The following is a 144179-nucleotide window of genomic DNA, read 5'->3' on the forward strand; positions in this document are numbered from 1 at the left end:
ATACAGATGGTATTTTCACAATAAAAACTTATTAATAAAAATAAAAAACTATATCGATACAGGCAGCATAAATAAGCAAGTAAATTTATATTTATTTAAAATAAGTGTATGCCTATATTTCTAAACATCAGTAGTAGTCTCAAAGTTTTGTCTTCAATTAAGGGTGTTGGTCAACTTTGAGTTGATTTTTGTACAGGTTGAGTGATATAGATAACTAGTTTCATTTGTCTACATGTGGACATTAAATTTTTCTAGCACTATTTATTGAAGGAGCTCTCTTCCTTCCAAAGCATTTACTCCAACAAACAATTTTATCAAGTTTTTCAAGAATGGGATGCTTGTAGTGGCATGGTTTTATTTTATTTAAGGGTTGTCTATTCTGCTCCACAGGTCTGTATGTCTGTTTTCCCCTCCCCCCCTAAGGCTTTGTAGTATAATCTGAAATTAAGCATTGTGATATCTGATTACACTTTTTGTTTAGGATTTGTCTAGTCAGTTCTTTTATGATATTATCACACATTTAGCATTATTTTTAACGATTCCTGTGAAGAATATCATTGGTTTGTGGTGCAGATTGCATTGAATTTGTGGATCACATTCAGTAATATGACAAATTGTACAGGATTAATTGATATTTTGTCCAATTACATTTGTCAAATGAAACCAACTTAATCATGATATCTGATTTTTCTAATGTGTTGCGTTTTGCTTGGAAATATTTTATTGGTAATTTTTGGATGTATGTTCTTCAAAAAAATTGCTCTTTTTTGTTGTTATATTCTTAACCAATTTTAGTATCAGGGTAATAATGTGCTCTTTATATTTTATGGAATATTTTGAGAAGCACATTTTTAGTTCTTCAAAAATCTGATTAAGTCTAGCCTAGACCTTTGCATTGCTAGGAGATCTTATTACTGCTTCAACCTCATGGATCATTATAGAACCATTTTAGTTGTTTTTATCTCCTAAGTTCAATTTTTTAGGTCATATGTACCAAACTATATTAATTTTTTATAGTTTGCTATTTAACGTAAAATTTCAAAATATTCCCTAGTGATTCTCTTCATTTCAGTGATGTCTACTATAATATACCTTTTTAAATTTCTTTGTTTTTTTTGGCGGGGGAGGGGTCCAGTTGTGGGGCCTGAACTCTGGGCCTGGGCGCTGGCCCTCAGCTCTTCAGCTCAAGGCTAGCACTCTACCACTTGAGCCACAGCACCACTTCGGGCTTTTTTCTTTTTGCTTATGTGGTGCTGAGGAATCAAACCCAGCGCCTCATGCTTGCAAGGCAAGCATTCTACCATTGAGCCACCTTCCCAGCCCCACCTTTTTAAATTTCTAATCTTATTAGTTGAAGTTTTCTGTCCGTTTTAGTTAGTTCAGCCAAGGGTTTGTCAATTTTGTTTTTCTTTTCAAGGTATCAACTCCATATTTCATTCAATATTATCTTGTTCTTTCCATTCATTTCATTAGTTTTCATTCTGATCTTTCTTATTTCCATCTTCTAATTGTAGATTTAAATTTCCTTGTTTTTCTAAGACTTTAAAAAGCATTGTTAAATTATTTCTTTAATATCTTTCTGACGTTTACTGTGGACATTTACAGATGGGAACTTCCTTATTAAAGTAGGTTTTTCTATGTTCCTATGGTTCTGGTGGGTTGTGTTTTCATTTTAATTTGATTGCAGCAATTTTAAAATTTCCTCCATGACTTTGTCAACGATCCACTGAACATAAAGGAATATTGTTCAGTCTGCAAGTGGTTGCATAGTTTCTGCTTCTGTTAACATTTAACTTTAATTTTAAAATGACAAGATATAAGAAATTATTTCAATTTGCTTTGTTTGGTAAAAGCTTGCTTTATGTGTGAATGTGGGATCTATTTTGGGGAAAGTTCCATGAACTATTAAGGAGAATTTGTAACTAATAGATGGAATGTTTTGTAGATGTCTATTAAATATACTGAATCTTTCACCTGAGTTGTTTATCTAGTTGGGGTTTTGATGTTACTATTATTGTATCTTGACCTATTTGTTCTTTTATTTTCAGTAGTGTTTATTTTATAAAACCGGGAACACTAAGGTACAGTACATATATATTTGCAGTCAGTATATCTTGGGTTGGGTACTTCTATTAAAGATTATAACTAATCTTTTTGCTTGAAGTCTGATTTGCCAGATAAAATTATATCTACTACTAATTGCTTTCAGCTTCTACTTGCTTAGTCTATCATTTCCCATCTTTTCACTTCCAGTCTCTGTGTTTCCCAGTAAAACATTTTTCTTCTCAGGCAGCAAACAGTTGCATTTTGTTTTTAAGTGCCATCAGCCAGTCTGTCACTTATTTTCTATTTTAATATATTTTTAGTCTGTAACTTTTAATTAAAAAGGTAAAGCAGAGAGCAATAACAAAAACAACTCACATATTTGAATGTTGTTTAAAAGTTGGAAATATCAACTATGTTACCAATAAAGTTAGGAAGAAGCTAGGATAGTTATATAATAGACCTGAAGTCTAAATTTTTTTTTTGGATCCGGTCATGGGGCCTTAACTCTGGGCCTGGGCGCTGTCCCTCAGCTCTTCAGCTCAAGGCTAGCGCTCTACCACTTGGGCCACAGTGCCACTTCCGGCTTTTTTCATTTTGCTTTATGTGGTGCTAAGGAATCGAACCCAGGGCCTCAGATATGCAAGGCAAGCACTCTACCACTGAGCCATCTTCCCAGCCCCTGAAGTCTAAATTTTTTGAAAGCTAAGCATGTTAATAAATAAGTGATAGTAAGGAGAAGGAGGGAAAGGGAAAAAGATGGGAAAGAGATAAAAGTATATGAGATGACATAAAAAAATGATGAGGGAGAACATAAAAAATAAATAAAAGGAACACAACAGAAAAGGAGAGAGTTAAAAAATAAACACCAGTCATTACTGCCTTGCTAAGAATTTTCTCCTGTCTTGTCTGAGTTACTTTGTGTACCAGGGGGAGGAGAGGTATCTTTTTTCCCTAAGGCTGAACAAGTTAGAGCCGGAAGAATTGTTTGCACATTGGGCCTTATGTTGTTTTCCCTTCTCTGTTGAAAATCTTCCTGCTTTCCTAAGCAATAGGTACTTTCTGGCCCTTCATGAGTGTACAAAGCAATCAAACCAAAGTCTTCTGTGCTGAGTGAGGCACAAGGATCCATTTGATTCGGTCTGTCCTGGCCTCCCTGCTTTCGCTCGCCTTACTGTTGCATACAGTTGGTCTCTTTTCTCTTAACGGAGTTCAGACTGCATCTCTGCCAATGCATTGTCCTTCTCTTGCCTCTGAAGCATGACTCATGGCTGACACTTCCTACCGAATACATCTTTGTCTGCAAAAGGCACAACCAGTTTTCTACAGGTGATTACTTGCTTCACTAGAGGAGGAAGGCCTTTAGGGTTTGGAGATAAAAGAGTTCAGGGTCTTCTGCTGTCCTCAGCCACCAGGTTTTGATTATGAGATCAGTTCTATGATGATTCCTCTCTATGACCCATTGAGCAAGTTAGGAAGCACAGGCCCCTTCCTCTGTTTTGTAATATTTAGATCTAGATCTCTCAAACTTTTTTTTTGCTAGTCCTTGAGCTTACTCAAAGCCAGGGCATTGTCCTGGAACTTCTTTTGCTCAAAGCTAGCACTCTACCACTTCAGCCACAGCACCACTTCTGGCCTTTTCTGTTTATGTAGTACTAAGGAATCGAACCCAAGGCTTCATGCATGCTAGCCACATTCCAAGCCTGCAGATCTCTCATGTTAAACTTCACTTTTGCAGAGAGCCTGCTTGGGCATAGCAGTGTGCACCCTGAGCTCCCTCTTTTTTCCTTTGCCTGAAGCCAATTAAAGGAGATGCTTTACCTTTCCTAGGCTGCTAGATTAGAGCCAACTGTTTCTTTTGTAAGTCTAAAGATCAATATTGCTGGCTGCCAACTGGTCTCTCTCTACCATTCATTATTTTCTTTCATTGCCTTTCCTTGTCATCCATCTCTTCATGAAGTTGCACACCTGATGTTTTGGTTTAGATTTATGGTGTTCAAAAATATGTTGGGTGCATTTAACCCATGATCTTCCTTGCCTCTGGAAATGAGATCATGGGGACATACCTGAAACCAAATTAGTATTCTTGGACATCAGAAATTGGGACATGTAGACAAGCATTCTCAGAAGGGCAATGTAGTGGGAGACAAGAAGTTTTAAAAGTATTTTTAGAGATTTATAGATTAAAATATATAAACATCTATTTTAATTACCTCCTCTAAGTTGTTCCTATGTCATATTCACAAATCAAAATAATCCTGTTATCTCTATTTGTTTCCTCTAGGCTTCACTGAGTTACAAAATACTTCTCCAGTTCATGTCTTATATAAATGGTTGACCAAAATACATTAAAAACTATCCCACACATATATCCATAGACACATATATTTATATAGATACACACATATTTGTATTACACATAAGTGTATTACACTGTTCTCCAAAGAGTCAAGTTACTCATTTTGGAAACCATTCATCCCATGAAAAGAAAATGTTTTAAGAAGTCCAGGGCCAGGATAAACTATACAAAATTCTATATACAACTAGAATATAATCTTTTGTATGGGAATAAATTAATTCAAATATTGTACATAATTCCAAATATAAAAAATAATCCCAAATACAGAAAAAGAAAACTTTAGGCTTAATAACTGTGTGTTCAAAGTTTGTGCTTTCACTACACACACTCACGTGTGGAGACAGGTTACATTTCATTTGTCCAGGTAACTTCTACTCTCTTTCACCCCAGTGCAGTCACCTTAGAGACACTGACATGATCACTGATATTTCCACTCAAATTCACCATCTTCCCTATGATAGAGGATAATGGGAACGTTTTGTCTTCTGTTCAATTACATGTGTCTGCCAGTAGGTGGCAGTACCACGTCGAGTGCTGCCAGCCCCCCCCCCCCCCTCTTTTTTTTTCCTTCCCCTTTTTTCCCCTAGGGCTGTTTTCTGATATATGTTGAGTACCATAGAGTGAATCTCAGAACAGGAAGCGGAGGCAAAAGCAGAGAGGATTCTGGAAAGGTCTCTTTGTTTTCTTTGGCACAGAGAAAGCAAGGGAAAAACATTGTAATTAATTTGCAAACCTCTGTAGCCAAAAATCTTGAAGAACTGCAGGAGAGACACGTTATATTCTAACATCTTGGATGCCAGGCTTTGTTATGCTGTGATTCCTAAGGCTCTGTATCAGGTAAGCTGACAAAACATTTAATATGTTCACCAGAGAATCTAATCGTTAAGTCTATTTTTTTCTTATTGAAAAATCATCTTCATGCTGCTATTTTTAACTTAATGTTTAAATGTAAATGACAACAAGCAAAAGCATCATTTGATGTGTAAACTGCTTACTATTCCTTTATCTTTCAAAGGAAACAGAGCCACAGTCTGGAAATGGTGACTTACAATACAGACTAGACATTAATGATCTTGTGTATTGAAACATGCAGAAGCTTATGATTCTTTGTACTCAGAGAAAATATGTTTTATTATACTTAAAGCTGACCTAATGGATTTCATATCTGTACCCCACCTACTTAATTGTCCAGCATACCCAGTATCTGTTACACATAAATGTATGGTGAAATTGAAACTGCCCTTCTGTGCTTTCCTCTTTTATTTAAAAGCTTTGGAGAGGCCATGCAAATAGGCAGTGATGACAATACAAGGTGTTTGGTTCTTTAAAACACATCATTTTTTTTTTCTCTCAAAAATCTCTTTTTGCAGAAAAGAGGGAGACCACCAATAGTAACAATGAAAATATGTCTAGTCCTCCAATATTAATATAATTTTTACATGTTCCACAAAGGTATTACTGCTTTATCTTTTAATATGCCAATTGTATATTAAATGTTTGTCTTTTAATTTATTGACTTAATGGTGTTATCTATCCTTGAATTTTCCCACAAGCTTGACAGTTTTCCTTTTGTTTTTTTTTTTGTATTTACTGATTTTGTAATTATTAGTAATATCCTTATCAAGAAGAGCCACTTGAGCCCAAAAGAAAATTATTTACTTTATCTGTGGCTTGTCTTTTCTGAGGTTGCCCTTAAAATATTGTATAGCATAATCATGTTTCAATCAGTTAGTAGTCACATACTTAAGAGTAGAAAATTATTACTAGAAAATCTGTGGGTATTATTCATTGAAAGAGAATTTTTTTAATCATAAAGATTTTTAGGTATGTCTACACAACAGGTAGAGCAATGTCACTCCTGGGGACAAAGACAAGGCATTAGTGTTTGCAGGAATTTGCATAGAACCTTTTTTTAAATCACATTCTCTGTGGTGTGCTTCCTATATGAAATACGGATTTGTTATTCCAGCCTGGGTTCCTACTCAGTACCAGCCAGCAGAAACCATGTCAGAAATAGAACTTGAGGTGTCTCAATATAATTTCCAATGCTGTGGTTTAGAAAATGACATCTCACTTAGTCATTAACATAGAGTAGCAATAATACTCCTGCTAAGACATTTCAAAATAGTGGTTGTCTCAGAAATTTTAGAAGAACTCCAACTATAGGATACAAAGAAAACTGCTTCCTGGCAAAGGGTTCTTAGGAATAAATGTTAATTGGCTTGAGCGTATTGCACTGTAAACAACATGAGTCTCTACAGGTGACTGGATATGAGTAACTTTGTTCTGTGTAAGCACCAGAGCTAGTTGATTGATCTGGTTTATATTTATGAATGGGTGTTGGTATTTTGGTCCTGAATGTTACCTTTTTGTTGTTGTTTTGTATAATTGCAGCCATCTCTTAGTAGTCATGACCCAAAAAGCAAACACACTGGACTCTTCACATCACAAAATGTACCTTTTGAAAATGTGTAGAAACAAAGTGGAGCTGTGGCTCAAGAGGTAAAGCACCAGCCCTGAGCAAAAAAGCTACAGGAGAGTGCCCTGACCCTGACTTCAAGTCCCAGTCCCAGTACAAAAAAAATTGCCTTTTGATGAAATTACACATAAGGCAATTTTGAGTGTTTTATTCTTTACAAGAAACTAATGGTGATGTGTGAGGTCAAGAACATTATACATTGTTCATGTAGCAGAGACAAATGTATTGATCTCTGAGCTGGAAGTCTGGAGCTCTGGTTCAAGTTTTACCACTAATGAGTCCAGTAGCCTCAAAAATGACTCTAAATGTTTCTCTGATCTGTGAATGATAAGAAACTAGAATCAAAGACATATGTGGACAATTCACTTCTAAAATTCTGTCATTCGGATAAATCTAAATTTTCTCCAGCTTAACTATAATCGTATGAATCTTTGGCTCTCACTACTTTGTATCCCACATTCAGTGGTAGACTAGACTTGCAAATAGAGGAGATATTCAATGGTCTTTGGCTTTCTAGGGTAGAAACAAGTAGGGAGCCATATGGAGAAGTGGTTAAGTGGAAGAGCCTGGCAGGTTGACTCTGAGCTCTACTCATTTTCAGTACACATTTAACCTCTCTTGATCTCTTATCCATAAAATGGGAATGACAATGCTTACTGACAAGATTGTGGAGATAAACATAATCATGTCTTTTTATTGCTTAGCACAGATCCAGAGATGTCATTATTGTCTCCTTCCTCTAGCTGTGGCCCCAAATGTCCACTGTAAGGAACAGATATCACTATCATTTTTAGTGCCAGTGACAAAATATCCTGTACCATGACAGAAAGGATAGAATGAAACCATCAAGAAAATTCCGTGAGTCACTTTTCATCCTGGAAGTTGGTTCTGGCTACACAATAGCACAACTAATGTGTACCCTATAATAATGCCAATTAGTAGCATCATTCTGGGCACTTTGTAGAGAGTTCATTGAACTCCCATAAAGTCTTCTAGAAGACATCTCTTTTTCTGCTCATTGATATTAATATGCAAACTATTCCTAAGGCTTCTTTCTTTTTAGCAAATAGAAGCTAAGCTTGTGTTAATAGAATATTCCTTAAGAACAAGCCTCTGGGAAGATTCACAGAGGCAATCTATCTTTCATAAAAAAAAATCAGATTTCAATAATCAATGATTTCTACCATGACCTCCAGATTACAAAGGATGAAGCCCAGATATAGCTTGGCTAGGTGATTGGCGCACAAAACTGTCCACTGCTTAAATCCTTTAATGGTACAGTAAAAGGTGGGAAGGCAAATTGTGCCCGATGAGCTTGCTGGCAGACTGAAAAATCCCAGCTTCTCTCCAGAGGTTTTCTCCAAGGGCAGCTTCGTGCTCCTGACAGCTGTGTGCTACTGGGATCTTTGGAAGCTAGAACCAATGTAACCTTTTACCACCCCAGGCCTCCTGATCCTTCCCTTCAACCACCCTTGGACTCTTTAAACTGACTCACATAAATGACCTGTCAGCTTCATCTTCATGGCAGCCTGGATGACTTGATGGACTCATGATTACACAGATCGGAGATGGCTCAGAGCTTGGACAGCTTAAAATTTCCAGGGTAAAATTCCTCCATTAGACTAGGCTTGTGCCAGAGTAATAGTTGCTGTCCTGGCTCTAGGACATGGCAGCGGTTGTGAGTCCTCATTTTTAGGGTTGAAGCTAATGGAAGGCATCTATACCTATAAGCAGGAAAAAGCATGTTTTTTTCCCACCAATGGATCAATGTGGGACCCAGATAGTGAAATTTCTTCACATGAGTGGCTGTGCAGCCTAGCTTATTCCCACAACCATTCATGTATAAAAACATTGTGAACTCACTTGAGGCTGGGAAATAATGCTTCATTTGTCATGTAAACATGTATTATTCATTTTACCTTAATGTTCATAGTTGTTTTACTATCAACTAGGATAGCAGCAAGCAGGATTCTTTACCCTACTAGTCCTTACATATCACTTAAGAATATTAATAGTTCCTTTCTGTACTTTCAGGACCTATTCTTTTGTTTAGATTCATTTTCATTTGAAATGATTTCAACTTCCTTTTTATCCCATAAATCATTTTCATGGAACACTTTCAGATGTCACATTATATATTGCTGATCTAGAGCCAAAGAAACAACTTCTTGAGACAGATTTTTTTCTGGTACTAGAGCTTGAATTCAGGGCATGAACACTGTTCCTTTGCTCACATCTCCACTTGGGACTTTTTGGTGGGTAATTAGAATAAGTCTCACTGACTTTCCTTCCCTGGGCTGGTTTCAAACAGTGATCCCCAGATCTCATCCTCCCAGAGTAGCTAGAATTACAGGCATGAGCCCACTGGTGCCTGTAGTGACAGATTGTTCTTGGAGATAATCATAGAATTTGGGAAGGAAAGCAGCCAATCATGCTGCTGCTTTGTCTTGCAAGTTTGCACTTTTACATTTGGTCTGGAGGTTATTTTTGTAGTTGAGCTCTACCTGATAATATTTTTCACTCTGAACTGAAGTTATCACACTCTTCAGTTGCATTTCAATGTGCTATCACAAGTTATAGACACCCATTTCGAATGAAATAGTGCTAATTTTCATTTGTTTAATATAGCAATAAATAAAAATCTTTATTTCTAGAAAAGGCATACTTTTTTCTACGAGCTGACTGACAGGCCCTAGTTCTTTGATTATATGAAATATGAAGCTACATCTAGATATATAATTAGCCACAGTCTTTAAAGTCAATGTGAATACCTATTTAATGAAATAAAAGTTTGAATTGTTTCTAACCTGTTTTTGTCTTCTCTGCATTTGAAGTGATAAAGAACCTATGGAAAGAATTTTTAAAGTTTTTTTTTTCCAGAAATATATTTTAAAAAGAACAATTGTAAAGTAATATATGAACAGATTGGAACAATTCAGATACTGTTTAAAATCCTATACTAGGCAGTGATCATCTAAAGAGGGACTTTTCAGAGATTAAATTCAGTGAACCTTTTCAAAGTCTGGGGTTATTTTTGTAATAATTGAATTAGGCTTTCATTCTTTCTGAGGAAGTTCTTTTGTGATTAAGCTCTGCTGAAGCAAAGTAAGAGAAATGATAGCCCCTGAATTATTTAAGAGTGGTTTAATATTGTTTTATTAAATGGGTGGATTCAAAGATGGGAAGTATCTCCTTAAATAACTTTGTCCATTTGCTGCCAAGAAGTTCCCTTTGGGGAATTTTAATTTCCTGATAGACTATACTTTATTATTGAGTTGTACAGAACATTTTGTAACTTTTTTCCCTCAAGAAGTTTGAACTAGAATAATTCACTAAATCACAATTCTTACCAGTAGGAAGTGACATTGTTCTTGTGGACTAGAACATCAATATATAATTGGATAAGGTTTAGTAGGAAATATTTCTCGGACTTCAACTCTATTTGAGAACCAGTCACCTGTTTCTGAGTTTCTCTGTCTCCTTGATTCTTCTGCTGTGACATTTACTTTTGTAAAGTTATTTTCGTTCTACCTAAGCAAATATGTTCCAAAACATTCTGGGAACTTTCTTTTTATGGCACTTATAGTTGGAAATAGCCTTAAAGAATAAACTCTGTGGCATAGCTCAAGTGGTAGAGCAACTGCTTAACAAGTATGAAGCCCTGAATTCATTGTCCAGGGTCACAGTTAACAACAACAGCAACATGGTCTAGAAAGAAAAAAATCCCAAACTTCTATGTAGAGAAATGAAGTTATTCACGTTGAGAATGAAGGGTCAGACATTACGTGGAAGTTCTTTCTTAAAAAGGGGGCGCTCTCTCACAGGCCCAGAAGATTGTTGAGACAACTGCTTTCTTTGAGGAAGCTGAAGAGTCTGGAAGTCTTATCTTGTTAAACATTGTCATTTATTTCAAGTATAATACTGGTACCAGAACAAGCAGCATCTAGCGAAGGGATGGTCAGTTTCTTGTTATTTCCTTTACCACCCCAACTAGTGTTTTTGTCAATCAGGGAAAATAAACCTTGTAGAGAAGAAATCCTCTTACTATCGTTAGAGGCACAGCCATACTGATGATAATCAGATTTCTTCTTTCTTGCTCTAGCCTCAACCTATGCCCACCATTTCTCCATCTCTTTGGTTTTAAATCTTTGAATAGCCCATGATGCCTTACCTCCTGTTTTCTGTTTTCTCTGCTAAAATTGCCATCACCATAGCACTGACTGGCGTCATAGATTCTTTTCTACTTCCCTAGTTTTGTGCCTGTGATGTTGGGATCTGACCTGAAATTCTTTTTTTTTTTTTTTTTGTCAGTTGTGGGGCTTGAACTCTGGGCCTGGGCGCTGTCCCTCAGCTCTTCAGCTCAAGGAGAGCGCTCTATCGCTTGAGCCACAGTGCCACTTCCAGTTTTCTAGTGGTTTATTGGAGATAAGAGTCTCACGGACTTTCCTGCCCAGGCTGGCTTTGAACCGCGATCCTCAGATCTCAGCCTCCTGGGTAGCTAGGATTACAGGCGTGAGCCACCAGTGCCCGGCTCTGTAATTCTTTTTGAGAGTTCACTAAGTGTTGGTTGTGGTATGTTTTGCACAGTAACCACAAAACCCAGCATGGACAGTGGCATCAGTAAAGTTTAACTTGTACCATCAGAGACCTATTGCACTCTTTATTCTGTGTAAGTGGTTGTCTTATATTATCAACTCAGGGCAAAGCTGTAGAAAATGACTCTGACTATCGAGACCATCCTGGGGGCTACAAAACATTTTGATTTTCAAAACTGAAATTGAAATCCTTAGAAGACACAGAGGAAAGGCAGGCTTTGTAAGCCAACAAAGTTTTAAAAGCCTAAAATGTGTTTTAAAATGTATTTCAGAGAATAATATTTCTGAGAAGGAAATGAATTAACCCCATAGCTAAGTGGAATTAATAATTAACTGCATTTCTTAAGAGGAATTCCACTGTTAAGGTGAGTCAGCTTTTTCAGCTCTGTAAGGGGACATTTCTTGCTTAACACCTTGGCTGATTTCCATGGTTGGTTTCTCACAATCCTTTCCACAGTCTAGGAAGAGACCATGGCAGCCTCTAATAAAACATTCTACTAGTTCTTTAAGGCAGATTATAGCCTAAAGTGATATCACCAATCAATAGTACTGTTTAACATGGCCTTCTTCACTATCTCTTATATTTTCCTGGTCAGGAAAATGATCACTGTATAAAAAAGACACGTTAAATCTCATGACGAGATGTTCTATCTTTTGAAGCAGGTTGCTGGTGCTTCTACAGTAAGCAAGAGGAATATAATATCGAGTTCAAGGCCAGGCACATCACAGTGGTCTGTGACAAAGTGTCTGAATTTGCATACTTGGACTAGATCACTTTCTCTTAAAAGCTACATAAACTATTTTGGCTGTCCACATGAAAATATAATTACTAAATAGTGAAATAATGATAAGGTTGAAGGCTGAAAAGATCAACTGCAAATACTCAATTAATGCACAGAGCAGATAATTTATTGTTGACATACCAACTTCTCCCCACCACACCTGCATGTTGACAAGAACTAACAGTTCCTTTAGGGGAAAGCCTTTAGTATATTTTGAAAAAGGGAGGACAATACTGAGGCTTCAAGGAAAAGTGGCTGAGCATATCCAAGCCATGATGCAGGTTTTTTGTGCATATTAACACACCTCCAGAACATTACTGAACCAGATCAGGCATTTAAAAGATTAAGTTTTATAAATCCAACGATCCTGAGTCATTGTAAAACACATCTCTTTGTAAATACCCAATTAAATGCCCTGCAGTGGTGTGAGGTTTCAGAAAACTCTGGGAGCTCAATTTAATCAGAAAATAAACACTTTGTTCAACAATCCACATCTCTCAAGAAAGCGAAATTTGGGGAGTTTTGTGCATAACAAAACATCCATCTTCTCCTTTTGCTCTTAATTTCTTTTTAGGTAAATAATTTGAAGACTAAATGTTTAAAACATAAAGAAGTACTAGATATGGAAGCCCTCTATAATTTCCAATTAATTTTTTCTATAACCCAGAGAGAGCTCTAAAAGAGCCTGTTATTTTTAAATACATTTTTTATTGTGAAAATACTGCACAGAGGGGTTACAGTTACATGAGCAAGGTATGGAGTAGCTTTCTTATCAGGCATTGTTGCCTCCTCCTTTGATTTTCCATTAATGGAAGAAGGGCTGGTAGTCACTTGAAGAATGAGTGAATTCAGTGTCCAGATTTGCACAAATACATTTATCAGCAACCAGAGTCATCCATGACCCGAGGAGACACCTAAAGCTTGGTAAAGCACCTGGATCCCCTAGCCTTGTTTCCCTTTCGCTCTTTTTAGGGTTCTCCTCAGGATCACTGCCCTCTCAAGCCAGCTTCTTGCTTACTAGATCCTCTCTCCTTGGAAAAGTGAAGGCAGATGAGCCATACCAGTCTCACAAGACCCTTCTTTCTCTTATGAGTGCTTTGGTCATTGAAATCCTGTTGAGAAAAAGACATTTGCATTCCACGTAAGTTCCCTTACCTGTGGTCTTCTGGATCTCCTTTGGCTCAAAAAGATTGAGCACTGAGTGACATCCTTCCTGCCTTTATGTACAGAGACCGTCAGCTTGGTGTTCTCCGCTGCAGTAAGTGGCATCATCTACACCTAAATCAGGGCAGCGCACACAGTCCCTTGCTCTATTTTGGTGCCAGTGATGTGCTCAGTGTCTGTGAAAAATAACCCAGACTCTCTGGGTCCTGAATTCAGATCTCAGCAAAGACATTTCTTTCTAATTTAAATTTTACTGTAAAAGTGACGTACAGAGAGGTTACGGTTACATAGGTAAGGTAAGGAGTACATTGCTATTGGCACAGGGCTATTCCTTTAAATAAAATCTAAACCTTATCTTTAAGGAGATTTAACCACGTGATTGGTTCCATTTCATTGCAAACCAGACAAAGGTTTAGGGGGTTTAACAAAAACCCTTCCATTTGTAGTTTCTCAAATGAAGAAATTTTTGATATGACCCTTTCATGAAGAAGTCATGTTCACAGAATTGAGTATCTGTGGCCAGAATGGGGTTCAAAAATAGTTCTCAGCAGCTAAACTGCAATGTCTACTCTCCACAAGGCATTCATAGCAGTTCCTCCTTACAAACAGTTTACATTTGAGCAAGACAGGGTCTATGAAAGGGTCCAACTCACTACAGTCTTCTAGAAATGATCTCAAATAGCCATCACCCTCCTGCCTCTGTTTCATCACCAGAACATAATGCCAATGGCTCTTGTTCTGAGCACAGGGGATTGCTATATGGTCAGACCCTTTGCTCTCAGAAGGGATAAATGTTATACCATGTAGAGTCCAAAATTTGGCTGCTGAACTAGAGATGTAAAGACTTTTCAAAGGTACCCATCAGTTACCATCAGCTTCCTTCTTTGCTGTAGCAATGGACCCTAAACATTTGAAGTCTTAAGTTCTTACTCAATATATCATAACAAGTGACAGAATACAGTTCGCCTGAATTGTATTCCTCTTTTTGTTTCTTTCATCTCTCTTTCTTCCTCTTTCTCTTTCTCCCCCTCTATCCCTATCCTTAACACCTCTGACTTATTTCTGTTAAATCTTATATTTAAAGGGCATAGGACAAAGATAGGGACATGGTTTTCTAATTCATTCACTGTCTTCCGTGGGACATCTTGAGATTTCCTAAATTCAATACCATAACCATCTAGACTCAGGGCTTACAGTTTAGAGCAGGCCTTCTAATGCAGTGTATTTCTTTGTTTTTGTTTTTGTTTGGGTTTTGTGCTAGTCTTGGGGCTTGAACTCAGGGCCTGGACACTGTCCCTGAGCTTTTGTGCTTAAGGCTAGTACTCTATCACTTGAGCCACAGCTCTATTTTTTACTCTTTTGGAAGTTATTGGAGATAAAGAATCTCAAAGACTTTCCAGCCTGGGGTGGCCTTGAATCATAACCCACAGGTCTCAGACTCTTGAGTAGCTAGGATTACAGACATGAAACCACAGGGCCTGCTGAAGTGGGTTTTTGACAATAATGAATCACAGTCCAAATGAAATTCAGGACCTCCTAAATCATCCTGTGGTCCAACGCAGTTTGCCAGTTGCAGTGTCTTGCAAGCAGTGATTAAAAACTTTCTCTGCTCCATACTAGATAAATTCAAATCCTTGTATCTTAAACCTCCAATGAGTCGAGGATAACATGTGGGATAGTCAACACCTCCATTTTGAAGTTGTACATCAAGATTCTGGTCTCTATTTCCCTCAGGTTGCTAAGAGAAAAAGGCAATCGACTCTGAACACTCAGTTGTGAAAACAGTGTGCTGTCATTCTGATTACAGTCAGTAAACAGTCTGTGTTTGCCTGGAAACTGCCTAAAACGCAAGGTACCAGCAAGCCGCAGAATAAATGTGGCTGAGGGCAACTTGGTATGGCTGATGGGACTAAGGATTCAGGGCAAGTGAGACTGTTGCTTGCTTTCTGTTTGCCATGTTGCCAATTTCTTTCAAAACAGAAAACCTCCTGTAACCTTGTTCTATTCAGATTTAAATGTAGTTCCTCGTACTCCATGGCAATCATAGGGTAAAACATCTCTTTCTGTGTAATACCATCCTCATCTAAAGTCTACCTCCCAAATTCAAAAGCAACTATCTAAAGGAAGTAAGATAGATTTGGATCTCTAGAGTACAGAGGGAGCTCCCTCCATTCTAGAACATCTTGGAACAGGGAATTGCCCTCTCCTGAATCATTCATGGGTCTATGGGTTTGGTCATTTCTTAGGACGGTAATGGAATAAGCGGAAAACATACAGGAGGCAAAGCATGATCCAATAGGAACATGACACCCAGATATGTGCTTTTAAATGTTCCAGATGCTAACATCAAAATTAGAAAAAGAAACAAGGAAAATTAATTTTATGAATGACATATTTTCTTTAAGATAATATGCCCTAAATATTATTTCAAAATTTGACACTTGGCTACATTTCAAATACTTACTTCCAATGTATGGCCAATGGCTACCTCACTCAACAGAACAGGGCGAGAATTTAAGTAATTTATTCAACAGATATTTAATAATGTTCTTTTTACTGTGATAGTCAAATCCTAACCTCAGAGAATTTAGTAGAAATTGTAGACATAATCTGGCACCTCTTCAATAACAACAGAAAACAATATTATAACTATAACATGAATTTTTTATTTTTTATTTTATTTATTTATTTTTTTGTTGGTCTTGGGGCCTGAACTCTGGGCCTGGGTGCTGTCCCTCAGCTCTTGTGCTCAAGGCTAGCGCTGTACCACTTGAACCACATTGCCACTTCCGGCTTTTTCTGCTTATGTGGTGCTGAGGAATTGAATCCAGGGCCTCATGCATGTAAGGCATGCACTCTACCACTGAGCCCCCTTCCCAGCCATATAGCATGAATTTTAAAGGCACTATATGTATGATTTTGGAGTTGAGAGGAAGTCTAGTCTGAAACAGGCATGTGATGAAATATGAAGTGTACTTGGGATCTGACAGATCAGTATTGTTGAATTATACTTCAGGCAGAGGCAACATTTTTGAGTATCAGAGGCAAACATCAGGAATTTTCAAGGAATGGCAAATAGATCCCTTTTTTATTGTATATAGAGAGGGTTTATTTATTTACTTATTTATTTATTTTGCTGGTCCTGGTGTTTGAACTTGGGGCTTGGAAATTGTGCTGTCCCTGAGCTTTTTTGCTCAGGCTAGTCCTCTGTCACTTGAGTCACAGTTCCACTATTAGCTTTTTGGTGGATAACTGGATATAAATGTCTCATAGACTTTCCTACTCCCAAATAGCTAGCATTACAAGTATGAACCACCAGTAAGCCACCAGCATGTGGCATACATAGATTTATTTTTCTGGTCCTGGGGTTTGAAATCTGGGCCTGAGTGCTGTCCCTGAGCTTCTTTGTGCTCAAGGCTAGCACTCTACCACTTGAGCCACAGTGCCACTTCCAGATTTTCCTGAGTAGTTTATTGGAGATAAGAGTCTCATGGACTTCTTTGCCCAGGCTGGTTTTGAACTGTGACCCTCAGATCTAAGCTTCCTGAGTAGGATTACAGAGCCCAGCCATAGAATTTTTTAAATGAAGTGGCAGAAACAAATTTGTAAAATACTTTTAGAAAAACTTTGGTTACTTTTTCCAAAGAAAAAAGCCACTGACAGCAAAATTTACTAACCATGTGGCTTTGGACAAGTTGTTTATCTTCTCCGAACCTGTTAATTTTGTTTTTATTTGCAGAATAACAATTGCTTTTAATCTTATATGGTTATTGTGAATATTAACTAAACTATTTAGTACCTGGAATGTAGCAACATTCTCTATTACATCATTATATGTTTCTAAGATATTTTGAAGTAGGAAATACTTTGAGTAAGACATTCATTTCTGATAATTTTATTGTAAAGAGAATCCAGTAGGCTTAGAATAACTATATAATTATCTTTGAGGTAAACAGGACTTTAGCATATGTATTTTGATCTAGATTAAATAGGACTACATAATTAGAACATACTGTGCCTATAGGGCATTTGGCTTTGTTGTTGTTACATTGAGTCCTTTGTGTTTATCATCCTAATAGCTGCATAATACAAAAATAAATCACCTATTTTCTTAGCCATTCCTTAATCATTGGATATTTCAGCATTTTCTTGAGGAAAAACTGAGCAATAAGTACTGCAAGTTAGGTCTTTAGAACCTAAGAAGGCTATTAGTGCCTTGGAGACTGGAGAGCAAGTTAGGCAATTGGAGAGCAAGTATGAGCATGTTTGTTTAGAAAGACAAATTCTGAAGGAGAAGTAGAGGGAATCAGGCTCCAACAGGCCAGACTGAGTTATGTAGGGAGACAGTGGCCAGGGGGAGAAAGGTAAATTTGGCTCAGTACTTAAAGGAGATAAGAGAGTTGGTCATTCAGAACACTGTAGAAGTGTTCCAGGAACAGGAAAGAATCTGTTTGCTTCTAGATGCCGAAGACAGTTAGAAGCCATTTCATAAGCAACTGTAGGAGGTTTTGACTTTTTTTTTCTAGGTAGCAATTGGAGGCTTCTGTGCAGAATGGTATGATGATCATTTCTGTCCTCTGAAGATTGCTTTGACTGATGGGGTGAAAGTAGGCTACATGGAGTCAGGCTGAAGGCAGGGAGATGGAAAGCTATTGTGGGCTGCTGCCATAAATCATTTCAAGGTTCCAGGTTCAGAGCAATCATATCACAGGACATTAAGTACATGAATAGCTGAGACAGAGGAAGCTATGATTGTCATTTTTGAGACATCATTGAAATGAAAGCCACATTATTGATGTATATGTTTCTAACTTTAGAGGAATAAAATTTGAAAAGCTTTATTGGTACATATCAATTGTATAAAGTAATGGGGTTTATGTTGATTATATATATATATATATATATATATATATATATATATATATGTACATAACATTTCGGTCATAACCTCCCTCTACTACATCCCTTACCCTCCCTGCCTGATAGCCCCCTACTACTTTCATTTTCTGTCTTTTTCCTTTTAAAATGTTCCACGAATGCAACAAAACCACAGGTTCTATAAGCTAGTCACTGTCAAGTGTGGTTCTGAGCTAGCAGCCTGTGCATCAGTTTTGTGCTTGTTAGAAATACAAAACTAGGCCTCGCTCACATCTACTACAAAGTGACTTTGAGGTGGAGCCAGGAAAGTCATTTTTTAACAAGAAGTCCTTAAGGTGATTCTTCTGCTACATTTTAAGACTCACAGCTATGAACTAGATTAGTGAAACAAGATGGCCAAAATTATCCTATCTAGTTTTAGGATATCATATTTCTAATTCCAATATTTAATAGTATCACAAATTAAGGATAGCGCTTTAGAAAATGATTATGTATAAGAAGTATAAACTCATGTTTAAGAGAATTATCTCCCTTTCTCTCCTTCTCTATTTCTCTCTTTCTCTAGATGCTAGTCCTGGGCTTGAACTCAGGGCCTGGCATTTCCTTGGGCTTTCTTGCTTAAGGCTAGTGCTCTATCACTTGAGCCACAGTTCCCCTTTCAGCTTTTTGTTTGCTGGTTAATTGGAGATTAGAGTCTCACAAACTTCTCCAGCCAGGACTGGATTCAAACTGCAAAACTTTAATCCTCAGATCTTAGCTTCTGAGTTGTTAGTATGCTAGGATTAAAAGTGTGAGCCGCAGCTAGTTTATTACATCTCTCTTTGATAAAACAGTGATTTTAAACTGGTATTTTTTTAGATCCTTGTGGAATAAGAGGCTGGCCAAAGAAAATTAAATAGAAGTGTGTATGATAAATACGTTAAAGCTTATGGATTAATAAAGTTTTCTTTTAGAATACACATTTAGTCCTGACTTTTCTGAGGCCAGCATTGCTTTAGAGTACAAACAGACATGAATCTGATACAACCCAAAGAAATCCCAAATTGTAAGTTAATATGACTTACAATGAAGGTAGTCAAATTTGCTCCAAGGAGAATCACAGGAACCCACGAGGAATGGATGCATGTATAGTTTCCTAGACAGCATTCCGGTGTTTATTTCATGCTATCTTGTTAAGGTGGCCATTTTAAGTTATCTTTTGGATAAAGATCCTAAGTCTTAAAGCCAAATAACTAACTAGTAGCTGGGCAGCTTTTGTGACTAGAGAGGTGGCAGTAGGTTGGACTTTGCAAATATTGTCAGGGACCTCTGGCAATGCAAGGCCCATGAGTTCTTCAGTGAGCAGTTTTGCATCAGTTTAGGATCTCCGGCGAGTGCTGATTACATGACAAAACTGATTTTGTTCGGAAAAATTCTGAAACAGGTATGTCATGTTGTCAGTATAGAAGAAGATAAAATATACAGGAAGAAAATAAATCAGCAGGAATTGCAAACACTAAATAAAGGTAGTAAATTTTAGAAGCAAACGAATCCTAAAAACAATGAACTATGTTTAATAAAGCATTTTAAAACACAGGGGGAGGGCTGGGAAGGTGGCTCAGTGGTATAGCACTCGCCTTGCATGCTTCAGGCCCTGGGTTCGATTCCTCAGCACCACATAAGCAGAAAAAAAAAGCTGGAAGTGGCGCTGTGGCTCAAGTGGTAGAGTGCTAGCCTTGAGCTGAAGAGCTGAGGGACAGTACCCAGGCCCAGAGTTCAGGCCCCACGACCGGACCCCCCCCCCCCCCCAAAAAAAAAAACACAGGGGAAATTGGAATCTTTTAAGTTAAATTATTAGGATAACAAAATTATACAACTGAACTTATTGCTAGAAAATTTAAGTGTTAGTATTAGTAACACCATTTAAAACAAGAATTATAAAAATAGTAATGGGTTAAGCAAAATATAGTTAAAGCAAATTTGCCCAAGATTCTACAGCTGTTATCAGTCACTTTGGCTGGGTAAAGCTTTCAGACTTTTTAAGCTACCAGTTCCTCCTTTGAGGGATGAAAAATTTCCTCTAAATTTCTAAAATCACTGAAATTCTAATAAGATCTTGTCAAAGGGAGGCTGATCATTTTGAGAATCTTCCTAAGTTAGATATACATCTTAGTCATCTGAAAATAGTTTGTGAATCATCTAGCACCCCCTAAATGAAACTTACTGAGTTTAATTTTAGCCAGTATTATAAGACTTATTTGATTAAACCTGTGTATTTGCTCAATTAAATTTAGGGTACCTGTTGAGTATACTGGTAATCAGCTCTCATGCATGGACTAAACAGGCTTTTCTCTTATAATTTGATCTCGGAATAAGTCTGTCTTTTATGCATAATCTTAGGAATTGTTTTGGTTTCATCTTCCCTTAAAATAGAATAAAATCCTTGAGATCCTGTGTGCTTCCTTGTTTTCATAGTTACTGTGTAGGTTGATGCTGAATCTCAGCCTTGATTATGTAATGTACTCATACTGTGTTTCTAGTAATTTCAATTATTTTACCTCAAAGCTTTCTTTCTCAAATGGTAGTGCATGCATCCTTTGCACCAAATTTATTTAAGGAACTTATTAAAAATACAGATCCCTAGGCCTTGCTCCAGGCTTTCTTTTTGAAAGTTGCATCTTTACTAAATTGCCTAAGAAATACTTATGCTAAAGTTCAGAACTGCTTTAAAATGCTAATTTTACAGTACAGTTAAACTGTAAACCACGGCCTACTTTTGAAGATGAGTAAGACAGAAATTGTTTTAAGATAGATTGTATCTTGGAGAATGACATCTCAGCGTGTGAGGCTACCCACAAAATCACTGTTCTTTCCAATGTATAGCAGGAATTGAAAACTAAAGCAAATAAACTCTGTTTTGAAGCCTAAGCCATAAGATATGATTTCTCCCATAGTAAGAGGTAATTTTTTCTCTTTTTTCTTTTGGTCAGTTGTGGCGCTTGAACTCTGGGCCTGGGCGCTGTCCCTGAGCTCTTCAGCTCAAGGTTAGTTCTCTTCCACTTGAGTCACAGTGCTACTTTTGGTTTTCTGGTGATTTATTGGAGATAAGAGTCTCACCGGTTTTCCTGCCTGGGCTGGCTTTGAACCATGATCCTCAGATCTCAGCCCCCTTCGTAGCTAGGATTATAGGCCTGAGGCACCCAGATGATGGTGATTTTTCTAAATAGTAGGAAGAAAAGAGGATTGCAAGGGCAAGCAATTATAATTAGATAGATAGATATGTTTTAGCTATTTGATATTGATATTCTTATGAATTTAAACTTGAATTTAAACTTTCTAGTTACTTGTGTGCTGCAAAGACGAGAGAAGTAATATTCTTCAAGCAGGTGGGTATGAAGTAGAGGGTACAAACATTTATTGAATGACGGTACATTTACATCCTTGACTTCTGAGGATGCATGGGTTTGGCTGATGCAATATTAGTTTTCTGTAATAATAATAAAAAAATACCTGACATAATCTACTTACAAAGAGGAAAGTTTTCTTTTGGCTCATTATTTTAGAGATTCCAGTCCATGGTTGCTTGGCCTGTTGCTTTGGGCCTGTGCCAGGACAGTACGTCATGGAAGGAGGCAATATGGAGGTCTACTCACCTCATGGCAGTGAGAAACTAAGAAACATCAGCAAGGGTTCCAGTATGCCCTATACTCCCTTCACTGACATACATTCATTCTACTGTTTAAAGACTTCCTCATCTCCCGGTGGCACCACAAGCTGGGGCCTTTCCAGACGCAATCTTTGTAGATGGGCATTATTACTAGTATTACTTTAATTTTATAAACAATGATATACGTCATTAATAGTAATACTATTAAAACCTCCAACTCTCATACCTCCAACTACATAATACCAGTTACAATATATGATCACATGTGTGTATGTGTGTGTGACTTTAAAATTTTAATTTTGATAAAAGCCTATGTTGCTAGATATAAACTCAAAATTAGCATATCAAGACATGTACTCATTCCCTTGCTTATGTAACTGTAACCCTTCCTCTGTATAGTATTCTCACAATAAAAAACGCATTAAAAAAAGAAATTAGAAATTGGTTTGGCTATCCAAATTGTTCACCATCCTATAGCTCTGTGTTACCAAAGTCAGAGGAGGAATAAATGAGGCGCAGTTGGGAGGTGAAGGCACTTCCCATTGTGCTAAAGTGACTTTAAGTCACTGAAAGACATTGACAGGTTTTAATAATAATCTCTCTGGTGACAGAACAGAGAAATGGTTGGAGTTTCAGGATAAAGTTCATCTGGATACAAAGATTTTAATAGATTGTATACAATTTTAAAACTTAGATTTAATGGTTTTGGTCATAGTAAATGGTAGATGGAGATTTATTGGTGACCATCAGTGAACAGTTGGGTTTATAAACATTGCATAAGTGAATCAAAGTGTATAGTGCTTTAAATATCAGTTACTGATGCTAAAATCACTTACATTACCCATTTGAAACAATGCTATTGGTTTAATTTGCCATAGGACATAATTTGTATTTAGAGCTAAGAGGAGAATGAATGACACCAGATTGTTATATTTAAGTTAACACCATCCTTGGATTAGCATGCTTGTCTAAATTTTACTTTTAGAAGCCAGCAAATAAGATAGATTCAGCTTATCTTAGTAAACCAATTTAACCGAAGAAGAAAAGGAGTTAGAAAAGGAACTGGGAAATTGTCAAAGTATACCACATACTCCTGTAGTCACACTCTCTGGTCCTTGAGGTATTTGAGGGAAAGAAGCAAAGGAGAAGTAAAGAGGGGAGATGAGACAAGAATTTAGAAGATGAGGAACAGAAAGATGCAAACGAATGCCAGTATGCCTTTAGAAAAGAGCAGAAGAATCAAAGCAGCCAAAGTAGGAGGAGCGCTCCCTCCACACCTCCTCACCTGAGAATGCTGGCAGGGGTTCCTGGTTTCATCTTCCACAGCACATGCCAGGGCTACACTTCTTCAAAGAGCAAACAAATATCCTAATTTGAATCAACCTTGCTTTTCTAATCTAGGGCTACATGTTAGCAAAATACCAAGAGCAGTACCCTAAACTAGCATCTTCACTTTGTTCCATATGCCAAGAATGCAGACTCAGGTTGCTCTGTTCCCTTTGCACATAGATCATAGAGCAAGAAAGATGAAGGCGGGCCACATCTGAACTGCTCAATGTTGACATTTCTGTCAAGCACCGATGGCAGAGTGGCTTACTGGACAAAAAAAATTTCTAGGATATTGCAAGAAAACGGGATAATTCCCAGAAAAGGCCTGAAACTTTTCCATGAAAAGGTGCTGTGTAACAAACTACTGTGTGAGAATAAATTAGTGTTAGTAGAGAGAAAAGTAAAATTTCTGTTGCTACCATGCTTAGCTATACCAGGATAAAAAGATTGATTTCCTTCCCCCTCATCAGGTCTTCTGAACAGACAAATAAATAAAAATGTGGCAGAGATCACCTCTGGGAATGGAATAATGTAAAAGCTATTGATGCAAGGAGACACTAACCCAACATTTTATTTCTTTTAAGAGAGACATTAATTTTGTGTATTTTGTAAATTGGCTAGGATTATATTTAGTTTGAATTTTATTCTATATATTTAGTAATGAAATCCATCGTTCCCTAGTCGCTATTGGATACAGGACATCCAAATATGTGGTTAGTATTTGGTTATAATGCTAGCTTCTGGGCTGGCCAAGTTTTTTTTTTTTTTTTTGGGTCCGGTCGTGGGGCTTGGGCACTGTCCCTCAGCTCTTCAGCTCAAGGCTAGCGCTCTACCACTTGAGCCACAGCACCACTTCCGGCTTTTTTTTTTCTTTTGCTTATGTGGTGCTGAGGAGTCGAACTCAGGACCTTAGGCATGCAAGGCAAGTGTTCTACCACTGAGCCACTTTCTCAGCCCCCTGGCCAAGTTTTTGTACTGACTAGAAAGTACTTACTTATTTGGCCTTATCAGCTGCAACTAACTAGAAAAGCTGTCTGAAAGTATTTTAGTCAAGTAGAATGCTTATTGAACATAACAAGCAGTGCAGAGGTTGTTTGGGTCCAAGAGCTGAGCCATCCATCAAGAGCCCAGGGGTAAATATGTCTCTGTGATCTGCTACACTCAGTGTGTCAGCTTTGCCCTCAGAGTGTGGCATCCTTCTATTGTAAGTTGGCTAAAGTAATGCCATGTGTTATACTGCAATGCAGAAAGCACACAAAACACTGTCTCCTCCTCTCCTCTTCCTAAGGAACTTCAGAAATCTTTTGCAGCCACTTAATAAACCTCACCTTTTGCTGGCCAGAATTGGGCCTGGGAGGAAGTATTTATAATGGAAATGCATGTCAGGAACTCACATACACAATGTATTTGTTTGCAGATATGCAATAGAAAAATCCAATAGACATAAAAGTCAGTGATGATTTGTCTGCTACAACATTACCTTAATTGTTGTCATTAGTTAGTCTCCTCAAGCTTATAGCTAACTTATAAGGTCAAAATCATAGAAAACAGCTTCAAAAGCTAATTATGATTTCCAAGGTAATTATTCTGAAGATAGAGATGACCTTGTACTTTATCCACTCCCTCCACCACCTCAGAAGCATGATATGATCCAGGTAGAGAAAGAAAGCCTTGTTAAATAACAGTACTATTACCATTCATTTTGGATTAAGTAGCTCCAACACATACACACACACACACACACACACACACACACACACACACATTTGATGTGGATCTATATTCGTTTTCTTTTCCATCATTATCCATTTTGTGTTCTACATTAAAGTAACAGCAAAGCTACATCATTATTTTTAGGTTAAATGACTCCTTTCTCTATTCAAGGCTATCAATAAGATAACTGACTTATCTAAATTCCATGTCAGCAAATATCAACTAAGACTCTTCTCATTTTGTAGGGTTAGAAGCTCAGAGAATTTTTCTTGCAGAACTATACAGGCTATTTTTTTCTCCTCAAATCAGTAATTTTGTAACTTGGATAAGTCAGTTTGAAATATCAACATCATGAGATTTTATGGTGATTTAATGAGCTATTGTGCACAAATCACATGGGAGACCTGAAATAAAATAATCATTTAACAGATTTTATTATTATTATTTAACCTTCAAAGCCATCTAGCTAAAGGCACATAAACTAGATGTTATAACTCATAAAAATACAGAAAGCATTTTTCCTTGATTATATACAGTAGTTATTATTTTAGTGTGTCCAATACTATATGTATATTTTATAGGCTTGGTCACATATGCAAATTGAGATGACATAAGAAATAGACCCTTATTAGAAAATTCAACTGGACAAAATAATTGTGTTTAGTAGGAAGATAGTTAATTGGTTTATCTTGTCTTTTAGATTATGTCCTTCCTATAATAGTCTTGTTGATGCCAGGAAAACACAGGATCTTTTCCTTGGCAGTAAAACTGGTCCTTGCTATTAACTCATTCCTTCATAATCATGAACCTGAATTACCTTGTGAATTATTTTTATTAGATCTCAAGTTGTATGACAACTTTTCTGCTTTCTGGCACAATTTTACCTTAATGGAAACAAACTAACATTAATTGATTTTGTCTGTAATGTAATAAAAAATGAGTGGAGAGGAAAAAGACAGTATACTAACAGGTTGTAGAAAATAAAATGTGTCTGCTCTTCTTGAAAATTAGGCAATAATTGTGCTATGAAACTTATGGAGAGCCGGGCGCTGGTGGCTCACGCCTGTAATCCTAGCTACTCAGGAGGCTGAGATCTGAGGATCGCGGTTCAAAGCCAGCCCGGGCAGGAGAGACCATGAGACTCCTATCTCCAATAAACCACCAGAAAACCGGAAGTGGCGCTGTAGCTCAAGTGGTAGAGCACTCGCCTTGAGCTGAAGAGCTGAGGGACAGCGCCCAGGCCCAGAGTTCAAGCCCCACAACAGACAAAAAAAAAAAAAAAAAAACTTATGGAGAAAATATATATTTTGCAATGACAGTGCCACATCATTTCCCAACTACTTACTGTGTCATTTTCACTGAATCTGATTCATCAACAAATGTTAGTGTTTGTACTCATAGTATTTCATAATCTTATGATACTGTCAGATTACATTGATAAATGCGGTTAGAACACAAATTGAACTATACAAATCTATTTCTCTGTAGTTGATTATGTACACGTGAATATTTAAAATACAAATGAAACAATTGCTTGGGTGCTAGAAGATCACACATGTGTCCTAACTATTCAAATGACTGAGATCTGAGGATCATGGCTTGAATCCAGCCCAGCAGGAAAGCTAGTGAGTCTCTTACCTCCAATTAACTACCAAAAAAGAGCCAGAAGTAGAGCTGTGGTTTAAGTGGTAAAGCACAACCCCGAGAAAGAAGAGAGAGAAAAAAACTCATGGAGAGTACCCAGGCTCTGAGTTCAAGTCCCAGGAATAGCATCAAAAAAAAATCAAACAATAGGAAGGTTCAAGACAATTATGTCCATTATAATAACAAAGGAATAAAGAATCAAATGTACAGAATTGTTTTGTCACAAAGCAACAATTTGTGTTTTTCAGTAGAAATGTTGGTGGAAGATGCTTAGCTTTATCTTTCTGTTTCTCATTTTTTTTTTGGGGGGGGGGGGGGTTTCCCAGTCGTGGGCCTGAACTCTGGGCCTGGGCGCTGTCCCTCAGCTCTTCAGCTCAAGGCGAGCGCTCTACCACTTGAGCCACAACACCACTTCCTGCTTTTTCTTTCTGCTTATGTGGTGCGAGGAATAGAACCCAGGGCCTCATGCATGCAAGGCAAGCACTCTACCACTGAGCCACCTTCCCAGCCCTCTGTTTCTCATTTAAAGGCAAAGATTTCAAGTAATTATCAAATCTAATATTTGTCTTTTAATTAAAATCTTTTCAAATTTCTCTTTTAATGTCTAGGTAATTGTGCTGACATCACTAATACCCTGTGTGTTTCTTCTCCTTGAAAATTATCAGACATATCAGATCAGCCTCTTCATCTTTTCACATTTTTCTTGATGATGTCAACTGGATTCTTATCTTTAGCTCTAATCTGTGACTCCTCTATCAACATTTCTGCAGTTCAGAGAGCTTTTTTGAGTATTAGCTAATATTCTAATTACATACCAGTTTTCTTCTAAGCATGTGAAAGTAACTGGTACAAACAGTTGATTTTCATGACTGAATATTCTCCACTTCTCTACAGGATTTATATCAACTTATTATGTATGATGTAAACATGGAAATGAGTTTAACCCTACAAACTCTCTTAGTCATTTACCTGGCCATAGACCTTTTACCTAACTTCTTGATAACCTACTGTCTTCCAGGCACAATATTTGGACATGAGGTGCATTTTTTTCCATTTAAATGTCACATTACCTCTGTATGTGATATCAGTATGTGATATCAGTATTATGGTCATCTCCATTATTGAGTGATATAATCTGAAGATTAGAAAGGACATAATAGCTATTAGATTGTAGCAGAGCAAAGTCTTGAATCCAGTTGCAATTGCCAGTTCTATACCAAAGAAAACTAATGCTCTAGAGTTCTAGTCAGATTCTCTTCTTCCTTTAAAAGTACCAACTGCTTTCTTCAAGGGCAGCTATTCTCAATGTGAAGATTTGAAACGATTAGAGGACCCTAGAACCATTGCGAGGGAAAAGCAGTGTGGCTTAAGCTGTCTTTATAATCAGACCCTTTTCACTGTTTTACATTTGTACTGATAATGCTGTAGTTGTGGACTAAATGGTAATGCTTCAGCAGGTATCAAGACAGTGGCATCAAACTGTGATACACCTTGCTCTCTGCACTGTCACCTTGTCATACTGTCACACACCCACTGCTAGTTTACATATTCTGAGGAAGTGTTAAATATTAATTTTGTTAAAACTCAACCCTTAAGGATCCAAATTTTTAGTACTGAGTATAAGAAAATGGGAATAATATGTGACATATTTTGTCTGTGTGCTAAAGCATCATGGTTGTCTCTGGAGAAAGCACTGGTGCAATTATTGGAGCTGGGAGCTGAATAAGTCACTTTCCTTTCTTCATGGAAAACTACTTTCACTTGAAAAGATAAGTGACAAGCCAAGGTTATTTAGACTTGAGTATGTGGGACATATATTCTCAAAAGTGAACAATGGAAAAGCCTGTCACTTCAGGAAAAGCAAATGACAGCATTTGTTGTCAGTGTTAAAATTGGAGCTTTCAAGTGGAAATTGGAATTTTGGAAAACGTTCACTTTCTACTGGGAATTTGACAAGCCCCACCCTACCCCCCATGCGCGAAGACTTTCCTCATGATATCGCCGGTGATATGAAGAGCTGGGGTTTGGAGTGCCATAAAATGAAACACTCCCAATATGTAGAAGAATGGGCATAATATGTGGCGATATTTTTCTGAATGATATGCATGACGGTAAAACTCGTGCCTAATTAGTTAAAAGATGTATTCAGAAGGAACGATTGGTCAGTCTTGGTATCAAGGATGAATATGAACATTGATGTGAAAAGGACCTTATTTGGCCCTCGGTTCATCAATGATTTGAAGAGTGTAAAGGATTCTGGAACCCAAACATTTGAAAACTACTGCTCATGGATCACTCAGGTCTCCAACCTGTTCATTCTGCCACCATCCTGAAATCTTCAAAATGACCATGGCTTCCTCAGTCTGCTGCTGAAGACCTGTGATCTGTCCTGTTCTATCTTATACAGACCTTTTATGCATGCTGGTCTGGATTAAGGCATTGCAAGCTGCTTCTTGTACTGCCAAAACTCTCCTTGCAGACATATACTCCGCTTTACTTGGTGTACAACTATTCATACATCTTTCTACCAATCCTTCCTCTGCCAACTCTAAACCCTTTTCAAATCCCACCTAATCTATAAAACATAGTCCAATATCACTTCCTCAGGGAAACTTCCTGAACCATAACTCTCCTTCCCTTCCCTGTGCAACATGAATTGATCCCACTTATAAGCTTCTGATAATAAAACATAAATAGATATAGATATATTTGTGTTGCAATTCCGTTTATAACCATCCATCACTCCTACTTGATTATTAGCTCTTCGAGAGAAGGGACCATCAGTATCTGGTCTATGGAAACTTGTTGGTACATAGTAGTCCTTCAATAAAAAATTCTGAATAAATGATTCCCAGGTCTCTTCTAGGGTTTAAAGTCTGTGGTCGACTCCTATAATAGGATACATTGAACCTTAATCTTTGCATTAATTGAGAGGAGGTGTGTTTGATTTACTCACACAATCACACACTGAGGTTCTTTGTTTTTTTTTTTTAATCAAAAGGATCATCACTTAGATTTCTTATCTTCTTTAATCTTGAAAAGATAGTTCTGGAAAAGACTTGCTATGTTAAATTTGAAGCATTTTAATAAATTATCATGCACATATATCCATTAATAATATATTCCACACCAAGGCATCAGTAAGAATTAATTTTTAAAAGTCTGCTCTAATATAGATATAAAGTTATGTAAGAACTTTGTATAATAGGCTCACAGAGAACTAGAAAGAAGAGGAAAATTTTTTTCTAGAGCATCTAGTGCATCTGTGAGAAGCTCTGCCCTCTGACTTGTTTAGTCTCAGTCTTGACAAATATATGGCAAGCCCTAGTTCTCCTTGTAAATGAAATCTGAGTGGAGGTAGCCTGTATTCTCAGGTTTAGAGACAACCGTACAAGAATTTCAGTAACAGTTTTATTGACTTTAACCAAGAACAAATTGTTTTCTGGCCCTTCTTACCAAACTATTCATATGATGAGGTACTTTAATAAGACTAGTCATTGAAAAGTGAATGACACAGGCAAACTCTATCTAGATCTCCTTGTCCAATTTCAACAAGATTTTTATTTCATTGCCAATAAAGAAACACCAAATAGTCAAGTAGACATTCAAATACAAAGGTAAGCTTTCTTTACTGCTAAGAAAGCAACTATGTTTCAGAAATTTTCCCAGAGACATGCTTGCCATGCTATTGCTTTTTCATTTAACATTTTGGTAAAACTATTGCTCCTCAGTTCATGACAGGTAATATGACACAGGTGGGTTTCACATCTCTGGATATCTGATGCTTACAGAAAATGCTCAGATTCATTTTGCACTCAAAAGCACACAGCCTAGAGTTGAAATGAGCTTGTAGCCATCAAAATTGACAGGCCATGGCTGAAAGTGTTAGCTTATTTTCTTTTTTGCTGCATTTAAAAAATATATGTTTTTATTGTAAAAATACTGTACAGAGGGGTTATAGTTACATGAGTAAGGTAATGAGTACATTTCCTTTTTGCTGCATCTTATGAATTTAAAAGGCATAAAGTAAATGACTGATTTTTTTAGTAAAATGAATTATTCTCAAACTTCCTAATACATGTGCTACTTGATAAGAGAGGGGAAAACAGACATACAGTATGTTTTTTTTTCACATTAGAGAAAAAATTGTGCCACTTTTAAAAAAATTAAGTTTTTTATTGTGAAAATACTGTACAAAGGGGTTACAATTACATGAACAAGGTAATGAGTACATTTCCTTTTCTTGGGGAGGGCGGGGAGGGTCCGGTCATGGGGCCTGAACTCTGGGCCTGGATGCTGTCCCTCAGCTCTTCAGCTCAAGGCTAGCGCTCTACCACTTGAGCAGCATCACTTCCGACTTTTTTTTCTTTCTGCTTATGTGGTGCTGGAGAATCGAACCCAGGGCCTCCTGCATGCAAGGCAAGCACTCTACCACTGAGCCACCTTCCCAGCCCATATGAGTACATTTCTTATCAAGCATTGTTGCCGCTCCTCCTTTATTTTTTCCTTACCATTGCTTCCCTCCCACCTCCTCGGCTACCCCCAACCCCTGGTCTAAATTTTAAAGTTCTTTTTTTGACATAAGATACCATCTTGTACATCTCATTGTTGCAATGGGTCAATCTGTGACACTTTTTGACAGGCCTGATACTATGACAACAACATATTAAAATGACTGATTTAAAGACATCTAATTTTATTTTTTTTTTGTCACTGGAACACATCAGGGAAAAGGAATTCAGATGTACATTCTACAGCCATAGAGTGATCAGTTTCTTTGTTGTAGAATCTTTAGTTTTCAATGTTTGTAAGTCAGTTAGACCCATGCAGGGATAAAGTACTATGAGAATAGAAAAAACTGTGGGGAAAAGGAGGGGGGACATTGGGTATAGCAAAATATTACAATGACTATGACATTTTTGAGGACATAGTTCAAACCCTGGTACCAGCCCCAAAATTATTTTTAAAAAGTAAAGAAAAACAAAGTAACAAAGGGAAAAAAGGGAAATTTATCAAGATGTATTATATCAACTGCTTTGTGGAATGGTAACTCCTTTGTAAAACTACTTAATGATAAAAATATGTTAGAAAAGGAAAGATACTACTTACAAAGAAGAAATGCAAGTCTTTCCATTTCCTAACAAATGGGGCAATGTCATTCTTTCTGATGGAGGCATAGAATTCCATTGTGTATATATACCACATTTTCTTGATCCATTCATCTACTGAGGGGCATCTGGGTTAGTTCCATATCTTAGCTATGGTATATAATGCTTCAATAAACATAGTTGTGCTGGTAGCTTTAGTGTGGTCTTGTTTGTGAACATTTGGGTAAATGCCCAAAAGTGGGATTTCTGGGTCATAGGGGAGCTCTATGTGGAGTCTTTTGAGGAATCCATACTGCTTTCCAAAGTGGTTGAACAAGTTTACACTCCCACCAACAATGCAGTAAGGTTCCCTTCTGGCCACATCCTCTCCAGCATCTGTTGTTATTAGAGTTCTTGATTATAGCCATTTTAACTGGGATGAGGTGGTATCTCAATGTTGTTTTGATTTGCATTTCTTTTATGGCTAGGGAGGTTGTGCATTTCTTCATGTGTCTATTGGCCATGTTTCTTTCCTTTTCAGAGAAGTTTCTCTTTAAGTCTTTTTTTTTGGGTCCGGTCGTGGGGCCTGAACTCTGGGCCTGGATTACTGTCCCTCAGCTCTTCAGCTCAAGGCTAGCACTCTACCACTTGAGCCACAGCACCACTTCCGGCTTTTTTTCCTGCTTATGTGGTGCTGAGGAATCGAACCCAGGGCCTCAAGCATGCAAGGTGAGCTCTCTACCACTGAGGCACCTTCCCAGCCCTCTCTTTAAGTCTTTAGCCCACTTATTTATTGGGCAGTTATTTCTTTGAAGAAGTAAGCCAGGCCCAAAGAAACATAGGTCCCATGATTTCCCTTATTTGCAATAACTAGTATATGTCTGAGTCAAGCAGAAAAGGTCAGATAAGTTGATGTTAGGGAAATGAACCTTAAGATACGTATTCAAAGGTTTTTTTCTTTCATGAGATTGTTTCTAACACATTTATAAGATGATTTCTTTGTTGCTTTATATGTCCCTCCCCCACAGTATAACCCCTGCTTTCACTGTATTTGATGTTGGTATAATTTGTGGAGGGGAAGGGAAAAAAACAAATGGTTTAAATAGGGATACAGGTGGACCCATTGCAACAATGAGATGTACAAGTTGTTATGTTGAAAATAAACTTTACAACTTTGGTGGTGGGGGGGGCATGAGGATTGGCTGGGGGATGGTGGGGAGAATGGGAAGGGATGGGAAGGGGAAACAAAGGAGGAGGCTACAATGCTTGATAAGAAATGTACTCATTATCTTGACCATGTAATTGTAACCCCTCTGTACAGTATTTTGACAATAAAAAATAAATAAATAAAAACTAAAAAAAAGGAAGAAGAAATGCAAAAAAAAGAATCAATTTTTCTGGAGACAGTGGCTCCCTTGCTCCTGGTGATACAGTTCGCCCTGATGATAACTAGAGCAGTGACTAGGTTAGTAAAAGTTCCTTCCCCACCATGAAGTTTTGCACCAAGCATGTATCACAATAATTGCAATGTTACCCAACTTTGTTTCATGGACGAATTAGTAACTTGTGAAAAGAGAAGGGAGATAAATAGATCCTTAAGCAATTCTATTGATAAACATGAATGGAATTACTACTTTACCACATGTAGGCTGTCACACATTTTTGAGTCAAACGTCTCATAATGGATTTTTTAAAAACATTTCATCTCACTTTTAATAGTAAATAAAATTCCATATGTTGATTGTGTACCATCTGATGACTTAACATCCAGCCATTGTAAAATGGCTATTTCAGGCCAGTTATCATTCAGAACAGACTTGTGATTGGTTTACAAATTTGAATTATTAAAACACAAATAATTGATGATGTTGCTAAGTGAAAATCTGTAGTGCACACCTAAAAGCTTGACAATGTTTATACCTTTAAAATGATTTTAAAAATTAAATATATTGATTTTTTTTGTGGTATCATTCAAGCCCTGGTACAAGCGAAAAATATGAAAGAATGGGGGAAAAGAGCAAAAAACCCAGGGAAATTGGTCAAGTTGCAATGTATCCATAAACTCCTTCGTACAACTACTTAAAAGTACTGACAATATATTTGAAAATGAGATGTTCTTACTCTCCTCCTGCCACTTGCTTTCCTCATGCTAATGCATTTTTTTCATTACTGTAGGCAATTCTCATGCAAGAAGCTAAACGTAATTAAATGTGCAGGATGAAAATATGGCACAGGCACTGTTGGTACCCCCGGGACCTGAAAGCTTCCGCCTGTTTACAAGAGAATCTCTTGCTGCTATCGAAAAACGTGCTGCAGAAGAGAAAGCCAAGAAGCCCAAAAAAGAACAAGACATCGATGATGAGAACAAACCAAAGCCAAATAGTGACTTGGAAGCTGGAAAGAACCTTCCATTTATTTATGGAGACATTCCTCCAGAGATGGTGTCAGAGCCTCTGGAGGACCTGGACCCATTCTATATCAATAAGAAAGTGAGTTTTCATTCTGTGCCTTCCAGTAAGTCTTTTGTTACTCACATGGCCTTAGAATCCTTTCCTAGGGATTGTATACTGGTGAAAACCAGTGAAAGACTTCTCAGTATCTTTACTGACACTTTTATGTACAGTGTAATAGATAACCATAATAGTGGAAAAAATGGTTACAGTGGATACAAATGAATATGAGATTTGCATAATTTTACAATCATTGAGACAGCAAACTTGAAACTGATATCATCCAAGTTAAATATCTGCTGTTGCTAACTTATTTAAGTGCATAACAGACAAGGAGAGCTGAAGAAAAATAAAAGGAGTTATGGTACAATGTTGTACTTAAAGTTTTTAGTTCTTCGTTGGCTTTAGGATTCTTCAAGATCTCTTCTGTGCTACAGGACAGGGAGTAATCTGCTTCATACCTTCCTGTGAGCTGATAAAACTTGAGAGTCCTGCTCATACAGAGGTGGAGTTTTGTTTTCCACCCGTGAACCTGAGGTCTGATTAGGAGTTTCTCTCACCCGTGCTGAGATTATGACAGCTCAATTACAGAACCTCTGCTTATTTAAAACATTACCCTGAGGGAACAAAGTCAGGACTGAAAAAACCAAAAATGATCATCTTTGCCTATATATAACATAATGCCACAAGTATGACTGCATCTTCCTGCTTTCTGAAACAATCATACCATTATGTCAGAATCGATCAGTTTCTGTAGTTAAAGTAGCTGGATGATATTTTGTTGAGAATTTTAAAAAACAGACAAAAATGGGGGAGTTGGTGTTTTGACATCTGAAAACCCCATTTTGTATCTTAGCTTTACAAACATAAAGTAGTTTAATTTAGAAACTAGAGGTAAATTAATACCAGTATGATCTCATCATGATTTATGGATATAATCCATGGTTTCTGGATTAGGGAAGATATTGAACACTTTTATTAGCCAAAGCCAATTCTTTTTTTTTTTTAATTTAATTTAATTTTATTTGTGAACATACTGTACAGAGGAGTTACAGTTACATGGGCAGGATAATGTGTACATTTCTTACCAAGCATTGCAGCCTCCTCCTTTGTTTACCCTTCACATCCCTTCCCAGCCTCCCCCCTCCCCCCCTAATCCCAATCCTTCTCCTTCCTCCCCCCCCTAGCCCCCCCCCCCCCCCCCACCAACGTTGTAAAGTTCGTTTTGGACATGACAACTTGTACTTCTCATTGTTGCAACAGGTCCACCTGTATCCTTAAACAACTGGTTTTTCCCCATCTCCTCCACAAGTTATACTGACATCAAATATAGTGAAAGCAAGGGTTATACTGTGGGGGAGGGACATACAAAGCAACAAAGAGATAATCTTATAAATGTGTTAGAAACACATGCATGAAAGAAAAAAAACATTAAAATACACATCTAAGGGTTCATTTTCCTGACATCACATTATCTGACCTTTTCCGCTTGACTCATACATATACTAGATATTACAAATAAGGGAAACCATGGGACCTATGTTTCTTTGGGCCTCCAAAGCCAATTCTTTTAAAGCAATAGCTGAAGAAATATCATTTTTGGCGAGAGAGGGGGGGTCCGGTCATGGGGCCTGAACTCTGGGCCTGAAGGACAGCTGTCCTTCAGCTCTTCAGCTCAAGGCTAGTGCTCTACCACTTGAGTCACGGCTCCACTTCCGGCTTTTTTCTTTTTGCTTATGTGGTGCTGAGGAATCGAACCCAGGGCCTCATGCATGCAAGGCAAGCGCTCTACCACTGAGCCACCTTCCCAGCCCCAAGAAATGTCATTTTTGAAGGACTATGTAATACCAAGTTCTAAGATTAGTAAAGAAGTACTCATCAAGCTTAGCTTGCATACACAGCACCCGAGGATGACATAACCCCTCCACCTCCTCTTCCTCTTTCTTGTCCCTTTCCTCCTTCCTCCTCTTCTTCTTCTCCCTCCCTTTCTCCCTCCCTCACTCCCTCCTCCTCCTTTTCTTCTTTGTAATACTAGAGTTTGAACTCAGGGCCTCATATCGACAGGCAGAAACTCTACTCCTTGAGTGATGGCCTCAGCCTATTTTTTACTTTTGTTATTTTTCAAATAGGGTCTTGCTTTTTTGCCTGGACCTTCTGGTATTTAGACTCTCTTAGTTAATCTTCCCAAGTAACTGGGATGACAGGTATATATCCACATACCCAGCTTTATTTATTAATTTTGTTGGTTGTGGAGCTTGATCTTGGGGCCTAGCCACTGTTGTTGAGCGCCTCTGTGTGCTCAAGTTTAGCACTCTAGTGCTGGAACCACTGCACCACTCCAGTTCTTGAGTGGTTAATTGGAAATAAGAGTCTGAAGGGGACTTCTCTGCCCAGGCTGGCTTCAAACTGAGATACTCAGATCTCAGCCTCCTGAATAGCTAGGATTATAGGCATGAGCCACCAGTGCCTGGCTTTACCCAGATTTTAAATTGGTTAACAAGATTGAGGGGAATCGTATCATGGACTTTTGTTTTCCAGATCAGGGCTTAAAATACATTCCTACCAATCTCAGCTGTCTGGGTATCTAGGACTATTGTTGTGAGCCAATGTGCCTGGCTAGGAAGATTTCATTACAGCATAGAATGCTGATTCCACAGGTCTGGGTGAGATATCCTACATTTCCTATAAACTATCAACTGACAACATTCCTGCCAGTACTTAAACACACACTGAGTGTGAAGCTTTATTTAAAGTCATAAAACCAAGTAGAAACACTTAAGCAGGCTCGTTTTCTTCTTTTTAATTAGTAGCACAAAAAGTGGCTATAAATATGTGTGTGAGAGATACACATACATATGTTCATACAGGTCTAAAATAATTTATTTTAGGACTTTATGACAGAAATGATAAAGACAATTTTATTTTAGTATTAGATATTATGTATGCTATGTTTATGATATATACATGTATGTGTCTATATAAGGTGATGAAAATAAGATAATTCCAGAAACTTTGAGAACTATTGATCTAAAGTAGATCTTTTCAAAGTCATCTTCAAGTCACCAGGGCTTGATGATAAGTATTTGCTATTTGAAAAAAGAGAGTTGATCTGGTTGGTATGAGTATGGAAGATTAAGCGAGAATAATGGTGACAAGCACAATCCTAATTGCAGAGGTACTTACCCCAGGCTACCTCACAGTTTGATTGGTAAACATTCTACATAATTGTATTAAGGCAGTTGGTTTGGATTCCAGGCCTAACAAAGATGCTTCAGCTTATCCTTTGCTTTCATAGATCTTGTTCAAAAGAAAGGTTGTGCTGGCTATTCCATTTCCAGTATTTTCATTCATGACAGTGATGTACCTCACAATAAATAGATGGACATCTGATTTTTATTTTTTATTTTCTTTTTTTGGTATATATGTTTTATTGTAAAGATACTGCACAGAGAGGTTTCAGTTACATGAGTAAGGTAATGAGGACATTTCCTATGGAGCATTGTTACCCCCTCCTACTTTGTTTTTCACCTACCATCCCTTACTCCCCACCTCCACAACCCTCCCCCCATGTTGTAAAGTTCATTTTCAACATAGTATCTTGTACTTCTCATTGTTACAATGGGTCAACCTGTATCCTTATTTTAGCATTTTGTCATTTCCCTTCCTCTCCCTAAATTAGAAAAAATGTATAAACCAGATGCAGGACACCGGAATCAAATACAGTGAAAACAGGGATTATACCAGGGAGGAAGAACATACAAAAGAAACAAAAAAAATCACATAGTACATTATAAATACCTTAAAAACAACAGCAAGAAAGATAAAACCTCTTGTGTCACTATCTTGGGGTTCATTTTGCTTAGCATCATCTTTGTTTTGTTGTTGTTGTTGTTGTTGTTCATGGGGCCTGAACTCTGGGCCTGGGCACTGTCCCTCAGCTCTTCAGCTCAAGGCTAGTGCTCTACCACTAAGCCACAGTGGCACTTCCATTTTTTTCTGCTTATGTGATGCTAAGGAATTGAACCCAGGGCCTCATGAATGCAAAGCAAGCACTCTACCACCAAGCCACCTCCCCAGCCCCTTAGCATCATCTTATATGGTCATATGAACATAACTTTTGACCTTTTCTGCTTGTCTCAGATATATACTAGTTATTGCAGATAAGGGAAACCCTAGGACCTATGTTTCTTTGGGCCTGGCGTACTTCACTTAATATAATTTTTTCCCCCAAGTCTTTCCATTTCCTAACAAATGGGCTGGTGTCATTCTTTCTGATGGATGCATAGAATTCATATATATATATATATATATATATATATATATATATATAAATCACATTTTTCTTGATCCATTCATCTACTGAGAGGCATCTGGGTTGGTTCCATATCTTAGCTATGGTAAATAATGCTGCAATAAACATAGTTGTGCTGGTAGCTTCAGTATGGTCTTGTTTGTGATAATTTGGGTAACTGCCCAAAAGTGGGATTGCTGGATATAGGGGAGCTCTATATGGAGTCTTTTGAGGAACTTCCATACTGCTTTCCAAAGTGGTTGAACAAGTTTACACTCCCACCAACAATGCAGTAAGGTTCCCTTCTGTCCACATCCCCTCCAGCATCTGTTGTTATTAGAGTTCTTGATTATAGCCATTCTAACTTGGGTGAGGTGGAATCTCAATGTTGTCTTGATTTGCATTTCTTTTATAGCTAGAGAAGTTGAGCATTTCTTCATGTGACATCTGATTTTTAATGTATCAGGCTTTTAAATTTGGTAAGTGTGAATCTGCCACTAGAAGACATACTTGTTTGCCTTATGCTGGCCAAGTCTGGTTTTATTGCCTCCAGGTCTGGGAATAATTCATCCATGGCGGCTCTGAACTATCTTGGGAGACCTCTAGTTAGAATCTCTATACTGCCGTCATTTACAAAGTATGTATAAAGATGAAGATTCACATGTGAGTAGAGGAAAAAAGTAGTTCATGCTTCTTAGAAGGATAATTTGGGGAGGAGAAGGGAAAAAACAAAATGTTTAAATAGGGATACAGATTGTATCAAACAATGAGATGTCCAAGACACTATGTTGAAAAACAAACTTTACAATTTAGGCAGCGTGGGGGGGGAGGGGAGAGTAGTTGTGGAGATGGGAGGGAAGGAATGGTAGAGGGGAAAACAAAGGAGAAGGCAACAATGCTTGATAAGAAATGTACTCATTACCTTGCTTATGTAATTGTCACCCATCTGTACAGTATTTTCACAATAAAAAATCTTATTTAAAAAAGTAGTGAGTGGAAGAAATTCTAGAATTTTAAAACAGCATGAAATATATGAAATAAGGCAGGTAAAAGGCAAAAAAAAACAATCTTGAAGGCTTAATGGAACTATTTGCTGTCATTATTTAGTGACATATTTTAGTGGCTAACTTAACAGGATAGGTAACATCACAATACATTTATTTTTTACTTTTTGCTTTTTATTGTAATGGTGATTACAGAAGGATTACAGTTCCATAAGCAAGGTAATGAGTACATTTCTTTTCAAACAGTGTTTCCCCTCCCTCATTTTCTCCCACTTCGCTCCCCCGTGATCCCCCTTCCCCAAGTTGTAAAGTTCATTTCCAATATAGTGTCTGTTGAGTATTGCTGTTGCATTGGTTTACCCTTTGTCCCACTGTTTCTGTAGCATCACAGTATATTTTAATGCCATTTAAGTTAATATCATAAAATAGTGACTATGATCATAATAGTGAACATTTGTTGTGTTCACCCTGTGTTACACAGTACTTGAGTGTTCTAGTTATTTTAATATTCAGTTAACCAGTGAGGCAGTTATTATTGCTAACATCAGTTTATAGGAAAGGAAACTAAAGCCATGAAAAGTTAATTAATTTGTCAGGGTTACAGTGGAGAATCCGGTATCTGAAGCTAGACAATCAGCTCCAGAGCAAGGGCTCATCCTCACTAAATAAAATCATGTAAAGACCTCATCAAGGCAATAAAAAGATGGCTCCAAATTGGTCTTATCAGGTTGTAAATCCTATAACAGGTGTGGTCCTACTCATTGAGAAATAACATCTCATCTTGCCTCAAGTAGCAAGAATTTAATGGACATATAAACTGTGTATCTCATGGAAGAAAGAATTAGAATTTCTAGCATAGAAACTAACTGGAAGGGATCATTGTTTCCTTCTATAGCACTTAGATTAGAAACATCAAGTATTACTTTTTAAGGTACATTACAATTCTTTCCTTGGAAACTTGACTTTAGAGATGGCGCTATATACTCACCCCCCAATCATCTGTCATGTTCTCAAGTAATTTTTAATTTGGGTATATCATTCAAAGACATCAGGACTCTATTTCAGACATATTTCTTGTAATTCCTTTATTTATTCATGGCATTAGGAATTTATTCCTTATTTCTTAGAATTGAAGATTTTCTTTGTGTCAGGTGTCGCTTTTCAGACAGAAACTAGGTTCTTTTCTTAGGACCTTAGAAGTTTAATAAAGGTGTAATTAGCATGTAAGCATCAATTCCGATATCACCACAGAGTCTAATCTTGCAAGAAGAGCAAAAGGTTATGGGTTGGAAGGATAGTTCAATCTATTTTTGGAGATACTTTCAAAATAAAATTCTTTCCTAATGTTGAATGTGAAAATTTCTTTTACAGGGGAATTGTTTCTAAAAGCATGAGTTAATGCACCACAAGTTGTGGTGAATATTTACATATTTATTGTTACTGTTCAATGCCTAAGTGAACTTCGATTGTTTGTTGTACTAAATGACCTTATTCAAGAGCATCCTTTAATGTTTCTGAAGTCCAAGGGCAGTCTTTCCAAGGTCCACTGATCCCTGCTGCTAGAGGATAGTCTTCTTGGTATAATTTATAGAGGTCTATTTATTGAAAACGGTTAATCAAGTAATGGTCCACTCCATGGGCAATGATCAGAGAGCTTGTTTTGTCTGCTTTCCATATTCACAAAACAAATATTGCTACCTATCTATTCACTGAACATGAATGTTTAAGATATAGCCCTTAGCTAAAGGGCAAAACCTATTATTAAATTAATCAATATATAGAATAAATGTCCTAAAGGTAAATAGCTCCTTACAGGTAAAGTCATACTGAATTAAAATAAGCACTCATTTGTAAACCAAGAGGCAGGGGGTGTGGAGAGCTAAATGGCAGGCTTTTTGTGCTCTGTGCTTTATAACAACAAACCCAGTCGTCCTTGGGAGGGATGTTCATGGAAGCAACTGCTTGACAATGATTACAAGCAGCTTATCATGAAGTACAAATGAGTATATCAAGACAATGGTAAGCAAAAGAATTAGTGGGTGATCAGCAAAGTTTATCTGGACTATAAAGGAAAGGCAGGTATAGATAACTGAGAATAGAGAGAAGAGTTTAAAAACCATCATTTCATATTATTAGCATCAATAATATATTACTATTATAATATATTAGAGCCACCTACAGAATTTTTTAAAAAATATCCAAATCTGTGCCTATCATCAAAAATTTTCTTTTTTCTTTTTTTTTTTGTCGGTCGTGGGGCTTGATCATCTAAAATTTTCAATTCAGCTGGTCTAAGTTAGGACTTACATGTTGGCAATTTTAAAATTTCCCCTAGACATTCTAATATGTTTGAAAAAATTGTAGTGCAATAAAGGATCATTACGGTGGGATCTTACTGTTTAGTCTGTTTGGGAATTTCTTGAAATGGCAGTGTTTGCATTTGACCAGCTCACAGGTGCTGTCAAAGATTCTGTGATTCTCATTTGCAGATTCAGAGGGAGAGTTTTGGCAGGCCGTGAGAGAGGCTGTGACAAGTGGTTTTACTGGCTGGAGCAGGGTGACTTTGGTAGTAGCAAACCAAAGATGATCTAAATGGTAGGCCCATAACAAAAGTTGCAGACCATTGATGTTTAACTATGGAATTCCCTTTGAAGTGGTGGGTGTCAGACAGGGATTTTCAACCCAGTTATCCTTTTGAGAAGCAAGATTCAGAAAAGTCAGAAAAGACTTCATTTTAAATGAAGAAAACTTCCATAGGGAAAGACCAGAAATTTTTGGATTTTAAAGGTTTGGCATACATGAAAGATTGCCTTAATAGTAATGTGTACAGTAATCTGAAAAATTACCAAAACTAGAGACAGATGGCAAGCTTTAAATAGAATTAAAATCTGTAAGGCTTCAGTATAATTTGGTTTAAAAATGTGTAGAATTATTAGTTTGTGTCAGCAAGTTGGTAACTTAGAGACAGATTAGATAAGGGTAAGTTGTATATTTATTTGCAATTTAAAGCTAATATGCAGCAGAAACACCTAACGTGGCTACAGTATACACTTAACATGTCTGTACCATAGCAACTGGTTTCAAAGAATACATTTGAGAAAACAAATCAGGTAAATGTTTTTGATGTGTGTAAACTCTTCAGATAAACCACTTGTCTAACCTAATACTGTCTTTCTTATTATTTTCTTTTTCAGACTTTCATAGTATTGAATAAAGGGAAGGCCATCTTCCGGTTCAGTGCCACCTCTGCCCTGTACATTTTAACTCCACTAAACCCTGTCAGGAAAATTGCTATTAAGATTTTGGTACACTCATATCCTTTCTATGGGAGTTGTCTGAATGGTATTTCTTAAAGAAAATGCTATTTAAATTTTAAATACTTATACAATTGCATTGAGATGAGTATTAGTTTATTATTATTGTTGTTGTTGTTGTAACTTTAATTGGTTTGTTCTTACTGTTTTGTTTTTTTTTTTGGTCTATCATGGGGGCTTGAACTCTGGGCTTGGGCTCTGTCTCTGAGCTCTTCAGCTCCAGGCTAATGCTCTACCACTTGAGCCACTGTACTGCTTTCAGTTTTCAGGTGGTTACATTGGAGATGAGTCTCATGGACTTTCCTTGCCTCAGCTGGCTTTGAATCATGATCCTCAGATCTCAGGCTCCTGAGTAGCTAGGATTACAGGCGTGAGCCACCAGCTCCTGGCCTCCTTCTGTGTTGTTTTGGTTTTTCAACTAGGTATAACATACTTATGCATAGAGTTATCAGGGTAATTATAGAGTAAATATGAAACCATAACAGTAAATGTGTGTAAGTAGCATACAGGAGAAACAAGATCACATTTTCCTCACACAATTATTATCTTCAATTGAAATGTAACAGTTGTTGAATAATGTTATAGTCTATGCATTTAGAATTATTTTCTGAATTGCCAAACACACCCCTCCTTCCTATTCTCTCTCCCTTGCTTTCTCCATAAACGTAAACTGATGCATTCTCCTTGCTGTATAATTTCACACAACTGATTGGTGTACATTCACTTTTATTTGCAGCAAATAGAGACATCTTTCTATTAAATTCAATTGTATGAACATTTGACATAACTTTTTCCAAAAAATTTGACTAGTGCATAGAGCAGGCTTTGAATTTCTTATGTTTTTTTTTTACTATTGTTGAAATATAACTCAGTAAGATTAATTTCAAAATTAACTTATGTTGATGAATGTTTTGGAGTGGATTTTTTATAAATGGTGATGAGAACAAACTAGAATTTTTCCTTAACTATAATCTACTTTATTCAGCATGCTTATCATGTGCACTATTTTGACCAACTGTGTATTTATGACCTTGAGTAACCCCCCAGAGTGGACGAAGAATGTAGAGTAAGTAGGAATAACTTCTTGGAGTGAGAAATGCACACTCAAGTTCTCTAGCAATCTCCTGTGCTTATGGTCTGTCTTATGGTTTCCACTTTTCGGAGTCAGACTAAATACTACTAAGAAAAAAAGTTATTTCCATAATATGAAAGAAGATAAGGGAAGTTCTTTGGGGGAGTTTTTCCTTCTATAGGTAAGTATTTCAACAAATTCATGGTAATACCTTTTCAAGAAAGGTTATAATTTAATATATATTTTTTAGTAAATTAAATCCATCATTTAGCATAAAAAGTAATAAACAACTGTTAATCATTTTAGATATGATTATAATATCATTTGAGTAATGTGATGAAGTAATTTATTTTATTCTGTGTACTGTCATTATTGTTATATTCTGGTTAAAATGGCATAGGTAGTTCTACATCATTCTGTTAGATTTCTTGTTTAGGTTAAATCATTATATTTAGATGTTTAAGTTCAGAGGCTTCGACATTTTATATATCTAAGTTATACTTAAGATGTGCAGGTTATTCAGCAATAGTATGTGTACTAAAACCCTAAGATATCTTTCTTCATATAAATAAAAACATCTACAAATCTGGTCTCAAGATGCAATATGGACTAAGGGAAAACATGATTAAGGACAGATTACTCAAAACTTGTGAAATGTTGTGACCAGAACACTAATAAAAACAATAGTTATCTCAAAGAAAGATGCTTGTTTAGCTATTCTTCCAATATTTGCATCTAATCCCTTTTTTCCTCTATGAGATGAATGCCCATCCCCATTTGTTTGTTATTATCAGAATAAAATATTTGATTCAGAATTTCAACTCAAGAACAAATGTCTAACCACAGACATTTCTGAGGACATTAAGCCATCGCCTTCTTGCAATAAAGGAAAACACATCTATTTATTTTCTACCATCTTCCCTCATTCTTTTTCCTTTGGTGGCACTGGAGTTTGAACTCAAGACCATGTGCTTATGAAGCTGACGTGACTCTGCTGAGCTATGCCTCCAGCCCCATTTCTCATTGATTATTTTTAGAATTGGGTCCCACTTCATGTCTGGGTATACACCCAAGCTGCAATCCTTCTACTTTTAGATTTTCCATCATAGATGTGCCACTGTGCCCCATTTCTTTCTGTCTGGGCTGGCCTCACACTACAACCCTCTCAATCTCAGCCTCCCATGTTCTTTGGTATGACAGCCATGCACCACTGTGCTCAGCCATGTTTTGAGAAGGGAATATCGTGAACTTTTCCACTTGGGCTAGCCTCCAGCTACAATACTACTAGTCTCATCCTCCAAAGTAGCTAGTATTATAGGTGTGAGCCATAGACTCCAGCTTCTTTTTAACTATTCCAAGAGATGGTCTATTTAAGTGTGAGAAAAAGTTTTCCTTATTGTTTCACATATTAACATGCTGTAGGAAATTACATACAGACTAAATTTCTGCATGTGAATATTATTGCCTTGTCACTCACATGTAAGGTGATTTATATAAAAATATGAAGAAATAGAAGGTGTTATGGGCAGATGGCCCAGGTAGCTGATGAGAAGCATATGTGTTTGAGAACCAAATGATTTGGGGACCTTACATGAACTTCAGACCAGATGTCCCCACCCGTGAGTACTATATGAACTCGGCCTGGGCACTGTTCCTGAGCTCCTTTTTGCTCAAGGCTGGTACTCTAACACTTAAACCACAGTGCTATTTACAGCTTGTTCTGTGATTATTTGGGGATAACAGATTCATGGACTTTCTTGTGTGGGCTGGCTTTGAATTGTGATCCTCAGTTCTCAGCCTCCTGAATAACTAGGATTACAGGCATGAGCCACTGGTTCCTGGCTTTAGTCTTAGCCTTAGAAACGTTTGTACTTATATCTTTCAGTTAGAAGACTTCACATTAGTTTTCTGATCAATTAAAAAGAACAGTAAATCAGCAGGAAAATAAAAATAGTAGTGGTTATATGAAATACATAAATAAATAAACAAACAGCTCAAGGAACAGAGAAGATAACTCTGTTTTGGGATGAAAATCAAAGTTATTGGCTAGGCATGGTGGCTTATATCTCTAATCACTTACTTATGAAATATAGATGTGGAGACTCATGGCTTAAGACAAATGACGGCAAAAAAATTAGTAAGATCTCATTTCAACAAATAAACTGAGAATGATCTATATCTGCAACCCTGTTCCTCAGGGTAAGTAGAAGTAGGATGTTTGTGGTCTTCTCTAGCACTAGTGCAAAACTCTAATTGAAAAATAACTATAACATAAAAGAACAGGAACATGACAAGTGGCAAGTGTAAGGCTCTGAGTCTAAAGCCCAATACAACAAAGAAAGGGCGGAGGAGGGGGAGGAAAAGGCACTGATATCAGAATCAGTCTCTGTGCGAAGACGTGGAATAATAACAGTACACAGAATGGGGTATAAAGGTGATATTATGTAGGGAGTCTAGTACTATTGAAGGCAGAATGTTTCTATAGACATTATAATTACAGCACATAAAAATTGTGACGCAATCAGAAAAGACAGCATGATGATATCAGCAGCCTAGAGGGGGCTGAGCTAAGAAAGATCAAGCTCTCCTACTTCCCACTTACCTGTCCAGTCCAGTTTGCTAATTTTAGCACATGTAAATGCCTTGCTGGGTAATCTCTGTCCAGACGTTAAGCACTATGACTGGCTTCTTTGCACAGCTATTGTCACTCTGTATTCCAAAAGTTTTCTTACTTTGGGAATGTACAATTTTCTTACAAGGCACTATATCTAAAAAAAAAAATCTATATAAAATGTTTCTCAGACTCTTTAAGGATCAGGTATCTCTACAAACAAAATGTCATGTTAATTACAGGTAGTATTCAGAGATCTGAACTAAAGCGAAGATACACAGAAGCTTGGAATTTTAAAGTATTTCTGTTCATAATAGACAGCTAATTCATAAGTAAAATTACCAATTATTCTTCATGAAACCATTGAGTTAGGAGGAACTAAGGAAAAGTAGATATGATGGTTTCTGCAAATACTCAATTTCTTCTTATATCATTTGCCTCCTATGAGAAAATTGTATGTAGGAAACTTATGAAGATACTATCCAAACACTTGCACATATAAGTTGGAAAAAATGATTTAAAAACTAAGAGTGCATCAATTTTTTGAAGTACTTGAAGTACTCTGAAAAAATAAACTTAAATTATTCTTTTAAAGAACACAATGCTGAAAACCAAATCCTCTCAACTATTTTTTTGGAAGAAACAGAAATAACTTTTTTGTCAGCCCTCGTAGGGGAAAGGGGTAGAAATATCCAACATTTTATAGGAATCCCAAAAGCCTTGTGTGATTTTTGGAAACAAACTTGAATTAAAACAATTTTAACATGATTTGGACCAATGTAAATAGTAACAAGGTGCCAGGTTGGCTTTAAGAATTTTGTTTATCCCTGAATTGTGGTAATCATGAGAACACACACACACACACACACACACACACACACACACACACACACACAATACTGAAGAATGGAAATATTGTTTCTTGTGATCTTGTATATACATATATGGAGGAAGAGACAGAGTGAAAGAGAAACAGAGATTAAAAGATGAAAGAAAAATTTTATAACACTATATCTGTCTCAAGGATAAAGAAAGAAGTTCGTTCTCCATACTGTATAATACATGTAAATAGTTTTAGCATGAGCTTACCCACTAAAAATATAAATGGAAATATTTATTATAAGCAATAAATCTAAGGCATGTTTCCCCTAAAGTTGAATGGTCCAATGAAGAAACTACCTGCTACCTGCTACTTAAAACTGAAAGCTAAAGTTGGCTAGTTTTAACAAGGAAGATGATATTTTGTATATTCTTATTTAAGTAAAATATAATAACTAATGCCATTGACTGGTTCCTTCTTAGTTTTTTTTTTCACTTGGCCATTAGAAATTAGAAGATTATATATGTGGTTTATAAGCTGTCAGACACTGCTGCAAAAGGGGATAAACCTTAATGATTATCCACAAAATTCATGAAATGATTATGCTAAAACCTAAATGATTTAGTAAGAATAGATTACTGAAGAATATATTTTCTCTTTGCTGTAATAATTTGCTTAGTTTTATATGATTAGCTTTGCCATACTTTAAACTGTCTATTTTGAGTCTGATGCTGGTGGCTCATTCATGTAATCCTAGCTACTTAAGAGTCTGAGATCTAAGGATGGCAGTTCAAATCTCAGCCCAGGCTGAGAGAATTTTATCTCCAATGAATCACCAAAAAAAAAAAAAAAAAAAGGTGGAAGTGGAGCTGGGGCCGAAGTGATAGAGTACTACTCTTGAGCAAAAAAAAAAGCTCAAGGTCAGAACCTATGCCTGAGTTAAAGTTCCAGGACAGGAAAAAGAAAGAAAGGAAGAAAGAAAGGAAGAAAAGAAGAAAGGAGAAAGAAAGAAAGAAAGAAAGAAAGAAAGAAAGAAAGAAAGAAAGAAAGAAAGAAAGAAAGAAGAAAGAAAGGAAGGAAGGAAGAAAGAAAGAAAGAACATGTATTTTAGCAGTTCAAAGGAAATTCTTAGTTATGGCTTCCATGCTTTTCCCAGGTATACCTTTACTGGGATCTATACCTTTGAGTCACTCATAAAAATCTTGGCAAGAGGGTTCTGCTTAGAAGATTTTACATTCCTTCGTGATCCATGGAACTGGCTGGATTTCAGTGTCATTGTGATGGCGTGAGTAAAATTTCTTTAACTTTGATAGATTCAAATAAGTGATAGTAGTTGTAGCATAAACCAAATATGTGGAGACATATTTTAGGTGCATAGTTCTCTGGTTAGTTTACATGCCTCTTATATTTTGAGAATATATGTTGTGAGATAAATATATTTTATAAACGAGCCTTAAACAGAATTCCTTTCATGTCCTATATTCTTTCTATTCATTAAAATGAAGTTTTTTATTGACTACAGTTCAATATCAACAACTGTACTTTGACGAATTTTGAAAACAAAAGTGTTTATATTAGTGAAATTTGCAAAGTAATTTTTTCTTAAAGGCAACTATCATTATGCAACGCCCTGTGGTCTATACTCATCCCATTTATTTAGGACAAGGGGCTGTACATACCAAGCCCAGCACTAATTATTTAGTATGAACTTTGCCAAAACTATCAGTAACTCTGATTTAATCCTACAGGTATGTAACAGAATTTGTAAGCCTAGGCAATGTTTCAGCTCTTCGAACTTTCAGAGTCTTGAGAGCTCTGAAAACTATTTCTGTAATTCCAGGTAAGAAGAAACTGGTATAAGGTAGTAGGCCCTTATATCTCCAACTTTTCTTGTGTGTTATTGTGTTTGTGTGTGGACCCCTATTACAGATATGTGACAGAGTTTGTGGACCTGGGCAATGTCTCAGCGTTGAGAACATTCAGAGTTCTCCGGGCATTGAAAACAATTTCAGTCATTCCAGGTGAGAGCTAGGTTAAACACCGAGGCTGACTTTAAAGTGCATTGAGGTTGAAATTGCACGTAGAGCAATAGCCTTGGTGCTTATTGGTGCTCATTATCATTCCCAAATATTGCCAAATGATGTTTTAATGTCAGCTTGATCCCTATAGTTCTAGGAAGCACAATTATTGATAAAGTCAGCCTTTGAGTTTAACAGAAAACTGCATGAGACATCTATGAAAAATACTGGTTTGACAGTCTGTCTCGCACGTGTACTTATGACTTACAGTTTACCCTTGCATTCTGATAAAGCTTTGCTACCACGGACCATGGCTTTACTAACTGATTTGCATTGCACCACTCACTGCAGATCTATTTCTGAAATAGATCTTTTATAAAGGAGTAAAGATGCTTATGAAAAAGCTTGCATATGACATGGGATTTGTATTAGCTTACAATTCTTTTCTCCTCTAAATTACTGCTCATGGAGACTAATTGAAAGAATGGATTGGGGCAAACAAGCTCATGATATATTATCTGAAAGGAAAAATAACATCTTTGTCTTGTACATAATTCTGACAGCAAATAGAACTTCATAAACAAAACTTTATGCTTAGATATGTAAACTTTTATTTTGAACTTTCAGAAAGCATTGTGTTCATAGAAAGCCAATTCTTTATTTCCTAAATCATTAGGCTATCCATAAAGCTTTAATATATGTAGCCAACCATGTGTTTGCACGGGGAATAGTGTGTGTGTGTGTGTGTGTGTGTGCGCGCGTGCATGTGCACGTGTGCGTATGTGTATGAAGACATGGTTCATGGTGCTTTTGTAGGCTGACAGGAGGTTCTCTCTCTTCAGGTTTAAAGACCATTGTGGGGGCCCTCATCCAGTCGGTGAAGAAGCTCTCCGACGTCATGATCCTCACTGTGTTCTGTCTGAGCGTGTTTGCTCTCATTGGGCTGCAGCTGTTCATGGGCAACCTGAGGAATAAATGTTTGCAATGGCCCCCGAGCGAGTCTGCTTTTGAAACCAACACCACTTCCTACTTTAATGGCACAATAGCACCAAATGGGACATTTATTAATATAACAATGAGCACATTTAATTGGAAGGATTACATTGCAGATGACAGTAAGAATTATTGCTATTATGTTAACCTTATTCTTGTTGAATGAGGTTTCAAATATAGATAGCTGAGACCGTGAGAATGATGGCACCTTTATAGCTATACACTGTTAGTGTACGACTGGGAAATAATTTACATAATTAAGCTGATGAATTCTTAATGTGAACAGAATTAATTTGGAAATGAAATCACATATTCTTTATATGAACAGGTCACTTTTATGTGCTGGATGGACAGAAAGACCCATTACTCTGTGGAAATGGCTCAGATGCAGGGTAAGAGACACAACTTTTTTTTTTTTTAAGATTCCAATTTTTTGCAAAAAAAATAGGTAGAAAAAATATATGTAGAAAAAATCCAGAAGACTGGCTTCTGGATAAATGATGTGATTCTGCCATCCGAGGAAGTGCCTTTTCTGAGTTATTGGTTTGTCATTGCAAGGACTCTCATTTATTGCTGGTGATTCTTAAAAAAAATAGTCTTCCAAGACAATAAACAAGACTACCAAGACTACCGCTAGACCTTTTGGTCAACTAATTTGAAAACATGACTACACAATAACTTGCTTGTGAATGTTTACAACAGCTATAAGTCAGAATCATTCTAAACTGGAAGCAAACAAAAATGTCTCTCAAAAGTCAATGAACAAATGAACTGTGGTATGTGCATAAAGTGAAAGAGTATTTACCGATAAAAAAGACTTTGATAAATCTGAAATGCATATTTCCATGTGAAAATAAATGCCAACCTGAGAAAGCTACCTACTATACCATTATAATTATATGACATTCTTGGAAACACAAAATGGTAGAAATGAATAAAAAATTAATCTTTTTAGTTTGGTAACAGGTTTCCTAAGTGAAACATGGAACAGAAGAAACTATTTTATACAGTTGTGTAAGAATGAATATGAACATTAAATATTTGTCCGAAGTTATGAAGCAAAGTAGGAAAATCAATGTATATAAATTGTAAAGTCTTTGTGAGGAAATGAATGTGACAAAACATTTAAATATATTTCAAACTTATGAAACTACATCACCAGAGGAAGTAGATTAATGTGTTACCTGTCAAGAAATTGTAGCACATGGCTGGAGTGCTAGCTACTCTGTATGCTGAGATCTAAGGATGGCAGTTTGAAGTCAGCACAGAGAGAAAAGTCTGAGAATTCTATTGTCAATTAACCAGCAAAAAGTGGTACTGCAGGCATAGATCAAGTGGTAAAGCATGAACCATGAGTGAAATAGTGGAATGAGAGCACGGGGCCTTGAATTCAATGCTTAGTACTGGAAGAAAAAATAATATCAATAATGTAATGTGTTAAATTTCACTTTTGAACTTAATGGAGTTTGTGAAACTAAAGGTAAAAGGAACAATACTGTAGGAGATAAAGTTGTTTCCCAATAGTAATATCAATTATCATGAAATATCTATGCATAGGTACTGCTATCGATTAATGAATGAATAAATGGGTAGTAGATAGTAGCCTGGTTTTTCACATTTATAATGGCAAGGTAAAAATAAGCAAATGGAAGAGTCTAGAATGATCCCTGTGGTGGTGGATTAGATTTACAGACATGACCTTAACTTTAAGCTTCGCTTATCTAAACAGATACAGAAATGTCTCTGTGTGTGTGTGTGTGTGTGTGTGTGTGTGTGTGTGTGTGTGTGTGTGTGTATGTGTATGTGTATTACAAATGCATTGATCTGTTTTGTAAGTAGAGAAGACACAGAAGTAATGTTACCTTGGTAGCAACAAACACCATCTGGCACCCAGATCTTGATTTCTTTCTTTTTTGTCTTGTCTATATCTTTTTCTTTTTTTTTAATATTTTTTTGTAAAGATACTGTACAGAGGGGTTACAGTTACATGAGTAAGGTAATGAGTACATTTCCTATAGAGCATTGTTACCTCCTCCTTTGTTTTTGAAGTCTCCAATAAAAGAAACCAGGGCCTATTGGATAAACAGCTGGAAAAATAAAAGCTGATTCTGAAGCATGTTGTGTGCTAGAAAATAAGAAGAGACTAAGAAACAACAAAACATTCAGCCTCAGGAGTATTTCATACTAACACAAATGACCAACTAAGAAAACTTCTAATGGCCAAACAAGGAAAATTTGAGCAAGAAATGAAAATATCATTGCATTATAATTCAAGGAGTAAAACAAACATGAACATATAATGATGTAAGCAAATGATTAAATAAACAAATAAATCAGGAATAATGAACAAGATTCCATGTAGAATTCCAAATAATTTTGTAATACCCTATAATTTTAGAGATTATAACTACCGATTCATTAAGTGTGACTGGCATATTCTGGCTATTTTCAAAAGGATACAATATGGAGAAGAAAAGTGCAAACTTACAACTGAGAAAGAACAAAAACTACTTTAAGTGAGGTGGAGAAAGTTATTAACAGTGAAAAAGTCACTGAGTGTGTTTCCTTGAGAATGATGTGCTGATAATTAGACCTACTTCTACATGCTTCCACCCAAAAATTATAATAATTGAGACAATATTGAGATAATATAATATTGAGATAAACATGAGATAATTCTTAACCTAAGGGCATTCTGCAAAATGCTCATCTAGTACTCAAAACCATTACTGTCATTAATAACAAGGAAAGGCTGAAAATGGAGCCAATCAGGAACCACCTAAGGAGACATGACAACTAAATCTGAAATACAAATAAAGTTTCATAAATTGGAATATGTCTATATTAGAATCTGGCCATTTGCATGAAGGGAGTCCATACAATTTTTCTACTTTTGTCATAAATTTAAAATGATCCTAAAATATAAATTTTACTGTGATAGTTCTATAAACCTGTTTAATAAAATATATCACTAAGTGGTTCCCTACCCTTTGACGGTTTTTTGGCTTTTATTTTTAATTATTGGTTCTTACCACTTTATAAATAATAGAATAATGATGGAAGTGTGTGGCTGCTACTTCTCTAAATCTGACTTCCTTCCACCTAACTTTTCTACTGATTCTTTTTCTAATACATTTCATGTGATGAATTTCCCCTATGACCTGAAGTGTAGAAATGAAGATCAAGTGAAGTTAATCATGGATAACCATTGCAATTCAGAGTTTTGACAATCACTGAGGTCAAATTGGTTGACATTAATCAATTTCTATGCTGCCCTCACCGTCATTTCTGTCTTTCACAGGCAATGTCCAGAAGGATACATCTGTGTCAAGGCTGGTCGAAACCCCAACTATGGCTACACAAGCTTTGACACATTTAGCTGGGCCTTCTTGTCTCTGTTTCGACTCATGACTCAAGACTACTGGGAAAATCTTTACCAGTTGGTATGGTCCAAATTAGAATGCTTAGGACTCATTTTGATGAACATGTAAAATGATATATTTGGGTACATGTTTTACAGTCTGGAATGAGGAAGAAGGTTTGGTTTAAAGCAAGAGTGCCTTGAATCCTAAATGGTCATTTAGTTAGTAGATACATATGTGTTTGTGTTTGTGTGGGCATATGTGTGCATGCATGGGGTGTATCCATATGGAGAGTTCCTCATGTGATTGGCATTTTGTAAGAAGATATTGAGAATGTAAAGAATGGTCATGACTTTGGGAAATTTATAATCTAGTTGTGGAGCTAAAAATGGCACATATAAACCCAATTAATAAATGAACTAAAGACTTAAAGAGAGACTTCTCCAAAGAAGAAATAAGAATGAACAATAGACATATAAAGAGATGTTTAATATCTCTGGCCATAAAAGAAATGCAAATCAAAACAAAACTGAGATTCCACCTTACCCCAGTTAAATGGCCATTATCAAGAAAACTGATAATAATACATGCTAGCAGGAATATGGTAAAAAAGGAACACTACTACACTGTTGATGGGAATGTAAACTTGCTCAACCACTCTGGAAGCAGTATGGAGGTTCCTCAAAAGACTAACATAGAGCTTCCCTATGACCTAGCAATCCCACTCCTGGCCATCAATCCAATTGACCACAAAATGGGCTACACTAAAGTCACAAGCACAACCATATTCATTGCAGCATTATTTACCATAGCCAAGTTATGGAATCAACCCAGATGCCCCTCAGTAGATGAAAGGATCAAGAAAATGTATAAATATACAATAGAACTCAATGCTTTCAACAGAAGGAATGACATTGCCCCATTCATAAGGAAATAGAAAGACTTGGAAAAAATTATATTAAGTGAAGCAAACCAGACCTAAATAAACATAGGCTGCATGATTTTCATAATCTGTAATCCTTTAAAATGTGTCTAGAAATATACATTTAGACATATGGATAGTAATACAATGGATAATAAGACAAATAATTACACCTGGACATGATTATTAAACAGCAGTCTAAACATTCACACAGGAAAAAGGAGGATATTCTTAGGAGGGAATCGCCAGGACTGAATAGTTCTGTGCATAAGATTCTATAAAATAATGCTTATTGAAATGAACTCCAGGAATGGAAACAAGAGGTTTTTTTTTATTGTACTGTTTGGGGTTCTTTTTTTTTATTTTATTTTCTTCGCTTTTCCCCTTTTGTCATTGTTTTTGATTTCTGTACCCTTTGTCTTGTATATAAGTTTATCTGATTTGGGGAAGGGAAAGGGAAGCATGTAGGACAATGTAGAACCAATTCAGCAGTGAACTCCACTAGACACTATGCTAAAAGTGCCCTATACAACTGGGGAGAGGAGGAGGAGAGTCAGGAGGGGAAAAGCTAGGAGAGGATGAGGGAGGGTGTGATACTGTTCACAAAAAACAATACTCATTATCTGACACATAACTGTTACCCCTCTGTTACATCACTTTTAACATAATTTAAAAAAATCTAATAAGTAAATAAATTTGTCAATAAATAAATAAAAATGTTAACCATCAAAAATTAATGCAAAGATTTTTAAAAATGAATTATAATATTAAGTTAAAGCTTCAGTTAATTAAGTCTAGAAGAGGGAGGAAGGGAAGAAATATGCCATTTCTAAATGATATGGATGAAGACTGTGATAATATGGAATCCCATTTAAAGAAGTTAAAGACCTAGTGTTCTCACTTGCCATACTGCTCTGTACTGTAAACTCCAATAAAGTTATTTAGTGGGGCTTAGTATATGCTCATTTAGAATGTATTTATATGAAATGACAGTACAATCAAATTTCTGATAATCTGAGTAGTGTGTGTGTGTGTGTGTGTGTGTGTGTGTGTGTGTGTGTGTGTGTACTTGTTCATTTTACCTTACCACAAAAAGAAATAAATCAAAGTAAGTTGATCAAAATAAGTTGGATAGCAGACAGCATTCTTGATGAAAATTTTACTTGGGGGACACTATCTGAAAATACCAATAAAATTATCCCCTTCTTCTCTAGACATTACGTGCTGCTGGAAAAACATATATGATATTTTTTGTCCTGGTGATATTCTTGGGCTCTTTCTATTTGGTAAATTTGATTCTGGCTGTAGTGGCCATGGCCTATGAGGAACAGAACCAGGCCACCTTGGAAGAAGCAGAACAGAAAGAAGCAGAGTTTCAGCAGATGCTTGAACAGCTTAAAAAGCAGCAAGAAGAAGCACAGGTACTGAGCTAGAATAAGAAAAACTTTGTCATTATTTTAGTATCTAATAGGACTGTTGTTGTGCCCTAACATTCCAATTAAGCCAATTCAATTGAATTTTTATTTAGTACATAGACATTTTCATTAGTAAAGAGAAACTATTTCAAACTTTAAGTTGTTTGTGACATCAGAGTCAAAGCAACTTCACTATTCTGTATGTAGGATACTGTATTATGCTCTATTATGTCATGCCGTACTATGAAGAAATTGTACATTATACTCACAAAACAAATTGTACTATAATGAAATTAGCTAGCTCATAGAGAATGCAGTAGGAATAAGGTTTACTATGTTATTGTCTCACAGAAATTAACTTTTGGTTGAATTTGTAAAATACAGTGTATTAGCTGAATTTACGAAAGAAATATAACTGACATTTAAAACTATTGTTTTCTCTCATCTAGTTACACATTTGAAATTTTATTGTGAAATAAACTGAAAACAAGAAAACTTCAGTATGCATACCTACATTTAAGCATTCTGTTTTCTGAAAGTGGTTATCTACAACTTATGTGAAAATGTTGCAAAATCGACTGAGACTAAAGACAGTTGTAGATTTTGTGTGTGTGCCTAGAAGCCAGCCACTTCTGGGGCTTGAACTCAGAGCCTGGGTGCTGTCTCCGAAGTTCTGGCTCAAAGCTACCTCTCTACCACTTGAGCCACAACTCCGCTTCTGGCTTTTTTGTTGTTGTTGGTTAATTGGAAATAAGAGTCTCATGGACTTGCCTGCAAAGGCTAGCTTTGAACAATGATCTCAGATCTCAGCCTCTTGAATAGCTAGGATTATAGGTGTGAGTCAACGGCACTGGGCCCAATTGTTTTTACCACTATTCAACATTATGTTATGTAAGCAAATGAGGCCTTCACCTCATGAGAAGAGGAGCATAGATTTGCATTAGAAGTGGAGTGGGCAGAACCACACATTTTAAGATGGAGGTTGTGGGGAAACATAGTAAGAATCTGAAATCGTTCTGTAAAATTATTTGGAGATAATAAAATAAACAAACAAACAAATACATAAATAAGTAAAATCTGGTTTGTGTTAGCTTCAGTTGCAATTCCTCTAGATAATTGCTAACTTTTGGTAAAGTCAGTCATTTTAACTTAGGCTTTTCTAGCAAGTACCTTATTGATGTTTAATTTGCTGAATAGTTTTTCATGATCTTAGTATATATATACATATATTATTTCTTTTGTGAAGTAATTGGTCACATCTTCAAATTTTTGCCTTTTATTTCCTTTAAGGCTGTTTTTTTTTTTATTACTTGAGCTTGGTATGTTCTTTACACTTATGTATTCCAAGTACAATACATAAATATGTTTTTGCAAATATTATATGGCAGCTTGGGACTGATTTTTTTCATTTACCTAATTATATTTTAAGGGCTAAAAATGTTAACTTTGATTAACATCTTTAAGGAGAGTTCATTTATTTTAATTTAATTTTCACTTTTAATGCCTTTGATTCTTCATCTAAAAAGGTTTTGTCAACACCACAAATATTTTTCTATAGATTGTTCTAATGCTATAGAGTTTTAAGTAAATAATTAAAGTTAATGTTTACATAAAATATGAGTTACATATTCTTTTTAATTTTTGCATGCAAATATGTCATTTCAATATCATTAATTGAATGAAATAACTATTCTCCACTAAACTGAGTTTGAACTATGTCAAAAATCACTTGTTCATTGTCCCTAGGCAAGTTTTCTTTTAAAAAATAAATCTTTTTTCCATCTACTTGATAGATTTGTTTCTATTATGTGCCAATACTGCAGTCTCTTAACTACTGTGGTTTTATAGTAAGCCTGGATAACAAATATCATTAGCTCTTCAACTTTGGCTTGTTTTTTTTTTTTTTTTTTGTCAGTTGTGGGGCTTGAAATCTGGCCTGAGCACTGTCCCTCAGCTCGTCAGCTCAAGGCTAGCACTCTACCATCTGAGCCACAGCACCACTTCAGATTTTCTATTGGTTTATTGGAAACAAGAGTCTCACGGATTTTCTTATCTGAGCTGGCTTTTTACTGTGATCCTCAGATCTCAGCCTCCTGAGTAGCTAGGATTACCGGCATGAGCCACCAGTACCCAGCAGCTTTGGCTTTTTTTACAACCATTTTTATTATTCCAGATCCTTTATAGCTCCAAATGAATTTTAAAATAAGACTACCAATTTCAGTTTGTATAGTTTTTATTGCCTTATTTTCAACCTTACCAGCTTTTCTTTTGTATGATTGAAATCATTTGTTAATCCTACCCAGTGCATTTTTCACCTCAGTCACTGTAGGTTTCATGCGTAAAGATTGTATCTGCATCTTCTTTGTACATCTTTAATTTATATTTTTTACATACACAATGCAATTATGAAACTGATTCCCACATCTGTTTCAGTTATTACTGCATTTGATTATTTTTATCTTTATTATGAGTTATATATTATTCTCTTCTCATTTTCAAAAATCTTCAATTAAATATTAAAACTGTCCATTGTACTTTTTGAGTGTAGGATATTGTTGTGTTCCTATAAAAATTCTTGATCTTTGCTATGGAGCATAGTTCCAACAATTATAAACAGATCTTTTTGCATGTTGAATCATTTGAAGATTTGATTCTGGCACTGTGTAGGAGAAAGGAGGATTTCTCTCTAATCCTCAGCATTAATAAGTATTATTCTCAGAGATGAAGGAAGCTCAGAAGTAATCCGGAGTTTGTATCTCTGTGCGACCCTTTCCTCTATTCATATTCATAGAAGTGTCTTATGAACTGCAGCCATGTATCTCACATGAACAGAGTCTACAGAGATATTCCACTGCATTGTGGTCTGAAATCCCAAGGCTATTTTCTTTTTTTGTTTTTTAATTAGTAAGTTTTCTTGGTGAAAATACTGTACAGAGGGGTTACAATCACATGAGCAAGGTAATGAGTATGTTTCTTATCAAGCATTGTTGCTTCCCCCTTAGTTTCCCCTTACCATCCCTGCCCTCCCAACATCCTGCACTCCCCTCCCCCTACACAAGCTTTGCAACCCAAGGCCATTTTCTAAAACACTAAAAGAACTTGCTTTCTTCATTTCCCATTTCCCAGTGTCTTTGAACATCTTGATCAATTGTTCAATATCTCCAGTCATTGATTTTATGTATTTTGTCTGTTTTATCAGAGAGAGAGAATAAACCTAGTCCCTGCTACTCTACCTTGATTAGAAGTCCAAGTAATGTTTTATACATATTGACTTTTATTAATTTTTTCAGATGAACAAACACAGATAATTTGAATTAGTCTTTGAATGACAATATGTAATTGATTTTTTTTTAAATTAAAATTTTCTTTATTGTAAAGATGCTGTACCGAGGGCTTACAGTTACACAAGTGAGGTAATGATACATTTCTTGTTGAGCATTGTTACCCCCTCCTTTGTTGTTCTCCCACTATTTTATAGGCTCAAAATTTGTTTTCAGCTGTTCCCAATCTTGAAGAGTGACAACATATAGTATATCATCCTCTTTTGAAAAACAGTATTTAACAATGAGTTGCTTGGCTTTCTACCAAAAACTCAGCATTTTCTGGATATGGAGGCCTTGCTATTTTTGTCCTGCCTCTGTGTTTAGAGTACTCATATAATCACACTCCAGTGATTTTAGAAGGAAAACTACAAACAAATTTGAAACCCTTGACCATCTGATAAAGTAGCCCATATAGTTGCTGGAAGGCTGTGCAATACTTAATTATTTATGGGTTTTATTTCATGTGCTATAAATAAAACACATTTGTAAGACAAGAAAATAAGATAGCTATTCAGAGGGTAAGGACTTTCCATTTCAACATTTTAAGTAAATGGTATAAGACTGCATGAAATTTTATTTTATGGTGTTTTATTATTCTATTATCATATAAACAAAGGTATACATTTCGGGCTGGGAAGGTGGCTCAGTGGTAGAGTGCTTGCCTTACATGCATGAGGCCCTGGGTTCGATTCCTCAGCACCACATAAGCAAAAAGAAAGCCAGAAGTGGTGCTGTGGCTCAAGTGGTAGAGTGCTAGCCTTGAGCTGAAGAGCTGAGGGACAGTGCCCAAACCCAGAGTTCAGGCCCCATGACCAACAAAAAAAAAAAAGGTATACATTTTAAAATGTTACACAAATAACATAACAAAATCGTGTGTTCATTCTGAAATTCAGTAACTGTAGGGTAAATTATGGTATCAAGTAAAAGAGACACATCTTTGAGTTTAGAAACAAAAAAGCCCTGTGCCTGATGGAACTATAAATAAGCTAATTACATCATGATTATGTTAATTCTTTTATTAATCATCTATTGGATTGTAATATCTAAATCTTCATGATTTGGCTAACCTTTACTTCTACAACATTTAAGTTGCCCTCATGAAAAGTTTCAATACTTAAATCCTTGTCCTGAGAGACTGAGTTCCCCTGTGAGATTACCTATCCTACAGTGTTGCCAACATGCCATTTACCACCTCTGACTCCAGAACTTACTATCTAGCAAATAAATTTATAGAGCTTAGCATTACTTCTACTTTTAGTTGATATTTGTCGATGGTTCTCCAGCGTTAGTCATTGCGTATACATGAAGAAGAAGCTACAGCTCAGTGGATTCAAACATCAAAGCTTCAAAACTTGGGGAAAGACTATCCTTACAAGAGACATAAATGTAGTGTTTTGAACAAGATCATTAGCATTTATTTTATGACTTTGTATGTGTGTGTGTGTGTGTGTGCTCATCCTGGAGCTTGTACTCAGGGCCAAGGTGCTATCCCTGAGCTTTTTTTTTTTTAGTTAGCACTCTTCCACCTGAGTTATAGCTCCACTTCCACAGGCAATAACCATTGGCACTCAGCTTTTGTGACTTTTAAATGTTCAAAATTTCACAGGTTAGTGTATTCCATTTCAGTATATAGAAGTTCAATAGGGAAATTATTGGGAATAAGATATAGGGCAAATTTAGAAATAATGACATTTGAGAGATTTATTATAATGAGGGATGGAATCAAAACAAGTGTGGTTACGGTCTTTGGACTTTGAATGGGATTTTACTGGCTTTTATCTATTTAATAAGTAGCGGATAGACAGGGGATTACATTTTTAGAAGAAACAGGTAAAGCAAGTTTTAGCTTATGAATCATGGAGAAATGTTTTTTTCTGTATAAATATTAGTGCTAATCTGTTACTTTTTACAAGAGTATTTCAGCAAGTTGATTGTGAGAGAATCTTTGCTATACTAAGTAAACAGGACATTCACAGTGTCATAGAGCTGGGTAAACAGGTACACAGACATGAGAGGTGACAGGAAACATCTGCCTTTGAGGGACTCGGCAAATCTCTGGAAGTGGAACAAGTGACAGATTTGTGTTGATGAGTGACAAAGAAAATATGTTGTGCCAGAGGTTACCTTTGCTGTCTTAAAAAATCTGTTTTTGGTTTTTGAGTTATTTGAACTGTTACTGAGAATAGGTAGGGAAATCATGTCATTCGCAAAACAAATTCCCAAAGTGATTTAAATGAGCATGACTATCAGATGATGGTCAGGGAATAGTATCACCCCTTCTTTTGTTTCTAGGACAAGCAAATCAGTAAGTGTTGTATGTTTGGGTCTGTACAATGAGAAAAGAAGAAATAAGGTCTTTACTTAGATTTTTTAAAGATCCAGAATATTTTTTTTCTTCCTAAAGAAAATGGTTTGTGTATGTACAAATATGTTTCTTATAATTATATATTGTATATTTCTTGTTATAAATGTATATGTTTATATAGTTTCAATGTCTGAAGTACAATATAACTAACCTGCTGTTAATAAGTGCTTCATTTATGTACTTTATCACACTATGTAGTCATTATAAAGGATCTTAATGATCCCCTAGCAAATCATCTGGGATGATATTAGAGTGATCATTACAAACAAGAACTCAAAAGTAGGGGCTGGGAAGGTGGCTCAATGGTAGAGCGCTAGCCTTGAGCTGAAGAGCTGAAGGACAGCGCCTAAGCCCAGAGTTCAAGCCCCACGACCAGACCCCCCTCCCCCCCCCCAAAAAAAGAGCTCAAAAGAACCTCCAACTCAGGATGTCTGACTACAGGGAATTTTAAAGAATATCAAAATTCTGAATTAGTGTTTCATTAAATGTTGGGCATTTTCTTATATCATTTTCAGTCTAAGTTTCAGTGTGGATATAGTGTTTAATATAAGCAAATAAGTATCTTTGCTACAGATTATGTGTTGTAGTGTCCACCACAAGAATTCTGTACTGAGTACTGCAATTCTACATTCTTGGAGATTATGCTGATCCTAAAGAATCTGCAGCATATTGTCTTGACATTTCCATCTTAGTTGAGATGAGACTGAAAAACAAAAAATACTTTAGAAGGGTTTTCTTTTTCTCAGGAAGAAACAAAGCACAATGTGATATGAAAGCACAAAAGTATGTTGATGTAAAAGTGCATTTTACCCTCGTTCCTTCCTAAAATATGATAGTATTATGTGGAGCATATGACACTTTGTTCTTTCTTAGGCAGGACAAGAAGTCAAGGCTAAGGTGTTTTGTTCTCCCTGCCACCTTACTCTTGTGTCTGAGACAAATGATAGATGCCTTTTTAATTTTTGTTCCCGAAACATTGACTTCGGTGTGGTGGCATATCAGAGACAGTACACATAGTCACTAAGGGAATTCTTTTCTGGGTTATGGTTTATGAGGAAGACAGGCAACATGGCAGACAAATTAGAGTTGCTGATATTTGATAATGTCTGTAAAAAATGTGGACATTTCCACAATTTGTCATTTCCACTTCTGGGATGATGTTTATAACCAGAGACGTTCCTAATGAGAACCCAGCTTTGATTTGCATCATATTGTTGCTCATTATTTTCTCCAATCATGTTTAAATCATTTCCAGTCTAAAATTACTGATACTCACATAGACGAAAATTTAAAAAAAATACCTTTACCATGCTTTTCCCCAGAACTGGCTGTGTTTTATCAGTGGAGAAACTCAAAATGCTTAAGAGTACTTAGTGTTGAAACAGGGATAAAAAATGTTAGAAGACACTCTCATGATCCCTTAAAAAATCTTTCACTAGTCATTACTAGTTTTACACTAGTAATTTACAATAATGAATAATTCATAAACATTTAAAAATTTTAAACGTATTGTGTAATAAATTCTCTAGAATTAAAGTAACCCCATATAAAGTCCAATAAGTAATTAAATAAAATAACAAGAAAAAATAGCCAATACATTCCCACTACTTTTTTGTTGTTTTTTTATTTTTGTTTTTATTGAAACAAATCTCACTATTGTAGATCACAATGGTCTAGAATATATGGCCTTCCTATCTTGTGTTTAGAGGTGTGTACATTGTGTTTAGAGGTGTGTCCAACATTTCATGTGTTTTTATTCCACATAAGAAACAAACAGCACATAAAAGTACTCAGTACCACTCAGTTGCTGACAATTGTAAATGAGAGGAACAATCCTTGGGTTGAATTGTAGTACTATTAAAGGAGCAACTACCACTGAGGAAATATGTGTTTTTAGTGCACAGAAGATAATTTACAGACAGCAAATGTCCTCTGAACTGAAGCTAATCTCAACAGAATTATTTTTCCTTAAGCTGATCTGGAATATGTACAAGACACGAATGTTTCTGCCTCAATGTAGAGACATTGGCATTGCTTTATGATATTTAAAATGGAAAGGTCATTATTAAAAAAAACTCATCTGGTAAAGAAAAACAAAGAGACCAGAGGGTATGATTTTCATATGCAGCTAATATTCTTTGATGGCGGCATTTATGGGCAGTGAGTAGTTTCCAGGCTTGTAGTATAAGCTGTGCTTGGCTTCATTTTTACCACAGGCTGTGGCAGCAGCATCAGCTGCATCAAGAGACTTCAGTGGGATAGGTGGATTAGGAGAACTCCTGGAGAGTTCTTCAGAAGCCTCAAAATTAAGTTCCAAAAGTGCTAAGGAGTGGAGAAACCGGAGGAAGAAAAGAAGGCAGCGGGAGCATTTTGAAGGAAACAGAGAGGGAGACAGGTTCCCCAAGTCCGAATCAGAAGACAGTGTCAAAAGAAGAAGTTTCCTTTTCTCCATGGATGGAAACCGGCTGACTGGTGACAAGAAGTTCTGCTCTCCTCACCAGGTACTAATGGCCACAGAGTTCCCTGCTTTTGTCTTTCCCTTGCTAGTGCTCCTAAGTGATGTATATTTCATGTTGGCATATTTCTTTGTAGAATTTGTTTTGACTGACAAGTGGTTAACGATATGGTCATTTAAAATTTTCCCTAATGGCTTAAGTCTTAAACCATCAATAACTTGGAAAGTAATTATCTTCAAACATTTCATACTTCTGAGACCATTTAAATATATATATATAGGCACAACCAGCTTAGCAGACTTTTCAATACGATAGTTTTGGAAGCTTTTGTTTACCTTATTCATTTGGAAGTCACTCGGAAGATAAACCTAACTTCTTTGTGTTCCTGTCTTAATCATATGAAGTTTTTGCTGTAACATAGAAGTACTACACACTAAGGAATTATGCCAACAGGAGCTCCTGGAATTGTAACATAGGTGTGAATTTTGGAGAGAAATATCTCTGGGTTTGCTTATATATTTTGATAGGAAAATTGTGCTGTGGTGAGTCTACATTGTCGTGGCCTGTGGGGTATGTGTAATATCTTAGAATGAATTTAGGATCTAAATATTCTTAAAGACACAGCATTGGAAGAGTCAATTTTTGCTCTAATTTAAAACTGAACATCCTATTTTTCAGCATATTTTCAAGTCAAAGAGGTAAAAAAGTTTTAATTCTATTGCTAATACATTTATATAATGTAAAGAGTAATTAGACCTGTGACAAATAGCACTAAGGCTTTGAATATTCTATTTGACTCCATTAGAATTGCCTGTGCTATAAATTAAAAATGCTTCTAATTATATTAATCTGATCTAAAACGTTACCCTTAGGTTAATGCTTTGAAAAGCACTCTATATGATTAAGTTAAAGCAACTTAAAGTGCAAATTTATAAATCAAGCAAGGCATATGGCATCTTAAAAAAACCTTAATAAAAAGTAAGAATGATAATCACAAAAAGTTTAGTAGACTATTTATGTCTTAACTGGCAAAAAAACCCAAATAGACTAGATATCAGTGTATGCTCATTTCACAGTTTAGACTGAAGATGGAAATAGCAATGTTAAATAGAAAGACAGACTGAACATTAATAAGCTAAAACTTGCATTCCCTTTTTAGGACAACATAGACATAGTAACACAAAGAACTGCAAGATAAAAATTACTTTCTTGCTTTTAGTATAAGTATCAGAATATCCAACTTCTATTACCTTGAATAGTAAAAATGTAAAATTTGCTATGTAATCAATGTATCAACTAAACATATGTGGTGTTAATTTGAAGCTCTCTGGAGAACTCGGTTTCTTAGACCACATTTCCTTATTAAAAGTCCTCTTAATAGCTTGGCATTTTAGCATAAAACATTTTGGCAATTCAGTAGAATGATTGCTGCAATGATAATTTGTTTATGTATCCACTCCAAACTAGTTCTGTGATCTTAAGTGCATTTGTACTTTGAAATTCTCTGTAAAATGAGGTAATAATGCCTATTATAAAGAGTTACGGAGAATTAAACATTATATAGAAATTCTATGTGACAAAGAAATGTTACAGTTGATGAATGCCAAATGAAGTAAACCCCAATTTTGAGTGTTCTCAATTACTCACCAAGATAATATATGCATATATATGCATAGCGGCCATGTTTGTAGGAATGTATTTACCATCTTCCTTATTGGGTAAAAACTTATAATAACATGTTTATTAATCACATTTTGCATGGCAGGAATTGATGCCAAATATATCTCTGAACAAAGAGATTCAATTCACTGACCTTATGAAGCCTTATTCTAAAGAATGAAGAACAATAACAATAAATAAAGCAAATAAGTGTGCATTTTGTTGGAACTTAGGAAAAAAGTGCTATACTAGCAATTCATATTTGGATTTTGATTGAACTTGATTACATTTAGAGGTGAGGTAAGATGTTCATGAGCAGCACCCGAGTTGATGGAAGAGGAGACCCCCCATGGAGCAGTGTATCTTGATGCTAACAGAATAACCAGGATCCTCAGTTGCAGCAACTGAGGAACAGCAGGCAATTGTGCTGATAATGTCTTAACATAAAAAAATCACTGTCTGAGCACGTTATATATAGTTTAAAGTTACAGAGAGATAGAATTCCGAAAGTAAAATAATTTCTTAGCACTGAACTTATAGATCCCAAGGAAGATAGACAAAGAACATTGACATATGCTAAAAGCAAACAGAAAAAGACTTTTATCTGGTAGGAACCAAGAAAATGGACATGGGCAGGATGTGTAAGTATGGAGTATTTCGCTCAAAACAAATACATTGTCAATAAAGTATGACATGCTCTTCTCCACCAGTGAGTTTTAAACATTATTTCACATGCATCACGTGTTTTATTGTTAATTAGCTAATGCATATTCATAGTTCAAAATTAAAAAGCATCTCAAGGCATATGATAGAAGCTGAATCTCTCCCAAAGATTTTTGCCTGTGTTGTTTGGACACTCAGAAGCCATTTTATTTTAAATTAGAAATCTTGTAGATATAATTAAGTATAGTAGCTGATCTGTGAGGGACAGTGAAAAGTACACACGTGTAACTTAAAATGTTATTTTAAATGGATGAGTAGATGAGTATTTCCAACAAATATATATGCATTTAAATACTTGCACTAGAACATCTTGAAGTTCCCTGACCTCCCCCTACCACCCGCTTCTGTTTTCAACCACTTGCAGTCCAGACCTTTTGTTCAGAAATGTGTCACACAGGTGGAATTCTTACACTTTCCATATTGTTACATGGAGGAAAGAAAAGTATGTATTTATCTACCTGGAACAAGATAAGAAAAAAAGAAAACCATCCATGACTTGTGTTTGGGCAGGCCGAGGCAAGCAGCAATGGTCTTTCTGTTAGCACAATCGCTGCTTCCCTGGAGAAAGGGCTGCCACAGCTGTGGGTATTCCCTTCTCTCTGCATCTTCCCATGTGTTATTTTTGGTTTATTTTCCCTGAGTCCTATTTTTGTTATCTTCTTTTTCTGTCTCTGTTGCCTTGAAAGCTGTGCTCACACCCATTATTATACTTTTCAAACAGTGAATAGAAGTTTCAAAGAAACTCAAAGATCTGGAACGCCTCTGAAAATACCCTAACATAAAAACATGCCAGTTAAAGGCACATGCCAGAGGCATGGTGGGTGAAATCACACTACATACTCACACCCGTATTATCTAGACACAATTCCATTTTCAGAGGTGGTTTTTAGGACACAGTGGATTACATTGAACCATCTTAGGGATATAGACAGACAGACAGACACAGACAGGTAGATATTCCATCTATCTCTCTAGGTATATAGTATATTATATATGTTATAATTTAGGTTCCTATTTCTTTGACTATGCAGTATACTTTCAATCAGAGTCACATGAAATGTGTTTTCAAAGTTCAGATTTCTGAACCCTGTCTTTTACTTCCTGCATCTGTTTTGTGCCTATAACAGAACTACCTAGAGCTGGGTAATTTCTAAGAGTAAGATGTTCATTTTGACTCATGAGCTGTAGTTTTGGAAGTCCAAGAGCATGGAAATGGCAATTGCTTGACTTCTGGTGAGAGTCTAGTAGGTGGCAGGACACATGAATGAATACCAGAGAGGAGTGGGGAACTAAAAACTCATTCTTACCAGAAAAGTATGTGTCCATTTATGAGAGCTCCATCTCCATGACCCACCTACTTCAGGCTCCAGTCTCCAATATTGCTACCCTGAGAATTAAGGTTTCAACACATACATTCCAACCATACCAACTGCTTCTTGAATCACAATTTCAAAAGCATGAGACCTAAAAATGTTCATTTTAAACACAAAGTGATTTCTATACAAAGTTTCAAACATTATTGAGAACATCCAATATTCTATGTATAAGTTAAACTGAGTCTGAGGACATTAGAAACATAAGCATTTTTGTAAATAAGGGTCTAATATATTGATCATTTTTCTGGGAAAGCCATCTAAGTGTTGTTTAACATTTGATAGACCCTTTTCTCAGAAATGACCCTGGGTTAACATGATGAACACCTACTAGCAACCACAGAGAGCTTAATCAAATAAAAAAGAATAGTAACCAGGCGCTGGTGGCTCACGCCTGTAATCCTAGCTACTCAGGAGGCTGAGATCTGAGAATTGCGGTTCAAAGCCAGCCTGGGCAGGAAAGTCCGTGAGATTCTTATCTTCAATAAACCACTAGAAAACAACAGGAAGTGGTGCTGTGGCTCAAGTGGTAGAGCTCTCGCCTTGAGCTGAAGGGCTGAAGGATAGTGCGTAAGCCCCGAGTTCAAGCCCCACAACTAACAACAACAACAACAAAAAGAATAGTACATTTACAATGAATAATATCTTTCAAAAATATTACTGGGACAGAGGAGAGCAAAATTCTGTTGCTTTTCAGTCTGGGAAAATTCATACAAACTGAAGCTAAAAATGGAGCCAAAGAAAATCAAGTTGACCTAATTCAGTGGAAAGTCTAAAAATAGTCTGATAGATCTTATTTTTCTATTTTTTTCATTAAAATTATTTTATTTGGTTTTATTCTGATGCTTAGAAAAAAGCGAATGTCTAAGCATGTTTTCTCCTGTGTGTGTGTGTGTGTGTGTGTGTGTGTGTATATGTGTGTGTGTGTGTGTGTGTGTGTGTGTGTGTGATCCTGTCTATGAAAAGAAGTAGGAAAGAGAATGAGAAGGAAACAAAGAGGAATTCCATTATGTTATTTTTCTGATGTAATAAGATTTTATCTTTTTAAAAAATTTTATGTGAATCTCAAATAATAATGATGACAGTATTATGTAAGACATAGCCAGAGCCATTATTTTCTTGATTGATTTTTATAGAGTTGAAATTTGAACCCAAGGCCTTGTACTTACTAGGCAAGTACTCTACAGCTTCAGCCAGTTCTTCATCCTTGGTCCTTTGGCTTGTTTTTTAGCTAGAGTCTGGTACTTTTGCCCAGGGCCAGTCTCAGAATGGCACCCCCCTACCGTCTCCTTTCATCCTGAGATTACAGCTATGCACCACTACCCAAGGAATAGCATATTATTATTGATGGCAGAAATAAAGAAGGATTCTTCAAACTGACCATAGACATTTAAAAAAAAACTATAAAACAGAATAAACACAATTTATGAGATACTTTTAGTTTAAAAGGCACTCAAAAAAGTGAAAGGAGATTAAAGCTAGTCACCACATTCTGGTATTAGCATACAATTTACTGGGTTTACTTGTATATATAATTTAAAGAAAAAACATTAGTATGGTTGGGAATGGTAGGCTCTCACTGAGGTACAGGTTGCCTCCCAAGTAGGAGGCCCTAGATTTGATCTGTAGCACCACAAAAGAACAATAGAAAACAGAAATTTTGAAATAATCTAGTTCTTTTTAGTAGAGTTAAAGTTCAGTAGGAATAATATTCCATATCACTTTCTTTGATAAAGTCATGTGACAGACCTTGCTTCTTTAAGCCACTGTTAGATTTTCAGTAAGAACACTATTAACTGTAGTCCTGTAAGAATTCTTCCTCTCTGTTCTTTTTGCTATACTGTATAGACTCTCAAAAAAAAAAAAGTGAATCACTGATTGCTCCTTGGGAAATTGTTAGGAAATAATTTGAAAATTGTTTAGAAGACAGCATCGCAGGTAAGTTTTGTGGCTTTTAATCCAATGTGGACAAAGATAAATGGATCTAGAGAGTGGCCTTCATTTTAGCATCAGAAGAGAGTGAAGGCATAATGGTATTTTTTCAGTTCTATAATTATTAAGATATAAATCATTCATGCAGTTGTTTAACATTCAGTACCACAGTGTCACTTGAGGCAAAATCTATTCTCTTAGTTGCATGTTCTGATCATAGCACTGGAAAGTGGAAAGTGGGTACCAGTTGTTGAGCCACTATGTCCTCCAAGGAAGAATCAGCTGTCTTTCCATCTTCTGGTCTTTCCCATGTTGCATTTGGAGAGCATAATCCTGCTCACAATAAGAGACTGAAGATTACATGGAGAGATTATGCACATTGCGAATTCCAAATCAAGATTCGTAGAATGGTACTCTTCATACTTAAGTGTGCATTGTGACGTTTTAATTTCAAAAGTCAAAACATATATGTGCTCTAATTAACTTGATTGCTCATGTTTAAGGGCAAACTACCCCAATCCTCAAACAAGTTATTTCTGTAGTATTAACATTTTTACTAAACAAATTGTATCCTACCCTATACCCTGCCCCCAATTTCTTTCTTCCTTGCTTTCTTAGTCTCTATTGAGCATCCGTGGCTCCCTGTTTTCCCCAAGACGCAATAGCAAAACAAGCATTTTTAGCTTCAGAGGCCGAGCAAAGGATGTTGGATCTGAAAATGACTTTGCTGATGATGAACACAGCACATTTGAAGACAGCGAGAGCAGGAGAGACTCATTGTTTGTGCCCCACAGACATGGAGAACGACGCAACAGTAACGTTAGTCAGGCCAGTATGTCATCCAGGATGGTGCCAGGGCTTCCAGCAAATGGGAAGATGCACAGCACTGTGGATTGCAATGGTGTGGTTTCCTTGGTGGGTGGACCATCAGCTCTAACGTCACCTACTGGACAACTTCAGCCAGAGGTGATAATAGATAAGCCAGATGCTACTAACATTATATGTCATTTTGACATACTCCAAGTCTGGGCAATGTAGCCCCTCGTACAATACTAAATGGAAGTCCTTAAAAGTAATACATGATTAATCGAATAGGAAACAATAAACTCTTCAGAACCCACTGAATTGCCTGGAACTATCAGCTTTCAAATGCTGTGGAGTAAAAGAGACTCAAGTTTTAGTTTTACACGAACTACATATCTGAAAATTCATTAGCCTTACCAGCACAGTGAACCCTTTGACAATCAAACCTTTGTTGTAGGTTTGCCCAAATTTGTATAATTATTCATTCAAATTCTGAAAAATTTGTATTCTTAAAATTGAATATTGTAATACTACTATAATGATAGTGGGCAGGTTTCATACAACCCTATTTTCAAATGATCCTGAAATAAAATGTGTTGATTTTTCTGTAGGATGGCGCAGAGAGAACTTTAAAAAATCTCAGGAAAGCACACACATTTCATTGTACATCTGTGTTTGTGCATGGAAAATATGGCCCATATATCAAAATTGTTAACATGCTTCAAAAAATTAAGCCTTGAGACTAATCATAGTATTTATTATTTATTTTGTAAGAGGACTTTGGTGTAGTTACTATTAATACAACTGAAAACATTATTTGTTTTCAAAGGAAATAATAATTCATTTTAGCATGCTTATACACTTTTCCCTGAAAATTTTATTAATTTAAAAAATTCTGTAACATAATTACATTATATAATTGCATCTAATCAATGAATTCTCATCAGAGGCTATCATATATGATTTTTAAAGTGGTCATACTATAACAATAAATTTAATATTTTATTATTACTAGAAAATTATTACTTGAAAAAAATGCATGTAGCATGATCTTCCAAAGAAATACTATGTGGTCTTGTTTCATCCATTGGAAAGGGTGGTTTGAGCCATCAGTATTTTGGTTTGCAGGGTACTACCACTGAAACAGAAGTCAGAAAGAGAAGGCTAAGTTCTTACCAAATTTCAATGGAAATGCTGGAGGATTCTTCTGGAAGGCAAAGAGCTATGAGCATAGCCAGCATCCTGACCAACACAATGGAGGGTAAGACGTAGGTCATGAGAGAGTTCCTTTGGCTGACTTCATCCCATGTGGAACTATTTTTTGTCCTTGTAGAACTGTTGAGGCCTACTCTTCAAGGTCAGAGCTATATTATAGGAATATATAGGTGGTAACTGGAGTGAATTATTATCACATTAATTGCAAAAACTAGTGTTAGCCTATTTATTTATTTTTGTGTCAGTCTTGGGGCTTGAATTCAGGGCCTGGCCACTATTCTTGAACTTTTGTGCTCAAGGCTGGTGCTCTACCTCTTTGAGCCATGGTATCATTTCCAGCTTTTTTGGTACTTAATTGAAGGACTTTCCTGCTCGGGCTGGCTTTGAACTGCGATCCCCAGATCTCAGCCTCCTGAGTAGCTAGGATTGCAGGCATGAACCACCAGCACCTGACTAGCGTATTTCTTTCTTTCAACCAGGATTTTTATATTGTTTATAGGGGTATATTTCACCACTCAATATTATGACAGTGAAAATCTATTTTGTTGTTATATAGGCCTTATATAGAGTGAACACTTCTAAGTCTAGATAGGAAAATGTACAGGGAACTGTTGCCAGGATTGGGAGATTGGTATGAATAAAATTATTAGTCATTTGTCTATGTATATGTATATATGAGGCTAGGATTCCAAGTGGCAGGAGTAAATTACAGGTATAAATCTGAGGCTGAATCTACATTATATAGAACATAGGCCAGATGCTGGTACCTCAGGCCTGTAATCCTAGCTACTCAGAAGGAGATCTGAGGATCATGGTACAAAGCTAGCCTGGGCAGAAAAGTCCCAGAGACGCTTCTCTCCAGAAAAAGCTAGAAGTTGCACTGTGGCTCAGGTGGTAGAGCATTAGCCTTGAGCACAAAGAGGCTCAGGAACAGTGCCCACACCCCAAATTCAAGTCACAGGATTGACAATAAATGAATAAATAAATAAAGCAGGAAGAGGACACAAACATTAATGAAGATCATAGCTTTAGACAGTGTTCTTTAAAAGGTTCTTCTTTAAAACTTCGTTTAAGTCATTATTTGTTAAATTTAACATTGATGTATAGCTTATTTAAGGATTTCATTTTCATGCTAATATAATATTGCCTGTTCATTCATTAATTATTTTATAAGGAGAATATTAAATTCAAGATACTTATTTTTTAATTTTAAAGAGAAAGAAGGTCTAGATGTATAATTTTTCATGAGCACTTATGTCTATTTACACATTTCCTGGGATTTGAACTCAAAACCTTTATTTGCTGGGCAAGCACTATATCAATTAATACAAACCCTTAGATGTTTGTGCTTTGTAGTTATTTTCCACAGGGCTTCACACATTTCTCCCAGGCTGGCCTCAAACCATTATCCACCTAATCTCTGCCTCATGATTATAGTTGGGATTAAAGATGTGCACTTCCAGGTCTGGCCTTTAATGGGTATTTTATTGGAAATACTTAATGGAATTATCTTCTCTTGCGTGCTAAACTAAGTAATATATTTTTCTCTCCTGTGCGTAAGCATTGCTTTCATTAAACAACATGTCATCTACTAACAACAATCATGCATTTTGCTCTTACTTATTATTGTTATTGTTCCTGCAGAACTTGAAGAATCTAGACAGAAATGCCCACCATGCTGGTACAGATTTGCCAATGTGTTCTTGATCTGGGATTGCTGTGAAGCATGGTTAAAAGTAAAGCATCTTGTGAATTTAATTGTAATGGATCCATTTGTTGATCTTGCCATCACTATTTGCATTGTCTTAAATACCCTCTTTATGGCCATGGAACACTACCCCATGACTGACCAATTCAGCAGTGTGTTGACTGTAGGAAACCTGGTAAGTTCATTTGAAGTCTACTTATTTTCCCTGGCAGGATAGAGAAAGATTAAAGGAGTACACCATCTCTGCTGTTAAATCTCAAAATGATGCAGTCATAGGATATCTCCAGAAGTAATCTAAAATTTATACAATATCAATGCTGATTGTTCAGGCCAATGTCTGTACTGATTAATCATTGAGTCTTACAGGTGTTAACTCCTGACAAGTCTTTATAGGATTTCTTCCTGGTAATTAATGCAGATCCAAAGTAAACATGAGATCCTGGTTCCACAAACTTGGGACTTTTTTTGTTGTTGTGTTCTACAAACAAATTACATCCACTGAAGGAATGTCCCAAATAATGATTTTTGTGAAAATTAAAAAGCCTAATCATTTAAAATTGAATTACCATATACCACTAAAATGCTCTTCATGATTGCCATACAAGAAATAGTTGGTAAAAAGGAAAGATATTTGTATGTCAACCATAATTTTGTTTCAAATTTGGTGAACTTGGATCTGTGATTGTTTGTATATCGTCTATGACCTGTTTGCTAGATTAGGTTTCTTTTAGTTTTAACCTTCAAATGCCTCCTGTCTCTTCCTTATAAAAGTTTTCTATGTGTATAATTGAACACATTGGATTTAGAACCTATTTAATATCTTAATTATATACTTATAAATAACCACAATATTATTTATTTTGCTTCATTATATTCTTAGTGTCTAATCTAAAAATAAAACAAATAAAATATGTGGGACAGTGATTTTTCATTGTAATTTCTGCCATGTAATTTAGAATTCTTTCCTGTGAATGTTAGAATTATGAAGGGATTGAACACTTTTAATTCGGCCTTAACTAGGTGATAGTATCAGTTTTGCTGAAGAAAAAGACCTGTGTTTTAAGGTTCAGATATGATCACCAGCAAGTATGTTCACATGCATAGCTCACAGACTCTTTTTCCATCTTACAACCTGCCCACTAGCAAAAGGCTTAGATCTCTTTTTGAGTTCCAGTTCAAAGACACTCTCAATAGGGCTGTTTGGCTTAGGTAGATGCCTCCTTTGTCTTAAATAACCTTGGTGCAGGATGTGGGATCTTGTGAAAACTCAGCAGTCTTGCTAAAAGAGAAATAGTTCCTAATAGAAGGAAGGAAAGGAGTGCTGTGTATGAATGTGTACTATGATGGTGGACTTTAGCTTCTCTGTGCTATTTAATTCAGGAAAACAACCAACACGTCCTTTGTATAATACCTTTGATATTCCTTGCTTTCTCTCCTCACCCCTCCTATCATCTCCCTTTCACCCCTCCTTTTCCCTTCCTTTCCTTTCCTTCATCTTTCCTTGTCTTCCTTCCTTCCTTCCTTCCTTCCTTCCTTCCTTCCTTCCTTCCTTCCTTCCTTCCTTCCTTCTTTCCTTCCTTCTTTCTTTCCTTCCTTCCTTTCTTCTTCTTTCCTTGCTTCCTTGCTTGCTTTCTTTCTTCATTGGAATTTTTAATGCCTATTAAAGTGGTTTTTACTTGGTGTTTTAATACTCTTAGTGACTCCTGGGATTATGAACAGTACTAGTGCAAATTGTGTTCCAGTTCTGTAACTCCAACTGTTACAGATCACTGCCCAAGGACTGCTTTAAGCACCTCATGTACACAGATGAAAAATTATCTTTCCCACAGTTGAGTTCAACTATTATTGCCCTCAATTTTACTTTATTTTATTTCACCATTAATAGTGGCCTACTAGCCCTAATGATAGCAATATTACAGTCTTTATGACTGGTTCTTTCTTTTATCAACTTGATATGAAGGCTTCTTATTTCTTCTTATAAAGCGTTTTTTAAACCTAAAGGCACTATTACAATAATATTTTCAGTGCTTTTATCTCATTTTTCTTAAGTAGCCACCATCAACCCCAATAGATTAGTCACCATTTAATATAAATACCACACACCAGTTTATATATTTAATATTGGAACATATTTGCTTTCCATTGTTCTCTATATTCAGATTTGAAGTATTTTTATTAAACTCATGTCAATAATTCATATTCCTTAAGGTCCAACTTCATCCCCTTCTTTTCTAAACTGACAGTCCACATTGAGTACCTTTTCTTAACTCTTAAGAACTTAAAAACATCATTAGCATTAAAAATATTCTTAAGTTATGATTTTTAGTTTTCAAATCTGTTATAAATTTCTCAATGTCAGAGGTTATATCGCGTTTCTTTTTGTATCTTCCACATTTTTTGTGCTATGCTCATTCAATGAGTCACCCACTGGTTGTTTTCAGTCTCCAAAGGGCTTCTTTAGGTAGCATGTTTTGCAAAAGGACACAGGCTTTGGAGTCAGCTGAAACTGGATTAGCTCATAGTTGCCAATGCTTACTAATAATATAGACTTTGGAAAAGTACCACAATCAGCACAAGTGTTTGTTTTCTGTTATTGAAATGGGTGCAGTAATATCTACCCATCTGTGTGAGTTGTTGTGAAGGTCATGTGAGGTAGTGTGAAAACACCTAGCATTGAGCCTGGCATCTATGTGCTCATTAAACAGCTTCCTTCCTCTTGCATATATGCTATTAACCTCTTAGCCCTTTCTTTTGAAATATTGATGGAAAATATTTCTGCTCTGGCTCTTGTGTTTTCCCCAGGATATTGGACAGTTGGGGAAATTTTGGAAATTTACCAGTGGAAAGCAGGAAATTGGGGTCTTATAGACATCCACTGTTGAATCTTTTGAGTATGGAAGCACAAGATAAAAGAGATTGGCTTAAAAATGATTAAATGGAAAAGCACTAGATGAAAGCATCCAGTCTGGGTCTTAGGGAATAATTCAAGCTAAAAGTCTGTGGGTCCTGAACATCACTTGGATTGTTGGGCCTATTTTCAAAACACACAGAGAGTGTGTACAATGGAGTAGGTGACTTTTCATTCCCCTTCCAATTCTATGGTGGTTTTCATCTTAACCAATATAGTGAGATAGGAAATTTTGAAGAGAAATTGATGAATAGTAGATTATTATAGTATACTCAGCAGTAAAATTCATGTTAGTGCTGGGAAAACAAGGGTGATCAATATAGAAAGCATAGATGACAAAAATGGACTTGAGTTATTTCTAAATGAACGTAACTGTCTATATTGGATGAAACATCCTTATTATAATCAATAATAACAGCTCCTATCAATGAGGCATGGCATAGTAGAGTACTTGTGGCTTATGCTTAAAATCCTAGTTACCCAGGAGACTGAGAGATGAAGATTGTGGTTTGAGACCAGCCTTGGTAGGAAAACCCATGAAACTCTTGTCTCCAAAAAACCACCAAAAAGCTGGAAATGGAGATGTGGCTTAAGGGGGAGAGCTTCAGTGAAAAAAGTTGAGAGATAGCACTTAGGCTCTGAGTTCTAACCCCAGTACTATCACACACACTCACACACACACATACACACATAGACACACACACACACACACACACACACACACACACACACACACATATAGATACTTCCTATGAAGTAACTTCTAATATAATATCTTGTTTTATTCCCATAATTTTATAATGTGTATATATATATATAATATTTTACATATGAAGGTTGAGAGAGAGTAATATAGAAACCGTTTCTTAGATTATGTATACTTTGCTATCTGTGGGCTGTATTTTATAACAAAGGTGATTTCAGTTATATTTTGTGGGGAGATTAGTTTGCTCATGAAAATAAAGTTGAGTTTCTAAGGACTAATTTACTATATCTCAAATGATCCCATACTGACATGGAGGTGAAGATGTAAAGGTGTTAGTTGAATTAAGAATAATAATCAGACTGGGAAGGTGTCTCAGTGTTAGAGTGCTTGCCTTGCATGTATGAGGCCCTGGATTCTATTCCTCAGTACCACATAAGCAGAAAAAGCTGGAAGTGGCACTGTGGCTCAAAGTAGTAGAGCACTAGCCTTGAGCTGAAGAGCTGAGGGACAGTGCCCAGGCCCAGAGTTCAGGCCCCACCACGAACCAAAAAAACAAAAACAAAAACAAATGATAATAAAAGAATACAGAAGAGTATGGAAATTAGTCCTCATTTAGTTGATATACCCCATTTTGCATCCTGTTGCTGCAAAACATAAAAATTACATCAACTTCCTGGCTGATTGGATTTATTACATTTGAATGTTTAGAGATAAAAAGGCTTTACTGAGTTTCTCTGAGGGGTTGTGTTTAGATGGTAGCATGGGGGCTTAGCTTTTAGCCATTTCAAAACCCATAGTCCCATTTTAGGGTTTCTGTAAGATGGAAAGAGCCCATCAATAAAAATAGGTTAGAAAAACTCTTCAAACAAAACCTCTTCAAATAACCTGATGGTACTAAACCTGCACTAAAATGTTCAAAAACAACCCCAAATTGAAAATATTAAAGAAAGCTGTAATTTTGAATTGAACATTCTAATTAAAATTTAAAATATTAAAACAATCATTTTAAAGCAAGCTTTCATGGTCATAATATAGTTGGCTTTCTTTTCTTTTGAGATGATCTCCCTGTGGAGCCCAGCCTATTCTGGAATTCTCCAGAAAGACTGGATTGGCTTCAACCTTCCAATGTTCCTACACTCAGCCTCCCAAGTGGTGGAATTATAGGCATATACTACCATATATGACTTTGGGATTACATTTTTGGATGAAAATATGAATTGAGGATATTATATTTTGTTCAGTACAAGAGATATAATCATTTCAGAGGGCCTTAAAAATCACCTTATGATTTTCTGTAGGAAGAGATATTTGAAGGTCATTTATCTGGAGAATTTCTATCTCTCTTTAATGTACTTCTGTCTTCAGGGTGCCTGTTTCAAATAATAGCTACTTCTGAAAGTTTTATATAAGATATCAAATTTTTATGTTAGAACTTATTTTAAATTCACCAGGAAAATGCTATTTGGAAAGAAAGTCCCAGGGTGAACTATTCTATAAAATAAAAGCACAATTTTCAATGTAGACCCCATCATGGGCTTCCATGGACAACAGCTTGCTCAAAATGAGTTTTATTTCAATTTGCATGAAATATGACACTACCGAACTTAATATTTTCTTTTAGCTCTTTTTGTGATTAGAAAAATGAGATGTTCGCCATTTTTGAAAACTATTACAAGAATGAGTTAAGATTTCTTTGATTAATGTGATGGTTCGGGACACCAACTAGTTTCAGTACTGTGATTTTGAGAGTTTCTTCAAGGTAAAGGCTGGTTTATTTTAATCAGTAATATGCTTGATATTACCATCACAAAACGCAGGGTTTTTTTTTCGATAGAAAACTATAGAGTCTACCTATAGAGTGATTACTTTAGAAGACTTTTTGAAAGAGTAACTTTGTAACTCTTTATGACCACCTATCTCTTTGCCTACAGTTTTCAGTTGTACAGACTGGATGTTGACTTTGTTTCATTGTGTTTTTCTTTCTATTGTCAAATACACATTTTATCTAGCAACTCAAATAATTCATTTATCTTAATTATGGGTATGTGCATACTGAGAATGTTCTCCTGCTGGCTTCAATTAGCTCTGCAGTTCTTTGTCCTATTAATCCATTAACCTTAATTCTGAGGCATGGCACATCCAAAGATTATTGTTAGGAAACATTTGTTGCAAACACAATGTTGTTTCAGCAATGTTTATAAAATTATAGACACAAAATTGCTGTCCCATAAAGAAAGAAAACACAAAATCTAGAACTGAGTGTTTATTTCTACTGTTTTTTTAAAGTAATGTGTAGTAACACCCCCAAATAGATGGATTTGTAATATGACCTCTGAAATAGACTTGCTTGGAGAAGCCTTCTGTATCAAGGAGCCAGTAATTCAGTAGCCACTGTTCCGTATCAGATTTAATTTGTGAATGGTGGAAGGTTTTTTTCTTGGAAATCTAGCTAATTTCTTTTTCTTTTTCTTTTTTTTTGAGTCCGGTCATGGGGTCTGAACTCTGGGCCTGGGCACTGTCCCTCAGCTCTTCAGCTCAAGGCTAGCGCTCTACCACTTGAGCCACAGCACCACTTCCGCCTTTTTTCTTTCTGCTTATTTGGTGCTGAGGAATCGAACCCAGGGCCTCAGGCATGCAAGACAAGTGCTCTACCACTGAGCCACCTTCCTAGCCCCTCCAGCTGATTTCTTTTTTAATTTTTATTTATTTTTTATTGTGAAAATACTGTACAGAGGGGTTACAATTACATGGGCAAGATAATGAGTACATTTCTTATCAAGCATTGTAGCCTCCTCCTTTGTTTCCCCTTCCCATCCCTTCCCAGTCTCCCCCAGCTCCCCCCACACAATACTCCCCCCCCACCAAAGTTGTAAATTTCATTTTCAACATGACAACTTGTACTTCTCATTGTTGCAACGGGTCCACCTGTATCCTTATTTAAACAACTTGTTTTTCCCCTTCCCCTCCACAAATTATACCAACATCAAATACAGTGAAAGAGGGGTTATACTGTGGGGGAGGGACATACAAAGCAAAAAAGAAATAATCTTATAAATGCGTTAGAAACAAGTGCATGAAAGAAAAAAACCATTTGAATACATATCTTAGGGTTCATTTTCCTAACATCACCTTATCTGACCTTTTCTGCTTGACTCAGACATATACTCGATATTGCAAATAAGGGAAACCATGGGACTTATGTTTCTTTGGGCTTGGCTTACTTCACTTAATATAATTTTTTCCAAGTCTTTCCATTTCCTAACAAATGGGGCAATGTCATTCTTTCTGATGGAGGCATAGAATTCCATTGTGTATATATAACACATTTTCTTGATCCATTCATCTACTGAGGGGAATCTGGTTTGCTTCCATATCTTAGCTATAGTAAATAATGCTGCAATAAACATAGTTGTGCTGGTAGCTTTAGTGTGGTCTTGTTTGTAAACATTTGGGTAAATGCCCAAAAGTGAGATTGCTGGGTCATAGGGGAGCTCTATGTGGAGTCTTTTGAGGAACCTCCATACTACTTTCCAAAGTGGTTGAACAAGTTTACACTCTCACCAACAATAGAATAAGGTTCCCTTCTGTCCACATCCCCTCCAGCATCTGTTGTTTTTAGAGTTCTTGATTTTTGCCATTCTAACTGGGGTGAGGTAGTATCTCAGTGTTGTTTTGATTTGCATCTCTTTTATGGCTAGGGAGGTTGAGCATTTCTTCATGTGTCTATTGGCCGTCCTTCTTTCTTCTTCAGAGAAGTTTCTCCAGCTGATTTCTTAAATAAGACAATCCACTTCACAAAATACTACTTGAGTTGTATTTGTTAAATTTAAAACTCAGCTTTGTTTTCACTAGGTTTGGTGATCTTCTTTATATATTGTCTCTATGGATTCTGTCAGCTTTCAAGTTTTTCAGTGCCACTGAAGTGCCGCTCCTCTCTGTTTTCCTTCAGGTCTTCACTGGGATCTTCACAGCAGAAATGGTCCTCAAGATCATTGCCATGGACCCCTATTATTATTTCCAAGAGGGCTGGAATATCTTTGATGGGATTATTGTCAGCCTGAGTTTAATGGAACTTGGTTTGTCAAATGTGGAGGGATTGTCTGTACTGCGATCATTCAGACTGGTATTTGCCTGCATTCACTGTTTACACCCTATTGCTTACTGTCATAATTGAAATGTGTATCCATATCACTACTATAGTTCCTTTAATGATATCAATATGAATAAGTAATATCGTGATTGTCATTGAGAGTATCTTTTCATTGTATTATAGCTCCGGGTGTTCAAGTTGGCAAAATCGTGGCCCACGCTGAACATGCTAATAAAGATCATTGGCAACTCCGTGGGGGCGCTGGGAAACCTCACCTTGGTGTTGGCCATCATCGTCTTCATCTTTGCGGTGGTCGGCATGCAGCTCTTCGGTAAGAGCTACAAAGAATGCGTCTGCAAGATCAACGAGGACTGCACGCTGCCTCGCTGGCACATGAACGACTTCTTCCACTCCTTCCTCATCGTGTTCCGCGTGCTGTGTGGGGAGTGGATAGAAACCATGTGGGACTGCATGGAGGTGGCTGGCCAGACCATGTGCCTTATTGTTTTCATGTTGGTCATGGTGATTGGAAACCTCGTGGTAGGTATGAGTTGTGAATGTTCATAAATAAGGACTAGACTAGATGATAGGTAATAAGGTGACCTGAGGGGTACAATCTTGGGTTTTCTGGTAAATGACTTAGACTCAAATCCCGCCCACTGCATGACCATGAGCAAGTTACTCAATTTCTCTGGCACAGGATTCCTATCAGTGACCCTGGAATAAGTGTGGTGGATGGAGGATTATGTAAACTACTTCTGATGAAAATTTCAGAATCATAAATTTGTTATTTCTTTGATTTTTTCTTAGATGATGATTAAAACATTCTTTATCAAAACATTCTTATTCTAATATTATTCTGATAAGAAATTCTCTGTTAATCCTAAGGAGAGCTATTTCACACTGAACTTACTGCTTTTTACATGTTCATAGTATTTACTTACTGAGAAATATAGGCTTCATACCACCAAAGTTTGAAGATAAATTATAATAAAATAGATTATTATATTTGAGCTTCAGGTTATAATTATGCTCCCCCCCCCCTTTTTGTGTATGTGTTCATGGGCTTCAACTCTGAGTTTAGGCACTGTTCCTGAGCTCTTCAGCTCAAGGCTAGTGCTCTACCACTTGAGCCACAGAACCACTTCCAGCTCAAAGGTTATAAATATTCAAATAATTAAGCATGATACAGAGCCAGGCACAGGTGGCTCATACCTGCAATTCTACTAAGGTGACTGAAATCTGAGGATCATGGTTTAAAGAAAGTCCATGAAACCCTTATTTCTGAGTAATTACCACAATGGCCAGAAGTGGAGCTGTGACTTAAATGATAGAGCACTAGCCTTGAGCAAAATAGATCAGGGACAGGCAAGATTTTTAAAAATACTGATTTTTCCATGACTCAAAGGCATTAATATAAAAACAGTTTATGTAGGTATGTGTTTTTATAATCACACTTTTTAGTCATGTGTGGACAAAATTCCTTTGAAGGGTAAATTTCAAATAACATCCCTCAAAGAACACTAGCAAGATATCATTTAACCTATCATTTTTCTCAAAATAATAGATTAAAAAGTTATAGAGTCTGAAAGAAATTCAATGTATAAAGGAACAAGTGGGGTTTCTTCTTTCTTTCTACAGTATAACATACAGGAACTCAATAATTACATTTCAAGTTAAATATTTTCATAAATAAATTCTCTTTTACAAGAAATTGTGAATTATTTGTGCATTACCATTGATTTTTAGTTAATTAATTTTCTCCTCTGGATCACAATGGTATGGAGAATTAGTATATACATGACGCAGGTCTAGCCTAAACCCCAGAATAATTATTGAGTTTTCTCTATCTGTTGAGATCTTTGAACAAATACACTTCACAAAGTAGTTGATAGGAAATGTTTTAAACCTTATATAAATTTCATTTGGAAGTTTCCGCTACTATGTGTTGCAGCCATTGGACCAACAGAATTTTTATTTCAAGAATAGTGTTTGTAAGGGTAGATGAAACAAGAGAAGGAAGAATGCTGTTAAGAATTCAATATATATACTAAAAAAACAAAAAAGTAAAGTAAGGGTCTGGGTGAGAATGTCGATATGGGTGACACTGGTCAAGTATTGGTAAAGTGCTTTGTTAAATGGCAATTCTTATGTACAACTACATGAGAAAAATGAACAAAAAAGTGCTTGCTAAAGAATATTGTTTTTATATATATCAAGTTATTAAATAAAATATTACTTATACAAATGAAGGTAGACAAAGTAAAGCTAATAAAGTAAAATGATTAAGATGTAAAAAACCTTTTGTTCTCTTTGAAGAACACCTTGAGCTCACCTTGAGCTCTCCTTGAGCTGAAGAGCTGAGGGACAGGGCCCAAGCCCAGAATTCAAGCCCCACGACCGAAAAAAAAAACCCAAAATCTCCAAAGCATAAAAGTAGGTTTTGTTTTTCACTATAAGCCTAAGTAGAGACACTAAGTCTCAGGAGATGCGCTTTTCTGTTTTTCTTCTCAGTGGGGAAATAGAGGTGCCTGGCTTACCATTTGCCTTTCTACAAGGTAAAATTGATCGGAGTCTTTGAATAGCATGTAATTTCAACAGAGGCTGAAATATAATAAGCATTCAAGAAGAATTTGTTAAAATCTTTTAAAATTTTTATGTATAATTTAATATTAACACAGAACTTTTTTTCCTTTCCTTTCTTTTCCCTTTCTTATTCTTCTAGGTTCTGAACCTCTTTCTGGCCTTATTGTTGAGCTCATTTAGCTCTGACAACCTTGCTGCTACTGATGATGATAATGAAATGAACAATCTCCAGATTGCTGTGGGAAGGATGCAAAAGGGAATTGATTATGTAAAAAATAAAATATGGGAGTGTTTTCGCAAAGCTTTTTTTAGAAAGCCCAAAGTAATAGAAATCCATAAGGACAACAAAATGGAGAGGTGCTTATCCAACAACACTGGAATTGAAATCAGCAAAGAACTGAATTATCTTAAAGATGGAAATGGAACAACCAGTGGTGTAGGTACTGGAAGTAGTGTGGAAAAATATGTAAATGATGAAAATGATTACATGTCATTCATAAACAACCCTAGCCTCACCGTAACAGTGCCAATTGCTGTTGGGGAGTCTGACTTCGAAAATTTAAATACTGAGGAGTTCAGCAGTGAGTCAGAACTAGAAGAAAGTAAAGAGGTAAGGATGCTTTTAAGTTTGCATTTCCTATGATACACACACACTGTGGTTATTCCTGATGTTAATGTGCATTATTAAAAAGCAATATTATGTTGAGAACTTAGCTTAATGGTAGAATATCATATGCTAGGGACTATTTCAATCCCTGGCACTGAAATATCAGTAATAGTGAAGTCATAGGGTAATGTTGGGAAATTATGAGAAAGTATGGGTACTCTATAAATAAATATTCAGTTTCTTATAGTGAATCACACTTGTGAAAAATTAGTAAGCTTGTCTTCTTCAGAATTTGAGGGCCAATTTCAAATGTGACCTTGTATAAAAAAAAAGAAACTAGTTAATACATTCTATGCCACATTATATTATGCTCTTCAGACAAATCAGTAGTCTGTTTTATTGATAATTGTGCTGGGTTTATCTTCTTATTGTCCATATTAGACTTTTACTTTAAGTGTGGAAGTTTTGTATAATCTCTGTTCATCTCTGCAAGTTTTATTCATGTGTGTGATGAGTTATTTATAGAAGCATTAAAATTATTGGGAAAATGAAAGTAGTACTGAGTTAATTCCATCTCATCAGGAATGGATAAATCTATAAAGTCTTCCAGATTAACTAAAAAATACTAAGATATACTTTAAAAAACTGCACTTCAGGGTTAGGGTTGGATAATAGATGGAAAACCTGTTCTTACGATAGTATTCTTCATTGTTGATGGAAGGGAGAAAGAGAGTGGTGGAGCGAGAGAAGGGGTGAATGGAAAGAGGCAAGGAGGGAAAGAGAGAGGAAGGGAAGAGGGGAAGTTGTTGATACTGTATTAAACCTTCTAGGGTAGCAAAATGGTAGTAATTCTTCAATTCTGTTTTGTGGTAAAAAGATGAAAACCTTTGGCTATTTTTGTGGATTTCTAGTACACCAATCAGAATTACTTCAGATTTACAGAATTACAGAATTACAACAGATGGAGTCAGGAAAGACATGTTTTAGCTTGAGGGTATAATGCTGACACCATGTGCCTCAGACCAGTACTGTCTGATTTTGTGAGAATAATTTGGAAGTTTCCCTTTTAAAATATGTGTACCAACAAAATTGGTCTGAAATTCCTATAATAAGTAGCTGACATTACAACTCATAGTTGCCTGATTTCCCACATATTTCAGAGTTGATGAGATGTGTCATGATACTAAATATTAAAATACTTTGAAAAATGTTTCTAAAAATGAAGTAGTAGTACTCTTTCTTTGAATTATACTTGAAGTCTGCTTAGCAAGTTCACTGCTATGTTATCTGGCTCATTCTAAACTTTCAAAACTAACTTTATTTTTCCATCACCTCACAAAGATTTGAGATGAAACACCAATTAATTAGCAAGCTAATAATGTTTATTATGAATTTGGCAGTCTACTGTATTCTTAGGGTAAGGAAGACTTAATGAAGAATGTTAACACACAAATCTACTCCAGGGAAATCTCCACATATTTAACTAACACACTTTGCAGAATCCCTAAAAATCTATCTAAATGCTTAATCCTGCGTCTAAAATTATAAACAGGAGAGATAAAATTAAAGTAGGTGTCAAAGTGTGAGTCAAATGTAGATGAACAGAAAGCAGAAATCTAGAAAATAAAAGTCAGAGAGGAGAGTGAGGCTTAGTATTAAAGTGGAGAATATAGTAGAAAATACCTTTGAGAGGGTTGGGTATGTCAGATGGCAAATGTTCAAGTAAGTTAGAGTGTAGAATTAACAGCATAGTCAGTTTTTTAGAAGTTTTTTTTCTCTTGAAACACAGGAAGCCAACAAGAATGTATTATATGAAATAATCATTTGATATCCAAGGGCAAAACAGCCTAGATTGAAAGATACTTTGGGGAATGTAACAAAAACATTTGATAGCAATGAGATGATAAAGTCTGAGCTAGGGTAAAAAAGCAACTGAGACTAACTGACAATTTAACAAACCTAAAATATCAGACATTGGAAAAAATGAAAATACATCACTGTTTGAAATGATCCTTTCATAAAGCTTACCAGATTTATTTGAACTAGATTTCATAAAGATTACCAGATTTATTTTATTGAGGTACATGACTGACTCTATATCCATATATTCAACATCTAGGCAGTAAATCAACCAGGGACAAAAACTATTATGTAACACCGCATCTATGCTTAACATGTACAGAAGTTTCTTCCTTTTGTTCCCTAAAATACAATATAACAACTATTGACATAGCATTTCATTGTACTAATTTTTGTAGTAGTTACCATAACTGATCTAGAGATGATTTCAGGTATCATGAGTTATGTTTTGGTAATGCACAAATACGAGGGCAGTTTTCAGGTACCAGCGCACCTGCTGATGTGGGTATTCGTAGGGGCTGGGGAATGACTCCACAGATACCAAGGCGTGACTGTGCTGAAGAAGCAATAGAACAGAGAACTGAGGCCTGGATGGGAAATCAGAGTTGAAAACAAACTTGATGTTGTAGATTTTATAGTTAATGAATACCAAGGTCTATGACATGGTCTTCATGGATAGTAAATGTCTTCATTTCCTTCTTCCAAGCAGTTTCTAAAATACTTCAGTTAACTTCAAAAGGTCCCCAATCATTTCTTTTTAATAGCTCACACATCACAAATTTGAAATATTGAGATACAATTTCTTGCTTATTATCAAGACTTTGAAAATATCGGTGAGCTAAAAAAAGTCCTTTTTGAGTGATTTGTAGAACCAATCTATTATATATTAAGCTAATTTTGTATATATGAAATGTGATTACAGAATGTAGTAAGATTGCTTAAAATACAAAGATTTATTAGAGGAAAATCATCAAAGTGAAATTATTTTGACAAAACTGGTTTAAAAATTCAAATGATATTGCCCAGTAATTATTAAATTGAACCATATATTTTATATTGATAATCTATTTAAGTTAGTGCCTAACAAACCCCAGATGTAACAGGACAATTCACATTTAGATTCACAGAAAGTAGAGTTTTAAGAAGTAAAAGCAAAAAATGGCATGTTCTATCAGGTGGATTTACATAAATTGTAGGTAAATACAGTTTGATCTGAAATTTTCCCGAAGTACTAACTTTGAATATGAGTCCTATTTCAGATACATACTTACTTCAGCTGGGTTATTCTTTTTTTTTTTAAGTTCATATATAGTCACACACACACACACACACACACACACACACACACACATTGTGAAGCAATGTTTTAGTCCATGCTTCTTAGTTTGTGTGTGTGTGTGTTTTACCACGAGAGCAGCAGAACATCGAGCAATGCTTTGAGGAGCACAGGATGTCTTTTGTCCTTCCTGACAAAGTGAGCAATCAGTCATATGGGCTAAACCCAACTGGGTTGTACATTTTTCACTGAAAAGCTAAATTGCCCCCAAGTTATATAAATTTTCTCTCTTAAGAGGCAATGATAAATTAATCATCAATTTAGATAGTATTTGAAAACTCCAGCTACTCTATTGTTTCCTTTTTTTTCAATAATAACACATGGCTAACAAGTACAGCCAAAGACACTTGACCCTTGACCGTTTTTAAGAGATTAAAATGTGGATTGCTGTAATTCAACACATGGTATACAATATTACATAAATGTATGTGCATTGTATCTGTATAGATATATATCACTCCTGTAAACAGGCTGGCATAAAAGTAAATATAAAGCTTATGCATGAAGAAACTGTAAGGCAGTTGAGGGCGGGATTTTTTTTATCTTAAACTTAGAGATATATTATTAATCTTGTGAGAAACAAATATACAGTTTTGTCTGATTTTGCATTTTTAAAGTTGAAGTCATAATTTCCTCGGCTCTTTACCTAAGTTTAGATCTTTATACAATAGCTCTTAACAGTTTTATTTGAAAGATGGAGAAAAAAATGGGTTTAACAGTCGTTAATTATGGTTGAATTCCGAGCTCAGTCTATCAATATCATACTATGACCCTCACTGCTTACCCTTCTTACTTCTCACAGGGGTAAAATCAAGCTGGAGCCATCAAGAATGCAGCTCTGGGGTTTTTTAACCAGCCAGAGACTCGTGCCACCACTTTTGCCCAGGTTACCCAAGCAAGTTGTACATGTACAATCACTTTCTCAATGACTTTTGACTGGCCTGCATGCTACTCGGCTACATTCCTTCCCCTGCCGTGGCAAGGAAGTGCTAGACTGGCGCAGCTGCTCTGTGCTTAGCGTGTGACACTTCACAGCATGGTCAGGCGAGACTGGCAGTCCCAACATCTTATTCAGCTCTGCTAATGGGCTTTCCAGTTCAATCTCATAGACTTTAAAAAGCAATAATTGCATGCTCTCTAGAGGATTTATACTATTTTGAGGCATAATAGAAATGTGTAAGATTCAGTATAGTCTAGGACTTAAAAAGAGCATGCAATTTTTATTTTTCTGCTTCAATTTCATTAAAATAAGACCACAACTTTTTGTTGATGATTCAGCCCTTATATATATGTATAGACATATATAAGCTATATCACCAGAATGAACCTCATAAGTTTTTCTAATGGCAATGTCACTTTTAGGTCATTATTTTCAGATCTATGACTACAATTGTCAACCTAACAATTCTTGTGCTCCAGATTAAAATGTTTGTTTCGTGTTTAAGGAAGAGGCTTAGTAAAAGAGGAGTGATCCTAAGTTTTTGGAGAAGGGCCACAGTCTGTATACGCATTTGGGCACCACATATCTTGGATATTTGGTAGTTTAGGAAAGTTAAATCAGGTGTCTGAAAATTAAAAAAAACATTATCATTGTAATTGAAATAAGGGAACTATCTACTATGACGAGGGAAAACAATGTATCTTGATCATTGATTGGCCTAGTGAACTTAGTTTTGATTTGGAATTTCTTTCATATACGTTGATTTCTTCTGAAATGTCCTACCTCAAACTAACATGGAATATTTATTATTTTGAGGATTAATTATTATACTTTCATAAGGAGAAAATGATCCCTCTTAAGACTATTTTAGCTGAGTGGATTAACTAAGATTTTAATCACTTGAGTAACTTTCTTCTGTTGAACTACTACCCTACTGGAATCTCAACCAGTATAGGAAATTTATGAAGCAAAAGTATAAAGTTCACATGTATTGAGCCATTTCAAGACTGTTGGTGTAAACAAACATCTAATTGGAGATTGAAATTGTCTCCAAGTTTAACTTATATGTACATGCATTTTTTTCTTAGAGAAAATTAAAAATTACTGATATAATACAACCAATTGAGAAATGCAATTGCTAACTAAAAAGAGATGTAAAAACAATCCTTAGTGATTTGTGCAGTTTTCACTTATCACTAATGTAGTTGTCAAACTACATTATTAGTCATGGAAGAAAATCTGATTTCTCTTCTCTATAAAGCAGAATAAAATGAAATGATGCTGGCAAGCTGGCTTTTACACCATGTTTATCACAGAATGCCCTCCTTTTTGAAGCTTTTGTAGAAATTATGAAAGTACATGTTTGACTAAGGTCCTGAGCATAAGGCTTTCTAGAAAAGGTGCTGTGCTGTTTTGAGACTTGGAAGAGCAACAAGACAAGGACTTTAGCTCTCAATCTCTGCCAGTGTTTCAGAATGTCCTTCCGAGAGTCACAGATGGGGATGTGAATAGCCATTGTAACATTTCAACCTTCAGTGAACTATGTTGGTGCCTTAGTAGCTTTCTGCTGAATAAAACCAATTAAGTCTGGTTCTGATGGAAATTGTTGTACCCCTTCTCAAGATAAATGGCCTTTTGCTTTTGCTTTCTTGACGCTCTTTGGCCCTGCTCTTCAATTTCCACATAATGACTTTCTGTTTCATATATCATGCTCTTATTAAGGCTATTTTTAGAGGGAAAAAAAAAGAAGCACTACGGGTGTTGTACATTTAACCATATGTCAGAAAAAAGCCAGCTGGTGGCAGTTTATATTTTTAATCACTCAATAACTGATCACAAAATAAAAGGAGCTATTTTGTTATATTCTTCTTGTCCTGGACAAGCATCCAACTAGATTCCGTATGTGGCTGCCGGTAATTCAAATGAAATATCCTAAGCCATGGCTATGCATATCCAAAACATCAGACTAAGGCCCTGGTCGTATGTGTGACCAAAAGATTTTCCTCTTCTACTAGTAAGACAAACTCCTGAAAAAAATTATAGAGGAAATGGCTAGATTTTAAAGGCAATCTGTAATGGCTGAATCTTTTATTTTGTCTCTTGAATCATACAGCAATTTGTGAGAGTCAAACATTTGAGAGCTGACTGAAAATAAATGAAATGTGAGCGCATTTCAGTGGAAGTAGGCCAGTTGCTAACATTCTCTTCAAGTTCTGGAAGTTAAAATTCATTCTTTAATTGGGTAAAAAAAAATCAAGAGCACTATTTGTCACAAGGGGAAATTTATACATAAGGTCATATTGCTATGGGTGTGGGGAATGGTTCCATGGCCTTTTCAGTTGCTAATTCTGTCATTTCTTATTTGAAGAAACCCATTCCTCTAAGTGGTGGTTGTGGTTAACCTTCTCAAGTACCATGTGTCTGAGAGCATGAGTCTTGGGTCAGTGTGCAGCTTCCACAGCATTGCGCCAGGCTTCTGCTACAGCCAGGCATGTTTTCTGAGGCTGAATTAGACCTGGAGAATGTTGCATCTTAAAACCTGCTTTCCAGTGTGCATTTGTAGAGCATACGCCATCATCCCTCTGTAGACTCAATTTGTTTCTACAAGGGATGGAAAAATCTAAACTTAAGTGCCATGAAATATTGAAGGTGTTAGGAAGATAATAGTACAAGCAAGCAAGTTTGGACTTGTACTACGTGATTTTTTAATATGAAAGTTTTCTTTCTACTTTTAGCTAGTTCAGAACAAGTAATAAGTTTGCTTATTTAGTACAGTCATCAAGTTCCTTAATATGATACATTTCATTTCAGGTTTCTTTGATTTTGTAAAATTTTATGTCATATAGTAACAGCTATGGCAGTATAAAGTAAGTTATCATTTGTGTCTATCACCAGTTGCTTGCTTTTAAGTCAGTTATGTGCTTTAAAATCTTATGAGTAATTTTGTTATGTCTTTAGTAAGTGTAACACAAACTACCCTCTACTAAAGTAATTAATGTTAATGTTAATTTATAGAATTAACGTAAATTGCTATTATGTTGATGTACAGAATTTTAAAAGATTAAATAGTTATGTGGAGCATAACTTAGTGACTTAGAAGCACAGTAATGAACATAAGCAATATATATTGAATATACAAGAGACTTCCAATCAAATTCAACCTCTCTATCACTGTCCAGCATCTTCTCTTCTTAAAACCATTTCAAAGGATTCAGTGTTCTATTCTCATGCATGCCTATAAGGTACTTCAACCTTATTTCAACCTTCAACCTTATATTCAACCTTTACCCCTTCCATCATTTTCTTCCTTCCTACTATTAACTATGTCCTGATTAAGCTTTAATACATTCCTGTCATTTATTTTCTTTAGTGTATATTAATTTACAGAGGAATTCTACCATGATATTTCAACATATACATACATTATACTTTGGTAAAAATAATACCCTCTTTAGTAACCTTATGCAAGCAATGACTGTGGCATTAAAGCCCATGTATTGCATAGGTGATATAATTGATAGAAACCCAATTTAAACTTCAGATCATTAATGCGAATAGAAGCACAACTTTTGAAATGTCCATAGTTCATATAATAATACATAACATCATATAATAAAATATAAATACTACCCTTTGATTTTTAAAAATGTGGCCTATTGGCTAAAAAAAGTGTAGTGGCATTTCTGATTGCTGCAATTAAACAATGAATTCCACTCGAAGAGAGCTGACCTTGTGTTAACCTCATAGGGAAAAAGGAATCTCATGAAACACTCGTTAACAAAGAGATCACTTGCCTATCACTTTTCCTCTTTGTTCATGAAGTTCTTAGAGATTGGAAACATATCCTCTGAAAATTCTCTTGGGAGTTTCCCAGAGTCTTAGCTTACAAAGCTTATGAATTTTAGCTTAAAAAGCTTATCCTCATTATCAGAAAAAAAATCTGGATAGCATGGAAACAATTTTTCATATAAATAGATTCTTAGCAAGGCACTGGTGGCTCACTCCTGTAATCCTAGCTACTGAGGAGGCTGAGATCTGAGGATCATGGTTCAATGCCAGCCCTGGCAGGAAAGTCCCTGAGACTCTTATCTCCAATTAACCACTACAAAGCCAGAAGTGGCATTGTAGCCGAAGTAAGAGAACACTGACCTTGAGCAAAAGAGCTCAGGGTCAGCACACAGGTCTGCGTTCAAGCCCCACGACTGACAAAAAAAGAAAGAAAGAAAAAAGAAAAGATTCTTTTCCTGGAGAGAAGGGCAGCATAGGGGGTAGGGTTTTTCCCTTCTCTGTTTTCAAATGACATTGGCTTCAGAGTTCCAGGGAGACAGAGGTGAACTAATTGAATACTGTCCCTCTCTACGTCAGTGTATCCAAATATGTAGTGTTATCACAGAGCTAACTGGGATAGTATGATTATTCACACACAAACATGTTAGTGACATTCACAAATGTTTGTAATCTAAAGAAAATTAGTAACAAAATTCTGTCATCCATACTTGGTAAACTGTTGATTGAACGTTCATTCTCCTTTCTGGCTCTTATACTGTGTATTGTGAATCATTGGTTTTAAGTAAGTATTGTAATTAAATATATGACACCAGTAGTAGAATATGTGACAATCATAATGTAAAAATTAAACTATTTCCATTTATGAAGGGTAAGTATATTTTCTAAAGTTTTCAAGCTGAAAAGCATATAAGTCTGTGAGTTTATACATATAATGTTTATGACTTTCTTCTCTCATACTTCCTTGTTTGGCATCTGACACAATTTGGAAATGTATGTTTTTACACTAAATTATTATTGATAAAATAATTTCTATTTAATAAGAAAATTCATTTTCTAATTCAAATAGATAATTTCTGTTAAGGCCATTTCTGAGTGTTATGTACTATAAGAAATGAGAGATAAAAGTGTTCAGCTATCATAATTTTCTCTAGAAAAGTAATATAAAGTACATTTACTGTTTAACTCTTCATGAACTTGGCATAACTACTGAGTGGCATTTTATACATGGTGATGTACTGGATCTTTTTATATACAGTATGTGTGTTTATTTGTTATATATGTATAAATATATGTGTGTGTACATCAACACACACATATATATGTACATGCACATATATATGCTATATTTTACCAAAAGGAGCAAGTATAATTAACTAAATGAACTATAGAATTTGCTGGAAATAGCATGCAAGAAAGAGACTCTGTGAAAAAAGGTGTTCTATGCTTTAAAAAATGGTCAGAATAATATTGATGGTCAGGAAAATATTGATGCACCTGAATTAGCTGAGGAAGAAGATAAATCATGAACTTTGTGAATAGCATCTCAAACTAATTTCATGTCATACTGGTGTTATTTTTGAAGTGTCTAAAATTGCTGTCTGTCACCAAAAGCCATAGTGTCCAACCTATAAATCATCAATGAAATTGGAAGAGTAAACTGCTGAGACCAAATCATTTTTCTTGATTATTCCAAATGCTGTTATGATTATGCCCAGTCATTGCTTCTCTAAGCTTTATTAAAAAAAAAAGAATGAATATACCCTATGTGCAAGAAGCAGAAAAATACTAGGAGAAAATTTGTCTGTGCTTCTCTGGTTTTCAAAAAGTAAAGGAATTTTGTAAAAATTCCTATTCTCTAACAAGCCTAAGAACCATCAGACACAATGATGACCTAGCTTTTCTTTTCAGCAAACTCCCCAGTAGAAGGAATTATACTGTGGAATTATATTTTGACTTGAAATCATTCTCATAATATATTTATTTGGATATGATTAATATCACTTTCAAAGTCACACCATGGCAAGTATTATCTGGACATTACTCTTCAATTTTAGTTCACAGTATAAAATATTAAGCTCACATTGACATTATGATTTCAATAAATCAGAAAAATTTGAGCTAAATTTCTCCCAATATGACCTGTCATTAGCCCTTTTTAAAATAGGACGTTAACTCAGGAGGCTAGGGCTGAGTGCCTTTCACACTGAGCTACTGATGTTCATAATGGGGGCTTCAAAATCATTCACATGCCCATGAGCTGTTCTTTCATCCTAAATGCATTACACTGCCTGCTTGTGCTGTGTGTCATCATGTCTTAGCACACTTTTCACAAAGCATCACACATTCATGATGTCTTCTTGACTGACCTTAGGAAACTTATTAGATCTTTATTCTTATACCATTAAAGTGTCCTGTTTCACCATGCCGCAGTGATTTGTTTAAAAGAGAAATTTGCAGCCTGATCACATGTTGAATATAAAAAAGACCTCCTCTACAGATTCTAGGTGATGTCATTTATGAAGACATTTCCATTGCATTTAGAATTCTTCAGCAAGCGTTAGATCCCTTTATGCAGTTACAAAGAGGGAGAAAGAATGATCCATCACTTTGTGCTAGTAAAATAAGGAGAAAATTATGTAAGCCAGAGAAAAATATAGCTCAAAGTTGAAATATAATGACTGTGACTAATGTTAACGTGCTGCTCTCCCTTTTGAAAATTACAGAAACATGGACAGCACTTAGAAACAACCGGTAATGTTCTGTGCCCTCTGAAAATTTCTATCTGAAGGGGTGCAAGTTACAGCTTGATTTGTTGCATTTAATTAATATAATCATGAGTAGATGTTAACATAATAAGTTCTTCTCAAACTATTTTTGGGTTAGCCAGAATATTAATGTTATCAGGTTATTTTCCTATGGCATTCATGCATAAATGGAGATGATAAAACAAATTAATCAGTATGATCAACCCTTTCAAATCATCTATAGTAACTGCTGTTTAACCTTTATTTGCTTGAATGAGGTAACTCGTCACATTGTTGTGATTAGTAGAAATTTAATTATGTGAAATTATTAGTATAAAATCATCAGTATCACTACTCAAGTCAAATGCAAGTACTATTATATTTTGCACTGTGGGAGAGCATTTCCCAATTATTTGAATAAATGGGAACAAAATTCACATCTTGGAAATGGAATTGTGTTTCCAGAAATTAAATGCGACCAGCTCATCAGAAGGAAGCACAGTAGATGTTGCCCCACCCCGAGAAGGTGAACCTGAAATTGAACCTGAGGAAGACCTTAAGCCAGAAGCTTGTTTTACTGAAGGTAAATCAAATAGTAGGATGTGAGAAAATCTCCCATCAGTCCTTCCAAATGTTTTCAAGGGAAGTATTTAAAACAGTGAAGACAGGCTTATCTTTGTTTTTCTCATTTCCTCTAAATAAAATTTATGTTTTCAGATTGTTCAATAGCAGAAACTATTCCTGGAAAAAAAAATAAGAGAATAGAATTTAAAAAAATAAACCCTCCACCCTATAGAATGAAAGAATACAGATCCTAAGATACATTTGTCACTTTAAAATGTCATGCCACTGATAATTGCAATCCCTTCCAAATATATCACTGATTATGTGATTTGATTTCTAGGGGCTATGGTAATGGCATCGCACCTCTTATAATTCCAAATGTGATTATTTTGTGCAATGCCCAGAGCTGTTTAGAGAGGTAACTTTGGCAGGGGGAGTCACAGTTGTTCTTGCAGTAACACTGCCAGCAAATTGTACACAAATCAGTAAAGATTTATTGACTCATCATAATTGGATTTAATCTGATGAGTGGTAGCACAGAGAGTAAAAGCAGAACAGCAAAGAGAAGTAAAAAAATAATGCAAAATCTTAGGTGGCAGAAGACAAAGGAATTGGGAGATACTGACTGACAAGATGAGTCATGGCGAGACTAAGAAAAGCACTGAGGCTGAAAATAAATTAGCTGGAGAATATTGACAGCAGCTATTACCTGGAAAGACAGTGGGATTTTCTGTGATTGAAGAGGAGGAAATCGAAATTTAGAATTGCATGAAAATATGAATAAACTTGAACCTATGGGTTTGTCCCTATCTTGAGATTTTCTTGCAGCAAAGAAATTCTGATGCCTATTGAAATATATACATATGTATACATTGAAGCAAATATGAGTAAAGAAGTTTCTTATATTCTAAGTGTATAAGCCTAACAATATTTTATTGCGTGGGAGAAATGTTGGAGGAGACAAGGGAATGACACAGCCAGGTACCCCATAAAATGCTGAACCGGGGTTGGGGTGGAGAGGGAGCAAGAAATTTTATGCTTTTCCTATTTAGAAATAAAATATATTTTTTCTGTTTTGTTACATTTAACCACTGCCTTTTAGGATGTATTAAAAAGTTTCCCTTCTGTCAAGTAAGTACAGAAGAAGGCAAAGGAAAGATTTGGTGGAATCTTAGGAAAACCTGCTACAGCATTGTAGAGCACAACTGGTTTGAGACTTTCATTGTCTTCATGATTCTTCTCAGCAGTGGTGCTTTGGTAAGTAAAACGCATGCTGGGCAGATTCAGGCTCCAGTGAAGAAGCTCATTCCAATAAAATTCCAGAAATATACACCAAGTTTAAGAATCAAAAGAGAAGTGTTGTCTTGCAGAACTGAGTACTCTATGCAAAATTCTGTTGGAAACAAATCAGATGAAACAGCCAGATGGAATTTTTCATCTGGTGTTTATCTAGCAGATGTTTTTCCTCACTGAGACAACCATTTGCAGAAACATTGTGTGGCTACATTACCTTCCCTGTCAAATGCCATCTAGTTTTCCCTAATAATTATGTTAACATTAATGGATGAAAATTGTATCTTGCTTTCTTCATGTGTAATCAACGTTCCCTCAAAATAAGCTAGATCATTCAGTGAATGAAAGTAATATTGGAATAAGCATATACTACCCTTAGAGCCTCTAGTTATTTTTTAAATTCATGTCATTTCACTGAAAGTCTTTGTAGTAGTAATTGAGATAGACACTCGAGTGAGTAAAATTTAGGGATTAACATCAATAAAGAGAAGACATTGTAAAAAGGAAATATACTCATTACCTGATTCATGTAATTTTAATCCCTCTTTACATCACTTTTAAAATAATGGTAAAAATAAAGATGTTGACATTTCCTTGTCAATATTTTCCTAGTTAGTCTTAGTCTTTAGATTTTTTTTCAGTTGTCCAATGTCTGTATGATACTTGTCAATACTTATCAAATTATTTCTTTGTACTCAATATATGTTAAGCACATTAGAAGTATTTAAGGGAATCAAACCATCAAGATAAATTAACATTATATTTATTCTCAGGCTTTTGAAGATATATACATTGAACAGCGAAAGACCATCAAAACCATGCTAGAATATGCGGACAAGGTCTTCACGTATATATTCATTCTGGAAATGCTTCTCAAATGGGTAGCTTATGGGTTTCAAACATATTTCACTAATGCATGGTGCTGGCTAGATTTCCTGATTGTTGATGTAAGTATACAGAATTATTTCCATAAAATTATTCTTAAAATAACCAAGTTTAACTAAAACCTTGACAGAACCTAGTTTTATTAATGCTGACACAGCTGTACGGGGATTTTATTTTTAGTTACAATAAATTCACCAATGCTGAACATCTCTCAGGAAGAGTAAAGCAGAATGAGTTGTTTCTTACTACTAGCAGGCAGTTCATGTTTTTATGTAGAGAACATTAAAATAAGTAACATAAATAGTATTGTTAATTGACATAGCTAAGCACTTAGCTTATTAACAGTTCAACAAAGTACCACCATAGGTGATGGGGAAAAATCATCACAGCTTTGGGCCAGAAATGGTAAGAACTGGACTTTCCAGCCATACTGGGCCACAGGAAACTAAATAGGATTAATGTAACCCATTTTCTGTACTTCTTAAGCTATGTACCTCAGAGATAGCAAAATACTCTCTCGCACTTTTTGTGTCAGTAATGGGGCTTGAACTCAGTGCATGGGCACTATCCCTTACCTTTTCAAGGCTAACACTACCACTTGAGCCGCAGTTCCACTTCTGGCATTTTGGTGATTAATTGTAGATAAAAGTCTAATGGATTTTTCATGTTGGTTTCAAACCACATCCATAGATCTCAGCCTCTTGAGTAGCTAGAATTAAAGGAATGGGCCACCAGTGCCCAGCTACTTCCATTTTTAAATCAGTAGTTAGATAAAATAGTAGCTAATAATATCTTTACCATGCAGAGTTAGGTGTAGATCTGCTCTAAGTCTGATTACTCTGTGGTGAGTAGTCATAGAAACAGTGCAATTATCTGACTTGCAGCCTATTTTTTTTTTAATTTCAAATGCAGGAAAGGCACTTGGGCAAACTGATCCTCATTTTTTGGTTCTTAGTACCTGTGATAATGTATTGTGGGGGCTTCATAGCTTTTCCCCAAAGCAATGATCTTCAAGCACTATCCCTGTTTCCTAGCAATCATGACGTACTTTATTTTTAACTCTCACACTTGCCAGTATGAACAAATAATTGCTGCATGTGTATATATTCATTGTTTTGTATCATCTTTGACAAATCTGGGTCTGTCAAAGATGTATTGTCTTCCATATCACAAGAATGTGCCCACAGTTTTGGAACCAAATGTAGGTAACCTCTTGAGTTCATGACAAATCTGTTGCCATTTCTATTAGATTGGATTAGATACATTCAGAATAGTATAGTAGTGGTAGATTGTCAGGATGCTTTATTTTTTTTTAATTATTTTTTGTTTGTTCTTTTTGTGCTACTACCAGTTCTTGAATGAACTATAGCTGGTACTTTAACACTTGAACTCTTGTTCCAGTCAGGTACTTTGCTGGTTAACTGGAGGTAAGAGTCACACAGATTTTTTTTTTTCTCTCCAGGTAAAAAACAACAATAAGAATATTCTCATTGGTCATCTTATTTTAAAAGATAATCTTATTAACTTAGCTATGCATTTCCATAATCATTTATTTTTTAAAATATGACTTTTACTCTCCAACTGTGGTATTTCCTTAAACCCTAAACCCAGACTACCAACTGTTTCCTAGATAATATCTATACATACCTCTCTCTATTTTTCCCTCCAAACATGAATTTCTTCATGCATTCCTTCTTGAGTCTTGTAGAAATATATGCGTGATGTTTAGCCAAGTCCTGTCTCAGCGTCACTCTTCCACCTCTCGTAGCCAATCAATAAGCAAGGTCTCTTCTATGTTACCAACTAATAAACAAGTTGATGTGTTGGTGTTCCTTTTTAGCACTACACCAACACTACCATTATTTACTGGGTCAAAATATGGCCTTCTAATTGTGTTCTTTGTCTCCAGTCACAGCCTCACAATTGTCTCCTATGGGAAGATCCACATGGCCCTTTCTCTTTTTCAAGTACTCTCCAAAGGATGCATCTCATGAGTCATCATGCTAAATATTGAGAATATCGACAGATATGGGTTCTCATTTGTACTGATAGTAATACAGTGATTGTACTGAACCATAAACTGACCTGTCTTTAATATGTCCTAATTGATTTTATGTCTACCATGATGGAAGAAATATCTACTAATATCCCATTTTTAGATGGGAAAATTAAAGCTAACTCTTAATTGTCTCTATACCATCCATACATGACATAAAATGTCCAAAATATTTTGTGACTTTTCAAAAAATAAAGTCAAATGTCCATTCCCATAGTTACATACTCCATAAATAGAAGTAATCATGCTCATTCCCAATCTAACCAGCATTTCCAGTACTTATCCAGTGGTGTGCCTAGTGAAAGATCATGTGTCCATTAACAAAGACATTGATTTATTCTCCTGTTTCAGTGTGATTAACGTATAGTGCAATTTCCCTTTAATGATCTTAAATGGAATTAAAGAATTAAGTGAATGAATGGATGAATGAGTGAGGGAAATGCAATTAAATAATTAAGATTCCAGACAAGGAAGTAAGGTTTAAGAAGATTACCTGATCCAGACTCTTCATTTTAAAACAAATTTTAAAAATGGATTTTTGGAGCGTTTGCATGAAGTGATTGAGGAATCCAGGGTTTCCGCTCACCACATAGAAGTCTCAGTGATGCATCAGCAGTCTCTTTTCATCCTTTCATAGCAATAAACGTTTAGATCTGATTCCCACTGCCACAAAGAACACAGTGATCAAGATGTTTTTAGATCATGTATGAACCGTCTGAATATTCTAGTTATATATAAATTAAATACCCACAAGTATGCTGGAAATACCGAAGACTGAAACAGAAAGGAAGTTTCATTACCCTGAGTGATAAATTCCCATTATGTAAAAATAACTCCCACATCTGACTGACATTGCCTAGGAGCGCCTTTGCTCTTCTTCCAGCCACTGCTATCTTCACTCTGTTTTTACTATATGCATAACCCTAACTCACCAAATTCCTTTATCTCCAGCAACGCATACTCCAGTCTTCACCAATAGTTTTGACTACCACTCCCACAGCAGCTGTTCCCTGCCACGATCTGAACACTTATGTAGGTGTTGTAAAGCAAACAGGAACTGAAGCTGCTCTGGAATGGAAGTGGAGAGGTGTGCGTGTAGTAGTCTTAAGTTCCAAGTGCACTGGCCAGGAGAAATCTTGAGTTAATTCATGTGTTATTCAAACCCTTTGGTACTATTAATATATGAGGCTAGTCTATTAACCTCAAATCATGATATATTAAAGAGACTTTTGTGGCCTCACAGGGCGATCCATCCACAATGTGGATTATGGCTTCTATGTGCTGACCTCTGTAGCAAGGCTACATGGTACTTTCTTAGCAATGAAGATGTATTTCACTGAACTCTCACAGGGTTGGAGATAGATGGATGGGGAGTGTCTAGCTTTTCTAGATAGAGACTTGTAATCAATTCTGTTTCTACCTCATTAGCAGGAAGCTGGTGGTTCCAAGCCCTAGCAAGTTTCAGGTACTTGAGGAACTAGTTGATTTTCATCCCATAGGGAACATAATATGTTAATCAAGCAGATAGATCAAAATCAAGGTTAGAAAGAATTTGTGTATATGTTGTTATTTAATAAATGACATTGTATCTGTGGATTTGTAGGAGCACATTTTATATGAAAAAGATTTACAGTATTTCCATGAGTGACATGAATATTTTTTCCTAGACTTGTCATAATGTTTTCATGATATAGGAATTTGGATTGGTGATTTAGTTAGATTTATCAGCTTTTTTCTCCTTGTTTTTTTTCATGTATATGAAGACTCTCATATCCAATCACTATTAATATTGCTATGTTTTTCTAGCTTGTAGTTTAAGGAGTTTTACTTGCTAATTGGTTTATATTTTATGTTTTAAGTTGTGATCAATAAGGAAATGAATTTGGTGAAGAATGTGTACATCACCAATATGATTTTCTTCCAAATGGTTTCTCATTTAATTAAATATTCACATGTAGTTGTTGTGTCCTCTTATTTTCAACTCTCTCCTTACCCACATGCTAACTCTCAGCATGTACTGGTCTTAAATTGAATTTTTATTTTTATTCACTCATTTCTCTCTCTTTTTCTCTTATGTCTCCCTCTGTGTATGAATATGTAGGAAGAGAGAAGAAAGCTTTGTTTACTATAGACATAATTAATTCTCTCATCGAGATATGGTCTTTTAAAAATAATAATATTGTAAATTAGTTTCTGCTTTGATTACTTTTTCATTTATATAAAACACAAATTTTCTAAAAAGTTAATATAAAAATCCATTAGTCTACCACCTAAAATTATTATATTATCATTATAATAATTTTCACATTATTCTCTTGAGATTTTTGGTACCACAAAATATATCTGGTAACAATTACTTTGTTTAATTTTCTGGTTCTTATAACTGATATTTCTTTTTCCAGAAAGTACAAAATACTAGTATTTTTTATGCGAATATTTGTGTGTGTGTGCGTGTGTGCATGTGTTTGTGTGTATGTGTGCATGTGTGTGTGCGTGTGTGTGTGTGTGTGTGTGTGTGTGTGTGTGTGTGTGTGTGTGCGTGCCAGTCCTGGAGCTTAAACTCAGGGCCTGTGTGATGTCACTGTGCTTCTTTTACTAAGGCTAATGCTCTACCACTTGAATCACAACTTCACTTCCTGCTTTTTTTGGTAGTTTATTGGAGATAAGAGTCTCACAGACTTTCCTGCCTTGGCTGACCTGGAACTGTTATCCTCAGATAGCAGCCTCTTGAGTAACTAGGCTTATAGACATGAGCCATTGGCACCTGCCAGGAATATTCTTTCATCTAGTTACAATGCAAGTGCTTCTTCATTGGATATCAAAATTATATGACATTTCAGATTAGCTTCAGAATGTAGGAAAGTGCTATATATATATATATATATATATATAGCATAATTTAATTTATTATAACATAATTATAATATTGATTAAATCAATCTTCACTGAATATCCTCAACATTCAAACACTTTTAACATTAATATGCAACAAATTCCAGCAATAAAAATTTCAGGAAATTCAAAGTTAGGCATTTTTTTATATTTTTCTTTGGAACTTTCAAAGGCTCAAGATAGTGCAGGCTAAGAAAATATTAGGAAATTATGCCAATATGCTGATATCAGGGCTGCAACTCTGAGGGAACTTTGTCTTCTAAGCCGAAAGATCTATGCTATAAATCAGTTTCCCTAATACACAGTTCTATCCCTTTGAAAGATGGGTAAAAGCAAGCATTACCTCATGGTGAGTGAATGACTCATATTGTGCCAGGGCTCATTGGCTCTCACAGGATCTATCTTTACTTTTTCAAACGTAAGGTTCCATACTTTAAGATCTTGAGAAATTTAGAGCCACATTTTTTAAACTCAATCGTATATCTCTCTCTCTCTATATATATCTATATATATGATTTTATTGTAAAAATACTGTACAGAGGGGTTACAGTTACATGAGTAAGGTAATGAGTACATTTCCTATCGAGCCTTGTTACCTCCTCCTTTGTTTGTCCCCTACCATCTGTTCCCTCCGCACCTCCCCAACTCCTCTGCCCCACCCCCGAAGTTGTAAAGTTTATTTTCAACAGACTGTCTTGTACATCTCATTGTTACAATGGGTCAACCTGTATCCTTATTTAAGCATTTTCTTATTTTTCTCTCCCCAAATTATAAAATGTGTATACAAGATGGAGGGCACTGGAATCAAATATAGTGAAAACAGGGGTTATACCATGGGGGAAGAACATACAAAAGAAACAAAACAACCCATAGTACATTATAAGTACATTAAAAATAATAGCATTCATCTTCTGAAGGGCACCTAGGCTAGTTCCATATCTTAGCTATTTAAACCCAATCTTAAGTAAAGAACTTTGTTGGGAGGACAAAGGAAGAAATTTTCATAGTCATGCTAGAAACATTTTAAAAAAGAAATCCTTTGATGTCTCTTGAGACAACGGAGGATCTTAGAACATAGAATCCTGTGAGTTCTCTAATAGCTTTTCAAATCTTTTCAGTCTTCTGTGGTATCAAGCCCATGACAAAAATGAATAGCTTTATGAATTATCCTGTCACTGATCAAGTTCAACACTCAAGTCACTTATTATTCTGATGAACCCCATGCTCATTAATCAGTTACATTTACCTTGAAAGCCTAGATTCTAGTTTTGATGTCTTGTTGAGACCATGTATTCTTTATTTGTTTATTTATTTTTTTGGGTCCGGTTGTGGGGCCAGAACTCTGGGCCTGTGCTGTCCCTCAGCTCTTCAGCTCAAGGCTAGCACTCTACCACTTGAGCCACAGCGCCACTTCTGGCTTTTTTCTTTTTGCTTATGTGGTGCTGAGGAATCAATCCCAGGTCCTCATGCATGCAAGGCAAGCACTCTACCACTGAGCCACCATCCCAGCCCCGAGACCATGTATTCTTGAACAGATTGATTTCATCTTAATTCACAGGATTATTGGAAATTTTTACTTAGGTTCATTTCAAGCATTTTTTTTCCAGCATAACATTAACTCCCAGTGACCTGAAATCACTCCATGAATACAAAAAATAGCTTTTCTCTGGTGCCTTAAGGAAAGCATTAATTATGTGTCATCTTCATAAAAATATGAAAATGCTCATTAAAATTGCTTTTGTGTTCTGTGGTTCAGATGAAGAGCATATTTTTAAATGGATACAAAAGATTAAGATATGCTTTTGTAGTCAGATCACTTGGGTTTAAACTTCTAGCTCCATTTCTTATTACCTATACTTTTCTCTTTTCTTCTGGAGGTGGGGAATGTAGATGGTAGGAAATTCTCATGTTCTTCACCAAGGAAAATGTTATAGCACCTACTTCTTGTGATTTATGCATATAGGTATGAAAGGATATATAAAGAAAAATCAAGACGTCACATCTCCCTAAGAGGCATACCACCTGTAATTTTATTTTAGTAATTATATTTAAGTAAAAGTTAACATAGGTATAACTATCAGAAAAACATAGATTATCACTGAGTAAGACGTGTTATATTTTTGTGGAATGTTGGTGGCTCATATCTGTGATTCTAGCTGCCCAAAATGCTGAGACCTGAAGACTCAATGTTTAAAGCCAACTGAGCACAAAAATTGGTGAAGCCCCATTTCCAGTTAATCAGCATAAAACAAGGCTGGAGACTTGGCTCGAATGGTAGAATGCCAACCATGAGCAAGGAAGCTGAACAAGGGCATGAGGCAAAGAGCTTAATCCATATTCTCAATATATGTTAATAGTGATACTGAATTTTATGTATTTATATGAGAGATACTTATATCATAAGTCTAATAGTTGAGTCAAATTTTTCTAGAAAGATTTTCTTCTTTATTTATTCGTATAACACATAATCACTAAAATGTACCCAACCAGACAGTATGGGACATGTTAATGAAAAGAAGTTCTTACTAGTTAATTAAGAGCTTAAATGAGCTGGAAAGAAGAGAAGAAACTTTATCATCTTATATAACTAACATTGCATCACAGATGACTATAGAATGTATAAGCAAGATGCCATGTAAATTCAGATGACAAATATGATTACTAATTAACAATTCTAAGTTCAAATACAAAAGAAATTTGGCTTTTGAATTACATTCCAAACTCTGTGATTTTATATATATATATATGTATATATATATATATATGTATATACACATACATACTGAGGTTGAAAGGAATCTATGACATGAAGTATCTATCTGGAAAGGCTCACAATCGAATATAGAAATAGAAATGTATTGAGGTCTCCCTTAAAATGAAAGACAATAGTACAAGTGCCAATGGCTCACACCTATAATCTCCTGCTCTGATGATCACATGAAATCCTGTGATGTGAGGATCACAGTTCAAAGCCTGCCCATTCTGGAAAATTTGTGAGACTCTTATCTCCAGTTAACCGCCAGAAAGCCAGAAGTGGGGCTGTGTCTCAAGCGGTAGAATGCTAACATTGAGCAAAAAATCTCGGGAACAATGCCTAGGCCCTGAGTTCAAGCACCAAGACCAACACACACACACACACACACACACACACACACACACACACACACACACACACACACACACACACACACACACCAATAAATTAGATGGAGTACTCGAATAAGATGATCCCCCATTAGAGAAGAAGTCTGAAAATCTAAGTCTTTGGTTGGTACCAAAGAATAGACCGCACATCCTATGACTCTAGTCAATGGTTTATGTCCTAGTGAACTGATTTTTTTTTCTTCTACAGGTTTCTCTGGTGAGCTTGGTAGCCACTGCTCTGGGCTATTCAGAACTTGGTGCCATTAAATCCCTACGGACACTAAGAGCTTTACGACCACTGAGAGCTTTATCCCGGTTTGAAGGCATGAGGGTATGATGACTAGATGAAGTCTAAGCTTCATATCAAATTTATATGGATGTTTAAGATACAGGGGAAGACACACTCTTCTGATAGTTATTTTATGGTTACACAATGTAGGCAGAGCACTATTGCTTTTAGTAAGCTCTGCTTACTAAAACTAAGTATATTTAAACAGACCCTCAGAACTTAGGGCACAATTAAGGCAAGAATCTAAGTTCTGGGCCCACAGTTCAAGGATATTTCTGAAACATCCAGAGACAGCACACTAGTTATGTCTCTCCTTCTTTTCCTTCTCCTTCTCATCTTACTTGCTTTTCTGGTTGTATTAGTGTTGGAACTCAGAGCTTCATGCTTGCTAGGCAGATGCTTTAGCCTTTGAACAATGTCCCACGTTTTTGGCTTTGAGTCTTCTTTGCAGAAAGGATCTCATGCTTTTTCTAGGACTGGCCTCAGGCCAAAATCCTCCCACAACCACCACGTGCATATTGGAATTTAAGGTGCCCACACCTGGTTGTTTCTTTTTATTACTTAGCCACTTTGAAATAACTATTTACTATTGACATTGGTTACATGAGGACTTTTAATCCTACTTTTGATTCCTCAAAAAGTACTATAGCTAGTTGCAATGGCTCACACATGCCATCCTAGCTCCTAATGAAAGAATTCAAGTTGGACAAAAGCCATTTTGTATAGGAAAGTTAAAAAAAAAGGACTGAGATTCAGGCACTGGCCTAGGCAAAAAAGTGATACCCTATGTTAAATAAACTATGTAAAAGAAAGCAGAAGGAGTGGTTCAGCAGTAGAGCACCTGCTTAGCAGCCACAAAGACCTGAGTTCAAATTCTAGTACTGAAAAATAAATACTAGCAGTAAAATAAAAGCAAAATATTATTGTATGTGCATTACTTCTTGAATTAATATTAGTATTGAAATTTGTTTTGTATAAAGAAACACATTAAGTCATAGCACCCACCAAACTTGCACATTCTAAGCAGCTGAAGTAGTTGTTAGGATAATTATTTCAGGCAAGCCTAAGCTTCCATTTACAGATCTAAAATTTGAGGACACAATTTGAATAAGGTTCATTTTCTCTCCAGTCTTCTTCCTTAGTAATTACATCATGCATCTAAACATTACATGCAACTTGCCACACCCCTCTCAGAACTATTTTGCACAAAGCCAGCTTTGTTTATTTATCTGCCTTGCAAATGCACACGGATATTGAATTTCTTCAAGGCCAGAAGGTTTTTACATTAGGAGGTGGTTTGTTTGGGGCAATAAAAACCCTTTAGCCTTGACTGCAAAATTTGTTCATCAAGGAGAGAAAAAAAAAAAAAGAAAGAAAGAAACACTCTACAGATTCTCTGGGAACACTGAAAGCAAAAATAAAAAATAGTTGGTTCTTGCATTATGATTTTATTTCATGGATACTGTTAACAAATACACAACAATTACTATATAATTTCAAGTTATTTTCAAAACAATTGCCTATCATTATTGATATTACTTGAACCCTCAAGCAGATTCATGTTAATAGTTCATTTATGAGCCAAGGAAGCAATTGTAAATTATGGAAAACTTATAAATTTGCCCTAATCACAGAAGTATCTGTAATTCATTCATATGGAAGATCAACATTTCAACTAAATGTACAATTTATTTGAAGACTTTATAAAGGCAATTTTATACAAATCTTGATTTAAAAATTTACAGGTCAAATATAGTATATATGACTTAATTTCCAAAGGGAATAAAATTCAATTAGCACAAAAATTTTAAAATAATTTTTAGGATTAGATTTTGATGTTAACCTAAAATCTTTAGTGTTAAATTCTAAAATATTTTTTTTTGTCAGACGTGGAGTTTGAACTCAGCCTGGGCTCTGTCTCTCAGCTCTTCAGCTCAAGGCGAGCACTCTAACACTTGAGCCATAGCACCACTTCTGGTTTTCTAGTGGTTCATAGCGATGAGTCTCACGGACTTTCTGGCTGGCTTTGAACCGCCATCCTCAGATCTCAGCTGCTTGAGTAACTAGGATTACAGGCATGAGCCACCTGCTCCCGGCTTCTTTAATAATTTTTAAATGAATCAATTGTGCCCTTTAGTAACAAATGCTTAATAAAAATAACCCAATACAAGGCAGATTAAATTAGGTAAGAAAAGTTGCTGTTGGGTTCTTTAGAGATTTTAAATTTTACTTAATCAGAATTTGAAGAAATTACAGGTGATTTTATTCCTTTTCTACAAAGTAGGAAAAATATGTTTAATTGAATGGCATTTTCCCTGAAAGGGAAATTGTGAAATAATAATAATACAGACATATTTACTATTTTCATGTCTAAAGACTAAGCTTATCTCCTTAGCATCCTGAGTGGCTAAGTTTACTCACATGAGCCACCCATGACTAGCTTGTTTACGAATTTTAAAATAAAACAATTGTATCATTTAGTAATAAATGCTTAATAAAAAATTCCTAATTTACTGTAGTTCTTTAAAATTATAGGAAATAAAGGCTTTATGTTTCTAATTCTATTCTTCATAGTAATAAAAAGGTATCTTAATCTGAGAAGGCTGAACTAAGACATTTGTAACACCTTACTTATTTGTAAATGTTTCATTTGTTTTTCAAATCATCATTCATTCATTATTGCTCTGGAAGACTAAACTATATTGCTGAACAATGATTATTCCCTCATTGTTGTTTAATGCAGTTTTCTTTTTTCTTTTCTCCCCAGCATGTACATGTTTTCTGATTCCATCTTGCCCTATCAGGTTTCCTTTGCTTTTTTTCTGTACTTTATCATATTCAGCTTTCCTTAAATCCTTAGCACTTTAGTGGTATTGCCATTTGTTGCTCCTTACCAAATATGTACTAGAAAATATGTGAAGAAACATATTAAAAGTAGAGGTCTCCCCTCATTATTGCAAATACCTCTTAGTAGTAAACACATTAATGATCAGAATGTTTTCATTTTAAGAGGCTTTACCTTCTCTTCTGTTCCTGTCCTGCTCCAGGTGGTTGTGAACGCACTTGTGGGAGCAATCCCCTCCATCATGAATGTGCTCCTGGTTTGTCTCATCTTCTGGCTTATTTTTAGCATCATGGGTGTGAATCTGTTTGCGGGCAAGTTCTACCATTGTGTTAACATGACAACAGGTGAAACATTTGATGTTGGCAGAGTCAACAATTTCAGCGACTGCCAGGCTCTTGGCAAGCAAGCCCGGTGGAAAAACGTAAAAGTAAATTTTGATAATGTTGGTGCTGGCTATCTCGCTTTGCTTCAGGTGGTAAGTGGCTTCTCTACGAGCTTCCTAAACACTTCACTAAAGAGGGTTTCTCTGGTATTCATTCTTGGAGTATCCATTTTCTTAGTATTCATTTATTCATTCGGCATTAAGGAAGTAGTTGATGGTAACAACTATATTGCTAGTTTAACTTGACTTAAAAAAAATACTAGAAGAGTCGGTGGCTCACGCCTGTAATCCTAGCTAATTAGGGGGCTGAGATCTGAGGATCACGGTTCAATGCCAGCCCGGGCAGGAAAGTCAGTGAGACTCTTCAATAAACCACTGGAAAACCAGAAGTGGCACTGTGACTCAAGCGGTAGAGGGCTGGACTTGAGTTGAAGAGCACAGGGACAGCGCCTAAGTCCAGAGTTCAAGTCCCACAACCGACAAAAAAAAGATATTAGGGTTGTTTAACACTTTTCTTACAGTTAAATATGCATTTATGTAATTATATGTTGTTTCTGCCTATTTTTCTTGTCAATGTTAAGTACCATACTATTTTAATTTTTTTTTGTGGCAGTTGTTTCCAAACAAGCAATTCTATGTATTCAAATAGCAATGTATGTATGGTAGTGATAAGCTAAATGTTATAAATTATTAATCAAGCAATATATTATAGTAATAGTTTAACTGTAATTCTACAATGCTTAGAAATACATAGAGTAGAACGCAAAATACACAAGATTTCAAAATATGTAAAGCCTTACTCAATTAGTTCATAACTAGTGAAAGTGTATTGTGTCTAAACATAACAAATGGATTGAATCACAAAGTTTATCTTAAAGGGACACAAGACAGACATGGTTAACAATGATCAAACCTCTCATTAAGCTTTTCTATAAACGTATCTTGTGTCTCAGAAAAAACAAGTTTCAAACTCTAAGTAACATTTTTTTTCAATTTCGTTTCTTCATTCAATTCTTTTAAATCTATTCATAGAGATTTTCACAATGTTATTTAAATAATAATTCTTTCAGAACTTTTTCTGGTAAAATGTCATTGTCTTGGATCAAGTATCAATGGAAAATTCAAATATATATTGTTTACAGGCCACATTCAAGGGCTGGATGGATATTATGTATGCAGCTGTTGATTCACGAGAGGTAAGTGTCACTCAAACATTATTTATAGCTACTAGATTTTCCATGACCACCATTAGTGATAATTTAACTGAGTCAGAATGTGTTACATAAAATCAGAATATTACTGTATTCACATTTAGTATTGGTTATTTAATTTATATAGCTCTAATATGCAATATACACTGCATATCAACTGTAAAAAGCTGTCTAAATTGAGACACCAAATGACTTCTATAAAACATGAAATATGCAGTGTTGAAGTGACTCAGTGAGAAGGGCATTGTTTCTTGTACCACTGAGAGTATGGCCAACTAGCCTTTGAAGCAAGTCTAAGGCTATTATGACACAGAAGAGCCAGCAAGTTTCAAGGAAACTCACTTTTGAAAACAAATTAACGTAGTTCCTAAGAAAATATCTATACTTTATTTTACCTTCAGAAGATGATGTTCTTTCTAAAACTACTCTGAAAATATTGCATGAAGTTATGATAATAAGACTAATCATAGGAGCTGGCCTTATTTATATTTTTGTTGTTTATGCTAAAGAATATTTTGCAGGTAGGATAAAATGGGAATATAAGTCCAAGAATAACTGTTAGTCAAATATGCTTGTAATTCAGTACTTAAGATGCCTGGAGGTAGTCAGAGGAAGAGAGAGAGAGAGAGAGCGCACAATGTACATATTCTCATGTTAGTTTAAAAAATACTTTTTATATAAGAATATAAGACAAGGTAAAATAGTTTGATATGAAGGAATAGCATCATTATGTCATTTTAAAATACCTAACATTTTCAACTTTATTTAGGTTAAGCTTCAGCCTGTATATGAAGAAAATCTGTATATGTATTTATATTTTGTCATCTTTATCATCTTTGGATCTTTCTTCACCCTGAATCTATTCATTGGTGTCATCATAGATAACTTCAACCAGCAGAAAAAGAAGATAAGTATTTCTCAGTTTCCATCTTACCTTATTCTGATTTTTTTTTACTGTTATGCAACCAAGTCAGGTGTATATTATTTTCAGTTTACTATATGGTCAGTTAACCTACCAGTCCCTTTGGAAGTTTCTATGCAGATCTGTCAACTACAGAGCCGGTCTAGTTTCTATCTTACACAAAAATGTGATTATAGCTGCAGGGATTGTTGCCACCCATTTATCCAACTTTATTTTCTTCTGTCATTGTCTGTCTACTGTCATGATACCAAAATGGACTAGGAAAACATTTTACCTCATGAAAATAAAACTGAAGCTCTAACTTTTCTTCTTTCTAAACTTAATCAAATTAGGAGCCTGTACTAGTCAGAAGTTTATGTGTTTATAGGCAGTGCATAATATTAAACTATGTAAAATTTTGCCTATATAGGATAAGCAGAAAAAAGTCTATATTTAGCAAGATCAATTTAAAAACTGAGAAAAGATTAAAGGATGACTCAGAAATAGTTTGGTCAAAGTGTTATTGTGACATATGTTGGGATTGTAACCAGTTTTTATACTATGTCTTTACTTTGGGGGTCAAGATATCTTCATGACAGAGGAACAGAAAAAATATTATAATGCCATGAAGAAACTTGGATCCAAGAAACCTCAGAAACCTATACCCCGTCCTGCAGTAAGAATAACTCATATTCTTTAAAATTTCAATGCTGCCATGGGTCCTTTGTAATCAAATTGGGCAATGCCTTGTATATTAAGCAATATCACCAACATACAGTCCTAATTATAAAATCTGTAACCAATATAATAGTTGCCAAGCTCATAAAAGAAGAAGATGAATTTTGTGATTTGTAAGTTGAAAGCACAAACTCCAGCTTCCCAAACCACACTTGCCCCTGCTATTGACACATACTCTGGGTTCTGCTCCTCTGATCTCATTATTTAGCATTTTCTCATCCTTTATGTAGATGGTTATTTCTAGACTGCTCACCTACCCTGCTGGCTTCCTTTGTTTCTTTCATTAAGACTAGAAAATATTTCCAACCATTTTATAAAGGAAGACTGCCATCAAAATTATTTATTGTTTCATCAAATACAGAAAAAGTAAAAAGAGACTTGCCAGAATGCATAGTCTAAAGAACTTCATAACAATTGGATGACATAACAATGATAAATTATGTCCACAGAGCTGTACTCCAACTCATCTCTACCTTGAGACAGGTTAAAAAGAAATGAGACTGGAGTCCACTGGATATAATTATTGCAGCCCAGATCACAAAGATTGATTAACAGAACTGGTACTTCACAAGGTCTTAAGAATCCTATAAATGGTTTCATTCCATGATGTACTTACTGCTAGTTATTTAAGTTTGGGAAGATGATCAGTTCATGACAATTGGTTTGTCATAACCCATGGAATGTATTTATTCTAAATTATTTTTAAATACCTTAGTGAATACAATTATACTAATAGTCATATCAATATAGGAATATTTGAAAACAGATGATTGCTGAGATGCTTGCTAATTATACCAAAAAGAAAAAAGTCACTTATTTTTGTTAAGAATAGATATAGGAAAAATCCAGAGAATGCCTGATGAGTTAAGAGACAAACATATAGTCACACAGAGCTAGAAATGGTAGAACTGACTTGAGGAAGTATCAGATAATCCCAAATTCTTAATATAATCATGGATTCTAGCTATATTCACCTATTTTGTAAACTTTCATTATTAGTTGTCATTGTCTTAAGAATTATCATGGCTATGAAAATCAAGCAAAGCCTCTGCCTACTATAAGCCAGTCACTGCCAATTTATGTCTTATACAGTTTTGTCTTCCCAAGACTAAATATCCAAAACATGCTTTTTGTTGTTGTTGTTGTTTTAACATGAGGCTTTGCTGCAATTTTTAAACATGGAGCAAAAAGGAGCATCAGATTGTTTAAGATAAGATGAGGAGAGTGTGCATATCTTGACAGTATATGGAACTTTATCTGAAAGTTTACTGGATCGTTGTTTATGGTCTGTTACATATTTATGATCCATTTATATATGTATATAGATTTTCTCTCTATTCTCTCTCTCTCTCTCTCTTTTAGAACAAATTTCAAGGAATGGTCTTTGATTTTGTAACGAGGCAAGTCTTTGATATCAGCATCATGATCCTCATCTGCCTCAACATGGTCACCATGATGGTGGAGACTGATGACCAGAGCAAATACATGACCCTAGTTTTGTCCCGGATCAACCTTGTCTTCATTGTCCTGTTCACGGGAGAGTTTGTGCTGAAGCTCATCTCTCTCAGATACTACTACTTCACTATAGGCTGGAACATCTTTGACTTTGTGGTTGTGATTCTCTCCATTGTAGGTAAGAACAGGCCAAACACAGAAAGTGTGTTGGGGGCCAGTGGCTCACACCTCTCATCTTAGCTCCTCAGGGAGCTAAGATCTAAGGATTGCCATATAAGACCAGGCAGGGCAGGAAAGTCCGAAAACAGTTATTCAGAAAAAAGCCAGAGTGGAACTGTAGCTCAAGTATTAGAATATGATAGCCTTGAGAAAAAGAAGCTCAGAGACAACAACCAGACCACCTTCAAGCCCCAGGACCTGCTCCCCCCCACCAAAAAATTTAGAGAAGTACATTCACAGGAAAGGGCTCCCCAACTCCATCCATCTACCCATGTACTTAACATCAAAAGTAGGCTTGTATACAAATCTGAAGCTTACTGCCAATATATTTGAACACAAATTTTAAAACATGGCCTAATGGACAAAGCTAAACAGAAACTAGGTTATCAATGCTAGATTTGGGGAGACTGGAAGACTAAATCAGCAAACAAAAATGATCAGATCCTCTCCTACTCCTTACCAAAGTCATAGGATGGGAAATTAGGCATATGTTTTTGAAAAATAGATTTGGGAATTGCAGTTCAAAGCCAGCCAGGGCAGAGAATGAGGGCAGGGCAGAAATGGAATTGTGATGCAAGTGGTAGAGTGCTAGCCTTGAGCATAAAAATTCAGGGACAGTGCTCAGACCCAGAGTTCAAGTCACAAATCTGGCAAAAATAATGATGTAATATATCTAAATCCAAATCTCTCTCTCTCTATATATATACACATATATATGTATATATATAATGAAACAGTATTTCAAGAAGCACTGAAAATAAAGTAATTCTTCTCCATGCAGTTAACACAATCTTTCCAGTAGTAAGAATAATGACATCTGAGATTGGTCCTCAAAGACGGGTTGATATTTAACAAGAGAACAAAAGCACACAGGCAATTATAGAAATCCAAATTTAGAAACATCACATTAAAGATAGTCCTTTTTTCCTAAGTGAAAAAGTCATTATTCAAATAGAAAACAATGTATTCATAATTTCAAATTTTATCTTTATTTGTCTTTGCCACATTTCATGGGTTGAGTTAGCTATACTTACTACAGAATTTTAAATTGCCATACTAATATTAACATTATTTTGGATATTTAAGAAATCCATATTAAATATGACATTATAGAATAACTAAATAAACCTCAATAATCTTTAATTGCTGACATAGAGAGTGTTCAGTGAAGAACTATCTACATCATGGGTTTGTTTTTGTAGAACATGCAAGAATCATTCATATAAACACAAGATATACACTATTGGAGTTCTATATTTTTTTCCCACAGGAATGTTTCTGGCAGATCTGATAGAAAAATACTTCGTGTCCCCCACCCTGTTCCGCGTGATCCGCCTTGCCCGGATTGGCCGAATCCTTCGTCTCATCAAAGGGGCCAAGGGGATCCGCACGCTGCTCTTCGCTCTGATGATGTCCCTTCCTGCCTTGTTCAACATCGGCCTCCTGCTCTTCCTTGTCATGTTCATCTACGCCATCTTCGGGATGTCCAACTTCGCCTACGTGAAAAGAGAAGCTGGAATCGATGACATGTTCAACTTTGAGACGTTTGGCAACAGCATGATTTGCCTGTTCCAAATTACCACGTCTGCGGGCTGGGATGGGTTGCTAGCCCCGATTCTTAACAGTGGACCCCCAGACTGTGACCCTGATGCAATTCACCCAGGAAGCTCAGTGAAGGGAGACTGCGGGAACCCATCTGTTGGGATTTTCTTTTTTGTCAGCTACATCATCATCTCCTTCCTGGTGGTGGTGAACATGTACATCGCTGTCATCCTGGAGAACTTCAGCGTGGCCACGGAAGAAAGCACTGAGCCCCTGAGCGAGGATGACTTTGAGATGTTCTATGAAGTTTGGGAGAAGTTCGATCCGGATGCGACCCAGTTCATAGAATTCGCCAAGCTGTCTGATTTTGCAGCTGCCCTGGATCCTCCCCTTCTCATAGCAAAACCCAACAAAGTCCAGCTCATTGCCATGGACCTGCCCATGGTGAGTGGAGACCGGATCCACTGCCTTGACATCTTGTTTGCTTTTACAAAGCGTGTTTTGGGGGAGAGTGGAGAGATGGACGCCCTTCGAATACAGATGGAGGATCGATTCATGGCCTCGAACCCCTCCAAGGTCTCTTATGAGCCCATCACAACCACTCTGAAACGCAAGCAAGAGGAGGTGTCTGCTGCTATTATCCAGCGTAATTACAGATGTTATCTTCTAAAGCAAAGATTAAAAAATATATCAGGTAACTATAACAAAGAGACAATCAAAGGGAGGATTGACTTACCTATCAAAGGAGACATGATTATTGACAAACTAAATGGGAATTCCACTCCAGAGAAAACAGATGGAAGCTCCTCTACCACCTCTCCTCCTTCCTACGATAGCGTCACAAAGCCAGACAAGGAAAAATTTGAGAAAGACAAAACAGAAAAAGAAAGCAAAGGGAAAGAGGCCAGAGAAAATCAAAAGTAAAAACAACAAAAAAAGAAACAAAGAATTTTATCTATGTAATCAATTGTTTACAGCCTATGAAGGTAAAGTATATGTGTCAACTGGACTCCCAGAGGAGATCCATGCCAAACTGACTGTTGCAACACACACTCATGGTCAGTGCCTACACAAGACAGTAACCTCTCTGTTGGTCCCACGCTGTTAGACAGGGCATCAACATTGACAAGAGGTTGCTGTTTTCATTACCAGCTGACACTGCTGAGGGGAAGTCAGTGGCTACCTGGTCTATAGGGATTGTTGTGTGAAGTGATCATTGTAACTACACCAAACACCATTATTAGTACAGCTCTCTCATCCACATGATTTTTAACTCCACACCTGCCATATTTTAAAGAATTTGTCCTAGTGGTCCCTGATTCATAGTTTATTCATAATACAATGTCACTATTTTTGTAAAATGAGGTTTATGTTACGGGGAAATTATATAAGAACCCATGCACCTACTCCAAAGGCTCTCCAATAATTAGAAAATAATTATTTTGCCTATTGGATAAAATTCTTGCTCCAAACCAGAAAAAATTCTAATGTTAAGCAGTTGCAGATACTTCCATTTTCTACACGGCTTTAATTTTTTAAGTGTTCTATTCATTATGTTAGTTTCTATCTGAGCAGTTACATGCCTATAAAGTCTCTTCTAATATTTAAAGGATTATTTTTATGCAAAGTATTCTGTTTCAGCAAGTGCAAATTTTATTCTAAGTTCCAGAGCTCTATATATTTAATTTTGGTTAAATGTTCCCCCTCCCAAAAATATAATGTAATAAATCTGTTCTAAAAATGTATATCTAAAGTATCACTTTAGAATAGTCGTTCCACTTTCTGCTGCAGTATTGCTTTGCCATATTCTGCTCTCAGCAAGGCTGACAATATGTAAATAGTTATTTTATCCTGTGGTGCATGTTTGGGCAAATATATATGCATATATATAGCCTGATAAACAACTTCTATTAAATCAAATATGTACCACAGTGTATGTGTCTTTTGCGAGCTTCCAACAGGGATATAACCTGTACCATCATCACACAGAAATAGTTTGAAGGCTATCACTAACGCATGTTAATATTGTCTATCTTCCTCTTCTATTTGACTCAACCCATTTTTCATAAGTCTTGGTTAGAAGAGTTACATGATGGTGGTAGAATGAATTAACCTGCTCTCTGTGTTTATGTGAAGAAGACCATTTCAAAGTTATTTACAAACATCTTTACTTTTGCATTTTTAATTCTTTAGAATTATGTCTCTTTTTGAAAGAAATAGACTGCATATGGCCTATACTCAAAACCTATACATCATATTTTGCAAAAAAGTTCAAAACTTGTTAAATAATGTAAAATATGATCAATTTTATTTGTCAACATTTGTACATAAGAAAATTATTTTCAGGTTGATGACATGAAAATTTAATTTTACTTTATGCTTTTGCTTTCTATTTTTAATCACAATTCAAGTCTTTTGAATCTGTAGACTTTTCAGCAGATAATTTCCTAAGATAAAAGCTAGACTATGGGTTTTATGGATTTCTTTGTTATAATATATTTTCTACCATTCTAAGTGATACATTGGTTGAAACCTTAAACCTAGACAGTTTTCTACCAACTATGGTTGCCTCCCAATAACCCTTCATTCATGGAAGTTTGTTCGTTTTTTTAACTCAACTTTTGTAGTATTTGCATATGCAGACTAGGCTTATTTTTTTAATTCCTGCTGCACTAAAGCTATTACAGATATAATATGGGCTCTGTCCTTTTTAGCCATGAACAAAAATGGCAATGTTGTGCAATTATTTAATGATATAATTTTTTGTTTCTTGCACAAACCAAAAGTATAACGTTAATTCCTTTTACAAAACTATTTACTGTAGTGTATTGATGAACTGCATGCAGGGAATTGCTATTACTAAAAGAATGGTGATCTACTTCATTATTGAGCCAAAAGAATAAATATTTCATTTTTTATTGTATCTCCTTTGTTGGCCTCTGATTCTTTTTTATTCTTGGCATTTAAAAATATACATAATTAACAAAACCTATATTTCACCTGATAAGTGTAAACATAAATGTTTACCTAAAATTTACAATGCCTTATTATATGACCCACTAAGAATTTCATCAAAATAAAGGCTAATTAAAAGCAGTTTTGTGAACTATGTGAATACAGAGCATTAGGCCCATACATCCCAACTTTTGGGTTGAAAATACAGAACTGCCAATAGAATAATAGCCACCATTAATGGCTGTCAGTTTCAGTTAATTCCTTTGGTGATTAGCATTTTACTCTCAGTTTCTTTTGATGAAACTGATGTCATCTCTTAACTTTTTGGTGGCTAACATATATGTAGTTTAGTACTCCAGTGCACCCTATGAGCTATTCATACATCAAGTATCAATGCTACAGAGATTGAATAATTAGGTTAAGTCTTTAATGATCCCTTGGATTTTTCTCAGGTCAAAAGCAAACTTTTATCTTAGTGGAAAACTCAAACTTTAGTTCATATTTTAAAACAATTTGAATCTCATGTGAATTTGATCATTGCCACAAAATAAATACAAGGTGGCTAATGGAATTCATTTGGTTTCTTTCCTTTCCAGTCAATTTATAGATCTTGCTGATATCACAGAGGAGCCAAGTATTTCTTTTCAAAATCCTTACTTTTTTATGCATCCTGATATAGAATCGTTCTCTAAACATTCTTTAAGCAATCTGTTAATTAGTCTGAATAATATTAGGCTATCTTCAAAATATTCACAAGAGCCATTAGTTGAAATGATAATATTTTTAAAATACTTCAATAAAGATTATTATTGTTCAGAGTATAGAATCACCAATATGAATTGATTGATTTTTTTAGATTACTGCTTCCAAGGCCAAGGATGCAGCTTAGTTATAGAATGGTTAGCTATCATATTCAAGGCCCAAACTTTTATCACCAAAAGAAAAAAGATAGAAATAAAGAGAGAGAGAGAGAGAGAAAGGAAGGAAGGAAGGAAGGAAGGAAGGAAGGAAGGAAAGAATTTATACTTTCATAAGAAAAGTCCTACTATTAATAGATGTCATGATAAACTTCTGCTTGGGAAATCAGTAGGACTAACAATAAAGATGACCTTAGAAATAATAATACCATGATACCATGAAATGAAAGAAACTTAATTCCACAAACAAGTGACACTAAATGATTAGTCTTCAGTTTAAAAAATTACATGAAAAGAAAAATGAAAATATTTGTTTTTAAATATTGTAGTCCAGAAATAATGACTTGGTAAATTTACACACCTTATGAACTTTGAAATATCTAGGATACAATAAGATAAAGTGACAACCTCTGTTTTTTGCATTTTAAAATACTGAGTAATTATTTTGAAAATGCTGACTATTCTTATGGAAATATAAAAGGAACTGGCTAAGCCACTCATCTTGACATTTGATTTTAATGTCATTTGGGCATCAAGTTAACTATGTAATTCAAGCAAATCTAATTTTAGTCCTTTTCAGATTCCTGCTAGATTATATGAGAATGTTGAATGTGAGTTCTTGTCTATAGTCTTTGATTTCATGTTCCATATCAAATCAAGCAATTTTCCCTATATGGACAATAATTAATGAAAAACATACATTGTCAAAATACTGTTAAAAACATTACTCATAAATCTTTAACAGAGAGAAATAATTTTTTAACTCTATTAAGGAAAAATCACCTTATTATTAAAAATTATTCCAAAAGTTTAAAAATAATTTAAATAATGAAAATATTATTATTTCTTTGCTATGCTGCCACTGGTATCTAAAAGAGATTATCTGCTATGTAACAATAAAACACATTAGGATGAATAAATCACCACTAATTTGTAAAATTGTCTCAAACACAAACTTTTCAATTATAACATTTACCTCAACAGCCCAAGAAGCTATGTTAACAGGGCTTAGGGAACATTTCCTGGAATTCAGTTTTTGATTACAAAAGAATAAAATATTCACATTGCTCTCATAATAACACTCAGAACATTTTATTCTGTGACAGAAAAAATAATTATTGATGCATCCAAAATTGGATGGATACTGAGTCTTATGAGTTCTTTTCACTATATTTTTTAATAACTTTTTCTCCCCAGGATATTTGTCTCTCATAATATACTGACATAGTGAAACATGTATTGAAAAGTCTCTAAATCTGAAAGTGCCCAGAGAATCAGTTTCCTCTTATCATTATGAAATATGTGATATAAGTTGTTTTCGTATATCCCACTACAATCTTCTATCCACCATTTCACAATTTATGACATCTTCCCAAGTTACATAACTCCCAGTGTTGCTATGTTTTCATATCTCTCTTCTCTTGGAATCTGCTACTCTTCAGCTGGGATGTTCTTCTACCTTTCTTTTCCTAGAAAATCATTGTCACCTTTTTATAACTGCCTCAAATGTCATCACGTTTTAAGGGATGTCCTCAAACTTCTCCAAGAGAAATAAATCATTTCTCCTCAAGGTTTCTCATGTGTATGTATGGTGGTATTTGTCATGACCTGTTTTAATGACCTGAACACTCATCACTTCTCAAAGATTATAGTGTATCCAAGAAATAGGGCACATTAATTTTCTTGTCTCTCTATCCTTTAATTCATTGTGACTACCAAGACAATGTGACTGTCAGTATTCAGATATATAACTAGTAAAATGAATTCTTTCTGGACCATACAAAAATAATTATACATCAAACAAAAAAATTAATGTTTCAGTTTGTACTGAAGATTATTCTCAAATTCATTGGTAATCAGATAATCCTTACTTAACTGAAATATTTTCAAATAACTTAGAAATACTGTGTAGCAATAACTACAACCTAAAAGGAAGTACTATAATAAAACTGACTTACACAAATTCTATCAATGAAATATAGTTCTAGTATTTTTGTCCTCAATTAGAAAAATGGTACTTGAACAAAAATATGTTTGGTTTTACTTGGGTATCTTATTGTTAGATATTCTTTATTTTAATAATTCAAGTGGGCATTGGTATACCAGTAATGCACTGATAACCTTTGGGTTTAATCTTCTGAATGTATATTTCAGTCATGTGGTGAGACTCTAAAACTTTCCTCTCAGAAAATACCTAAAGAGAGAGAAAAAACTATTTAAAGATGATTTTAATGCATAGATGTACTTAGAAGACAGCAAAGGAATTTCTCTGGGGCCAATAGATAAAGGTAAGCCAGCACTGAAATTAGAGGTCATGTTCTATTGTTTCCTACTGATTCCAGAGGCCTAGCTTGGTTTCTATTACAAGCTGTGATATTTAATTTTGATTTTTAACTCCACTGGATTAATAAAAGCCTAGGAGATTAGTAAAACATAACTCCAGATATGTCTGCAAGAGCAGATCAACTAGAGGATCAGATCATCATGGTTCAGACTTAGTAAATTAGCCCTTTGATAGATTCCTAATGTGAATGTCATCATTGAGAGACAGTGAAAGGTAGAAAGTGAGGCCCAGTTGGAGGAGGAACGAGGTCTTGGATGTGTGGTCTTGGAGGCTTAATCTTGCCCTAAACTGTTCCTATATATTCCCATTTCTCTGCTTCCTGGCTGCCATGGTTTAAACTATATTGCTCCCCAATGTCTTGCCTGTCACAAGGCACTGGTTTCCCTGAAACAATGAGCCAAAATAAATAATTTCTTTAAGTTGTGTATAGCAGATATTGAACAACACCAACACAAAGATAACAAGCTTGCATTCAGGGATGAGAAGAAAAGGATTTGAATGCATATATTGATTAGAGGTCCTGCTTAAATTCAGGTGTCTTAAAGAGTTTTCTTTAATGAAAGTGTTTCTAAAAATCAACCTGTAGCAAACAATGTTTTCAAAGTTGTAGGTTTATGAAAACTGTCTGTCTTGAAATTCACAATCAGAAAATAAATTCTATCCTACTACACAATATCTGAAGCCAAAAATTCAAAGTGGACTGGATTGCCTATAGTCCCATGCTGGAGATGCAAATAAACTGAAAAATCTTCCTGAGGAATCATGAATCGTGAATCAAGCCATTGTTCCGCACACAGTCCAAGTAATGTGAATTCATAATTAAAAAATCCAATATAACAGTGAGAAGAAAACCATAGTTTGTTAGAGTCAGAGAAGCAGGACACACCTACCAAATATACTATCTTGAATAACTGATAACTGAAGTGGACAGAAAAACAAAAAATATGTAATCTTTGAACATCACTTGCCATTGTTTTTTAGAATTCACTATATGGTAGGTGAAAAGTAAAGTTCAAAAATACGAAGAATTTATGCCATACATACATACCATACTAACTGTTCAGATTTGAATGAAATAAATTAAGAATTCATTAGGAATACTGCTTTACAGACTATGCTTGGTGACTTAAAATGTACTTCTAGCTTTTCTTCATGAAAATGTAAATAGTTGTCAGATAAGTCCTTTAATAGATAACTGTAATCCAGAACAGAAATAATGTCTTTTTTTTTTTGGTCCAGTCATGGGGCCTGAACTCTGGGCCTGGGCGCTGTCCCTCAGCTCTTCAGCTCAAGGCAAGCACTCTATCACTTGAGCCACAGCGCCACTTCCGGCTTTTTTCTTTTTGCTTATGTGGTGCTGAGGAATCAAACCCAGGGCCTCAGGCATGCAAGGCAAGTTCTCTACCACTGAGCCACCTTCCCAGCCCCAGAAATAATGTCTTAAAGTACTAACAAATGACCTCTCTACCTCCCCATCACACACAAAAAGTGAGAAGATGATAATGACTCTGGTGGGGTTTTGTATTTTTATGGCTTAGACTAAGGTCAGTACCCAGTTAACATGGATCTGAAATCCAGATGGAATCTGTAATCTTGCTTGCTAATAGTTTGTAGTGACAGTTCTTAAAAAAAAACACATAGGAGCTGAAAAACGAAAGAGCTACAGCCAAGAAGCCCTCAATCTCCCATATAGACTGCTCAAGGTTAATCTATGAACTTGATGTGTATAAGGATTATTTAAAGTTGTCATGATTTTAAAAACTAAATACCAAAAGACTTTTTAATAAAACAATAATAAAGGTAAAAAGAAAAGGCAAAAACAGGTAAGAATTCAAAAACAGTTATTAACATATTTATAAGCTCAATTATACTTCAATATATGTTTGTATTGAATAAACAGGAAATAACAGAAAAAAGAATAGAGATCCTGAGAGGAACCAAAATAAAATTGAGAGTTGAAAAATAACAATGCTTGACAAGAAATATACTCATTACTGTAACCCTTCTGTACAGCATCTTCACAATAAAACAAAATTTAAAAAAGAATAAAGTTCCTGATATCAAAACTTAACATAAGCCTGGCTGGGTTTTGTGCCTATAATCCTAGCTACTCAAGAGGCTGAGACATAAGAATTAAGGTTTGAAGTTAGTCTGGCAGACAAATCTGGCCAAAAAAAAGAGGAAGAAGAAAGAAAAAGAAGAAGAAGAGGAGGAGGAGGAGGAGGAGGAGGAGGAGGAGGAGGAGGAGGAGGAGGAGGAGAGCTACTAATTTAATATATAATGTTAGAAAAGACAGAAGAAAAGGGCAGTAAATTTTTTAAAAAATCAATAGAAACTGTCAAGTCTGAAAATATACTTCACTATTAAGAAAAAAGGCAAAAAAAGGAGAAGAAACAAATGAAAGAAAAAGGTAAAGTTTGATAATCTAAAAATACAATGTAGAAATTCTTAGGTGTCACTGATGGTAAAATATGTAGTCAGATATCTTGGAACTGAAAAAATCAAATATGGCTAAAAATGTAGTAAACTGAATAATCATGTAAAAACAAAAGAGAATAATCCTCCTTATAAAAGTAGATACAATAAGCTACTTAGAGATAGATAGCATATACATAGATTATGAAACATTTAGCAAAATTAATTTAAAAAAGAAATAAAACCAGAACAAAACCACAAATATTGCTGAAGCTTTTTATTTTTTTTTGGTTCTGGCCATGGGGCCTGAACTCTGGGCCTTGGCATTGTCCTTCAGCTCTTCAGCTCAAGGCTAACACTCTACCACTAGAGCCACAGCACCACTTTGGCTTTTTTCTTTTTGCTTTTGTGGTGCTGAGGAATCGAACCCAGGGCCTCAGGCATGCAAGGCAAGTGCTCTACAACTGAGCCACCTTCCCAGCCCCATTGCTGAAGTTTTAATAATAAAAAATGTATGGGTGAAGCCATGACTCAAGGAGTAGAAAAAACAAGCATGAGATCTTGAGTTTAAATCTCAATATCACCAAACAAATGTAAAATAATTAAAATTCAAAATAACAGATTTAAACTTTAAAGATTTAAATAAGCTGATTTATTACTTTAAATTTGAGAAGATGAATGTATATTGAGAAATAATATACATTTACATAGAAAGCAAGTTAACATTTAAAAAATATATAGCCTTTAATTAATTTAGTTCCTGGTTAAAATCATCCTGCAACACAAAGAGAGGCAAAGCACACAGGAAAAGCTTATTCACTATAACATTTTCTTTTTTTGTATTTAATTTTATTTTTTTATTGTGAAAATACTGTACAGAGAGGTTACAATTACATGGGCAAGATAATGAGTACATTTCTTATCAAGCATTGTAGCCTCCTCCTTTGTTTCTCCTTCCCATCCCTTCCCATCCTCCCCCCCCACCAGTCTCCCCGTTCCCCCCGCAACCCCACCCCACGCACCAATGTTGTAAAGTTGGCTTTCTACATAACGACTTGTACATCTCATTGTTGCAATGGGTCCACCTGTATCCCTATTTAAACGATTTGTTTTTCCCCTTACCCTCCACAAATTATACCGACATCAAATACAGAGAAAGCAGGGGTTATACCTTGGGGGAGGGACATACAAAGCAACAAAGAAATAATCTTATAAATGCGTTAGAAACAATCACATGAAAGAAAAAAAACCATATGAATACATATCTTAGGGTTCATTTCCCTAACATCACCTTATCTGACCTTTTCTGCTTGACTCAGACATATACTCGATATTGCAAATAAGGGAAACCATGGGACCTATGTACCTATGTTTCTTTGGGCCTGGCTTACTTCACTTAATATAATTTTTTCCAAGCCTTTCCATTTCCTAACAAATGGGGCAATGTCATTCTTTCTGATGGAGGCATAGAATTCCATTGTGTACATATACCACATTTTCTTGATCCATTTATCTACTGAGGGGCATCTGGGTTGGTTCCATATCTTAGCTATAGTAAACAAATCCTCAAAGAAACAACTGCTCAATAAATAAGTGAGCTAAAGACTTAAAGAGAAACTTCTCTGAAGAGGAAAGAAGGATGGCCAATAGACACATGAAGAAATGCTCAACCTCCCTAGCCATAAAAGAAATGCAAATCAAAACAACATTGAGATATCACCTCACTCCAGTTAGAATGGCTAAAATCAAGAACTCTAAAAACAACAGATGCTGGAGGGGATGTGGACAGAAGGGAACCTTACTGAATTGTTGGTGGGAGTGTAAACTTGTTCTGAGGTTCCTCAAAAGACTCCACATAGAGCTCCCCTATGACCCAGCAATCCCACTTTTGGGCATTTACCCAAAAGTTTACAAACAAGACCACACTAAAGCTACCAGCACGACTATGTTTATTGCAGCACTATTCACTATAACATTTTCTGAAGACAAGAAAAGCAACAGACATTTGAAAAGCTGTCCTAGAAGCGCTGAGAAAACTAGAGTACCTACCCTCGACAAGGAGAGTGACAGAAAAGAGATCACTGAACAATTTATGCTCACATAATTTTAATACAATAAAAATATGTGAAATCCTGAACCAGTAATATATGTCAAATACAAAATATGCAGGTGTTCTACAACTGCAGATTAAAAAAACTCTTAGGGCCTTTATTATAACAAAACAATAACTTAAGAACTATAATATACTATGAGCAATTATTTAAATTATCTAGCAATGGTCATAAAGGCATATAAAACATTCATTCAAAAATATGTAAGCAGATACAAAGATCCTAGAAATGGAGCCTTGAGAATTATCAAGACATTATTAAAGAAATTATTAAAACTGAGTGATCCAATGTATGGTTACTTTATCACCACCTTGACTTGTGTGTAATGAAGTATAGTTATGCATATGCTTAGAGATGTGCATACATTCTTAGAAATTTAGGAGTACACTGTTTCATCATTGATCAAGCATCATAGAGAGTGCTATGCAGACCTAGATACTGTAACTTCCTATACACCTAGACTTTACTAGAATTCTTTGAGACTTCCATCACACCTATAGTCTGTCATTGACCAAAGTTATTACATGGTACAAGTAATTATTATGTGGTATGTGATGGGTTTTAAGTTGTATTTTAAGTTCCATGTTATCAAACATCACTTTACAGCAAAAGAATATTCATATAAATACCAATACTGGACATTCTATTGTTTACTTTTCTATATCCATTAATACAAAACTGTACAATTTATTTTAAATTTATAATTATTGATATGTCATAGCCCAAGTCCTCTCACTATACTCATTTCAGATCATGCTAGCTATCATATGTAGTTAAATTTCTTAAACTTTATTTAGTTTTAGCATGAACAATATTTTATTAACATAAATAATCCAAGGCACTTTTATTTTATAATCCTACTGGTGTGTGCAGTGTACTTAAAATTATTTCACCTCACATATTATATTGCCTTAACTCTTCTCTCTCTAACCCCTTTTACAAAAATAGTCTTCATTTCCATTCTGTGATCATCACATTCTTTAGTCTCCTAGTTCCTTCAGTAGATCCTATGTTCACATCACACACACCCAGGCTGCAAGACATTCATGTGCTATTACAATATCATCATTTTCAACATCTTCATCCTCATCCTCATCCTCACATCATTTTATGTCTAGATTGTATATATGAGCAAAATCATGCAATATTTAGCTTTTTGAACTTGGTTTTTCTTCTTCAATCTGATGATCTTTAGTTTCAGACATTTTCCTGCAAAGCAGATAATTTCATTCCACATGGCTGAGAAAAATAGCATTTGTGTATACCCTACATTCTCTTTGTCCATTTATCAGTCTGTGGCCACGCAGTCTGAGTCCATCACTTAGCTATTATGATTAGCACTTTTATAAACATCTCTGATGTGTACAGTACTGACCTATACTTATTCAGGTATATGCCCAGGAGTAAGAGAGAAAGATATTAGAGTATTTCTATTTTTAATTTTATGAGAAGCCTCCACACAGCTTTTTATAGTGGCTGTATTCATTTACATTCCTACCAATATTTTATGAGGATTCCTCCCCACCCCACATCCTTGATATTTGCCATTTGTTGTCTTGATGATAGTCATTTTGATGGGTGAAAGAGAATTTCAATATTGTTGTCATTTGCTTTTCTTTTATGGCTAAAGATGCTACAACATTATTTCATGTATCTAACATTTGCACTTCTTTGGAAAACTGTTCAATTAATTTGTTTATTGATTGATCAGGTTATTTGTTTTATTCACAATGATTTAGCTTTCTAACTACTCCAAATATTAATACTTTAACGAATAGCTTACCAAGATTTTCTTCCATTTTATACACTATTTCTTGATTCAGATAATTGTTTCATGTAATGTGCAGAAGCTTTTTAATCTGATGTAATTCCATTTGTCAATTCCCACTTTATTTCTGAGTTGTTGGGGTCCCATTTTGAAAGGCATTGTTCTGCCTATATCTTCAAGTGTTTTCCCTATACCTTCCTGTAATAATTTCAAAAATTCTCATTTTACATTAAAATATTTTGCTTATTTTAAATTTATTTTTATGAATCTAGTTTAATTCTATTAAATCCAGTTTTCCCAATGAATGTTTTTAATGCCTTAAAAAAATAAGTTAAAAGACTGGAGCTCTATGCCCTTATTCCTGGCTTTTCTGTTCAATTCCATTGACCCACATGTTTGCTTCTCTGACTAAACCATGCTGATTTTGTTGCTCTGGCTTTGTAGAATAATTTGAAGTCAGGCATTGTGATACGTATAGCACGGTTCTTGCTGTTCATGATTGCTTTGGCTATTCAGAGTCTTTGTGGCGAATCTATATAAATCTTAGAACTTTCTATCTTTGAAGAATTTATTGGGATTTTGATAAAAATTGCAGAGTCTGAAGATTACTTTCAGTAACATACCCATTTTCTTCTTCAAACTTCCTTTGCTGAGCCTGAGTTGTATTTTCATTTTCATTTGATTTTAGGATTTGTATATCCTTCCTTCTTCCTCAAAGACCCGATAGTTAGTCAAAAGTTAATTGTTTAGTTTCTATGTGCGTGGATATTTCCTATAGTTTCCCTTGAAAAGGATTCCAAGTCTTAATTCATTTTGGTGTGACAAAGTATAGGAAGTAATTTCAGTTCGTGTTTTGTTTTGTTTTGTATTTGGTAAGACTTATTTTATGTCACATCATATGATCTATTTTGGAGAAGAATCTGTGGGCAGCCAAGAAGAATGTACATTCTGCAGCTGTTGGATGGAATGTTCCATAGTTTCTGGTTAAGTCCATTTAATCTATAGTATCATTTATTTCTGAAGTCTCCTTGTTGCTATTCTTCTGTCTGGATGATTTATCTATTGATGAGAGTCAGATATTAAAGTTATCCCCTAACTGTGTCAGGACTTATCTGTACTTTTATATCCAGTAGTGTTTGTTTTATGAAACTTGGCACCAACATTCCATGAATATACACTTGCAATTGTTATCGCCTTTAATGGATGGTTCTCTTTGTCGGTATGAAGTGATCTTATTTGTCTCTTTCAGTTAATTTTGGTTTAAAGCCTGCCGTGTCAGAAAGATATTAGTATAGCTATTCCTGTTAATTTTGGGATTCCATTTGCTGGAAAATCTTTTTCCATCTTTTCACTTTAAGTTCATTTTGTCTTTGCTACTGAGCCTGAGTACCATGCTGTTCTGGAATTCCCTCTGTCAAGTTGACTAAATTATTATTATTTTAATTCAACCAGATTATTGGTTTTAAGTTCAGCCTTATTCTAAGTCTCAAGACATAGAAAATATGTAGAGAAAATCTTTCCCAGAATGGAACATGAATGACCTCTCATCTACTTCACAATTTGACCTCCATCTAAATGATCATGAACACAGCTTTGACTATCTCCATTCCTATCTACATTCTGCCCTTCTAATACTGGACCTCAGGCCATGTTTATAGCATCATAGGCTTTGTCCAGCCTGCTTCTTCAGATTTTTCCACAGCCTCCTACAAACCAGTTCCAAAAGCTTAAGAACCACATAGTAAGGTTAACACAGCAACAACCCATTCTGACACTGTCTTTCTGTATTAGGTAGCATATCTCAAATCTCTGAAAATGGCAGCATGAGACTAGAGGAGGAATTATTTATTTTGACTCATGGGTTCAGAGGGTTCAGGTCTTGGTCAGTTGATCTCATTTATTTGTACAGAAAACTATGGAAATGGGAGCATGTAGCAGAAAATGATTATACCTCATGCTGGACAATAAGCAAAGAAAAGAATGTAGGAAGTAGCCAGGGCAAGATATTGCTCTCATGACATGATCCTGGGGACCTATTTCTTCTAGTTATACCTCCTATTAAAGCTTCCAGAACCTTCTAAATTAGTATCACCATCAGGGTACCAAGCCCACAACTCATGTGCCTTTGGGAGTACACTTTATATCCAAACCATAAAACTTGCATCCCACAAGTTTTGCATGTAGTATTTTTATTAAGATACTTATTTTTATTATCATGCTTTCCAAATATTTTATTTTAATTGTAATTTCTTCTTTGACATATAGATTTGCTTTCAAAAATGTCAGAATGTTCTGATAAATTTTGTCATTAACTGCTAGCTTAGTCTTATTGATGGCAGAAATCATAAGCCTTTTTATTTTTCCGCAAAGTGGTCTCACTAGGTTTCCCAGACTGGTCTCAAACTTGTAATCCTCCTCTCCCAGCTTCCAGAGCAGCTGTGACTATGGAGATAAACCATCACACCAAGAAATTCTTTAAAATCTTATTTAAGACTTACTTTACAGATGGTAGATTGTCCTCAGTACTAGTTCTGTATGCATTTAAAACACTATTTGTACTCAATTTGTGAAGTAAAATGGTCTACATAGCTAAATGTTTAATCATGCCTGTGTTTTCTAAGTCTTTATTGATTCTAGGACTGGAAAAGAATATGTTAAAATTTTCTTATACAAGTGCACATCTATTTCTCATGTTGAATGTAGTTACATTTCTTCTACACATACCTCTCTCAGAAGCCAAAAGGAAAGATCCAGGGCGGTGGGGAGGATCTGCAAGAAAAGCTGACACTCTGCAACGTGGAGCTTGACGTCAGCTTCACAGAAGGTGAAAGAGGAAATGCCATACAACTAAAGGAATCAAGGGATCCTTGCACCATGCCTTTCAAAAATGAATAGTGATAGTAACTGGTTCCGCTTTAGTGCATTGCCTGGACCTATAAGCTGTCAGGAAGTTAAAAAAATAATACAGTAGTCTTTCCATTCTGTCCAGAGAACAAAGCTAAGTCAACGCTAGACCAGAAAGGGGATTCTTAGAGGCATAAATCCTGTTAAAAGTCACCAACACCTTGCTAAGGCCACAACCAAGGCACCCATAAAGCATGGTCATTCATTTGAGTAAAGATGCAGTTGAAGCCTCATGACAGGGAGAGACTTCCATAAGAAAGGGAAAGAGAACAGAAGGAAAGATTGATCTCACTAGATTTCCCAGACTATAATAACACACTACTACACCATGATGTAAATAGGCAAAAAAGTTTTAATTCTTATTTTCTAGAAACAATTTACATGTTTAAAAACTTAGTAGGTATAAAATGTTACTTGGAAAGTGTGGCAATTGTAAATTAATTTTTCACCCTCTAGTGAATTAATTTTGAAAAGTGGGGTTTCTAAATGACGGACATGAAAAGCTAGGTGCCAGTCATTCACGCGTGTAATCCTAGCTAAGTAGGAGGCTGAGGTCTGCGGATCAAGGTTCAAAGCCAGCCCAGGCAGGAAAGTCTGTGAGATGATTATCCCCAGTTAACTGCCAAAAAGCTGAAAGTGGAGCAGTGTCTCAAATGATAGAATGTAGCCTTGAGCACAAAAACTCAAGGATAGTTCCCAGGCCCTGAGTTCAAGCCCCAGGACTGGCACAATCCCACAAGAAATTAGTGGGCATGATGTACATCTATATTGTCTAAAGGCCAGTCAGAATTCTTAAGTGTTCAATTTCAAATTATACTGTTTTGTTGAAGCAGAAAAAAAGACAGTTTGTTGTTTCAAATATTCATAATGCATCACAATATTACCAGGCTTTTCAATGTTTGCTTTCCAATGATCATTATATTTGCATTTTTTTCAGGGGAAAAAAAAACAAAGTTAAAGGTAACACAGAAAAAGGGGATGTGAAGCTGTATACTAGATACTAGAAAATCCTTGTGATGTGGCTTATTTTTCTTGATGAAATGAGTTGGGTGTGTATTATGTAAAATCACATAAAATTTAGGAAATTGCACTGGACAGAGAGGAAATGGGATGAGATTTTCCTCAGCAAAGGCCCCTCATCCTGCTCTCAGAAGATGTTTGGCTCTAAGCAACTTCCCAGAGGACACAGTTGTCATGGAGACAGGAGGGACTTCCTCCTCTACCCTCTGAGCAGAAACAGCAGGGTTGGTTGGGAGCAAGCAAGCGTGGGAACACAATAGTGAGTCTTTTGCTGCTGGCAGTAGACACCAAGCAATGACCTAGTATATTGGGAGAGAAAAGAAAAAATACAAATAAATCAGTCTTCTCCAACACACACACACACACACACACACACACACACACACACACACACACACACACACACACACACACCAGTACAATGATATTAGGGAACAAAAGAAACTCTCCGATCAACCATTTACTTAGTTACATTTTTAATAGATAAAAATGCTATTTTGGGGAAAATCTATTTCTTCTATGGTCCAATAAAGACAAGGATACCTCTATGTTGAAAAAATTCAGTCTTTCTATATAAAAACAAATGGTTATGAGTAATAAGAATAAACAAATAATATAACAACAGGATGTTACATTCCCTAAGAAGATTATATATCAGTATAGCTACTGGCATTTTTCAATCATTAAATACTAGTGTATGTGCAGAAATGTGTAAACTTTAGCTAATATTAAACTTAAGGATATTTGAAGCCAACATAAAAAATATGCAGTCTTAGTACTGCATATAAAACAATGAATTCTGTTTTATAAATATGCTCTATTTGTATTACAAAGTAAATAGCTTAAACTAGAACTTAAAATGAAAATATAAGCCAATGATATTAAGTAGTATTCAGTTCAGATGTCTAGAAAAACACAGGTAATACTTCTTCCTTTTTGTAGTAATTAAATTTAATGTTCAGATCTATTTTGTTGCAAAAATCTGGTGTCATTTTTTTCAATATATAGGCATACCACATCACCACATACCATCAGTAGGGATTGTAAACAAGAAAAAAAGAATATATAAGTGTAAAAGGCTAATAAAGCTTGCAAAGCACAAAATAAATTTGCATGTAATTTGTATGTAAACCATTTTATTATTGCCAGCTACATGAGTTGGAAAACATTGCAAAAGAACATTCACATATAGCTTGATCCAATCTCAAAGAAGAAGAGAGAGGTAGAAAACAGAAAACATTGTGGCATAATTATTGCAGCAAAAGATTGTAACTGTCCAGTTCTGTTTGTAACTGAAGCAAATAAATTTAGTTTATTTTAGTTTGTGTGTGGTACATGTGTGTGTGTTCTTTTTCCTCTCAAACTTTTTCCAAGAGTCTAACAGTTTTAAATATTCAATGACTTCGTAATTTGTAGAATTATATATGGAATAAAAGAACAGAATTTCATCAACTTTATCAGATCTTATTTTTTTTAATTCTAAAAAGGGAATACCATAGCAAGATGGACATTTTAACGCGTACTATAACCAAAAATATTTTATGGTATAATTCTGTCATTTGCATAGATACATGGTAATAATTTCAATAGCTAGACTGTAGGGTGACTTATTTCCAACTTCAATCTCACTCCAAATAATATGACTTTGATAGTTCTTTTTCTTTAAAAAAAAAAAGATTTGTTTTCAAGTGTAAACACTGTGTTTTGAAAAGCATTTGATAGAAGCAGTAATCTACAAAAGAAAATGGTAAATGCTACACTCCAGCTTAAAGTAGGCATGACACCTTAACTGAATTGTTCTTTCTGCAAGGTGTTGTGATACTGAACTTAGGACAAACCAGTTGGAAATAGGTTGTCTGTGGCCAGATCCTCCCAACTTGTCACTCCAATTTCCAAGTTTGCCCATTTCAGGAAGCTGCAACATAAAATTCATGCATTTACTGCATAAATATTATTTGTCTAGTATTAGAAGTTTGCATATTTTATAATACCCTTTTTGGTGTAGAGGAAAATAAGACTGTACTATACTGGTGTAATATACAAATGCAAAAAAATCTCCATTGATTAAAAATTTGTCAGCAGGAAAGTAGTAAAACAACTATTACTACCATGCTATATGTCCAATATTTATAAAATTTTATATTCTAGAAATGTTAAACTTAATTTTTTTCCATTTGTACAGGGGTAAACTGTCTTAAATATGTTGGGTCTTATCTATGTGGGTTTGATTACAGAAACGAATAAAGTATTCTCTAAATAATGAAAAAATATCCTTTTATTCCTCATATTAAGCAATGAGAGAAATCTTGTCTATTCCATTTTATAGATATAGAAATTTAGGTTGAGAAGCAGAAAGTCAATGCAGAGACAACATTCAAATCCAGGTCTAGCTGGTGCCCAAATCTGATGATATTTATTTTTTATTTTTATATTTTCTTATTGTGAGAATACCATACAGAGGAGTTACAATTACATGGGCAAGATAACGAGTACATTTCTTATCAAGCATTGTTGCCTCCTCGTTGTTTCCCCTTTCCATCCTTTCCCTTACTCCTCCCCTCTCCCCTGATGATATTTAAACCCTTGTTCAGTACAATTCCTCTAAAGCTAGCAGACATTTGCCTATTTTAATAGTCTCTTTTGTTGGTATTTTTTCTGAAGTCACATTTTAATGTTACCTAATATTTATTGAATATCCTTTTATGATGAAAGCCAGAGGTGTGAGAGAATATAAAAGAAATCCCCTCTGTTCTTGCCCTTGAGCTTAAAAAATATTGAGTTACTCGGAGGTATTCTATTCTGGATATAGGAAAAATTGATTAAATAGACAATGTCTTACCCAAGTAGCGACAAGCAGCACTGACAAACACTAAAGAAAGAATTAAACACCTAGAGTAAAAAGATATAACACAGTATATAAATAGAGACAGTGAAGCGGTCACAATCAAATTCAGGCAAGATAACCCAGTGGTTCACAGTTGACATATTTATTGAGCACTTACCTGTGCCTGATAGGGTGCTAAAGGTTGAGAAAGTAACCTTGACAAAGCTATAGGACTGAGCTCTGAAATCTTAGCATATCATGTTTAATCGTTAAAAACTCTATTCTATTTTTCAAATATGCTAAAAAAGGCAGGAAAATTAATTTACAAATTTTGATTTGGCCAAGATTTTACCTATGGTTTAATTGAGTGCAAACAATAGGAGTACACAAACTCTTTAGCCATTCCTACCTCTGAGGAAAAGCAAGAACTGGTGACTGAGCTGCAAGATAAATGAGCTACATTTTTCATAGAACACCACTTTTACTTGAAATAACAACTGGCAGTCAAGCTATCGTTATTCTGACTCTCGTATTTGACAGGCATTTTCTTGAAAATGAATGGAATAAGACTGTCACGTCAAGGAAAACAAGCAGCACTATTTTTTTTGCCAATGATAAAATTCAAGCTTTCAAACCAAAATAAAAAATTCTGAAACTTGTATTTGCTGCCATGAGCTTGACAGCTTCTATGTGCTTAAAAACTTTCTTGACAAATCCAGGGACTTATTAAAATATGTAATATTTGATACTGAATAATAAAATGCATTAATATTTAGAAAGTATTCATCAATCAACTAAACAATATTTTTCTGACCATTCCATGGTGATAGAAAGTCATATATATGAGTCAAAAAATCAAAGTACAAAATAGATTTTGTAGGTATCAGAGTATGTAAAGTTTTTTGATATGGTTTCAGAATCCACATCATCCTCTAATGAAATACTACTCGTCAAGTTTTAGGGTAGTACTATATTATCTGAAAAGCTATGAAAGTACCACTCAAGCTACTCAGGAAGAGGAAGAAGAAAGATCGTGGTTCAAAACCAGCTAGGGCAAGACCCTATCTCAAAACACAGCTTGGTGTGCTGGTGTGAGTTAGCTGTTATGGTGTACACCTGTAATCTCAGTTTTGTGAGAAGCACAAGTAACAGAATCTGGAACCATGTCCAATCAAGGCAAAAGCATGATATTCATATCTTAGAAATGAGTGAAATGTTTGTTGTTCAAGTAGTAGAACAGCAAGTAGGAGATCTTAAACATTACCAAACAATACAAAAACCCTCCTCCCTTTTCAATTATAGTGACATATCTATTTAAGGCTGTATTTTCTTCATACACTTCAATTAAAACAATATACTGATAGACATAACATGTAAAAGTAGATATTATAATCTAGATGGATTTTTTATTTTTTTTTTATTGTGAAAATACTGTACAGAGGGGTTACAATTACATGGGCAAGATAATGAGTACATTTCTTATCAAGCATTGTAGCCTCCTCCTTTGTTTCCCCTTCCCATCCCTTCCAAGCCTCCTCCCGCCCCCCCACCCAATCCACCCCCCCCCCAACACCAAAGTTGTAACGTTCAGTCAGGAATGAAATAGATTTGCAAAAATGTGACAGCTACTCTTCTTACTAAACCTTATCCAGAAAATAGTGTTTTTTAAAAAAACAAATATTTGTATTATTGTTATTTTATACTCAATCAGCAAGTATATTATTTAATTTTTATTTTCAATTTCTAATAAAGTAAATGGCAATAAATATGACACATATAAAACACTTTGGACTGCTCAACTATTTTTAAGCGTATAGAGCAGTCCTGACATTCAAAAGGGTGAGAGGCACAATCCTAATATAAAGTATCATTTCCTCTGCCATATGCACACACAATGTTTTCCCATTTATCATGAAGAACTGGTCCTATGGTTCAGGCAACAAAGAAGCCTAGAATGAGAAATGAACCTATAAACTTCTGCAGACAACATCATAAGTGAAGTCCATTCATTGTAAACTGATCTAATAGTCATCTATCAGACACAAACCTCTAGTGTGGTTTTAGTTGCCACACTTAACATCTCTCTATAAAGGATACCCCTGCATGCTAACTCCACACAAAAACTTTGCAATTAATGTTTACATGCAGAAACACACACTGTTAAAAAATTCTCAGTGAAGAGAATTTTTTTCTTTTCATTGTGTTCTATTTTCACTAAACAAGGAAGCTAAATAATAAACCCCTGCTTCACGTTTACAATATTCTTCTGGGCTTGACAGCAGGTCTGCTAAGAGTGTTACTGTTAGTTGCGGGCAGGAAAGTGGATTTAATTCACTGAGTACAGACACTTAATGTTCTGTAACCACATCCTTACAATCTTATTATTACAGGAGAGGTAAAGAATAAATCTATGTATAATAGATTATATGGAAAAGAAAAGTCTTAACTAAGGAAAGATCCTAGAAAATTCATGATTTTGTGTGATGCTTGGATTCTTCTATAGGAAAATTTCCAACAAATCATTCTAGCTGATGCTTTGCTGAAGTAAAGCTCCAGAACACTGTTGCTAACCCTGCAATTTATTTTTAGTCAGAATTGCAGATAACCCCTTTGTTCTGTTTACAACCCACACAGTCATGAAACATTCCCTCTTTTCCTACCACAAAAATCAGTCGCTTCAGTGCTTTGGGAAGAGAATCATATTGTGGTTACCAGAAGTATGACTCATTTCAATAAGGGGCCCTTATTGCATCAAGATAATGTTACCATGGCAAACAAATAGAGTATCTGGTTCTGCCTGTGAGCTGGGGAATACAGTTACCACTTCAAGTGCACATGCAGTTATATGAATGCAAATGCAAAGCTGCTGGCTGATTCAAGAGCTTCTGAATGCCTTCCTTCTCAGTGGAGGTAAAGGAAATGCTGCCAAATTATTTTGATTTGGATTAAGAGTAGCAACTTGTTTCTAGTGAAGATAAAAGAACAATATATTTTGTATCAGTTTAGGTTCAGAGCAAAACAAGCAGAAAGTATAGGCAATCCCCAACATGCCCCCTATTGAGCAGTATAAAAAATTACCAGGGATGTATCTGCATGGATACATTTTTGTTAGCTGGAGTTTAAAATTAACATCAGGGTTCACAATTGCTCTTGGCCATTCTATGAGTTTTAAGACATGGTTAATGACTGGTAAGTGGTCCCTATTTGTTCTGTTACACGGAACAGTTCCCCTGATCTAAAACTCCTCTGTGCTCTCTCTGTTTTTCACCCTCACCTCAATCTGACAACCATCAATCTCTTATTATTTTCATTGCTTTAGCTTTTCCACAATGACATATGTCTGGATATGTACAACATATAACCTTTTCAGATTGCCCCTTTTATTTAGTGATTTGTATATATATATATATATATATATATATATATATATATTATTGTAAAGATACTGTACAGAGGAGTTACAGTTACATGAATAAGGTAATGAGTACATTTCCTATCGAGCATTCTTACCCCCTCCTTTGTTTTTCCCCTACAATCCCTTCTTTTCCCCCCTCCCTAACTCCTCCCCTCCCCCAAAGTTGTAAAGTTTGTTTTCAACAGTGTCTTGTATATCCCATTGTTACAATGGTTCAACCTGTATCCTTATTTCAGCATTTTGCTATTCCCCCTTTCTCTCCCCAAATTAGAAAAATGTATATAAGATGATGCTAAGTGAAACAAACCCCAAGATAGGGCCACAAGAGGTTTTATTTTTGTTGTTGTTGTTTTTAATGTACTTATTTAGTGATTTGTATTTAGGATTCCTCCATGCCTTTCTAGGGCTGAATGATATGTCATTCTCTGGATTTACCACACTTTACTGATCTGTGCATAGACAGAAGAACATCTTAATGTTTCTAAGGTTTAGAACTTATGCATAAGGCATAACCATCTATCTACTATTAGGTTTTTGTGGAGGCACTAGTTACCAAGTCATTTGGGTAAATATCACGAGCACAATTACTGGATCTCATGGTAAAAAAAAATGCTTAGTTTTCAAAGAAACTGTCAAACTATCTTCTCCAGTAGACCTGATTTCATTTCTACCAGTAATGAACAAAAATTTCTGTTGCTCACCAGTATTTGGTGTTGTCAATGCTTTGGAATTTTAGCCTTTCTATTAGCTGTACAGTGGCATCTCATTAATGCTTAATTTACAATTCTCCAAGGACACATGGTGTAAAAATCTTATCTGTTCTCTGTATATTTTCTATGATGAGGTATCTGAGTCTTTTGCCTACTTTTAAAGTCAGATTTTTCCCTCCCTTATTGATGAGTGTGAAAAGTTCTTTGTATGTTTTGTTTAATACTCCCTTATTTGTGTTTTGCAAATATTTTCTCACAGTCTTGGCTTGTCTTCCATTCTCTTTCATGGAGTAGAATTTTTTAATTTTAATGAAGTCAAACATCATTATTTCTGTCAAGGATTACACTTTTGATATTGTACAAAAAGCCATCTTCAAATCCAAGGTCATCTAGGATTTCTTTCATAGTATCTTTTAAGAGCTGTATAGTTTTATATTTTGCATTTGAGCATGCAATCTATCTGTAGTATTTCATGAAAGAGTAAAGTCTGAATTTATGTTCTATTTTTTGATGGGCGTGTTCATATGTCCCACCATCATTACTACAAAAGATTCCCTTTACTTCATTATATCGCCTTTGCTCTTTTTCAGAAAGCCACTTAAGGAGCTGGAGATATGGCACAAAATCCAGAAGTTCAATAGCAATATTTTGAATACATGTTTTCCATACTTTTGTGGAGTAAGTTCTCTATGAATTATCAGAATGAAAATAGGAAATCAAAGTGTATGTGTGTGTGTGTATGAGTGTGTGTGTATGTGTGTGTTAGAGAGGAAAGAGAGTGTGTGTGTTATGTGTGTGAGAGAGAGAGAAAAGAGAGAGTGTGTGTGTATGTGTGTGCATGTGCATATGTTGACAAGGCTAGAACCCATTTTCTTAAACATACTGAGGATCTACTCTACTACTGAACTATATTCCCAGCCTCTAATCTAAGAATTTTTATTCAGATTTATCAGATTTACCAGATTTGTGGGATGGTTTCACAGTTTTATATCACATTGGGACAAGACTGAAGAGAAGATGTCAGTGAAAAGGGCCTACAGAGTTGAAAGCTATAATGGATGCAATGGTGTTGGAATCTGAAAAGAGAAAAATATTCATTTTGAACATATGTGACTGAAAGTTAAGAAGATCAAGAAATAGAGGCTTGAAAATAACTTCCAGCTTTGCAGTCGGTGACTGGATAAATAGCTATATTTGTGTTTAGTTACATTTCAAATACAAGTAAAGGGGCTACCGTGTGGGTAGGGGCAATAGATCACCATTAGAAATATTATATTTGGAATATTTTTTGGGGGGTCTGGTTGTGGGGCCTGAACTCTGGGCCTGGGCGCTGCCCCTCAGCTCTTCAGCTCAAGGTTAGCATTCTACCACTTGAGCCACAGCACCACTTCTGGCTTTTTTTTTCTGCTTATGTGGTGCTGAGGAATCGAACCCAGGGCCTCATGCATGTAAGCCAAGAGCTCTACCACTGAGCCACCTTCCCAGCCCTGGAATATTTTTGTTACTTTTTAAAAAATATTAGTATCTTTAAGTAGTTGTGCAAAGAAGCTGCCATTCACCAAAGCAGTGCACCTTGATCAATGCTTCCCTTTCAACATTTTCACCCACCTCTTGCAACCCACTACTTCGTTACTTATCTTTATTTTCGGTCTGTGTTCACTTTTTTTGTCTTTTATGTATATAGTTTATGCAGTTTATGTATACAGTGCATTGTGATCTGTGGCACCACTTCAACATCTGCATCCTCCTTCAGCACATCCCTTTCCTTGTATTTCTCAATTCTGTGGTATACACAATGAATTCTTTTTTTTTTTTTAATTTAATTTAATTTTATTTGTGAACATATTGTACAGAGGAGTTACAGTTACATGGGCAGGATAATGCGTACATTTCTTACCAAGTATTGCAGCCTCCTCCTTTGTTTACCCTTCACATCCCTTCCCAGCCTCCCCCCTCCCCCCCTAATCCCAATCCTTCTCCTTCCCCCCCCCCCCCCCCCCCCCCGCACCAACGTTGTAAAGCTCGTTTTGGACATGACAACTTGTACATCTCATTGTTGCAACAGGTCCACCTGTATCCTTAAACGACTTGTTTTTCCCCATCTCCTCCACAAGTTATACTGACATCAAATATAGTGAAAGCAGGGGTTATACTGTGGGGGAGGGACATACAAAGCAACAAAGAGATAATCTTATAAATACACAATGAATTCTTGCCTTCATTCTTCCCTCTTTCCTCTTTTATTTTTCTACCCCTCTCCCGTTGGGATTTGACTTAGTCTTTTTAAATAATTATATTATTAACACTCTCCATTGAGTCTGTTAAATTTCACTTAGATCATTTGTAATCCCTTGCTCATCACCAGTTTATTTGTAGATTTATAGGTATATTTTGTCTATCACAAACAGGGGAATACACACAGCCTACATTTTTATTGGTCTGGCTTTCTTTGCATAATATAATTTTTCCAAGTTTTTACATTTCCTCATGAATGATACAATATCATGATTTCCAATGGATGAGTAGAATTCCATAGTGTAAATATACCACATCTTCTTGATCCATTCATCCACTGAGGGGTATATCTGGGCTGATTGCATATCTTGACTATGGTAACAATTCTGCAATGCACATGATTGTGCTGGCAGCTTTAGTGCAGCCTTGTTTGTGCTCTATTGGATAAAGCCAGGGTGGCATTTCTGGGTCATGGAGTATCTCTATTATGATGATTCTACTGTAGACCAGCTAGCATAGAAAAGAATATTTTCCCCTAAAATTCTGGCACCCTATAAAGTTGTTATAAGGATTAAATGTGCTAATAGTTACAAATAGTTGAGAAGAGAGTCAAGGAAAAGCCTCACTGTAACTTGGCTAACATTATTTTTTATAAGCAGGAGGCTAAAAGTTTTAACCAGCAATATCAAGATTGTATTTTGATTACTTTAACCCCCAAACAATACAATGGATCAGCTTAAGATCTTGTTGGCAAATACAGCTCAATACGTTCTCTTCTGCCTTGCAGTCTCTCTGCTAGTCAATCTACCTTCAATCCCCATTATATCAGTTCTTTAAAGGATCTTTAAAGGATCTAAAAAAAAAAGCTTCTCAAGTAGTATAACTAGAAAAGAAAAAAGTAAAAAGTAAAAATAGCAAGGTTTACCAGGCTCCCATGTTTTATGCTTGTAATCCTAGCTACTCAGGAGGCTGAGATCTGAGGATTGGATTTGAAGCCAACCCAGGTAGAAAAGTCCCCATGAGACTCTTCTCTCTCTAATTACTCAAAAGACTGGAAGTGAAGCTGTGACTCAAAGTGGTAGAGAATCAGCCTTGAACAAAAGAGTTCAGGGACAGAGCTTAGGCTCTGAGTTCAAGCCCAGTGACCGCAAATAAATAAATAAATAGATAGATAGATAGATAGATAAATGATAATTTTGTAGAAGTTTTTCTTATTTAATATTTGTATTATTTTCTAGCAGGAATATCAGTAAAACAAAGATTCAAATACAAGATCTAGGAATGTAAAATATTTAACTTTAACTTTTAAACATTATCATTGATTTCACTGAATTCACATTTCACACATATAAAATTCAATGACTATCATAACAGTTGTTAGTTGGAAGCAAGGTCTGTGTATTATTCAAATTGATAACCCTTGTGTTCCCAAGGTTTTCACATAGTAGGTCCACAATAAAATTTTAATTAAGCTAATAGCATAAATTAGAAATGCTTTGGAAGATCTTTAAAATATATTTATCAAAAATGTATTTATCATAAGATTGTGCCTCTTTGTTCACTAAAATTCTTTCTAAAAGAAATATTAAATGCAAATAAAGTGTTAAAAATGAAGCTTTCCTATAAACTTGGGAAAATTCATCCCCCTTGCCTTTCTGCTTTGACGTGCAAATAGTAATAAATAAAATCAAGAAAATAAATTATAAAACAAAGTTATAGCCATGTCTAACACATGGTCTAACACACATTTAAAACAGAAAGCACCTTTTAACAAAACTTTGTTCTCTTCTCACTCTACTGATATTTGTAAAAGAAAAGTAGTTAATCAAACTGTGTTGACTTGATTAAAAAAAAAAAAAACAACCCTGAAGTTGGTAACTATAGCCTTCTGTGGGGTAAAATGAAGGAAATGAGTCCAAAGTCTACATTTTCAATTAGGAGCTCTAGCAATTATTAATGAAATGTGCTTTTCAACCATCTGCATCCAAGCAGGCACCATAAAGAATTTACAGAATGCAATGAACAGGATTAACCCTTCTCTATGTTGCACAAAATAATTTTCTGAAATAGTTTTATTGATTTTCTAAAGAGCAAGAAATAACTTATTTAAATCATTTCTTCTAAACAAACATCGTACCGTCTTACAAACAAAATCTGTGTGCGAGGAATGACCTAGATTCTAATATCTGCAAACCCTGGCTAGAAGCTACTGGGTTTCTTCAAAATGCAATTAAACTTTAAACAAACATGGGGGAATAAGCCCTTTTGCTGTTCAGTTTCTGCAAAAGACTGCGGTATGAACAGTCTAATATTCAGTGTGCTTTCATTTCACAATGGAAAAAAACCTAAATGTAATTAACTCCTCTATGCTTGATGACCGGTTCTCCCAAAAGAAACAAGTTTTTTTGCATGGTTGCATAGACAAAAAGCACCACTAACACTACACAAAGAAATGCTAAGATGCTTTTTTAAATTTAATGACATTTAATTATAATATGAATCCTTGTGTTTGTTTTGTTGTTGTTGTTATGTTTAAATATTTAACTGTCTCCTGTCATGGTCTTTTCAAGTTCTCTGAGCTAAAGCTGAGCACAGCTGGCCCACTCTAACCATTTGCTCCCAGTTGTGCCACTAATGAGTATAGACCATGGGAGCAATGGTCATGGGAATAAGATGGCTTGCTGAATAACCAAATTGCAATCAGGAGTTAGTCTCAACCTCTCAGTGTCTATATCACCCCTGATAATTCTTCCTGAGACATAAGTGAAGAGGGAATGGGACTTTAGAACACAGAACAATCCAGGTCAGGCCACTGCTTTCAAAACCATGCATATCATAGTCATGTATTTCTATTATTATGCCAGCAACTGGTTATTCATTTAATGATTCTTCCACTAGAGTTTCAATAATACACATATGTTGGTAGAATGTGTACTACATAATTACCTCAAATATACAGAGACATATGAAGTCTCTGCAATGAGACAGGGTCTCATGTGGAATAGTCATATAAATATCACAACGCTATAC

General features: G+C 35.6%; 1 protein-coding gene across 16 annotated transcripts; it reads left to right on the plus strand.

Moving 5' to 3' along the window:
* The first annotated feature begins 33929 nt into the window (after positions 1-33929).
* Positions 33930-118411, plus strand: LOC122120053 (sodium channel protein type 3 subunit alpha). 16 transcript variants are annotated; one of them, XM_042694079.1, is made up of 27 exons: positions 33930-34208; positions 42659-42777; positions 43755-43844; positions 48438-48566; positions 49211-49302; positions 50142-50414; positions 50621-50684; positions 53594-53735; positions 55791-55997; positions 57282-57284; positions 63896-64180; positions 70441-70788; positions 71755-71887; positions 73486-73724; positions 81113-81286; positions 81437-81793; positions 83979-84449; positions 95581-95698; positions 96782-96936; positions 97746-97919; positions 106158-106280; positions 109286-109558; positions 110608-110661; positions 111446-111583; positions 112149-112253; positions 113678-113948; positions 115260-118411. In XM_042694079.1, exons 1-27 carry the CDS (start codon positions 33945-33947, stop codon positions 116453-116455), a joined length of 5997 nt encoding a protein of 1998 aa, XP_042550013.1. In that variant the 5' UTR covers positions 33930-33944; the 3' UTR covers positions 116456-118411. The 16 variants fall into 16 exon arrangements, with proteins under 16 accessions (XP_042550013.1, XP_042550004.1, XP_042550005.1 ...); XM_042694070.1 differs by lacking the exon at positions 49211-49302 and adding an exon at positions 49030-49121 and having other exon boundaries at positions 33945-34208; XM_042694071.1 differs by having other exon boundaries at positions 33945-34208; positions 70441-70737.
* Positions 118412-144179: the final 25768 nt, after the last annotated feature.

This window comes from Dipodomys spectabilis, unplaced genomic scaffold, assembly GCF_019054845.1.
Source record: "Dipodomys spectabilis isolate Male_0828 unplaced genomic scaffold, ASM1905484v1 ptg000174l, whole genome shotgun sequence".
Classification (NCBI taxonomy): Eukaryota; Metazoa; Chordata; class Mammalia; order Rodentia; family Heteromyidae; genus Dipodomys; species Dipodomys spectabilis.

What these genes read in the sequence shown, in the direction of transcription:
- LOC122120053 (XM_042694064.1), top strand. Translation starts at nt 33,945, where the DNA reads ATGGCACAGGCACTGTTGGTACCCCCGGGACCTGAAAGCTTCCGCCTG. An exon ending in CATTCTATATCAATAAGAAA is followed by an intron (nt 34,209 to 42,658) that starts GTGAGTTTTCAT and finishes TTTCTTTTTCAG; the next exon opens with ACTTTCATAGTATTGAATAA. An exon ending in ATTAAGATTTTGGTACACTC is followed by an intron (nt 42,778 to 43,754) that starts ATATCCTTTCTA and finishes ACTATAATCTAC; the next exon opens with TTTATTCAGCATGCTTATCA.